Source organism: Gopherus flavomarginatus, chromosome 11 (assembly GCF_025201925.1).
Source record: "Gopherus flavomarginatus isolate rGopFla2 chromosome 11, rGopFla2.mat.asm, whole genome shotgun sequence".
Classification (NCBI taxonomy): Eukaryota; Metazoa; Chordata; order Testudines; family Testudinidae; genus Gopherus; species Gopherus flavomarginatus.
Window position 1 is genome coordinate 16,532,289 of NC_066627.1, and position 144,179 is coordinate 16,676,467.

Here is a 144,179-nt window from a genome sequence, read left to right on the forward strand (position 1 = left end):
ACTATCATCTCATCCTTGACTCTGACTCCCTTTGACTCTGACTCCCAGTCACACACTCTGACCCTCATCATTCCATACAAAAGGCAGCCCCTAAACTCTTTCTTGCCCATCACTTTGATCATGTAATTCCCCTTGGAATCCTTCTGTTGGCTTTCCAACCAATATTGTATCATATTGAATCTTTGTGTCACTGCCTTCATTGCTGTACATAGTTTTGTCCCTCCTTCATGATCTTCTCTTTGTCAAACCTCCCGCCCCTCCACTAATGTACTTACCAACACTCTTGTCAGATTCTCACCCATTCCGTCACCTCTGTGCCATCTTCCATGCAGCCACCTCTTCATAGTTCAGTCTCTCCGAGCTCTTCAGACCTTCGCCACACGTGACTCCCTCTTAAACACCCAGTCCTGCCACTCTTTGTATGCTGAATCTTGCTGGGATTTATCTACATACAGGACTTTAAATTGTATATATGTAGCCTCTGGTTATTCCCCTTTGCCTGACTTCTGTCAACTTATCTGTCCTCAAACTGTGAGTTCTTCATATCAAGGATTGTCCTTCTTAAGTGTTTGGAAAGTGTCTAACACATAGGGGGGAATACTCTTCTTAGAAGAAGAGGAAAGTGTATATATTATTATATATTAGTGTATCCCAACTGTTATAGTAATTATTATAACAACAATGGACTTCAAAGGACTTACTCCTGTGGCTTGATTCTCATCTAGTGTTGGTCTGCATAATTCCAGTGACTTCACAAGAACTACACTGATTTATATCAGCAAAGGATACACCCCTCCTATCTATCTATCTATCTAATCTATCTATCATACCACACTTTTCAATATCTGTGCGGCTACATTAGCTTGAGATCAAAATCTGGTCCAGAACACTTTCTCTTAAACTATATTTTCTAGAGAAAAAACAGTCCAATCCTGCTCATGTTGAAGTCAACAGGAGTTTTGTAACGAACATCAGTGGGAACAGGAGAGAATCCAAATATTGATTAATGATAGAGAATAAGAATGCCTATCTCCTGTACTTTTTGATTCAAGTTGCTGCAGGAGGATGGGCAGAAATTTGTCAATCTTGGGATAACATTAAATAAAACAGATTCATTCAGCCCTGTGAGCACCTCCTTGCAGTTTGACAGCAATTTCCATTTGATCTATTGACTAGCTATAAGGGCACTGATTCTCTTGTGCCTTGCACCTTGTCTCATAATTAATTCTTGCACAATGAGAGTGCAAAAAATAATTGATAATGGCTGTTATTTCCAAGGTGCCTATCTATATCTGTAGAGACCTAAAGACCTTTGAAAATCTGGCCATTAGTTGCTTTTTGAACATTTCACCCTTTCTCTAGACACCTGAGTTCAACACAGACATCAGCTGCAATCTTCTCTGGTCCACCTCTCTATTGTTTCTCCTGTTTAGAATCTACATCATCCCTCCACCAGAGTTGTACACTGCTCCACAGCAGAGGGAAGTGTTGATAGAGGTATGTTTGATGGGAGTGTTGGGAAAGGGGTTTAAAAGGAAATGAAGAGAGCTAGGCATCCAAATTCCATTGATTTGGGGTCCTCAATCCCTTCTGCTTCTGTTGAAACCCAAAGCTTCATTTCTCCAACTTCCCCACTAGCTTATTTCTGTATTTCATTTTAAAGAACCGTATCACAAACTAAGAGCACCTGCAGCAGTGAAAGGGACAGGAAGAGCTAAAATAATTTGCTCTTCTGATTATCATACTTTCGTCAATTTTAAGGCCAGCTGGGATGATGAGGATTGTCTAATCCGACCTCCTCCATTGCACAGATTTGGCTAGAGGTACCCAGGACTGTTCATTTTTGTACCAATCAAAATAAGTTACCAAGACATAAAATAATGGTGAAAAATCAGTATTAAACATAGGACAAGACCTGAGCTGGAGTGAATGTGTGTGGATCCAGTTACAGCATAATGGAGCTGTGGTGCAAAACTGGAAGATCATGGGGTCCCGGCACAAATCTGTGTGATGCAGCCCACCAACCTCAGCCATGGAATTTGGAGTAGCTCTTGGATGTAGAATCATCGAATCATAGGACAGGAAGGGGGCTTGAGAGGTCATCTAGTCCAGTCCCCTGCACTCATGGCAGGACTAAGTATTATCAGGACAATCCCTGACAGGTGTTTGTCCAACGTGCTCTTAAAAACCTCCAATGACGGTGATACCACAACCTCCCTAGGCAATTTATTCCAGTGCTTAACTACTCTGACAGTTAAGAAGTTTTTCCTAGTGTCCAGCCTTCTTGCTGCTTGGCCTATCCTCAGAGGTTAAAAAGAACAATTGGTCTCCCTCCTCCTTGTAACAACCTTTTATGTACTTGAAAATTGTTAATATGTCCCCTCTCAGCCTTTACCCCTCTTCCCAAAACTTTCATACAATCACAGACATGTAGGACTGGAAGGGACCTCGAGAGGTCTAGTCCAGTCCCCTGCACACAAGGCAGGAATAAGGCACATGGGAAACTAGGGATCAGATTAAAGGTTTTCGTTAAATGTTTTCTCAGCGTCCCCCCGTCCAGTTCTTAACACCTCAACAGGAAATCCCTTCGGATTCCCTCTGTGTCACCTCTTTCCCTTGGCCAATACGTTCATTCCTGACTTTAAAGTTCTGTCCCCAACGGGTGGTCTGGCACCCACAGGCTGTTTTACCTCCAGCTCTGAATGCTGAAAGGAATCACAATTTCAATTTAGTAAGACCTCATCAGCATGGAACAAACAGAGCCTCGTCTTCCTCGCTTCATTTCTGGTGTGAAAAGGAGTCATTTTAAAACAGTTCCTTTAGAACAGCATTTCTCAAATTGGAGTCCACACCAGGAACTGCGACCAATGGGAGCTGTGGGGGAAGTGCCTGCAGGAGTGAGGGCAGCAGACAGAGCCTCACTGGCCACTCCTATGCCTAGGAGTCGCAGGGTCCTAGTGGCCACTTCCAGGATCCGTGGTAAGCACCACTGGGGCCCTGCACTCCTCACCCCCCACACACACCTCAACCCCCTGCCCCAGCCAAGAGTTCTCTCCTGCCTAAAATCCCTCCCAGAATCTGCACCCCCAACCCCCCAGCCCAGAGCCCCCTCCTGCAACCCAAACACCTCATTCCTGGCCCCAGGCCAGAGCCCGCACACCCAGCTGGAGCCCTCACCCCCCCCCAACACACAACTCCCTGCCCAAGCCTGGAGCCCCCTCCTGCACCCCAGATCCCTCATCCGTGGCCCCAGCCCAGAGCCCACACTCCCAGCCAGAGCCCTCATCCCTCTATACCTCAAACTCCTGCCCCAGCCAGGTGAAAGAGAATGAGGGTGGGTGAAAGCGAGCAACAAAGGGAAGGGGGATGGAGTGAGTGAGGGTGAGGGCTCGGAGAAGGGGCAGGGCAGGGACAGGGTTTCTGTGAAGGAGAGGGCAGGAGGTCCCCAAAATTTTTTAAATCAAAATGTGTTTCCTTGGGTTGCTAAAGTTTGAGAACCACTGCTTTAGAACATAAGAACGGCCATATTGGGTCAGACATAATGGTCCATCTAGCCCAGTATCCTGTCTTCCAATAGTGGCCAATGTCAGGTGCCCAAGAGAGAATGAACAGAACAGGCAATCATCAAGTGATCATCGATTTTCAGAGCTGAGCTAATTTAGTTACTGGGGCATATTTTTTAATGTTATAGGCTCCTAACGATTCAGATAGGTGCTGATTGAGATTTTCTAAAGTGCCTAGGCACCTAATTCTCATTGATTCCAATGGGAGTTAGGCACTCAAACTGCTTATGTACTGTTGTCAATCCCTCTAGGCAACAATCTGCATCTTTAGGTGCCTTTAGAAATCTTGCCCACACTTTTTTTAATTTAAGACAAGAAGCAATGTTGACTGTTCAAATTCTATTCTTAGATAAATATTAAAAGAGTGGGTGGCAACTAATGAAAAGGTCTGGGGAACCAGCAGAACTGAGATGTAGATCTTAATACTCCATGAGTAACAGTGGGGATTTTTGTAGTGTAATTGGAGTTGCATGCCAAACCCCATATGCCAACCACAGGTAAACATATAGGAAGAATATTCAAAGCCCCTTGATAGACTTGGATGCTCAGTTCCCATTACATCTAATGGAAATTTTGTCATCCAGATCCCCACGGCAGATTTTGAATTTCATCCATTGTTTCTGTGAGAGTTCCATGAGCGGTTGATCCTATCAGCTCATTCAGTTTGGCCCATCTTTCCTTGAATAGCTATAGAAGTAATCTAATGCAGCCAGTAAGACCTTCCCATTCTTTCTCTTCTTTGGGAGTGGTCAACCATCTTTCAGCAAAGGGTGTTTTCAACCGTAGGGATAAAAGATATTTATTGAGCTTTAAAAGCTGAGTCTAGTCCCTGAATCGTTCTGGTTTATTGTCTGTCTGTGCTTTATTGGTACACTGTGCTTTCTCTAGACACTGCGCACATGGCAGATGTTGAGAGGGGAAACCAAAGCGACATTACAGAATTCATCCTCCGCGGGTTCAGGATCTTCTATCCATTCCAGATCGCTCCCTTTGTGCTGGTTCTGCTAATGTACCTCACCACCGTGGCTGGGAACACCCTGATCATTGTCACCATTCTGGCTGATCGGGGCCTTCACACCCCCATGTATTTCTTCCTGGGGAACTTGTCCTTCTTGGATATTTGGTACACATCCAACATCGTCCCCAAAATGCTGCAAGGTTTCCTGGCTGAGAAGGGCGTGGCGATCTCCTTCAGTGACTGTGTTACACAGCTTTATATCTTCGGCTCCCAGGCAGCCACCGAAAGCTTCCTGCTAACAGTGATGGCCTATGATCGCTACTTGGCGATATGCAACCCGCTGCGTTACATGGCCCTCATGAATGCGAAGGTGTGCGTCGAGCTGGCTTCCTGCTCTTGGCTGGGTGGCTTCCTCTTCAACCCAGTGATAATGGCCTGGATTTACAGACTACGTTTCTGTGGCCCTAATGAAATCGACCATTTCTTCTGTGACTTCATGCCCCTGGTCAAGCTGTCATGCAGTGACACCCACCTGATAACCTTAGCAGCATTCTTGCTCTCCGCTACAGCCACCCTGATCCCCTTCCTGCTAACCCTCATATCCTACGCATTCATCATAACAGCGATAGTAAAAAACCCTTCCAGCACTGGGAGGTGGAAGGCCTTCTCCACCTGTACCTCTCACCTTACTGTGGTCAGCACTTTCTATGGGGCACTGGCCATTGTCTACGTAGTGCCGACAGCCAATTCTGCTGTCAACCTGAACAAAACATTCTCCCTTCTCTACAGCCTGGTCACCCCATTGCTCAACCCCCTGATCTACTCCTTGAGGAACAAGGATGTGAATGATGCCCTGAGGACAATGGCTGCTAGACTGAGGAATTTTCTAAGAAAGTAGAGAAAAAAAGGGAGGTTTTAAAATGAAAAACATTGGGTCACATTCAGATGGTGCAAACTAGCATAACTCCAGTAGTGAGCTGGAGTCGGTTGTTAAATTTAGAAACCTTTTAGAACAGGTTGTAAAGGGTTTTTAAACTTAACAAAAGCTCCAGCAGCTCCCTGCCCTGCCCTGGCCTCGGCCCCAGCTCACCTGGCTCCAGCTCTGCCTCTGCCTCCTCCTCTGAAGGCTCCCCCTCCGGGCTTCCCGCCAATCAGCTGTTAGCGTGGGAAGCCTGGGAGGGCTGAGAAGGAAGAAGCAGCTTCCTGCAGGTGAGGTGGGGCAGGATGATTATCCAGCCTTCTGACTACTACCCCATGCTACTCATCCATGTGGGCACAAATGATACTGCGAGGTGTGACACTGAGCAGATCAAGAGTGACTACAGGGCTCTGGGAGTACGGGTTAAGGAGTTTGGAGCGCAGGTGGTATTCTCTTCGATTCTTCCTGTTGAAGGTAGAGGTCCAGGCAGAGACAGATGCATCGTGGAGGTGAATGCCTGGCTGCGAAGATGGTGTCGCCAGGAGGGCTTTGGCTTCCTCGACCACGGGAGGCTATTCGAGGAAGGACTGCTAGGCACAGATGGCGTTCACCTTTTGAAGAGGGGAAAAGCCTTATTTGCGCACAGACTGGCTAACCTAGTAAGGAGGGCTTTAAATTAGGTTCGACGGGGACAGGTGAGCAAACCCCACAGGTAAGTGGGGAACAAGACCTGGGAGATGGGTTGGAAACAGGAGGGAGCACGGGCTATAATGGCAATGAGGAAGGAGGGTCAGGGCAAAGCTGGGAGGCAAGATCAAACCAGTATCTTAGATGCCTATATACAAATGCAAGAAGTATGGGTAATAAGCAGGAAGAACTGGAAGTGCTAATAAATAAATACAACTATGACATTATTGGCATTACTGAAACTTGGTGGGATAATACACACGACTGGAATGTTGGTGCGGATGGGTATAGTTTGCTCAGGAAGGATAGACAGCGGAAAAAGGGAGGAGGTGTTGCCTTATATATTAAGAATGTACACACTTGGACTGAGGTAGAGATGGACATAGGAGATGGGAGTGTTGAGAGTCTCTGGGTTAGGCTAAAAGGGGTAAAAAACACGGGTGATGTCGTGCTGGGAGTCTACTACAGGCCACCTAATCAGGTGGATGAGGCTTTTTTCAAACAACTAACAAAATCATCCAAAGCCCAAGATTTGGTGGTGATGGGGGACTTCAACTATCCAGATATATGTTGGGACAATAACACCGCAGGGCACAGACTATCCAATAAGTTCCTGGACTGCATTGCAGACAACTTTTTATTTCAGAAAGTTGAAAAAGCTACTGGGGGGAAGCTGTTCTAGACTTGATTTTAATAAATAGGGAGGAACTTGTTGAGAATTTGAAAGTAGAAGGAAGCTTGGGTGAAAGTGATCATGAAATCATAGAGTTTGCAATTCTAAGGAAGGGTAGAAGGGAGTACAGCAAAATAGAGACAATGGATTTCAGGAAGGCGGATTTTGGTAAGCTCAGAGAGCTGATAGGTAAGGTCCCATGGGAATCAAGACTGAGGGGAAAAACAACTGAGGAGAGTTGGCAGGTTTTCAAAGGGACGCTATTAAGGGCCCAAAAGCAAGCTATTCCGATGGTTAGGAAAGATAGAAAATGTGGCAAAAGACCACCTTGGCTTAACCTTGAAATCTTGCGTGACCTACAAAATAAAAAGGCGTCATATAAAAAATGGAAACTAGGTCAGATTACAAAGGATGAATATAGGCAAATAACACAGGAATGCAGAGGCAAGATTAGAAAGGCAAAGGCACAAAATGAGCTCAAACTAGCTATGGGAATAAAGGGAAACAAGAAGACTTTTTATCAATACATTAGAAGCAAGAGGAAGACCAAGGACAGGGTAGGCCCACTGCTCAGTAAGGAGGGGGAAACAGTAACGGGAGACTTGGAAATGGCAGAGATGCTTAATGACTTCTTTGTTTCGGTCTTCACTGAGAAGTCTGAAGGAATGTCTAATACAGTGAATGCTTACGGGAAGAGGGTAGGTTTAGAAGATAAAATAAGAAAAGAGCAAGTAAAAAATCACTTAGAAAAGTTAGATGCCTGCAAGTCACCAGGGCCTGATGAAATGCATCCTAGAATACTCAAGGAGTTAATAGAAGAGGTATATGAGCCTCTAGCTATTATCTTTGGGAAATCATGGGAAACAGGGGAGATTCCAGAAGACTGGAAGGGGGCAAATATAGTGCCCATCTATAAAAAGGGAAATAAAAACAACCCAGGAAACTACAGACCAGTTAGTTTAACTTCTGTGCCAGGGAACATAATGGAGCAGGTAATTAAAGAAATCATCTGCAAACATTTGGAAGGTGGTAAGGTGATAGGGAATAGCCAGCATGGATTTGTAAAGAACATATTGTGTCAAACTAATCTGACAGCGTTCTTTGATAGGATAACGAGCCTTGTGGATAAGGGAGAAGTGGTGGATGTGATATACCTAGACTTTAGTAAGGCATTTGATACGGTCTCACATGATGTTCTTATAGATAAACTAGGAAAGTACAATTTAGATGGGGCTACTATAAGGTGGGTGCATAACTGGCTGGATAACCGTATTCAGACAGTAGTTGTTAATGGCTCCCAATCCTGCTGGAAAGGTAAAACAAGTGGGGTTCCGCAGGGGTCTGTTTTGGGACCGGTTCTGTTCAATATCTTCATTAACAATTTAGATGTTGGCATAGAAAGTACGCTTATTAAGTTTGTGGACGATACCAAACTGGGAGGGATTGCAACTGCTTTGGAGGACAGGGTCAAAATTCAAAATGATCTGGACAAATTGGAGAAATGGTCTGAGGTAAACAGGATGAAGTTCAATAAAGATAAATGCAAAGTGCTCCACTTAGGAAGGAACAATCAGTTTCACACATACAGAATGGGAAGAGACTGTCTAGGAAGGAGTATGGCAGAAAGAGATCTAGGGGTCATAGTAGACCACAAGCTTAATATGAGTCAACAATGTGATACTGTTGCAAAAAAAGCAAACATGATTCTGGGATGCATTAAGAGGTGTGTTGTAAACAAGACACGAGAAGTCATTCTTCCGCTTTACTCTGCGCTGGTCAGGCCTCAGTTGGAGTATTATGTCCAGTTCTGGGCACCGCATTTCAAGAAAGATGTGGAGACATTGGAGAGGGTCCAGAGAAGAGCAACAAGAATGATTAAAGGTCTTGAGAACATGACCTATGAAGGAAGGCTGAAGGAATTGGGTTTGTTTAGTTTGGAAAAGAGAAGACTGAGAGGGGACATGATAGCAGTTTTCAGGTATCTAAAAGGGTGTCATCAGGAGGAGGGAGAAAACTTGTTCACCTTAGTCTCCAACGATAGAACAAGAAGCAATGGGCTTAAACTGCAGCGAGGGAGATTTAGGTTGGACGTTAGGAAAAAGTTCCTAACTGTCAGGGTAGTTAAACACTGGAATAGATTGCCTAGGGAAGTTGTGGAATCTCCATCTCTGGAGATATTTAAGAGTAGGTTAGATAAATGTTTATTAGGGATGGTCTAGATAATATTTGGTCCTGCCATGAGGGCAGGGGACTGGTCTCGATGACCTCTCGAGGTCCCTTCCAGTCCTGGAGTCTATGAGTCTATGAGGCGCGAGGAGGGCTCTAGGCGCCGCGCGTCTCTGGCCCCGGCCCTGGCCCCAGCTCCAGCCCCAACTCCAGCTGGCACAGCTCCTGGTCGGACCCCAGCCCCGACTCCGGCCGGCTGGGCAGCGTGGCTCCAGGCAGCTTGGTAAGTGGGGTAGGGAGGGGGTGTTGGATAGAGGGCAGGGGGTGGATTAGGGTCGGGACTTGGGGTGGTCAGAGGGCAGGAACGGGATTGAATGGGGGCAAGGGTCCCGGGGGGGACCATCAGTAAGGACCAGGGGTTGAATGGGGCGGTGGGTGTCAGTCAGAGGCAGGGGTTCCAGGGGCAGTCGGGACAGAGAGAAGGGGTGGTTGGATGGGACAGGGGTCCTGGGGAGGCCATCAGGAATAAGAGGAGGGGTTGGATGGGGTGGCAGGGGGCAGTTACAGGACAGGGAAGGGGAGTTGATGGGGCAGGAGTCCAGGGGGTGGGGTGTCAAGGAACGTGGAAGGTTGGATGGGGCAGGAGTCCCGGGGGGTGGGCAGGAGTCCCGGGGGTGCATGACCCCCTCGTGGGGTGAGGAAGAGGGAACCAGTTGTTAATATTTTGGCAGCTCATCACTGCGTAACTCCGTCTAAATCAGTGGAGATGTGCATGTTTGTACAAGATGCAGATGCAGTCCAGGCCCCACCAGATTTAGCAGCCAAGGAAATCTCATGTTGTACTCCCAACTGCATCGATAGCATGGCCTCCTGGTGCATGAGTTATTGGTCTAGATCTGCCCCAAACCTATTTCTCCACGTGCTGCATTTGCCATCTGAAGCTGTATCCTAGCTGGTGCCCTCCATGGACCACAGTAACCTGGGGTTTGCTGTCCACCAGGACATGCTCCAAGAGATGATGATGGGACAGATTTTTAAAAGTATTTAGGTGCCTAAGGATGGAGATAAAACACCTAGTGGAGGGTTTCCAAACCACCACGGAGCCTAATGTCTATTAATTTCAAAGGCAGTTAGACATCTAGGCACTTCTGACAATCCCATAGTATGTCCCAGTATGGATAAGCCCTTACAGTTGAGTTCAGCACCTAAAGCAAGGATTCAGCTGCTTCTGTTTGCATGAACAGTACGATGTATACTCCCCAAAACATGCTCTTTGGATAGCAATGAGGTGCTACATTCCCAGCATAGCTCCATTTCAACTGACGACCCAAATCTCCTACTGGTATAAATCGGTGTCACTATGCTGAAATAAGCATAATGATACCGAGTTAGAACAACTGAGGATCTGGCACACACAAAATGTAACTGTAACTGATACCTGGATTCATCCATTTACTAATAGATCAGGATATAAATATCATAAACCATTTCCCAGAACCCTTTCCTCAAAAATTGAATTAAATTCACATCCTGAATAAAGATTCATTTGGAATGAATTGTTGTTTTTCTTTATTCTTGTGGTAGGTAACCAAAGTTGCAGCCAGAACTGGGGCCTCGTTCTGCTTAGTGTTTTACACTATCCCTGCCCCTGGAGAGGATACAAACTAAGAAGATTTGAATTTGCCCTTTAACAGCTGGGTGGAAGGATGGTACAGTGGTTAAAGCACCAGGTGTGGGAGACCCAGCTTCAATTTGTGTGTGCCTTTGGGCAAATCACTTTGTCACTGGGTGTTCAGTGGTATTTAGGTGCCTACCCTGCTTAAATGTTTTTCTGAATCCCAGCAGGGGCTAGATTCACAAAGGGATTTAGGAGCTAACTCCTAATTTAAAAGCTTAAATCCCATAATCAGACTGAGAGCGCCTTGCATTGGAATAGCCTATAGCCCAGCGGTGAGGGCACTCACCTGAGACATGACAGATCCTTTCTCTCCATTAACTGATGGCTGACTCTCAGCCAGGGGTCCCCCACATCCCAGGTGCACCCTGTACCCATTCGGCTAAAAGTGAGGTGGGGGCTCCACATCCTCATTTTGTGTGAGTTCACCTATAGGCCCCCATCTGCATGTTCTGAGCTTCTTTCTGAGACCAGGCCTGCAGGGGACTCAGGTGGAGGAACATCTTTCTCCCCCTACTTCATGCATCGCACTTGGGCTTAGGTGTCCGGGTGCCCAAAGTAGAGCAGCAGCATGTGAGCTCAGACACCGAAACATCCATACCTAGGGAACTTTTACTGCAAAAATGTAGGCACTGACTCCAAGCGAGTTTAGGCATCTACAGGCTTCGGAGGCAGCTGAGTGAGGAGGTTGTGAATCGCGGTGATATCTGATTCTGGGATTTAGGAGCCTAGAGCGGCAGTTAGGCACCTAAGCTATAGAACTGGTCCATGCTTCTTCTTCAGAGCAAACAAAGAACCTAAGAACAAAATTGTCCTTGGACAGTGCAACTACTCACAGCCCCTTCATAGGGCTCCTGCCAAAGTCCTTCATGTGAGTTCACTTCCATAGATGTTTCCTTTCCTTGAATGTCTCCTTGCAGGTTTTTCATCAAGGATGTTCCACAAACAGCAAACTCAGTACAAATCTGCACAGCTGTTCAGAACACTGAGCACACCCAGCAGGAAGTGTAGGCCAACACCTACACTCAGCCAATCAGGAAAGAGAATTATGCCATGTGGTTTGTGCACCCAATGAAAATAACTCAAACTCCTGATGTCACATAGCCTGAGAATGAATGTTAGCCCATGGACTGTACAAATAATATTCTTGGTGAATAAACCTGACAGTCCTCCTCAGCTGATCAACCGTTTCGGAACAAAAAGGATTTCATAGAAAAATGATTATTTTTCACCCAAACTGAACATTGGCAAAAAGTATAGCCACACTGCAGAAATTTTTAATTTGGGAGAAAAATTATATGGCACTTTGTGTTCAGTTCAATACAAACTTGGTAAGTGAAATTATTAATTCACCCAACAGCAGTAAATAGATTTTTAATAAATTAAAATCCACATATTTGCAAAATTCAGTAACTGCCTTCCACATGTTTTTCATAAAATATTTTTTAAAATACTCTGTGAAAAAACTCAGACCCCTGAAAAATGGCTCAGATACCAACCCCTCCAAATGAGAACAACTTTGAAATAACACTTCTTAAATTCAGATAGGTTTTTTTTTTCCTTCTTTTTTTCATTTCTGACCAACTTTTGCCCATGGACAATGCACAAACAGAGAAAGATTTTATTTATTAAAGAAATTGTTCTGTATCAATTAGTCACTCCTTCCCATCTGGGATGAGTTAAAAGGCTACGGATAGGAACAACCCAAGCTGTGGCTCTTGGATCCATTTTTCTTTGGCTTATCTAACCTAGCTTGGATCGCTGGAATGCTTTTTAAAGCCATAAATTTATTGAGAGCTTTTCTCAGGGACTCCATGATCTCTTATTTTGGTGCCATGGCATTAGGGCTTCTGGAGAACCTAGAGCAGGTCTTCGAACTGAATACAGTAATGAGATTCTCTTTCAGATAAAATCATAATCACAGAACAATGCCTGACAGCCTAAACCCAACAGCAATATTGAAATCCTAGGCATGGAATAAAACCATCTCCACCATCTTTTCATGCACAGTTTGGAAGAATGTGACTGTCCTCATCCCTAAATTGCCCTGCCATAGAATGAGTGCATTTAGGAGATGGCAAACAGAGAATCTGGACTGAATCCTTCTTCCTAAGAGTCTAACTCTGGCTTTGCCCTTCTCAAGCCAATGTTCTCGGGAATTCTTTCTGGGCATTTTCCTAGCATCATGGTCCACACACACCCACTGCAAATGACACAAGTTGAGTACAGGGCTCTGCCACAGACAAGCAAGGCTGCATTCATCCCTGCTGTGTACCAGTGTTGTGTAGTTGTTTTTGATGGAAAATTGGATTTTCAATTAAACACATTTTGGGGGGAGTGGGATGGGATTTCTGCTTTCTGTGAAAAACGTCCTTCTTTTGGTCAAATGATGTCAGCAATAAAATGATTAACGTCCTGAAACGATGCCTTCAGACATGTTCAGCAAGATACATTTCATATTCCTCAAGATATAGCTTAATTTTCATGTTGAACTCCATTATGTATAGTTTAAGGAGTGGAGGAAAAATATTCTCTTGAGGGAAATGTCATATACAAAGCAATTATTTCATGTAGGGTTCACATTTTTACACATCTGCTTTCTTGTAAATATAAAATGTGATGTAACTTTAATGAAGTAAACATATCAAATGGAAGAATATATCCTGATAATATACATTCTTTTTTCTTTCTTTTATTTTCTGGACAGCTGCATTCAAGTCTGAAATGTTCTCCATCCTCAAATGTAATCCAAGATGAAATATATTTTTAAATGCCAATTTTTGCCTTTTGTATTAAAAATGTATATATTTGGACTGAGAATGAGATGGAAATAGGAGACAGACTTGTTGAAAATCTCTGGATAAAGATAAAAGGGGTAAAAAATAAGGGTGATGTCATGGTCGGGATCTACTACAGACCACCAAACCAAGAGGAAGAGGTGGATGAGGCTTTTTTTAAACAACTAACAAAATCCACCAAAGCACAGGACTGGGTGGTGATGGAGAACATCAGCTACTCAGACATCTTTTGGGAAAACAGCACAGCAAGGCACAGATCATCCAACAAGTTCTTGGAATGTATTGGAGACAATTTTTTATTTGAGAAGGTGGAGAAAGCTACTATGAGACAGGCTGTTCTAGATTTGATTTTGACAAATAGGGAGGAACTGGTTGAGAATTTGAAAGTGGAAGGCAGCTGGGGTGAAAGTGATCATGAAATCCTAGAGTTCATGATTCTAAGGAATGGTAGGAGGGAGAATAGCAAAATAAAGACAATATATTTCAAGAGGGCAGACTTTAACAAACTCAGGGAGTTGGTAGGTAAGATCCCATGGGAAGCAAGTCTAAGGGGAAAAACAATTGAAGACTGTTGGCAGTTTTTCAAAGAGACATTATTAAGGGCATTAAAGGAAACTATCCCACACATAGGAAAGGTAGGAAATATGGCAAGAGACCACCTTGGCTTAACCAGGAGATCTTCAATGATCTAAAAAAACAAGAGTCCTACAAAAAGTGGAAACTCGATTAAATTACAAAGGATGAATATAAACAAATAACACAAGAATGTAGGGACAAAATTAGAAAGGCCAAGGCACAAATGAGAGCAAATTAGCTAGAGACATAACGAGTAACAAGAAAACATTCTACAAATACATAAGAAGCAAGAAGAAGACTGCGGACAGGGTACGACCTTTACTCAATGAAAGGGGGAAAACAATAACAGAAAATGTGGAAATGTCAGAGGTGCTTAATGACATCTTTATTTCAGTTTTCACCAAGAAGGTTGGTGTCAACTGGACGTCTAACATAGTGAATCCCAGTGAAAATGAGGTAGGATCAGAAGAGACTAAAATAGGAGAAGAACCAGTTAAAAATTACTTAGACAAGTTAGATGTCTTCAAGTCACCAGGGCCTGATGAAATGCATCCTAGATTACTCAAGGAGCTGACTCAGGAGATATCTGAGCCATTAGCAAGAATCTTTGAAAAGTCATGGAAGATGGGAGAGATGCCAGAAAAGGAAAAGGGTAAATATAGTTCCTATCTATAAAAAGGGAAATAAGAACAACCCAGGCAATTACAGACCAGTCAGCGTAACTTCTGTACCCAGAAAGATAATGGAGTAAATAATTAAGCACTCTATTTGCAAACACCTAGAAGAAAATGAGGTGATAAATAACTGTCAGCATGGATTTGTCAAGAACAAATCATGTCAAACCAAACTGATACCTTCTTTGACAGAGTAACAAGCCTTGTGAATGAGGGGGGAAGCAGTAGACGTGGTATATATTGACTTTAGCAAAGCTTTTGATACTGTCTTGCATGACCTTCTCACAAACAATCTGAGGAAATGCAACCTAGATGGAGCTACTATAAGGTGGGTGCAAAACTGGTTGGAAAACCATTCCCAGAAAGTAATCAGCGGTTCACAATCATGTTGGAAGGACATAATGAGTGCAGTCCTACAGGGATCAGTGCTGGGTCTGGTTTTATTCAACATCTTCATCAGTGATTTAGACAGTGGCATAGAGAGTACACTTACAAAGTTTGTGAATGATACCAGGTTGGGAGAGGTTGCAAGTGCTTTGGAGGACAGGATTATAATAAAAATGATCTGGACAAACTGGAGAAATGGTCTGAAGTAAATAAGATGACATTCAATAAGGACAAATGCAAAATATTCCACTTAGGAAGAAACAATCAGTTGCACACATACAAAATAGGAAATAATTGCCTAGGAAGGAGTACTGTGAAAAAGGGATCTGGGGGTTATAGTGGACCACAAGTTAAATATGAGTCAACAGTGTAATGCTGTAGCAAAAAAAGTGAATTTCATTTGCTAATCAAGTCTAGTCTATGTATATTCTTATACCATACTCATCACAGTAGTACTTGAGCACTTCCCAATACTACACTAAGCACTCAGAAGAGCTTACAGGGTCAGACATTGTATGTAAAGTAGATAGAATAGATAGCTCATAAGAGCATTAGGAGAGACACTATGCTGTTCCCATAAATTTGAATGTTGATGTTCCTTTGCTGGACCCTGCTTCAGGCACTAGAGTACATACAGAAACTTTTATGGGACTTAAAAATGAGCTTAAAGTTAAGCACAGGTTTAACCGATTTCCTTCAAAGGGAGGCCCTAAAGGACAGAGTCCAAATTTCTTTACAGAGTTTAACTTTTATTAATCAAAGTAGAACTTCAAGATCAATAAGAAATTACAAAAGATAAAATAAATACACAGCAGCATGTAAGGGACTGGGGCACAGACGAGCTTGCCTAGCAGTCACAGCTGGGTTGAGGTCTGCTCAGCAGGGACGGGAGTCACCGGGCAGGAGTTGGAGGAACCACAAGGCCCCCTAACCAAGAGTGAGGATCAGAGTCTGTCTGGGGTCAGACACCTGAGATCAGAGGCAGAATCAGGTTAGTATTGTGAGACAGGAATCAAAGCCAAAGTCAGGCCAGAGTTAGAGACTGGAGATGAGGAGACAAGGCAAAGTCTGGTATTGAAGCTGGCCAAGGCCTGTATGTTTGCCCAGATGACTTCACTGGGGCAAGCCCACGGGGCACTTGGCCAATCAGAGGGCCGCAGGGTACTATCACTCTGAGTCTCATGGGCAGTACTTTCTGTGGTGCCTGCTCTCTACAGTACTTCCTGGCGGTGCCTCTGCATGACCTTCGAGTGGCACTGAGAGAATATGGCCACCTCAGGTTCTGCAGACTCATATTCTAGTCCCCAGGTCTTTACACAGTGCTATCAAAGTTAAAATGGATTCATTTAAAATATGGTATGAGGCTAAAACATATCCAGAACTTTGGAATCACAGTACGATCAATGAAAGTCTTATCGTAAAAAGTTAAATTGATTCCAACGTTCTGCTCTTTTTGGGGGGGAAGGAGGCTGCGGGTGAAGAGATTTAGATACTAGAATGGAAATATGCATACTTGGTGTAAGTCCTTATCCACTTGCCAGTTAAACTGGATACTAGTTGAAATTTCAAGACTATCAGCAACTATTCAACCAAATGAAATTCTAATCACAGAAATTATCTTATTACTGAAATATCAATTTAACCCAAATTTATCTTCTTAGAGAATTACAAAAGGAAAGGAAAGGGAAGTTGAAATGAAACATTTTGACAATAAAACAAAACAAGAAAGCTGAAACAAATTACTTCCAAATTTCTCATCTAACGTTTTGTAAAAATTGGCCCATTCCCATAAAACATTTCATTTTCTCAAAGCAGCGTTTCCTGACAGAAGACAGTTCTGTTAAACAAAAAGTTTCAACTAGCTCTAAAAATAACTATAGGTGTGAATTCCAACAGATTTATTATTTCAGTAGCAGTTTGTATGTGGACTAGACTGCATATGTGTGTGTGTGCGTTCACATGCTCATACTTGCTTATTGGAGATGATAAATTGCAATTGTGGGCCAGAAAATAGGAATCAGATTTCTTTAGCTACAGCACTGAATATAGCCCTGAATCAGTTTAGGAACAAACCTGAGTGAACATCAATCTGGGGCCAGAAGTATTTCATACAATAAACGCCCAGGCACTTCACGTGAACCAGCGGCTGTCAGCGTGAAGATAGAGAGCAAACAAGAGAAGATTCTTCTCTGACATGCCAAGTATTCCAAGGAATCAAAGCAGGAGTGAAAAAAAAAGCCCTCTCTAGAAATATGAGGTTGTTCTTTTATTGCAAAAATAATCCTGGGACACCAATTGGTTTTAACATACTATATACTGTGCTTAAATATAATGATCTTTCTGGCCTTAGCAATTCTTGATGTTAATTACACCACCTGAGTCTTGGATCGTGGTGAGGTTAAAGCATATAAGAAAATGCTGCCAATATTTTTATTGGACACGAATTGGCTTTTTTTAACTAAGAGGAAACTGCCAGTCACAAAAATAAGTTTTTGTCCAAAACAGCGATATTTTTTTTTGTTGAAGCATAAAACTGGCACCAGTAAATGGATTTTTTTTCTGGATTTAAGTGGAACGTTTTGGTTTTCATTTGCCAAAACTGAATATACATTCATATTCATACATATTAATTTGGGGGTTTCAGTTTTTCAATGAAAATCTGTTTCTCTCCCCACCCCTGTTTTCTGGGCAGCTTAGATAGGATGTTCTGGCTCTACACTGACACTGCACCGACCTAAGTACATCAACCTTCACTCTACACCTCGGCGGAGGTGAAGTCATTAAGTTGGCATAATGGGCGACTTACATCAGTGGGAGCGAAGTTTTAATGTAGACAATGACGTAGAGAGGTCAGCGTGAGCTGCCTTGTCTCAGCCTAACTCTGCAGTGTAGACCGGGTTCCAAAAGGTTTCAGAAAGTGCTGGAAATGAGCATCGACTTACACCTGATGTCCTATAAATAAGAATCACCCAAGTTCAGGGTCCACATAATTACTTTAACTCCAAACCTTAAGAAGTTACTAAATAGAAAGGACATTCACATTATCCAAATCAGTACCAGTATGGCCCAGTCCAAGGAACAACTAGCTGGATGATCAAGTTCATGATGGTAGGCCTGAAGTATCAATGAGTCATGTGATTAGAGGTAGGATTTAGGTTTTTCTTGTACTAATGCCACTAGTTGTATTAATTCTGTTTGTCATTTACAGTTTTTAATTCCCAACTTTAATTCTCGTCTTGAAGTACTCTCTGTGGCTACATATGTGAGCGTTTGTAATGGAAGGTTAATCAGATAAAATGTGACCATAATTAGTTGTTAGTCAAAGCTTTACAATGTTCGTGTAAGAAAGACAATAAAGAATTGTTAGCCAGTAGATTTTACATGGCCTACCAAGAAGAAAATATATCAAAAGGTCCTGAGCCTTTGGTGCAGCTGTTTCAAATTGGTGTGAGCTTTATGATTGGCTATGCTGCCTAACAGGTTATGGTTGGTACAATCTCTGTGGAGGTGCATGTCAGGAATGGGACCTGGAGACTGGACTTCCCTCTGCACCATCCAGATGGGCTTCACAGATCAGAGCCAACTTATTGGTCCTTCAGAAGGACCAATGAGCCGGTTGGTGATCATTAGTGACAGTGGGTGGAAATCCTGAAATCAATGGGAGTTAGGCATATTTGAGGACCCTGCTAGGCACCTATCTGAATATTTACGTGTCTAAATGCCTTTAACACTTGGCCGTTAGGCACTTTTCAACATTTCACTCCTCATCTCCTCCGTTGCCCAGCAGAGGCTTATGTCAGGACATGTCATCATTCCCCAGGACACCTTGTCAAGCATTCCATGTGCCCATGTTTAAATCCTGCAGAGTGTGGCAAGGCTGTAACGTCAACCCAGAGATTCAGTTGTCAATAGGAAGTGGAGCACCCGGGCCACGTGGAGAATTCACACTGTCCACTGGGAATGCAGAGCTGTGATTATCCCCAGCTGGCATTGCAGGAATTCAGTAGAAAACCACTTGAGACTGGGTCATATTCATCTGGTGTGAGTCCACTGGATTCCAGGGAATTACACCAGGAATTGAAATGCTGTGGGAGTTGGGTGCCTAAACCCCTTATAGGCTTATTTGAAAACCCCACCTGAAGTTATCTGTTTTTCAAAAGAACACATAGAAGCAGAGTTTGTGGCTAGATAAAGTTCCTCCACTCCCTGCTCCTGGTCAATGTGCTTCAACCTCCTCTGCAGGAACTCCTTTTGTGGGTGACAGGAAAATCCATTCTCCAAGGTCCATGGCTCCAGTCTCATTATCAGCAAGAGAAGAAACTAGTGAGTTTTGTTTGCACAATCCCCAGTCTCTTCTATCTGCATGAATGAGGGAGGGGTCCAATGACTTCCCATGGTTATTCTTGCTGAGGGCAGATAATGGAGCACTAAACCTTCTGATTAATTTCTGTCTATGCTGCAATCACAAGTAAAACTGATTGAAAAATTCCTGTCCAATCTGTTTTTCCACAGAAAATTTGGTTTTCAACAAAGGAATCATTTAGCAAAAAAATGTCTGCTATCTGGGGAAAACAAACATCCTAACATTTTTTGTCTGAAAACTGAAAACTTTCAGGCCTCTGCTCTAAAATGCAGCCTCAGCATCTAATGGGAGCTGTACTTCAGTTGGATCATGATCATATTCTTCTTTATGGGCTGGGCTCCCTAGCCAGACTACATCCCCCATGAAGCACTGCAGCCATGGGATTCCCATGATGCACCACAGTAGCTCAGGAAGAAGGTATCCCATGGTGCAGATGTCGTCAAGTGAGGAAACCTGTCCCATAGAGATGAATGGAGGGTTGTTTTTTTGTCATAAAGTCCAAATTTTCCACTTCCACTTTTTTCGTTAAAAAAAGGATATTTTAAAACCAAACAAATTTTTGTTTCAACAAAACCATTTTTTTAATGAGGTGAAAAAAATCCCAAAACAAACACATTTTTGAATGAAGGAAATTACACCAATGAGGCAGCAGTCCCAGAACAGAAGTGAACTACACAAAAATAAACAAGACAATGGTGTCCTGGATCTTAGAACCAGGCAAGTCTCTCACCTAGCAGAAAAGGCCTCCTGACAACAGGTAACCGAGCCTGGTCTTGCAGCCAGCCCTGGACATGAGAACTGGTTCCCAATGAGCAGCCCAGACTGTAACCCCAGCAAAATGCAGGCAGAACAATGCATTGCACACCCGTGCAGCTCAGTGACCTAAGCCCGCTAATTGGGCCCTGCCAGGGATTCACTGATGACAAAGCCAAGATTTGCCACTACAAACTAGCTGCAACTTGTGTCATCACCAGTGAGTGGGTGCTGAGCAGTGCTCAGGTTTCTTTGTTAGGGTTTGGCTACACTTCCAGCTGTACAGTGCTGGGAGTTAAAGCTGTCTTCGTACAGCTGTGTAGGGAAATAGCTGCAGTGTGGCCACACTGACAGCTACCAGCGCTGCAGTGTGGCCACATTTCCAGCATTTGCAGTGGTGTTGGGAGTGGTGCATTATGGGCAGCTATCCCAGCATTCAAGTGGCTGCAACGTGCTTTTCAAAAGAGGTGGGTGGGGTGGAGTGTGACAGGGAGCGTGGGGGAGAGAGAGAGAGTGGATTTTTGGAGCCAACACTGTGTCAGTTCCCTGCCTTGCAAATTCTGACCACTTCCCTCACCCACTTCACTCTTAAATGCAAATAGCCTTCAGACCAGATAAGCAGCTGCTCCAACAGACTCCCTCCCCTGCCCCCTGCAGCGCTGTTTCTCTCCTCAAGCAAACACTAGCTGTGGACATTCCTTGTCTGCCTCTGCTCGAGCAAACAATTGCTGTGTTTGTTTTTAAGACAAGCAGCTCCGGGAGCCCCGAGTTTACAACAAAACAAAGAGAGTTCTTTAGTTAAAAGCATTATGGGAACATTTCGGAAGTCAGTTACAGCATAGTAAGATTAATCACTGTTTACACTGGCACTCCAGCGCTGTTCTCTTTATTCCTCTCGTCCATGTGGAGTACAACCAGCGCTGTAGCCAGGGAGATACAGCGCTGTATGTGCCTTGCCAGTGTGGACGGGGAGTAAGTTGCAGCGCTGTAAAACAACCACCAGCGCTGCAACTCTCCAGTATAGCCAAGGCCTTAGACTGCCCATCCCGCACTGCATGTCTTCATCTCTGTCGCTGCTGCATTCACTCACCGGATGCAAATTTCTGCAGCAACATCCCATTCCATTGCAACAGCCTCTTGCTACATGAGACATGCTGGTATCACTCATGGGTGCCCTTGGCTTGATCACATCTGCGTGTCAGGATTCTCATTCCCCAGCTGCTCCTGCCTCTGCCAAACGCACATAAAGGAAATCATTGGAAGGATCTCAGGATTTAGGCCAGTTGACCATTCACAGTGCCCCTTTTGAGGGTAGCCTACCACCTCAATTGGACTTGTTAACAATCTCTTTGATTGAACTTCTGAAAATCCTGAGAAGTTTTGGGCAGGAAGGGACTTCTATAACTGAGGACTTTCTTCTCCTGTCATGTTTGAAGTCCTTTGGCCTGTTTACAAAAAGAAATTAAACATGGGTCACTTAAAAACATCTAAGCTCTCAGGCCACGTCTACGCTATAAAATTACATTGACCTAATTTACATCGGCATACAGCCGCCACAGTAATTACATCCCTTGTGCATGTCTGCACTTTGTGCCTTGACTTGGCAGTGCATGTCCTCACCATGAGGGCTTGTATCGATTGTACTGTCAGTTCAAGGCATTGTGTGACATCTCCTGAAAGCCAGTAACAGTCGAGATGAGCAACGCAGTGTCTAAGCTGACACTGCGTCAACCTAATTACATCAACCTTGACTCTGTGCCACTCCTGGAGGTGGAGTTATTAAGTCGGCATAGTGGGGCAGTTACATTGGTGGGAGTGAAATTTAAGTGAAGACACTTCCATACTTAGATAGATATAAGCTGCCTTGCATTGACCTACTTCTATAGCATAAACCAAGCCTGAGATTTCTTCCTCAAACTTTTCTCCATAAAAACAAAACAGATCTCTCCCCTTCCTTCACTTGCACACAACCCCGCACAAAAACTAAGAATATTGAGACAAACACCTTGTGTGACCAAGAGTTCATGGTCAGAAGGAAGATCAAACACCTGTGAAGAAGTGTTTGAACTGATTCCCATGTCTCAACCCCTAAACATCATGGTGGCGCTGCATAGGTGAGGCTCAAACATTGGAACTGATTCTTGACCACATATTAATTTTGGATTAAACCTAAAGGAATCAGGCACCCATGTCTAGCTGGGGTTTGGTGTTTAATTCCCTTAGGTTCCTTTGGAAATCCTGGCTTTCCTGGTTGGCAGACACCAAGGCTATCCCAGATTTGGAAGTACTGGCTCTAACTTGAGCTCAAGAGAACATGCTCTCCAAGATGTAGAAAAGAGCAAACTTGAGAAGATCTAAGACCAAGAAGAAGAGGACAGTGGTTTCTGCAGATGGACACACATGCACATATGTGTGTACAGACACACCAATTAATGTAAACAGTCTTCCATAGTCTATGTAACCACTGCATTGTGCATCACCCTGTATTGTCCACATCTGATATTTTCATTAGTAAATTTCCTGTCCTACATTGATCTGAATTATACCATTATTTTGGGGGAAGAATAAAACTACCCACTTATTTCTGACAGCAAAAGTACATCGGAGATTTATATTCACTGTCCAATTCCCAAAATTTTTGAGTTCCAAAACTTTTTAACCACGTCTCACTTCAACCTGTCGCCATTATGGACAATTTGGTGTCTCCGAAGCTTTGTTCTTAACAATGCCTGGTGTGACTTGACTTCTGTTTCCCCAAAAGTAATTGCAATGATTGAAACAGATTCAATGTGTCTTTGGGGGGGAAACATTTCACATCATGATGAAACACTAGTTTATCTATCTGAGAGGTGCCTGTCTGATATGATGGATCATTACAAGGTACTGTCTCTTTGCTATTCATTCTCTGCTGCCTTTCAATCGTTAATTTCCCAAAATAACTGCCCAGTGCACATTCCTGACACAATTCTTCCAGCTAGTGGTTCTCTTTCAGAATAAATCTCCCCTTCCCAACAGGTATCCTCTACTGACAGTTAATGGCCAATATATAGTGGAGGTCACTTTTTTTGGAGGGGAGGAACAGACAAGATGGGTGAGGTAATATATTTTATTAGACCAACTCCCTTGGGGAGAAAGACAAGCTTTAGAGCTACACAGAGCTCTTCTTCAGGTCTTGAGAACGTAACCAGAGTGCTGCAGCTAAATACAAGGTGGGACAAACCATTCATCTTAAGGAGTTAACACATGTTGAAGGAGACCATTTAAAATGAACTCAGGAATGAGCATCTCTGTAGTCATAGGACACTGTTGGGTTAGTGGGCAGCAGGGTGAGCTACAGATTGTGGCAATGTGTCATAAAACCAATAAAGCTACATGTGAAGAAAACGAAATCTCCCAAACCTCCTCGCATCATTTTTGACCAGATCGATCAAAAATCAGCCCACATGTCCATGTTATTATCATTCTTTTATTCTCATTGCTAATCAAATTCGCAATCAAAATATTTGAAGACGACAGTGCTAGTCAGAATAGTTAAAATTCCGTTTTCATTGGCTGTTTAAGATACATTGATCCTGGAGTTGTTTCTGTCCATGGTTTTTCTGTCAACACTGTCTCTCTAGTCACTTAATCTTTGCATCCTGCATTGCAAAAGCTTTAATAGAAGCCCCCAGAATCTTAAAAACTGTGAAAATTTCTATGAACATTTTTGGAAAGAAAACAGCCAGCTCTCACTTTGTCTGACATTTTGACTGTTCCAAGGAATATTTGTAACTGGTTTTAATTTGGGGAAATTCCTCCCTCCCTCCCTTTTCTCTCACATTCAAATTTTCCCAATTTTTTCTAATTAACCCCCTCTCCCACTTCCACTCACACACTTTACCTCAGTTTTCACTTCTTCATTCTTGTTTTAAAGACAGGGAGGGTAGGTTTGTAGAAAGTGTTATTTCCTCTCTGTTTTACATTTTCACATTAAAGAAAATTACTTTTCTCCTCTGAAAAATAAAGAAAGAAAGAAAGAAAAAGAAAGAAAGAAACTCAGTGGGGGAGGGAATTAAAATACATAAGAAAGTCAGGGGAGGTTCCCCCGTTTTCTCTGTAAGATGAAACAATTATAGCTCGTATACAAAATGGGCTTTCCGCAGGAGGTTAATATGCAATAGCTAGGGTGTGCATTACCTATTCTACACTGACACCACCATTCCACATCAAGTTATTTGCACTAACTACGCTGGGCCTTTTCCCTATCTACAAAAGCCCTTAGTTTGGAATGTCTCAATTCCTGTACACATTAAAAAGGCATTGACAGCTCTTTTCAGGGCCTCCTTGACCTCTCTGTTCCTCAGGCTGTAGATGAGGGGGTTAACCATGGGAGTTAGAATCGTATAGAAGATGGAGAACACTTTGTTAAGGTATCTGGGAACATGTAGACAATCATCAGCGTCCCATAGAAAAGTGTCACCACGATGAGGTGGGAGGAGCAGGTGGAAAAGGCCTTTTGCCTCCTGGTGGTGGAAGGGATTCTCAGGATGGTGGCAATGATGCAAACATAGGATGCCAGGGTCAATAGAAATGGGGGCAGGGTGAATATTGAAGCCAGAATGAAAGCCAAAAGATCCATCAGCCTGGTGTCACCGCAGGACAGTTTTTTTACTGGAGCAAAATCAGAAAAAAAATGATCAACTTCATTGGGGCCACAAAAAGATAACTGTGACATCAAGGATGGCAGTATATTACTAGCCAGAAGCCCATTTATCCAAGACCCAGCTGCTAGCTGGAGGCAGAACCTGCCATTCATGAGGGCTGTATAATGCAGTGGTTTGCATATCGCTAAATACCAATCATAAGACATTGCAGACAAGAGGCAACACTCAACACCTGCCAAAAAACTAAAGAAATAATATTGCATGATACAGGTTCTTACTGAGATGGTTCTGTCCCCAGTCAGGAGACTGGCCAGCATCCTAGGCAGGATGCTGGAGCTGTAACAGGTTTCCAAGCAGGACAAGTTCCCCAGGAAGAAGTACATGGGGGTATGAAGGTGCTGATCAGTCACAACTAGTGCAACAATGAGGATGTTCCCAGCCACAGTCACCATGTAGATCGCTAGAAACAGCAGGAAGAGAAGAAGCTGAGTTCTGGAAGATTTCCAAATCCCAGGAGGATGAATTCTGAGATGGACGTTTGATTTCTGCCTGCTGTGTTAGCCATCAGGTGTGTCTATGGGAAACGAAATACATTATAGGTTGTCATTATGGTAAGAGTCTCATATGGACCAGCAAAGCAGGAATGGAAGGTGGATGAGGCATTTCTAGAACAAATAACACAACTGTTCAAAACACAAGACCTGGCACTAATAGGAGACTTTAACTATCCAGACATCAGTTGGAAAAGTAATATGGCAAAACACAACATTTTCAATAATGTCTTGGAATGTGTTAGGGACAAATTTTTGTTTCAAAAAGTAAATGATGTACCCAGGGGGAAAACCATTTTAGATTTGATTCTCACCAACAGGGAGGAATTGGTTGTGAATCGGAAGGAGAAAGACAATTTGGGTGAAAGTTATAGTGAAAAGCTAGATTTCCTAATTCTAAGGAAAGGAAGGAGAGGGAGCCGCAGGATAAAGATGATGGATATCCAAAAGCCAGACTTTAACGAACTCAGAGGACTGGTAGGTGAGTTCCCACGGGAAGAAAATCTAATGGCTAAAGGAGTTCAGGAGAGTTGGCAGTTTCAGAAGGAGACAATATTAAAGGCACAACTGCCAGCTATTGCGATCGAAGGAAAAACAGGAAGAAGAGCAACAGGCCAATATGTCTCCATTGGGAACTCTTTAATTACCTGAAAATCAGAAAGGAAGCTTACAAAAAGAGGACATGGACAAATTACTAAGGAGGAATACAAAAAACAGCACAAGCACGTAGGGACAAAATCAGAAAGGCTAAGGCAGAAAATTAGTTATACCTGGCGAAGGACATAAAGGCAATAAGAAGAGAGTTTTTTTAAAATACACTAAGAGCAAGACAAAGGAAAATGTAGGTCCTCTACTTGGTGGGGAAGGTGCAGGTGTTTAATGCCTATTTTGCTTCATTCTTCTCTAAAAAGGTTAATGGTGACCAGATACTCAACACAATTAGTATTAACAACGAAGTGGAAGGAACACTCACCAAAATTGACAAAGAAGAGTTAAAGCATAAGAAAATGAGATGGGATTTTCAAAAGTGCCTTGGGGGTTAGATGCCCCAAAACTTATGAAAGTCCTTCGAAAGTCCCGGCCACCTTTCAGTTTTCAGTACTTTTGTAAATCTCACTCTTAATTTTTCCCCTCTATTTAACGTATATCATATCAGGCACTTTTTGTATCTACCTGAATGTGAGATCCTCAGTTAATCTGTAGAACTCACTGGTGCAGAAAAGCAAGGGTTGAGGGAAAAGGCTTAGAGAATTATTTTGAATAATAAGAAGAATGGCCACAGCTCTAGTAGCATGGACCGAAATGTAAAAGGAGAATAAATGCTGATATTTGAGCTCATAACCAGACATCGGCAACCAGGAGTTATGAAGACACTTCCATTACTGGGTTATTAATCCCTAGTTGTCCATTTCAGGGATTTTATACTTTTTCTGTCCATCACAGGAGCCAGGATAGCAAAATTCATGCACTGAGGATGTAAAGGGTTGAACAGCCAAATGGCAACATTTGAAAGCTTCTCCAAGCTCAATTTCTCTAACACCCTTCTAGCGTTATAGATTGTGAACAAAGGGCATTGATGACCTTGTGTTTGCTAATCCATAGAATAATCAATGACATCCTCATATTCCCAGGCTAGCCAAGTGCTTAGTTACACTGACCATTTTCACAAAAATCTTTTTTATGCTCTTTAGATATATCCATCTTATTAGTCAACATGTGAGACAAACAAGTGATACATCAATGTCTCATTTCCAGAATCATGGAATATACATTATTGACATGTGCCCTAAAACTCCCAGAAGCACGGACAATGAGGCTTACCCAAAACTCTGGTACATTTCTAGCTTGGAATGATGGTCTCTGATTTCTCTGGGATTCGGGTTCGACCCTCTCAGTCACCTCTCAAATTTAATGACTCACTAAAGAGAAATGCTGGAGCCACAATTTATCGTGGAATGTGTTCTTTCCCTGCTAGTCTGAAAAGTAAACACTTCATTCACCAGGGAAGATGGGATGTCCCCTGTCACTGTTGAAGAAGATTTGGAATGACTGAGCCGGGAAAGTTCCTGGGTTTTCTGTGTAGATGGCACAAATAATGATCCCAAAGCAATCAGCCTTTCCCTCTCCAAGGACGTCTCTCCTCTGATACCTGATCAACGGGGTAATTGCTCTGTATGATGCATGTAAAGTCTGGTTCATCTTAGTACAACCCAGGGGAGGCTTCTCTGAGGTGACATGCATGAAATCAGAGATGTAGGCAGGGCAGTGAAAATAGAGTAGCCCTCAAGTGAGCTGAGTGCAGGAGTCAAAGGGAAAACAGAGACTCAGGGCTGGTCTATACTACAAAGTGAGGTCATCTAAACTACATAGGCTGTGCGATGTAAATAAGACAACTTAAGCCCTGCTGTAGACATTGCAGGATTCATGAAAGAACTTCTATCGCTGTAGTAAATGTCTATGTGAGGCTACTTCAGAGCCACGGCTGTACCGCTTTAGCGTTTCAACCGTAGACACCCAAAGACAGCCCCACCTGAGACCTAGTGAGAATTCAGGATTTGCTGCCATATCTTTCCCCCTTTCTTAAATGAACTCACATGGAAAATCAATAAAAGACGAGGACATCCTCTCCTGTAAGGAGCTGTGGGATGACAACTTGGTTTTGTAGAGCCAGGGTTAGCTGACAGCACCACATCACCACCAGAGGATTTATAGCAGTATAGATAAGGAGCAAGGCAGAGATTAAGCAGTGCAGGAAGTACAGTCCAAAGGGTCCAGAGTGACAGCACCCTGAGGCCTTTTGACTGCCCCATGTTCACTATTAAACCCTGGAGGGTGGCCCACAAAGATGTCTGCGTAACCACACAAACTTCCGGCCTGCTGTTACTCCAGACCTAACCTGGCTTTCTGACCTCCAGACACTGACTCTCGCTTATCAATCCCAGTTCTAGCAACTACTCCAATCCCTGCCTGCTCACCAGCACCATGTGGCCGCCCTTGACTTGTGGATACCAGCCCAGCTGTGACTGGTAGGCCAGACAGCCTGTGCCCTGGTCCCTTACAAGATAGCCTGTGGGCAAACACTTTTCACAAAGTTGTCATTCCATGTCAGACCTCTCAGGCCTCATCCTCAGAGCAAACTTCCCCAACAGCTTTAAAAGGAGAGCCTGGGAGCTTAAATTCACAACCTCCCTAGAGGCTAAAAACCGTGAATGTAAAAAAGAAACTAGGTTTATGGCTAATTGCAACAATCTTGTTATCCACAAAACCCTTTTTTTGTTTTAAGACTACAGAGGAGTTAACTGGCCACTTCTTGAATGCTTTCTTACGATATGTGCTAACTCCTTATGTTAAACCACCTGTTCCACTGTGTGTTTAACTATGAAACTCTGAGTGTGTTTCCTAAGAGAGCTCTAAGTAGCCCTAAAGCTTATCTGTCTCACCAACAGAAGCTGGCCCAATAAACAATATGACCTCACCTACTTTTGAATTTCTCAGCTAATACAATGTGTAGCCATCTACTGGACACGACACAGTATAACTATCTGACATTCATAACAACCCCTAATGACATCTAGTGCCCCTTCCACAGAATAGCAGCCACTTTCCATCCCCACCCTCTACTGCCCCCGGTGCCCATTATACAGTATAGCCGCCCCCCTCCCACCCCCACCCTCTGCTGCCCCCTAGTGCCCATTATACAGTATAGCCGCCCGTTCCCCACCCCCACTCCCTGCTGCCCATAGTGCCCATTATAGAGTAGACCTGCCCTTCCCCAGCCCCCACACTGCTACTCTAGTGTGCATTATACAGTATAGATACCCATTCCCAGCTCCCACCGTCTCCTACCCCTAATGACAATTATACAGTATAGCCACCCCTTCCCCGCCCCCACCCTCTGCTGCCCCAAGTCCCCATTATATAATATGGACACCCTGTGGCGTGTTCGGTCACAGAGACCCCCTTGAGGCTGTCACCTGATGTGCTTTAATTACCTCTGAGCCCATTTTCCACTGCCAGCTTGGGACTCCAGAACCCTGCCTTGTTGAGCCAGACACACTAGTCTGCTGCAACACAGACCCATGTCTGGTCCACTCCCCCAAAGCTGAAGACTAACCAAAAACTACTCAGCAAGTCACCTATCACCAGAACCCAGGCACTCAGTTCCCAATGGGATCCAAACCCCAAATAAATCCATTTTACTCTGTATAAAGTTTATACAGGGTAAACTCATAAATTGTCCACCCTCTATAACACTGATAGAGAGATATGCACAGCTGTTTGCTTCCCCCAGGTATTAATCACTTACTCTACATTTGTTAATAAACAAAAGTCATTTTCTTAAGTATAAAAAGTAGGTTTTAAGTGGTTTTAAGTAATAACAGACAGAACAAAGTAAGTTACCAAGCAAAATAAAACAAAAAATGCAAGTCTAAGCCTAATACATTTAAGAAACTGAATACAGGTAAATCTCACCCTCAGAGATGTTCCAATAAGCTTCTTTCACAGACTAGACTCCTTCTTAGTCTGGGCCCGATCCTTTCCCCAGTACAATTCTTGTTAGTTCCAGCTCAGGTGGTAACTAGGGGATTTGTCATGACTGGTAGCCCCCTTTGTTCTTTTCTACCCCCTTTTATATCTTTGTCACAAGGCAAGAATCTTTTGTCTCTCTGGGTCCCCAACCCTCCTTCTAAATGGAAAAGCACCAGATTTAAGATGTATTCCAGTACCAGAAGACATGATCACATGTCACTGTAAGACCTCAATCTCCATTCTTTCAGGGCTGGCCTGCACATAACCAGGAAGGTTTGTGAGTAAACAGAGCCATTCACAGCCAGTTTTCCTAGTTAATGGAAGCCATCAAGATTCCAAGCCACCATTAATGGCCCACACTTTCCATAATTACAGTAGGACTTCAGAGTAATACCTCATATTTCCAGCTTCAGATACAAGAATAATACATTCATACAAATAGGATGAGCACACATAGTAGATTATAAGGTTTGTAATGATACCCTACAAGAGGTCTTTTGCATAAAGGCCTCTTCAATCTAGCAGAAAATCATCTAAAATAATCCAATGGCTGGAAGATGAAGCTAGACAAATTCAGACTGGAAATAAGGTATAATTTTTTTAATAGGGAGACTAATTAGACATTGGAACAACTTACCAGGGTCATGGTGAATTCTTCAGCATTGACAATTTTAAAATCAATATGGGATATTTTTCTAACAGATCTGCTTCAGCAATTATTTGGGAGCAGTTCTCTGGCCTGTCCTGTGTCCTAGGAAGTCAGACTAGATGATCACAATGGACCCTTCTGGCCTTGGAATCTATGAATCTATGAAAATCAAGGTTGGAAAGAACTCTGTACGAAGAGCGGAGCCACATCTGGAGAAGGAAAATGACCATTAAATATTACCAGCAGGGAGTGTTTTGGAATCACTGAAATAATGTTTTCACTTTCCCAAGTGTTTGTGGATCTGTACATTCCTCCCAAGTAGGGTTGCCAAAAAATTTCTATCAGGACTTTTTTTGATGGAAAATTGGGCTTTTTTGACTAAATGTGAATTTTCATAGAAAGGGTCTGATTTCCTTGGAAGAGTTTCATTACTCATCACAAAACTTAAAATAGTTTTGGACAAAAGTTTTTGACTGTTCTTGGCAGAAAACTTTTGCATCATGCAGCTGACACTGTGCTGTAAAATTGGAACAACACGCAGATAGTGGTCAAATTTTCAGCTTTGCAGAGCTTCAGTTTTCCCACAAACTCAAAATTTTCCATACAACATTTGCACAAGAAAGAAAGAAAGAAAGAAAGAAAGAAAGAAAGAAAGAAAGAAAGACTTTTTTTCACAATTAAAATATAGGAGAATATACGAGGAATTAAAATATATGAGAAAGAGTGGGGAGGTTCCCCATTTTCTCTCTAAGATGAAACAATTGCAGCGTGTATACAAAATAGGTTTTCAGAGGGAAGTTATTAAAAAATAGCTAGGGTGTGAATTTACACTGCATTAGCTAGTCTGCACTGATGCCACCATTCCACACCAATAGCTATTTGCAATCACCACACTGGGCTTTTTCCCTTTGTATACAAGCCCTTGAATTTGACCCCGTCTCAACTCCCATGAACGTTAAAAAGGCATTGATGGCTCTTCTCAGGGCCTCCTTGACCTCTCTGTTCCTCAGGCTGTAGATGAGGGGGTTAACCATGGGAGTCAGAGCAGTGTAGAGGATGGAGAACACTTTGTTAAGGACCTTCAGTGTGTTGGTGTCTGGGAGCATGTAGACAATCATCAGTGTCCCATAGAAAGTTGTCACATCAATGAGGTGAGAAGAGCAGGTAGAAAAGGCTTTCTTCCTCCCGGTAGTGGAAGGAACTCTCAGGATAGTGGTGATGATGCAAATGTAGGATGTCAGTGTCAACAGAAATAGGGGCAGGGTGAATATTGCAGTCATAAGGAAAGCCACAATGTCCATCAGCCTGGTTTTGCTGCAGGACAGTTTTTTTACTGGGGTGAAATCACAAAAAAAATGATCAACTTCATTGGGGCCACAAAAAAATAACTGTGATATCAAGGATGTCATTGTGCTACTAACCAGAAGCCCATTTATCCAAGACCCAGCTGCTAGCTGGAGGCAGAGCATGCCATTCATGAGGGCTGCATAATGCAGAGGTTTGCATATCGCTAAATACCGATCATAGACGTCACAGACAAGAGGCAACACTCGACACCTAACAGAAAAGCAAAGAAATAATATTGGATGATGCAAATTCTTACTGAGATGGTTCTGTCACCAGTCAGGAGACTGGCCAGCATCCTAGGCAGGATGGTGGAGGTGTAGCAGGTCTCCAAGCAGGATAAGTTATCCAGGAAGAAGTACATGGGGGTGTGAAGGTGCTGATCAGTCACAACTATTGTAACAATGAGGATGTTCCCAGCCATGGTCACAATGTAGATCACTAGAAACAGCAAGAAGAGAAGAAACTGCAGTTCTAGAATATTTCCAAATCCCAGGAGGACGAATTCTGAGATTGACATTCAATTTCCCCATTCTGTGTTCGCCATCGGGTGCATCTATGGAAAAGGAAACAAATTATAGGATTGTCATCATGGTAAAGGAAGGGAAGGTGGATGAGGCATTTCTAGAACAAATAATGCAACTATCCAAAACAAAAGACCTGGTACTAATGGAGGACCTTAATGACTGGAAAATTAATACAGCAAAACACCATATTTCCAGTAACATCATGGAACATGTTGGGGACAACTCTTTCTATCAGAAAGTCAGTGAAGTAACCAGGGGGTCAGCTATTTTAGATTTGATTCTGACCAACAAGGAGGAATAGCTTGTGACTCGGAAGGAGGAAGGCAATTTGGGTAAAAGTGATCATGAAGTGCTAGATTTCATGATTCTAAGGAAAGGAAGAAAAGAGAGCAGCAGAATAAGGATGATGGATGTCCAAAAGCCAGACTTTAACAAACTCAGAGAACTGGTAGGTAAGGTCCCAGAGGAAGAAAATCTAAGGAATAAAGGAATTTCAGGAGAGGTGGCCCTTTCTCAAGCAGAAAATATTAAAGGCACAACTGCCAGCTATTCCGATATGAAGAAAAAATGGAAAGAAGAGCAAGAGCCAATATGGCTCCATCAGAAGCTCTTTTTAATGAACTGAAAATCAAAAAGGAAGCCTACAAAATATGAGAACATGGACAAATTGCTAAGGAGGAGTACAAAAGAACAGCACAAGCATGTAGGGACAAAATCAGACCGACCAATGTACAAAATGAGTTACACCTGGCGAAGGACGTAAAAGGCAATAAGAACAGGTTTTTTTAAAATACACTAGAAGCAAGACAAAGGAAAATGTAGGTCTTCTACTTTGTGGGAAAAGCGGAGGTGTTTAATGCCTATTTTCCTTCAGTCTTCACTAAAAAGTTTAATGGTGACCAGATATTCAAGACAACTATTATTAACAGCAAAGGAGTAGGAACACAAGCCAAAATCAGCAAAGAACAGTTAAAGCATCAGAAAATTAGGTGGGATTTTCAAAAGTGCCTTGTGGGTTAGACGCTCCAAACCTTATGAAAGTCCTTTGAAAATTCAAGCCATCTTTCAGTTTTCAGTACTTTTGTCAATCTTGTCTTAATTTTTTTCCTATTTAGTTTATATCATATCAGGCACATTTTGTACCTACCTGAATGTCAGTTAACGTGAGGAACTCGCTGGAACAGAAAGGTAAAGATAGGGGGGAAAGGCTAAGAGAATTATTTTGAATAATAAGAAGAATGGGCACAGACCTAATAGCTCAGATAGAAATGTATAAAGGGAATAAATCCATCTATGTCATGTTATAACCAGACACTGGCAACTAGGAGTTATGAAGAAACTTCCATTATAAGTTTATTACTCCCCAGTTGTCTATTACAGGAATTTTATACTTTCTTCTGTCCATCACAGGCTAACCAACTGCTTAATTACATTGACCAGTCTTTTTTATGCTCCCTAATATGCCTGTCTTATTAGCCCACATGTCAGACACACGGGTTATTCCTGAGTGTCTCATTTCTGAGGTCCATGATAAGGTGAAAGCCTACCACTGTGGAAGTGAATGGAAGTTCTCCTATATATTTCAAAAGAGCCAGGATTTTACCCGGTATTTTGGAAAGTGGAGATATACCTATCTCATAGAACTGGTGATTCTTACTTATTTCCGCGATTTATGGAATATACATTATTGACATCCACCCTAAAACTCCCAGAAGCATGGACAATGGGGCTTACCTGAATCTCTGGTATATTTCAAGCTTGAAATGGTCTCTCATTTCTCCGGGATTCGGGTTCCACTCTCTCAGTCACTGCTCAAATTTAAGGACCCACTGAAAAGAAATGCAGGTGCTAGAGGCACAATCTGTCCTGGAACATGTTCCTTCCCTTCTAGTCCCAAAATGCAGACACCTCTTTGTGTATATATCATTCACCATGGAAGATGGGGTGTCCCCAGACAATGCTGAAAGAGATCTGGAATGACTGAGCAAGGGGAATTCCCGTGTTTTCTGTGCAGACAGCACAAATAATGATCCCAAAGCAATCAGCATTTCCCCTCCAAGGACATCGCTCCTCTGACACCTGATCGACTAGGTAATTGCTCTGTGTGATGCATGTAAAGTCTGTCTCATCTTTGTGTGACCCATGGGCGGCTTCTCTGGGGTGACGTGCATGAGGTCAGAGATGCAGGCAAGGCAGAAAAAAAGGAGAGAGTAGCCATCAAGTACGTGGAGTGCAGGTGTCAAAGGGAAAACAGAGACTCCAGGCCAGTGTACACTACAAAGTGAGGTCGGCCTCACTACACAGCCTGTACGATGTAAATAAGCTGACCTAAGTCCTGCTGTAGACACTGCTAAGTTGATGGATGAACTCCTTCCATCGCTGTAGTAAGTGTTTATGCAACGCTGCCTCAGATCTGTAGATGTATACTAAAACAGCCCCACCTGAGGCCTAGTGAGAATTCAGGATTTGCTGATATTTCTCTGCCCCTTTCTCAAATGAACTCACACTGAACAGCTAATGGTTCCACATTGCCAACAAGATGCCATACAGAGGTGTAGCCAAGAAGCAATGCAAAGATCAGGCACTGCAGGAAGTACCAGCCAAAGCATCCGGACAGCACCCTCTGTTTGGCCCATGCTCACTATTGAACACTGGAGGGTGCCCCTGGAAGATGTCTGGGTAGCAACACAGACTTCCGGCCTGCTCTAACTCCAGCCCTAACCTGGCTTTCTGATCTCCAGTCTCTAACCCTGGCCTGACTCTGACCCTCACTCTTGCCTATCAGTCCTGGCCTCAGTAACTTCTCACTCACCACTGCCATGTGGCCATCTTTGACCTGTGCATGCCAGCCCAGCTGTGAGCAGTGGGACAGACTGCCTCCATCCTGGTCCCTTACAATATCACCCATGGGCAAACGTTTTTCACAAATTTGTCATTCCATGTCTGACCTCTCAGTCCTCATCCTCAGACCAAACCTGCCCAACAGCTTCAAAAGGTGAGCCGGCGAGCCAAAATTCACAACTTTCACAGATGCTAAAAATCATGGACTTAATAAAGAAACTGGATTTACGGCTATTTACAACAATATCTTATCCACTAACTCCTCCCCCTTTATTGTCCTATCACTCCCAAGGCATTAACTAGCCACTTCTCCTCGAATGGTCTTTTACAATATATGTTAACTACTTATGTGTAACCCTTCTGCTCATCCTGACTCTGCTTACATATGTTAAGCAACCTGTTCCACAATGTATTTATCTGAAACCTTCTGAGGCTATGTCTACACTTGCAGCTGTAGAGCGCTGGGAGTTAAACCTGTCTTTGTGCAGCTGAGTAGGGAAAGCGCTCCAGTCTGTCCACACTGACAGCTGACAGCGCACTGTCATGGCCACATTTGCAGCATCTGCAGTGGCATTGGGAGCGGTGCATTATGGGCAGCTATCTCAGCGTTCAAGTGGCTGCAATGTGCTTTTCAAAAGCGGGGAGGTGGAGTGTGACAGGGAGCCTGGAGGAGAGAGAGAGAGCGGATTTTTGGAGCCAACACTGTGTCAGCTCTCTGCCTTGCAAGTTCCAAACCCCTCCCACACACCTCTCTCACTCACTGAAAGCAAACAGCATTTTTTTTTCCTCACAGGCCAGATAAGCAGCCGCTTGCTGAAACAGATCCCCCCACTCCCTCCCGCGTGCCACGCTGCTTCTCTCCTCGAGGAAACACCAGCTGTGGGCATTCCAGAGGGAGTCCCCCTGCCTCTGCTCATTCACAGCAAACACCAACTGTGTTTGTTTTTTTGATAAGCAGCTCCCAGAGCCTGGAGTTCACAACAAAACAAAGAGCGGAACCTTCACTTAAAAGGATTATGGGAAGCTTCTGGACGTCAGTCACTGCGTACTAAGGTTATTCCCTGTTTACACTGGTGCACCAGTGCAGCAGCAGCAGTGCTATAGTCTTTATTCCTCTCCGGGAGGTGGAGTATAAGCAGGGCTGTAGCCACGGAGATACAGTGCTGTATGTGCCTTGCCAGTGTGGATGGGGAGTGAGTTACAGAGCTGTTGGTGGCTTTATTGCACTGTAACTCTCAAGTGTAGCCAAGGCCTGAGTATCTTTCCTAGAAGAGCTCTCTGTAGCCCAAAGGTTTAACTGTCTCACCAACAGAAGTTGGTCCAAAAAAAGATATGACCTCACCTACCTTTGTCTTTCTCAAATATTACACTGTGCAGCCATCTACTGGCAATGACATAGTATAACAATACGACGTTCAAAACTACCTCTAACGACATATAGTGCACATTATGCAGTATCGCTGCCCCTTCCCCACCCCCACTCTCTGCTGCCCCTAGTGACCATTATACAATATAGCTTTTCTCATTTGGTGGACCATCTAGTGGCCATTTATCCATGTGGTACTTTTAGTTTATTTTGTTTGGCCAATACAAGAAAAGAATCAATTTTTGCATCTGGACCTCATGCAAGTATCACATTTTATTACTTAGAAAACAAAATGTAAAAAAGAACTATATACTGAAAAACCATTTCCCCACAATATTTTCCACAGCACAATTTATATTTTTCTATTTGTTAAAATGTAATTGATTGTGATCAATACAAGAAACAGACCATATAGCTCAGATTTTCAAACATGTCTAAGGGAGCTAGGTACCCAACTCAGAGAGTTGGGTGCCTGACCTCCTTAACCCCCTTTGAAAACTGCAGTGGTGTAAAATACTATTAAATGGAGCTGAAGGATCCTGGAACATTCTCGGCTAATCTTTACAGTGTTTTGTGTTCTCTAGACTGAGTCTTGAGCAATCTGGAATCCATCACCACAATCTGTTTCATAGCTATTGAGAAATATCTAACAGTCTAGAATATAATCTGACAGGTCTAGAATGCCTCTTCAGGGATGTGGAACATTGCTTGATATGTCATTGTTGGTTTTTGCAGTGTCTTTTGCAATCTGTAAAGTATTTTCAGAAATCTGTAAGGAGGCAAAAAAATTATCAGAAGAAATCCAGATATTTCCTTGAGGAAACGGGAATCAGTCTGGAAGATTCAGTAAATTACCCAGAAGAATGAACAATGTGTGAGGGTATTTGGAACATGTCTAAAGGAGCTTCTCATGTAGTTTTGCCCAATAATCTTTGACCTAAAAGCTTCCAAATGGCACCTTTCACTTCCCTGTTCCTCAGCCTGTAGATGATGGGGGTAAGCATCAGAACAAGACCTGTATAGATAAGGAAGAGGAATTTGTCAATGTCCCTTGATCCAGTTGATTTCAATTGTAAATACACAACCATTCCTGAGCCATGGATCAGCGGCACCCCAAGGAGGTGTGAGGAGCAGGTGGAGAAGGCCTTGTGTCTGCCCTCAGCTGCCAGCATCTTCAGGACGGTGCAGATTCTTTTAATATAAGAGATAAGTATGAGAAGAAAGGGGTTGGGAGTCTGCAAAGAATAAGACACCTGTGAACACAGTTATCTTATTCCAATAGGTGTGTGCAAATGACCATTGTATCAGAGGGGGGACATATAAGAAGAAATGGTTGTTTTCAGGAGAGCTGCAGAAAGTCAAAGAAAGCACGAATCATGCTGGCAATGCGGGTGATGGAGAAATAGAGGAAGGCAGCTTGCAAGGATGAGGGTATCCCCTTCACATCTCTACACCTCTCATTCAAGCCTCCATTGACCTTTGTGCAGGGAGTCTGTTCCCAGAAACCTCTGGAAGGTCTCGGTAACTCAGGAAGACTGCAGTTGCACAGGAAAAGCCCTGGCCAGAGACAAGCTAACTCTATTCACCCCAATCCAGAGCCATTTTAGGTGCATAGCATTTTATCTTCTTCAGCTTGACCTTGACCTTGAGAGGGAAGAAAACAAAGTAAGAGGGGATACCGCCATGGACAGAAGAATTGACATAAGGAGGAAGGGTAGTGTAGATACCAGTCTAACAGGTGATGCTGGTGGTAGAATGTCTGTGCCTAACCGGGTAAAGAATGTCTGTGAAGCCAAACGGCAAAAATTAAGATGTCTGTACACCAATGCGAGGAGCCTAGGTAACAAAATGGAGGAATTAGAGCTACTGGTGCAGGAAGTGAAACCAGATATTATAAGGATAACATAAACATAGTGGAATAGTAGTCATGACTGGAGTACAGGTATTGAAGGCTATGTGCTGTTTAGGAAAGACAGAAATAAAGGCAAAGGTGGTGGAGTAGCATTGTATATCAATGATGAGGTTAACTGTAAAAAAATAAGAAGTGATGGAATGGATAAGACAGAGTCTGTCTGGGCAAAAATCACACTGGGAAAAAAAGCTGCTAGAGCCTCCACTGAGATAGTGCTTGGGGTGTGCTACAGACCGCCGGGATCTGATTTGGATATGGATAGAGACCTCTTTAATGTTTTTCATGAAGTAAACACTAATGGGAATTGTGTGATCATGGGAGACTTTAACTTCCCAGATACAGACTGGAGGACAAGTGCTAGTAAGAATAATAGGGCTCAGATTTTTCTGGATGTGATAGCAGATGGATTTCTTCATCAAGTAGTTGAAGAACCAACAAGAGGGGATGCCATTTTAGATTTGGTTTTGGTGAGTAGTGAGGACCTCATAGAAGAAATGGTTGTAGGAGACAACCTTGGTTCGAGTGATCATGAGCTAATTCAGTTCAAACTAGATGGAAGGATAAACAAAAATAGATCTGGGACTAGGGTTTTTTTACTTCAAAAGGGCTAACTTTAAAGAATTAAGGAAATTAGTTAGGGAAGTGGATTGGACTGAAGAACTTGTGAATCTAAATGCGGAGGAGGCCTGGAATTACTTTAAGTCGAAGCTACAGAAACTATCAGAAGCCTGCATCCCAAGAAAGGGGGAAAAAAACATAGGCAGGAGTTGTAGACCAAGTTGGATGAGCAAGCATCTCAGAGAGGTGATTAAGAAAAAGCAGAAAGCCTACAAGGAGTGGAAGATGGGTGGGATTAGCAAGGAAAGCTACCCTAGTGAGGTCAGAACATGTAGGGATAAAGTGAGAAAGGCTAAAAGCCATGTAGAGTTGGACCTTGCAAAGGGAATTAAAACCAATAGTAAAAGGTTCTATTGCCATATAAATAAGAAGAAAACAAAGAAAGAAGAAGTGGGACCGCTAAACACTGAGGATGGAATGGAGGTTAAGGATAACCTAGGCATGGCCCAATATCTAAATAAATACTTTGCCTCGGTCTTTAATAAGGCTAATGAGGAGCTTAGGGATAATGGAAGGATGACAAATGGGAATGAGGATATGGAGGTGGATATTACCACATCTGAGGTAGAAGCCAAACATGAACAGCTTAATGGGACAAAATTGGAGGGCCCAGATAATCTTCATCCACGAATATTAAAGGAACTGGCACATGAAATTGCAAGCCCATTAGCAAGAATTTTTAATGAATCTGTAAACTCAGGGGTTGTACTGTACGACTGGAGAATTGCTAACATAGTTCCTATCTTTAAGAAAGGGAAAAAAAGTGATCCGAGTAACTATAGGCCTGTTAGTTTGACATCTGTTGTATGTAAGATCTTGGAAAAAATTTTGAAGAAGAAAGTAGTTAAGGACATTGAGGTCAATGGTAATTGGGACAAATTACAACATCGTTTTACAAAAGGTAGATCGTGCCAAACTAACCTGATCTCCTTCTTTGAGAAGGTGACAGATTATTTAGACAAAGGAAATGCAGTAGATCTAATTTACCTCGATTTCAGTAGGGCATTTGACACGGTTCCACATGGGGAATTATTAGTTAAATTGGAAAAGATGGGGATCAATATGAAAATTGAAAGGTGGATAAGGAACTGATTAAAGGGGAGACTCCAACGGGTCATACTGAAGGGTGAACTGTCAGGCTGGAAGGAGGTTACTAGTGGAGTTCCTCAAGGATCAGTTTTGGGACCAATCTTATTTAACCTTTTTATTACTGACCTTGGCACAAAAAGTGGGAATGTGCTAACAAAGTTTGTGGATGACACAAAGCTGGGAGGTATTGCTAACACAGAGAAGGACCAGGATATCATACAGGAAGATCTGGATGACCTTGTAAACTGGAGTAATAGTAATAGGATGAAATTTAATAGTGAAAAGTGCAAGGTCATGCATTTAGGGATTAATAATAAGAAATTTAGTTATAAATTGGGGACACATCAGTTGGAAGCAACAGAGGAGGAGAAGAACCTTGGAGTATTGGTTGATCACAGGATGACTATGAGCCACGAATGTGAAATGGCCGTTAAAAAAGCTAATACGGTTTTAGGATGCATCAGGTGAGGTATTTCCAGCAAAGATAAGGAGGTGTTAGTACCATTATACAAGGCACTGGTGAGACCTCATCTGGAACACTGTGTGCAGTTCTGGTCTCCCATGTTTAAGAAGGATGAATTCAAACTGGAACAGGTTCAGAGACGGGCTACTAGGATGATCCGAGGAATGGAAAACCTGTCTTATGAAAGGAGACTCAAAGAGCTTGGCTTGTTTAGCCTAACCAAAAAAAGGTTGAGGGGGCATATGCTTGCTCTTTATAAATATATCAGAGGGATTAATATTAGGGAGGGAGAGGAATTATTTAAGATTAGTACCAAAGTGGACACAAGAACAAATGGGTATAAACTGGACACTAGGAAGTTTAGACTTGAAATTAGACGAAGGATTCTAACCATTAGAGGAGCAAAGTTCTGGAACAGCCTTCCAAGGGGAGTAGTGGGGGTAAAAGACATATCTGGCTTTAAGACTAAGCTTGATAAGTTTATGGAAGGGATGGTATGATGGGAGAGCCTAATTTTGACAATTGATCTTTGATTATCGCCAGATAAGTATGCCCAGTGGTTGGTGATGGGATGTTGGATGGGATGGGATCTGAGTTGCTGCAGAGAATTCTTTTCTGAGTGCTGGCTGGTGAGTCTTGCCCACATGCTCAGGGTTTAGCTGATCGCCATATTTGGGGTCGGGAAGGAATTTTCCTCCAGGGCAGATTGGCAGGGGCCCTGGAGGTTTTTCAATTTCCTCTGCAGCGTGGGGCCTGGGTCACTTGCTGGTGGATTCTCTGCAGCTTGAGGTTTTCAAACCACAATTTGAAGACTTTAATAACTCAGACATATGTTAGGGGTTTGTTATAGAAGTGGATGGGTAGGATTCTGTGGCCTGCTTTGTGCAGGAGGTCAGATTAGATGATCATATTGGTCCTTCTGACCCTAAAGTCTATGAGTCTATGAGACTTTCAAAGCAACCTAAGGGATTTGGATGCCCACTTTCCATTAACATTCATCAGCATTGAGTGTCCAATTCTCTTCAACATCTCTTAAAATTGAAGCCTTAAAACTTTCACTCTGGAAAATAGAAGAACGGGTGAGATACAAAAGTTGACTCAGAAGGGAAAATAAATGGGAGTGAGACAGAAAGGCTTGTGAGTATGTGAGGAGGATTACATCCATCAATAGGGGACACTCCTGTTGATTAAATTGTTGGCCATTCAGAGAAGTCCACTTCAAAGGAATTGAGGTAAAATTGAAGACGGGTCAAAGAAGAGCCACAGGAATGATTAATGGTTTAGAAAACGTGCCTGATGGTGATAGACTCAAGGAGCACAATCTATTCAGCTCAGCAAAGAGAAGGTTCAGTAGTGACTTGATCCCAGTCTGTAAGCACCAACCTGGGGAACAAATATTTAATAACGGGTAGTTCAATCTAGCAGACAAAGGTCTAACATCCAACGGCTGGAAGATGAAGCTAGACAAAATCAGACTGGAAATAAGGTATTCCCCAACACTTACAATTTTTAAATCAAGATGGCATAGTTTTCTAACCAATCTGCTCTAGGAATTATTTTGGGGGCATGTCTCTGGTCTGTGTTCTCCAGGAGGTCAGACTAGATTATCACAGTGGACCCTTCTGGCCTTAGAATCTATGAATCTATGAAAATCAAGGTAGGAAAGAACTTTGTACATATGCAGTGAAGGAAACAGACCATTAAATGTTATCAGCAGTGAGTGTTTCGGTCTCATTGAAATAATATGTTCCCCTTCCCTAGTGTTTGTGGACCTGTATATTCCTCTAAGTAGGGCTGGTCAAAAATTTTCTATCAGAATCTTTTTTGATGGAAACTTGGGTTTTTGACTAAATGTGAATTTTTGTGAAAAGGGTCTGATTGCCTTGAAAGCATTCCATTTTTCATCACAAAACTGAAAAGAGTTTGGCCAAAGGTTTTTGGTGGTTCTCAGCAGCTGACAGAGTGCTGTAAACTAGGAAGGAAATTTCAGGTTTCCCACAAAACTCAAAATTTTCCCTGGAACACTCGCATGAAAATGACAATACAAAAGAAAGAAGAAGAAAGAAAGAAAGTTAAATTAAAACCTTTTTTCCCCACAATTTACCAGTTGGGGAAGGAATTAAAATATATGAAAAATTGTGGGGAAGGTCCTCCATTTTCTCTGCAAGGTGAAACAATTATAGATCACATACAAGATGGGTTTTCAGCGGGAACTTAGTATGAAAGAGCTAGCGTATAGATTTACATTGCAATAGTTATTCTGCACCATTCCACAGCAATAGGTATTTGCACTCATTACTCCAAGCTTTTTCCCCTTGTACACAAGCTCTCAGCTTTGAGCCCTGTCTAAATTCCTGTGAACATTAAAAAGGCATTGACAGGATCTCGGGGACAATGGAAATGGGGGCAGGGTGAATATTGAAGCCATAATGAAAGTCACAAGGTACATCAGCCTGGTGCTGCTACTGGACAGTTTTTTTACTTGGGTGAGATCACAAAAAGAAAAAGGTCAATTTCATTGGGGCCACAAAAAGATAACTGTGATGTCAAGGATGTCATTGTTCCACTAACCAGAAACCCATAAATCCAAAATCCAGCTGCTAGCTGGAGGCATAATCTGCCAGTCACGAGGGCTGTATTATGCAGCGGTTTGCAGATAGCTAAATACCGATCGTACATCACAGACAAGAGGCAACACTCAACACCAGGCAGAAAAGCAAAGAAATAATATTGGATGATGCAGATTCTGACTGAGATAGTTCTGTTCCCACTAGGAGACTGGCCTATGGCCTGGGCAGGATGGTGGAGGTGTAGCAGGTCTCCAAGCAGGACAAGTTCCCCAGGAAGAGGTACATGGGGATGTGCAGGTGCTGATTAGCCACAGCTAGCACCAGGATGAGGATGTTCCCAGCCATGGTCACAATGCAGATTACTAGAAACAGCAAGAAGAGAAGAAGGTGCAGATCTGGAAGATTTCCAAATCCCAGGAGGATGAATTCTGAGGTAGATATTTGATTTCCCTATTCTAAGTTCGCCATCGGGTGCATCTGTGGGAAAGGAAACAAATTATAGGGTTGTCATTACGATAAGAGTCTTCTATGGACCATCAGATCAGGAAGGGAAGGGGAATCATGAATTTTTAGAACAAATAACACAACTCTCCAAAACACAAGACCCGGTACTGATGGGGGACTTCAACTGCCCAGACATCAGTTGGAAAAGTAATACAGTAAAAGACAACATTTCCAATAAGGTCAGAGAAAGTTTTGAGGACAAATTTTTATTTCAGAACGCAGTGAAGTGCCCAGAGAATAACCTGAGAATAAAATAAAAGCCTCCAGAAAGTGGAAACATGGACAAATTGCTAAGGAAAAGTACAAACAGCATGAGCATGTAAGAACCAAATCAGAACGGCTAAGGCAGAAAATGAATTGCACCTGGTGAAGGACATAAAAGGCAATAGGAAGAAGGGTTCAAAGTCCATCAGGAGCGAGACAAAAGAAAGTGTAGGTATTCCATGGGGTGTGCAAGGCAGAGGTGTTTAATGCCTATTTTCCTTCTGTCTTCACTAAGAAGCTTAATGGTGACCAGATACTCAACACAATTTAATATTAATGACAAAGGGGAAGGAACCCAAACCAAAACTGGGAAAGAACAATTAAAGCATAATAAAATGAGGTGGGATTTTCAAATGTGCCTTGGGGATTAGACACCCCAAATCTTATGAAAGTCCTTTGAACGTCCCAGCCACCTTTTGGTTCTCACTACTTTTGTAAATCCAAGTGCTAATTTTTCCCCTTTTAATTTAAATAATATCAGTCACTTTTTGTATCTACTAAAATGTTATTCTCATTTAAGGCATGGAACTCATCAGTGAGGAAATGCATTTAGCAGGATTGGGGAAAAAATGTTTACAGAATTATTTTGAATAATAAGAACAATGACCACAAATCTAGTAGCTTGGACAGAATGTATAAGGGGAATAAATCTTTCTGTTTCAGGTCATAACCAGACATTGGCAACCAGGAATTATGAAGACACTTCGCTTATCAGTTTATTAATCACTAATTGCCCATTACAGGAATTTTATACTTTCTTCTGCTCATCACAGGACCCAGGATAGCAAACTTCATGAACTGAGGATGTAAAGGTTTCAACAGGCAAATGGCAACATTTGAAAGCTTCTCCAAGCTCAAATTCTCTAATGACCTTCTAGCATTCTGGATTGCGAAGAGAGGGTGTTAATGACCTTGTGCTTGCTCATCCAGGGAGTTATCAAATGACATCTTCATATTTCCAGGGTAGCCAAGCCCTTAGTTACACTGCCCAGTTTCACACAAGTCTTGTTTGTGCTCCTTAGATATGACCGTCTTATTATCCAGCATGTGAGACATACAGATGATAACCGAGTGCCTCATTTCCAGGGTCCATGATAGGTGAAATTCTAGCACTGTTGAAGCAAATAGGAGTTCTCCCATGGACTTCAGAAGGGCCAGGATTTCACCTGGTATTTTCAAAAGTTACACTTCCTTATTTCCATGATTAATAGACTATACATTATTGACATACCCCCATAAACTCCCAGAAGCATGGATGATGTGGCTTACCCGAAGCTCTGGTATATTTTAAGCTTGGAATGAGGGTCTCTGATTTCTCTGGGATTCAGGTTCCATTCTCTCAGTCACATCTCAAATATAATAACTCACTAAAGAGAAATGCAGGTGCTGGAGCACAATCTGTCCTGGAACATGTGCCTTCCCTGCTAGCGTGAAATGCAGATGCCTCCTTATGTGTATATCATTCACTAGATAAGACCAGGTCTCCCCTGACACCATTGTAGGACATTTGGAATGACTGAGCCAGGGGAGCTCCTGGGTTTTCTGTGCCCAGCGACACAAATAATGATGCCGAAGCAATCAGTCTTTCTAAGGACATCTCTCCTCTGATACTTCACCCATGGGGTAACAGCTTTGTGTGATGCATGTACAATCTGGTTCGTCTTAGTGTGACACATGGGGGGTTTCTCTCGGGTGCCATGCATGAGGTCAGAGATGCAGGCAAGGAAGTTAAGAGGAGAGAGTAGCCATCAAGTAAACTGAGTGCAGGATTCAAGGGGAAACACAGAGTAATCAGAGTAATCAGTTAAGGTGGGCTATTATCAGCAGGAGAAAAAAACCTTTGTAGTGATAATGAGGCTGGCCCATTTCCAACAGTTGACAAGAAGGTGTGAGTAACAGTGTGCGTGTAGGGGGGGAATGAGCATGGGGAAATAGGTTTTACTTTGTGTAATGACTCTGCTGATAATAGCCCACCTTAATTGATTACTCTCGTTTCAGTTAGTATGGCACCACCCATTTTTTCATGTCCTCTTTGTATATATATCTTCCTACTGCATTTTCCACTGCATGCACCTGCCGAAGTGGCTGAAGCCCACAAAAGCTTATGCCCAAATACATTTGTTAGTCTCTAAGGTGCCACAAGTACTCCATGGTGTTTTTTTTTTCCAAATGTTAAGAAAGTTACTAAGGAGACCTTTTCTAAGGCTGTAACAGCCAGGCAGAATTAAAAGCACAGCAGGAGGGGTTTTGTTTGTTTGTTTTTTAATTAACAAAAGTCCTCAGGATCCATTGACCATTTCAAGAAAAAAGATTGAGAAGCAGATGTATGTACAACAATACTTCCTCTGATTTCCATCAGGAGCAACTGAAATGTCTCAGGGAAGCACTGCCTGTGACGCTGAAAATAAAACCAATCAGCTTTGTGGGAGAGACTTGAGATCAGCACTCACCTGGTCCCTTCTCTCGGCCAAGGATAGGCAGACACTGCTCTCGCCTGGGTCTCATCCTATCCACTGGGTGGGATCTGTTTACCCACATGAAGTGCTTTCAGTGCACCTCTGGCCCAGGCGCTGCTAGTGCTGCTGCTGGCTGCGGTGGGGGGTGGTGGATTTCTACCTCATCCAGGCTCTCAGCCGCTCAGCCTGAGTGAGGGGGCATTTGAGAAACTCATTACAGACGCGCTCTGTGTGCGAAGGGGTGCGGCGGGCAGAGCAATGCAGACAGGTCGCCTGCTCCCAGCCTCGGAGCAGCAGCAGCCTGCACATTTCCCAGAGCTGAGGGGGAAAGAGGAGCTGCTGCTCCAGCTCCTGTGGGACACCCACTTCCACTTCTTGCTCAGGGAGGAGTAAAGGCCTGCTCTGCCCTGGAAATGGACCACTTCTACCTGCCCTGGGAGCTGGGTTAGAAACTGCAGCCACAAGTCTCTCACCTGCTGGCTCCCTGCCAAAACAGCTGATAGGCGGTTGCGCACTACAGTAGATTGACTAGAAACAGCTAATCCAGCCGCCCGTCAAAGGTTCACGGGGCTCTGCATGGGAGAGCTGATTTGCAGCTGCCGCAACTGATAGTCCCGGTGAGTGCAGAGGCTCCACTATTTGTTTCCATGGGTGCTCCTGCTAGGGTGACCAGACAGCAAATGTGAAAAATCCAGCCAGAGGTGGGCGGTAATAGGAGCCTATATAAGAAAAAGACCCAAAAATCAGGACAGTCCCTATAAAATTGGGACATCTGGTCACTCTAGCTGCAGCCATATCTTCCGAATTTACCAGGCACCGGTGGGTGCTCACGGTCCTGGTCCCCAGCCCCACCCCATCTCCACCCCTTCCCCAAATCCCTGACCTCGCCTCCTCCTCCTGCACGTGATGGATTTCCCCTTCCTCCCCCTCCCTCCCAGGCTCGCTGCAAATCAGCTGTTTCCGCGGCCAGCCTGGGAGGGAGGGGGAGATGCGGAGTGGCAGCGTACTGGGGGGAGGAGGCGGAGCAGAGGTGAGCTGGGGCAGGAAGCAGTTCATCTGCACCCCTCCCCACCAAGGTTATTTCCTTTCCTGCGCCCTCCCCCTCCAGTTCACCTTTGCTCCACCTCCTCCCCCAACCGCACTGCCACTCCGCCTCTCCCCCTCCCTCCCATGCTCACCACGGAAACAGCTGATTCAGGGCAAGCCTGGGAGGAAGAGGGAGACAGGGCTGGCTCCAGGCACCAGTGGAGGAAGCATGTACCTGGGGCGGCATTCCCTCCATTCTTGGGGCAGCAGAGTCTAGGCAGCTTTTTTTTTTCCCCCTCCTTTGGGGCAGCAAAAATGGTAGAGCCGGCCCTGGGGGGAGAACTGGAGCATGGGCAGCACACTCAGGGGAGGAGGTGGAGTAGAGGTGAGCTGGAGTAGGGGGGGCCTGCGGCAGGGAGCTGCCAGTGGGTGCTGAGCACCCACCACTTTTTCCCTGTGGGTGCTCCAGCCCTGGAGCACCCACGGAGTTGACGCCTATGGCTCCTGCCCTGGAGCACCCACAAAGCCGGTGCCTATGTCACTCGGGGCAGGACAGGGGAGCTGCCATTACCTCTCTTGCTGGAGCCGTCTCTAAATGCTTCTCCAGGCTTCCTGTCCCCCAGTGACAGGCAACTGGGCTCTTAGTCAGGTCCCCATCCAGTCGAAAACTGGACACCTGGCAACCCTAAGCTGGGGCCAGGGGGCTGGGAGGAGAACAGCAGCTGGGGCTGGGGACCAAGTGGAGCTAGGCACAGAGCGGGGCTCTGTGGCACTCACACCCCACCCCCAGCAGGCTGCCCTAGGCGTGCCACACACCCCCCAATATTCCACCCCCCACTAGAGGGGCATGCCCCACAGTTCAGAGTCCAATGGATTAGAGGGACAATGTAAATCCCCTCACCTGCATGTCCAGTGGGGAAAATATTTAAAAAGAAGAAAACAAAGGGCAGGGGGGGATTATTTCCCTAAAAAGTTAGGGAGGGTTTTGTTTTTTGTTAGATATTTGACAACAGACTCAAGACACAAATTGAGATTGGAAAAACAGTGAAAATGTTCATTGTGATGTGCTTTTTCCTACCCAGAAAACTCCTTGAGAGCCCCTGCCTTCCGTGAAATATGTTGATTTATACGAAATTATAACCCTCTTCTCCTGCTGGCAGTCCTCCTCCTCATGGGTGCAGTTGAATTGACAAGATGCTGGGCCCTTCCCTGAGCCAGGCCTGCAGGACTGAAACCACCAGGAGATTGCAACAGGAAATTATACAGCCTCCCAGAAACAAGCCAGACGTTCCTCAGCGGTTGGCAAATGGAGAATGCCCCAAGGGTCGGTCCTAGGGACGGTTTTGTTCAATATCTTCATTAATGATCTGGAGGATGGCGTGGACTGCACTCTCAGCAAGTTTGCAGATGACACTAAACTGGGAGGAGTGATAGATATGCTGGAGGGTAGGGACAGGATACAGAAGGACCTAGACAAATTAGAGGACTTGGCCAAAAGAAACCTGATGAGGTTCAACAAAGACAAGTGCAGAGTCCTGCACTCAGGACAGACTAGGGACCGAATGGCTAGGAAGCAGTTCTGCAGAAAAGGACCTAGGGGTTACAGAGGATGAGAAGCTGGATATGAGTTGACAGAGTGCCCTTGTTGTCAAGAAGGCTAAGGGCATTTTGGGCTGTATAAGTAGGGGCATTGCCAGCAGATCGAGGGACGTGATCATTCCCCTCTATTCGACATTGGTGAGGCCTCATCTGGAGTACTGTGTCCAGTTTTGGGCCCCACACTACAAGAAGGATGTGGAAAAATTGGAAAGAGTCCAGCGGAGGGTAACGAAAATTATTAGGGGGCTGGAGCACTTATGAGGAGAGGCTGAGGGAACTGGGATTGTTTAGTCTGCAGCAGAGAAGAATGAGGGGGAATTTGATAGCTGCTTTCAACTACCTGAAAGGGGGTTCCAAAGAGGATGGATCTAGACTGTTCTCAATGGTACCTGATGACAGAACAAGGAGTAATGGTCTCCAGTTGCAGTGGGGGAGGATGAGGTTGGATTTTAGGAAAAGCTTATTAGGGGGTTGGAGCACTTATGACTTATGAGGAGAGGCTGAGGGAACTGGGATTGTTTAGTCTGCAGTAGAGAAGAATGAAGGGGAATTTGATAGCTGCTTTCAACTACCTGAAAGGGGGTTCCAAAGAGGATGGATCTAGACTGTTCTCAATGGTACCTGATGACAGAACAAGGAATAATGGTCTCAAGTTGCAGTGGGGGAGGTTTAGGTTGGATTTTAGGAAAAACTTTTTCACTAGGAGGATGGTGAAGGACTGGAATGGGTTCCCTAGGGAAGTGGTGGAATCTCCTTCTTTAGAGGTTTTTAAGGTGAGGCTTGACAAAGCCCTGGCTGGGAAGATTTAGTTGGGAATTGATCCTGCTTTGAGCAGGGGGTTGGACTTGATGACTGTTAGGATACAGATATTCAGGCCTGTCTGCAAAGGCCTATACTTTAAGAATTTAGGTGTATTCTTATCACTTAGCTAGTTATAAAGGTATAAAAGAAAGAATCAAAGATCACTGTCTGTGTAATGGCCTTCACTTACTGTGACAGGCTAAGGTCTTCAGCCAAGATATAGTTAGACAGCCATAAGCTGGGAAGTGTGTGGTCACATCCTCACATTCCAAACTAGTCACATTGAAATAAGGTGCTATTGGGCTATTAGAAATACAATCCTGCCCTGATATTCCTATCACCTTCAGAGAAAGGGAAGAGCCTAGAAGATGTAAAAGGAAACTTAGTTTGATCACATCCTGTCTGGCAAGAACTCACTTATCAATAGACACAGCTGGAAAACCCTTACGTATGTATGTAGTCGTGAAATCCTCACTTCTGTATTGTTTTGTATGTTTATTTGCATGGTCTCTGTCTGGTTCTGTAATTGTTTGTCTGCTGTTGGGTGTAAACTAATGAAGGTGGTGAAATATAATTGGTTAAATAACCATGTTACAATATGTTAGGATTGGTTAGTTAAATTTCAGTAAAATGATTGGTTAAGGTATAGCTAAGCAAAACTCAGGTTTTACTATATAGTCTGCAGTCAATCAGGAAGTGGGGGGAATGGGAACAGGGACTGGAGATGGGGGAATTGGGATCATGTTTTGCTAAAGGGGAATGGGAACAGGGGATGGGAACAGGAACAGGGACACAGGCAAGGCTCTGTGGTGTCAGAGCTGGGAAGGGGGACACTGAGAAAGGAAACTGGAATCATGCTTGCTGGAAGTTCACTCCAATAAACATCAAATTGTTTGCGCCTTTGGACTTCGGGTATTGTTGCTCTCTGTTCATGCAAGAAGGACCAGGGAAGTGAGAGGGTGAAGGAATAAGCCCCCTAACAATGACCTCCTGAGGTCCCTTCCAACCCTAATTTTCTACGATTCTATGTATTAACTATAAAGATAGATTTTAAGTGACTATAAGTCAAAGCACAACAAGTCAGATTTGATCAAATTAAATAAAAGCAAAACACATTCTAAGCTGATCTTAACACTTTCAATGTCCTTAAAAACTTAGATGCTTCTCATCAGAGACTAGCTGGTTACTTTTAGGCCAGGCTCTCCCCTTTGATCAGCGTTTCAGTCACTTGGTGGTGGTGGTGATGGTGTCTGTAGATGTAGATGGAAGAGAGAAAGCATGGCAAATGTCTCTCCCTTTTATCATGTCCTTTCTTTCCCCTTGGCTTTGCCCCCTTCAGAGTCATCTTAGCATTACATCATCACAGTCCCAAACTGCCCGAAGGTAGGGGGTTGACTCCCTCGAGAGCTAAACGGATTCTTTTGTTGCTGCCTAAGCCAGTGTCCATTGTTCCTGTTAGGCTGGGCTGGGTTTGTCCCATCTATGCCCTGACAAGGTGTGAACTGCCTCTCTGTTCTTGGAGAGTTTTTGCCTGATCTTGCTTTAAGCCACGAGGATACATTTTCAGCCTCATAACTATATACATGAAATTATAACCTATAACCTTATAGTAATTGTTACAATAATTGTTACAGTAACACCACTATAACAACCATGCTCAGTGCATCATGAACCTTCCGAAGACATCCAGCATGACAAACTTTGCACTGGATACCACACAATCATTTTATAAAGATGAACATGGAGGTGTTGGGTGTTCCCCCAAGGTACAGAGCATCACACCTTTCCTCTTAGTTTACTGCAAGAGGGTTAGTCACTGACTATCTCAAAGGCAGTTTGTTGTTATAGTTCTCTTGGCATCCAGCCATTAAGGCCATGAGGCAGCGTGCCTCAGTTTCCCCATTCACACACAGCAAACCAGTTTTTTTTTTATGGTTTCTCTCCTGTGGTAAGCTTTTAACCTGTTTACAGGTATTTAATTTAAAAGTAGCATTACCATAAGGGTTAACATCAGTAACAAAATTCTTATTCCAAAACTTAACATTAATATCAAAAATTTTATCTCAGCTGTGCTTTTACAAGTATCTTTGTGATATCACTCCCTCTGTTCAGATATTTTAGTTTGAGGTTACTTTGTTAATTACCCATTTGACTCTCTCCCATGTAACCCATCACTGGCTTTTCCTTCCCTTTAGTGTTTCCCTGTGTGGGGGCTCTTAATTTAATCATGATACTGGAATTTTGATGCCACTGGGTCTGGAAAGATGGGTGTTCAGGGGGATCCTGCACATTGGCTGGCCCTTTGGGGAGCACTCTCCCAACCCTGGGACTGTACATATGCAGAAAATCCAGCTTCCCTTTTGGGGTTACCCTGTGTTTCCCCCTCCCAGCACTGAGTCCTTCCCTGCCCTCTAGAGGGCTGTGATATGTGCTTTCTGGGCTAGGTCCGTTTACCCTTTGATCAGATTTACCCTTTCCCAGCAGCTCACACACACACACACACACACACACACACACACACACACACACACACACACACACACAAAATGAGCTTGGTAGTTTGTGTTCTCACCTGGCAATTTCCTGGTCTCAACTCTTCTGCTGTTACCAAGTTGGAGCTGCATCTTGATGTAAAGAGACAGCGTTGCCTTCCAAAAACTTGTCAGAAATAGCCTCCTGAAAACTGGGACCTGGATTGGGATACCCTCCACCACCCCTTTCTCTGTCCCTGAGAAGTCAGCTGTGTGACTGCTCCCCTCCAGGAGGTCAGTTACCCAGTTCCTTCTCAAAACCCCTGGGTCACAGGCTGAGTGCCTGGGTGAACAGATGCTGACCCAGCCATCCTCCTAGTGTTCTGGGCATCCTGCCCCAAGTGACTAGTGAGGAGACATTCCTGTACCCCCACTATTTCTTCCCCAGTTTCCTCCTCTGGGTCTCCTCCTAAGACACATTTCTCTGTGCACCCTAGGGCCCAGGGCTGCCCAGAGGATTCAGGGGGCCTGAGGTCTTCAGTGGTGGGGGGCCCCCGCCGCCGAATTGCTGCCGAAGACCCAGCACTTTGGTGGCGGGTCCCAGAGCGGAAGGACCCCCCTGCTGCCGAACACCTGGAGCGGAAGAAGCTCCAGGGGCCCAGGCCCCGTGAGAGTTTTCTGGGCCCCCAGAATGAGTGAAGGACCTCGCTCCAGGGGCCCCGAAAAACTCTCATGGGAGCCTCTGTGGGGCCCGGGGCAAATTGCCCCACTTGTCCCCCCTGGCTGGCCCTGCTAGGGCCTTGGCTACACTTGAGAGTTACAGTGCAATAAAGCCACCCACAGAGCTGTACCTCACTCTCCGTCCACACTGGCAAGGCACGTACAGCACTGTATCTCCGTGGCTACAGCGCTGCTGGTACGCCACCTCCAGGTGAGGAACAACAGCTGTTGCGTAGCGGCTGAGACACTGCTACTGCAGTGTAAATGGGGAGTAACGTTATTACGCAGTGATTGATCTCCGGAAAGTCCCCATAATCCTTTTAACTGAAGCTTCCTCTCTTTGTTTTGTTGTGATTCCGTTCTTTGTTTTGTTGTGAACTTCGGATGCCCTTTCAAAGCTCCGTTTTGGGGGCTGCGTATCAAAAAACCAAACACACAGGGCTGGTGCAACCATTTAGGCGACCTAGGCGGTCGCCTAGGGTGCCAGGATTTGGGAGGCACCATTTTCTTCGGCAGCGACTGTGGTGGCCAGTTCTTCAGCTGCCCCGGTCGCCGCTGGCATTTAGGTGGAGGGAGCTGGGGCAGAGGAGCATGGGGAGGGCTGCATGCAGCAAGTAAGGGTGGGGGCAGCACGCAGGGGAACTCACTGCCCCAGCTCACCCCTGCCCTGCCTCCTCCCCGAGAACGCTGTGGCTGCTTCACTTCTCCCACCTCCCAGGCTTGCAGCACCAATCAGCTTAGACACCGGAAGCCCGGGAGGCAGGAGAAGTGAAGCAACCACAGTGTGCTCGGCGTGCTTGTGCTCATGCATGGAGCAAGGGTAAGCTGGGATGGGGAGGTGCCTCAGGGCGGGGGGGGGAGCTTCCCCAGGGGGCACAAGGTGGAATTTTCGCCTAGGGGGTGAAACATCTTTGCACTGGCCCTGCAAACACAGCTACTGTTTGATTTGAATGAGTAGAGGCAGGCAGGGGCGCCCTGTTCGGAATGCAGACAGCTAATGTTTGCTTGAAGAGAGAGGCGTCGCGGGGAGGGTTGGTGTCCGTTTCAGGCTCAGCGGCTGCTTATCTGGTGTATGAGAAAAAACAAACAGCTGCTGTTTGCTTTCAGTGAGTGAGAGGGGGTAGGGTCGGAACTTACAAGGCAGCGAGCTGGCACACTCTCAGCACTCTAAAAACCCACTCTCTCTCCCCTCACACTCCCTGTCACACCCTACCCCCACCCACCCTTTTGAAAAGCACGTTGCAGCCACTTGAACGCTGGGATAGCTGCCCATAATACACAGCTCCCAATGCAGCTGCAAATGCTGCAAATGCGGCCAGGACAGTGCGCTGGCAGTGTGGACAGACTACAGTGCTTTCCCTACTCAGCTGTACGAAGACTGGTTTAACTCCCAGCGCTGTACAGCTGCAAGTGTAGCCATACCACAGGAAGGGTTCTGTCTTCTGTTCATCTGCGAACTCTGCCAGCTAACAACTGGGACAGTTTCCTTAATCACTGACAACACCTCTCCTGCCCCTGGGCCTGAGGGCACATTGCCTTCTGCTGGAAAGGAGCCAGCCTCAGCCCATCCCATACTTGGAAGCACCCTGCTTCCCTGTGCTATGGAGTCACAGGAATCCTCATCCACCTCAGTGGTTTCTGAGATCCCCTGCCCCTTCTCTGGGCTCTCCTCTGGGATGCATTGCTCTCAGCTCCCTGGAGCCAGGTTTGTCTCTGGTTCAGCTGTGACCTGCTGGCAGCTAATAACCTCGACAGGTCACTCTCTGGCAGGCATTACACCCTGATCCCTTCCTCCAGCTGCAGTGCAGAAGTTGATCTCAACCACCTTCGCACCTGGAAGCATGTGATTTCTCCCTGCTGCAGAAGAAGCAAGAAGACTCTCTCCCATTCTCTCAGCAGTTCCTGAGACCTTACCCTTTCCCTCAGGGGTCCCAGCACAACACTCCCTCCTGCTGCAGGCAAATATTTTAACCTGAGCTACACAGAAAAAATCATTACCCAGGAGCAGGTCGAATAGGAGGTGCTCCATTACCTCCACAATCAAAATTCTTTCCAAACCTTCCCAAACCACATGGATTAGGTTGGACATTAGGAAAAAGTTCCTAACTGTCAGGGTAGTTAAACACTGGAAAAGATTGCCTAGGGAAGTTGTGGAATCTCCATCTCTGGAGATATTTAAGAGTAGGTTAGATAAATGTCTATTAGGGATGGTCTAGACAGTATTTGGTCCTGCCATGAGGGCAGGGGACTGGACTCGATGACCTCTCGAGGTCCCTTCCAGTCCTAGAGTCTATGAGTCTATGATTTTAGCTAGGGGTACAAGGAATCTGCTTTTACCCACCCCCACAATCTCTGCCATTTGGCCAGGCAGCATACTGGCCTTTGGGACCACACTCTGTTTAACCAGTGAGATCAGGGCCCCTGTAGCCCTCTGCCCCAAGTATTCCCTGCCATCAATTTGGACAGCCTTCACATGCTCCATATCTGATGGTGTTAGATGCCACCAGTGTGGTGCTCTGCTCTGTTCAATGTTGAAAACAGTCAGCTGCATGCGTGTTCCCTCTGTGTGCTGCCCAGGCTCTGTGCAGATCTCTGACACAGCAGACGCTGAGAGAACCCCCATTGACCACAGACTCCGATAAGGTACAAAACACCCAGCCAGGTTTACTGTCAAACAAAACACAGTCTCCAGCTGATGTCTACACAGTCCTCGGATTAGATGTCTACAGTTCTGCTAGTACATATGTGCTCCTTGACAATGGACACGGCTCAGTCAGTGGCGGGACACTCCACTGCTCCCTAGGCTGGACAAAGACGTCCACTCAGGCTTTTTTATACCCAGGTACAAACAGGTTACACATCATTGAACGCACTGAGGTACAGCCCCTCTCTGCACCAGGCTGTTGCCTTTCTCCTGGTACAGGTTGGTTTGACCAAATAAGTCCAGAGGTGAAAGTAAGCCTGTACAGTCTGGTATGACGTACCAGCAAGAGCCAGTACACCGTGCCTGACGGCACTGGCTTCTGCGGAGGGGATTTAAAGGGCTCTGGGCTCCCCACCACAGCAGGTAGCCCAAAGGCCCTTAAATCCCATCCGCGGCTCCAGCAGCCAGGCTGGGGGCAGATTTAAAGGGCTCAGAGCTCCCCCGGCTGCGGGAAGCCCAGAGCCCTTTGAATCCCGCCCGCGGCTCCGGCAGCCGGAGCTGCGGTGGGGATTTAAAGGGTCCGGAGCTCCGCAGTGGTAGGAGCCCCGGGGGGCTCCTAGCCACCACTGCAGTTGGGAGCCCCAGGTTGATTTAAAGGCCCTGGGGCTCCCAGCCACAGCTGGTGCCTCAGGGCCTTTAAATCTTGAGAGGCACCGCCTCTTCCGGTTGAGGCCATGCCTCTTCTGGTTGAGGCCACGCCCCCTCAAGACTCCAGCAGTACCGGTAAGTTACTTTCACCCCTGAATAAGTCTATCCCTCATGCTGTTTATCCATCATATTGTCATAGAATCATTGTCCTTTCATATTGCCTATCCATCATATTGTCCTTTTATACTGTCTTTAGGCTGGAGCTGCCTGTTCCTTGTTATCCGTGTGGGATGTGTTCGTACCCGGCCATTCTGGTGCCATCCTGGCACACATTCTTTTAGCAGCCTTCCTCTTGCCAACTTCTGTGAGCAGGGCCTGCCTCTGGCTCACAGCCTAACTTTGCTTTATGTTAGCAAAGTCTTGACCAGGGGTCTCAAACACGTGGCCCGCAGGCCGCATGCGGCCCAGGGGGTTCTTTTGTGCTGCCTGCCAAGCTCCCCGCACCCCCCTGCCCGCACCCTCTCACCCCTCTGCCTATCCCGTGCAGCTGCGAGCCCCATGCCACTCCCTGAAGAGGCTGGAACTACTGTATGTCCCAGCAGCCCCGGGCAGGGGGTGGGAGGGCGAGTAGAGGGCTTCGTGCTCTTGCAGCTCCCATTGGCCGGGTATGAGGAACGGCAACCAATGGGAGCGTTGCGGGAGATACCTGGAGGAGCAGTGTTGTGTATTTGTTTGTAATAGAATCTTGTGTTGCCATGGCAATGAGTCGGATTATTAGGGGATAGCCCAGCCTGTGTGGTTGGCTGTTGGTTAGTTCTGTGTATAACAATAAAGAGCTGCTCCAAGGTTTACAGCTCTCTCCAAGGTTTACAGCTCACTGTTTACAGTGATTTCTTCCTAAAGCTGCTGCCCCCAAGGATATAACAAGCAGCACATGGTGCCGTTTCCCTCCCACCCCCAGGGATTCCAGCTGCTTCCTGGAGCAGAGAGGAGAGGAGCAGGGCCCGGGGTCAGGGAAGGCAGGCAGGAAGCCTGACCTGGCCATGATGTGCGGCCCTGTCACCCCAAATCCACTCTAGGTAAGTGGCACCGGGCACACCCTACACCCCTCCTGCACCCCAACCCCCTGCCCAGAGCCCCCTGCCACACCCTGCACCCCAACCCCCTGCTGCACCCTGCACCCTTCCTGCACCTCAACCCCCTGCCCAGAGCCCCCTGCCACACCCTGCACCCCAACCCCCTGCTGCACCCTGCACCCTTCCTGCACCTCAACCCCCTGCCCAGAGCCCCCTGTCACACCCTGCACCCCAACCCCCTTCTGTACCCCTCACCCTTCCTCAGGGCCGGTGCAAAGAAGTTTCGTGCCCTAGGCAAAACTTCCACCTTGCACCCCCCACCCAGCTAACCCTGCCCCCCCGATGGCAGCTAACTCAGCCCCCCACCCGGGGAGCCCTCCCGCAGCAGATACCCCCCCCCCGCGACAGCTAACTCCTCTCCCCCCTGTTCCCCCACGGCAACTAACCTCGCCCAGGGAGACTCCCCCTGTCCCCCCATGGCAGCTAACCCCGCCTGGGGAAACTTCCCCCCTTTCCCCCCCTCCCTGCCATGGCAGCTAACCCTGCCTGGGGAGACTTCCCCCCTCTCCCCGCCACCCACCACGGCAGCTAACCCTGCCTGGGGAGACCTGCTCCAGCAGAAGTTAACTCTGCCTGGGTACCCAGCCCCAGCTCACCTCGGCTCCGCCTCCTCCACTGAGCACGCGGCGCTGCTCTAATTCTCCTCCCCGCCCAGGCTTGCTGCACTTATATTGGAGGAGACTTAGACCTGGGCTGTGTGCTCAGCGGAGGAGGCAGAGTGGAGGTAAGCTGGGGCAGGGAGCTGTTCCTTTGTGTGCCCCCCACCCATTACTGCGGGTAGCCCTCCCTGCGCGCCCCCCCACCCACCTCACCTCCACTCCACCTCCTCGCCTGAGGGGACTTTTAGGCGCCCCCAACCACTAGGTGCCCTAGGCGGCCGCCTAGTTTGCCTAAATGGTTGCACCGGCCCTGCCCTTCCTGCACCCCATACTGCAACTTCCTTCCCTGAGCCACCTGCCGCATCCTGCACCCCAACCCCCTGCTGCACCCCTCACCCTTCCTGCACCCCATACTGCAACTTCCTGCCCTGAGCCCCCTGCCGCACCCTGCACACCTTCTGCGTTCCCTGCCCTGAGCCCCATGCCGCACCCTGCACCCCAACCCCCTGCAGCAACCCTCACCCCCTTGCTCTCCACAACCCAATTCCCTGCCCTGGGCCCCTACCGTACCCTGCATACCTCCTGCACCTCAAGTCCCTGCCCTGAGCCCCTGCCACACCCCGTACGCCTCCTGCACCCCCTGAGGGCAGGCAGGAGGCAGAGTTGGGTTGAGGACTTTGGGGAAGGGGTTGGAATGGGGGCAGGGAAGGGACAGGAAGAGGCAGGGCCTCATGGAAGGGGTGGAGTGGGAGCGGGGCCAGGGGCAGCAAGAGGGGGGTGTCAGTGATGCGGCCCTCGGGCCAATGCACTAGTCCTCATGCGATCCTTGTGATCATTTGAGTTTGAGACCCCTGGTCTTGAACATTACTTCAGTTCAGGCCTCAGGCCTCATACTGGGCCTCTAATACCAAAGGTTTATGTCTCAGGGTCTCATCTTACTAAATTCCCCCACTTTTTGTCTTTTTATGGGATGATGTTTACCCATCGTCCCAGAAAAGCATAATGCATGGACTGAAGATAACCCAGTGGGCTAAATACTGTTATGTGGTCACCTCATTTCACCAGCCATACACTCATGCCCCATCTGTTCTTAGTCTGTACAGTCCCTCGTACGACTAGTAGACAGATTTTATTATCCAATTCTTTCAAGTCCCTTATGGTGGGCCTGGGAATGTTAGGCCTGGGACCATGACCGAGGAATGTAGTACTGTGATTGAGCCTTAGAGGCACTCCCAAATAATATATATGTGAATAATATGGATATGGCATATATATTTGTAGCATATATGGGTATATATGTATGGTATGTATGTGTACCTATGACACCACCCTATGTCTAAGCATAACCATGTCTCTCCAGTCTGGTGTTGTACTCTGACACGTAGACGAGTGCAGCCGGGGCTCGACCCTTTCGGGGGGGAGGAGGGGAGCCACGCCGGCTCACTACATGCTGGTGGGTCCGGGTGGATAGCCCAGCAGTCCTCGCTGCAGTCGCCTGCCCTGTGGGGGCAGAGGGCTCAGGTCCTTCGGCAGTGCTGAGCAACAATAACAGTTGTTATTGCTGCCCCGCCCAGCTCTAGGCCAGGGCGGGGCAGCAAACACTGAGTCAGGGAGCTCAAGCCCTTGGGCAGGGCTGAGCAACAGTAACAGTTTAAGGCCCGACCCTTGGGCAGGGTGAGGCAACAAACACTAAGTCAGAAAGCTCAGGCCCTGGGGCAGGGCTGAGCAACAACAGCCATTCTAATAGGCTTTGGCCTCCTCAGGCCAGGGAGAGAGGGAGTCTGCCACCCAGAGGTTGGGTGGCAGGGGGGACGCAGGCCCTCCCACTTCACTGCGTCCCAGCCCGGGCCCTAGCAGCAGCTGAAGATCCGCTGCTTAGTCAGTGGGGATTCTGGCCGCAACACACTGACATAGGCTCTGATAAGGCTGCAGCCAGACTGGGGTCGGCTGCCCCCGGGCTCCTTCCTCTGCAGGGTCCAGGAGCATGGGCTCGTTGCTGCCGGGGCTGGGCGGTAGGGCCGGCAACTCCTCCGGATAGTCGGCCCAGGGCAGCTCCGGCGGCTCCTCCGGGTAGCAGGCGCGGGGAAGCTCCGGCGGCTCTTCCAGGTAGCGGGGGTGGGAAGGCTCCAGCAACTCCTCGAGGTAGCAGGCCTGGGGGAGCTCAGGCCAGCCTGGGCAGCTGCCCTGGGTCACAGGGGATTCCCAGTCTCGAGCTCCCTGAGGGAGATCTGCTCGCTCCGGCAGCTGGGGCCTGACTGAGCTCTGAGGGCCGGCCTTTATAGTTCCGGGTCACCGCCTGACCCTTTGGGGGGCGGGCTGAGAGCTCACTAGCTCCGCCCACTCTGGTCTCCGGCTGGGATCTCCCTCCTCTGGCGCAGAGGGGAGCCACGCCGCCTCACTACAGACTCTTTTACTTTGGTGACACAGATAGAAACACACTCCTATTATGGCAATAGCAGTTATCACCTATATCATCATTAGTAGTAGGCTGAGTGTTTTGAAACACTGGAACCAGCATTGTTATAGTTTGTTCCACAGTATTATGTATATGAGAAGTAAAACAGAAATTTGGAGTAGTGACACTACAAATGAGGCTTTTATATATATAAATGTCTTGTAATTAGTTACCACCCAGTTCTGTCTATTCATGTTATGGGTCACCCTTACTGCTGGTTGTCACCCTCTGGTAAGTTTTGCTGGACAGGAAACAGGAATGTCTAGCTTTTGTGTTCCGTGGATTGCATTGTCCCATGATATACCAGTAGTTGACATAGATCCAACTGTTTTTATGGATGTTGTTTTCCAGATAACTTACTGAATGGACAATAACCAATTTATCAAATATTGCTGGGTCAGGATGTAGTAGTGGTATCCAGACACATAGCAAGATTGTTTTGAATAACATATGTCTTAGTTAGGATGCAGTGTCAGTAACCCAAATTACGATGGGTGCTAACACGGAATTTGTTCACCAATTTCTTTACCAATTTATAACTTAATTTCTTTACCAATTTGTTTTTTTCTTTGCCTTCATGTTGTTTGCTGCCATTCATTTGTTGATTTTTACCTGTGTGTTGGTTAAACAGTTTAGCAAATTTGTGCACATTGTAAATGTTAAAGCAGCAAAGAGTCTTGTGGCACCTTATAGACTAACAGATGTATTGGAGCATGAGCTTTCGTGGGTGAATTCCCACTTCGTCGGATGCATGTAGTGGAAATTTCCAGAGGCAGGTATAAGTATGCAAGCAAGAATCAGGCTAGAGATAACGAGGTTAGTTCAATCAGGGAGGATGAGGCCTCTTCTAGCAGTTGAGGTGTGAACACCAGGGGAGGAGAAACTGCTTTTGTAGTTAGCTAGCCATTCACAGTCTTTGTTTAATCCTGAGCTGATGGTGTCAGATTTGCAGATGATCTGAAGCTCAGCAGTTTCTCTTTGAAGTCTGGTCCTGAAGTTTTTTTGCTGCAGGATGTCTACCTTTAAATCTGCTATTGTGTGTCCAGGGAGATTGAAGTGTTCTCCTATAGATTTTTGTATATTGCTATTCCTAATACCTGATTTGTGTCCATTAATCCTTTTCTGTAGGGACTGTCCAGTTTGGCCAATGTACATAGCAGAGGGGCATTGCTGGCATATGATGGCGTATATTACATTGGTGGACACCTGTAATGTATATTACATTATAGGTGAATGAACCGGTGATGGTGTGGCTGATCTGGTTAGGTCCTGTGATAGTGTTGCTGGTGTAGATATGTGGGCAGAGCTGGCATCGAGGTCTGTTGCATGGATTTGGTTCCTGAGTGAGAGTTACTATGGTGCTGTGTGTAGTTACTGGTGAGAATATGCTTCAGGTTGGCAGGTTGTTTGCGGGCGAGGACTGGCCTGTCACCCCAGGCCTGTGAAAGTGAGGGATCGTTGTCCAGGATGGGTTGTAGATCCCTGATGATGCGTTGGAGAGGTTTTAGCTGGAGACTGTATGTGATGGCCAGTGGAGTCCTGTGGGTTTCTTTCTTGGGCTTGTCTTGCAGTAGGAGGCTTCTTGGTACACATCTGGCTCTGGTGATCCGTTTTCTTATTTCCTCATGCGGGTATCATAGTTTTGAGAATGCTTGGTGAAGATTTTGTAGGTGTTGATCTCTGTCTGAGGGGTTGGAGCAGATGCGGTTGTACCTCAGTGCTTGGGTATAGACAATGGATCATGTGGCGTGTTCGGGATGGAAGCTGGAGTCATGAAAGTAGGCATAGCGGTCGGTGGGGTTTCGGTTTAGGGTGGTGTTAACGTGAACGTCACTTATTTGCACCATGGTGTCTAGAAAGTGGACCTCCCATGTAGATTGGTCCAGGCTGAGGTTGATGGTGGGGTGGAAGCTGTTGAAATCGTGGTGGAATTTTTCCAGAGTCTCCTTCCCATGGGTCCAGATGATGAAAATGTCATCAATGTAGCATAGGTAGAAAAGGGGCATGAGTGGACAAGAGCTGAGGAAGCGTTGTTCCAGATCAGCCATAAACATGTTGGCATATTGTGGGGCCATGCGGGTGCTCGTAGCGGTGCCACTGGTCTGGAGGTATATATCGTCACCAAATTTGAAATAGTTGTGTGTGAGGGTAAAGTCACAGAGCTCAGCAACCACTTGTGCTGTGGCTTCATCAGGGATACGTTCCTGACAGCTTGTATTCCATCTGTGTGTGGGATGTTTGTGTAGAGAGCCTCTACATCCATGGTGGCTAGGATGGTGTTTTCTGGAAGTTCACCAATGCATTGTAGTTTTTTCAGGAAATTAGTGGTGTCATGAAGATAGCTGGGAGTGCTGGTACAGCAATAATACAATACAGCAATAGTACAATGATAATATAGTAGTACTGCAATAATACAGTTGTTTTTACACAGTAACCAAGTTGAAATTAAATGACAGTTTATCCTGGTCCAGGTAGTGGTTTTTAGCTGATTGTTAAATTAATTGTCCATATATGGTAGATAGAGGTGTATTTGACCAGTCTCTTGTTTATGCAGCACTTCAATTTTCTTTTCTTGATTCTTGGAGGTTTCTTCACTGTACACAAATATCTTCTGCTGTCTTTGTGGTGTGATATCTTCTAGTGTCTTTGTTCTCAAGTTAGTTAATATAATAACGTTTTTGTTTGTTTGTTTTTACATTTCTCTTGTTTTTAGTAACCCAAATTTAATACACAGACGAATTTAGTGTTTACAATGTAACAGGGACCAAGTCTTTTAAACACAAGCTGTAGTTTTGCAATTGTTGTATAGACATTCATTTTCACTTACGGTGCATTACTAATATTTTATACTAAATGTAATGCTTAACAGCTAAAATAGATGCTTACAGTCTTCCATGGGCAGGTGTATTGCTTTCCTTTGTTGAACACTTTGTTTCAACAAAAGAATTAGGAACATAATTTTAACAAGCTTTTTAGAGTTACTTTGCTTGTGATACCAACTTCACTCTTGTTAACTGTTTAGAAGCACAAACTTTAACAACCACTGCTTCCTATTAACATAACAAAAGAAAACCATGTAAAATTAAATTAACTATAAAATTAAACCAAAATAAATTTTAAGTATAGGTCCATGCAAATACTTTGAGAGTATTAAGTTTTCATGATGCTTTTGTTATGTTTGGGAGCCAAAGGTGGAAACCCGTTGAAATTGTTTGGTTAGCACTATGCATAAGTTGTTATTTTTAAACATTTTTGGTATCACATTCTTATAAGTGCAAACAAGTTTAGAAGTGCAAACAATTTAAAAAAAAAAACAACAAACAAGTTCACAAAAACCCAAACAAGAAATTGACATTTTGTTAATATTATCTGTACCTTAATGTTGAGGTTTTCCCTTACATTTTTTCTTTGAATAAAAAATAAAAAAAAACTTAAAAAACAAAACAAAACTGTGATTATTAAAAGAAAATTATTTTTGTTTGCAATTTCATTGTTTGTTGAGGCAGAAATATATGTACATATATTTATAACTGAGACATTGTTGAACTTTGAAAAAAAAGATATTAATAATATTATGATGGTTATACCACAACCATAATATTAAAATAGTATGGTACCACATATACATATATTTTAAAAGAGTATAAAATTGACTTTTGTTGCAACAAAATAAATATAATAAAAAATAGTCACGTAACACACACAACATACAACACAGGACAATGCACATGACGTAAAGGACAAACTTACAAATCAAAACAAATGACACCAGAATTCTATTCATAACTATAGAAAATAAAGCAAACGAAAACAAAACATTGAAAGGGTTAAACATTTGAATAAACAAGTTATTACCTTATTTAAAATTTTTAACAAACATACTTTTAAAATATATTAATATTTGCCAAATGTATTGTATTAATTTGGTAACAAGGAATTTTGCATTCCATTATATTTAACATTACTTTAAAACTCTGCTATATGGAAAAAAGAAAAGCCCATCTTTCAAATATTAGTTAGTGGTTAGAATTAGAAGCAGAGTGTGAATTTCTGTTGCTTGGCAGCCATATCTTCAAGAAAGTTAGGAATAATTCCAGCTGTTGCGTTCCTGAAGGTTAAAATAATTAATTTACTGGATTTATTTAAAGTAACGTTTTTACCTTATCTCCTTTTTGTTTCTTGTTTTGTTCTGTTTTCAATTGCTTTATCTTTTGGAGATTTCTGTAAAAACTATAACTTTTAACTTTTAAACAAAGAGAGAGCAGAAGTGAAGAGAGGTCGGGGAAAAGGGGCGGGGGGGGGGGGGCAAAGAGCAACCTAGGAAGGTAGCAAGATCTGAGCCATGAGAGATTAACTGCATCAAGATATTTGAAAGTACGGGCAACAGCGGCGAGTTTAGCAAACTGAGAAAGCATATAAAAGAAAAAACTTAACTGTTATACAAAAATATTTGAGAAAGAAGGTTATATTTTTAGATATGAGCACCAAGTATGGTTCCATGGGTCAAAGCAGTTGGAAACCTGCACAGTTGAGACTGTGCCCCTGGTTTTTATCCTGGCTTTGAGAGGAGAGTGGGAGTTATTACCTGCTCTTGTAAAACCTGAATTTGTTCCCCCAGCATCTGTTGCTTTTGTTTGCATGCCAAATAGATGGTGGGAGTGCCCTTTTTTGCTGCAGTTAACTGTTTTGGGGCAACTCCCTGCGTTAATGCATCAATTCTAGTTGTTAACCTGCTTAATTTCAGTTTTTACTTTGAAATTCCTTTTTATTCACTACCCTGCAATCGAGTCGCAGCTCCTGTCTCCGAATGTGCTCTGTGAACTGTTCCATATTTTCCTTCAATTCCATGACAGTATTGTGTGCTACCTTTTCCATCTGTGCACTTACTTGTCCCGTTCTGACAGGCACCAGTCTAGGTCACGGTTTAGGTTGTACCAGAACCTGGCTTTTATCATAAGGTGGTGGTTGCACTGCAGAGGACCCTGTTACAGCTTTTAATTTTACTAGGGCCACCTTCTTCCATTCTGTCCCCATTCTTCAGGCAAAGGGGAGCTACCTGAAACCTGCTGTTGATCGCAAATATTTATAACTGGGGACGGCACATGTATTTTTTGTAGCCTTGCAGCTGTTTCCAATGTTTTAATCTGTTTCTGTGCTGGTTGTCTCTGGGCTGCTCGCCACCCTGCAGGGGGGGGTGGGAGCATTCCAGGGCTTTGTATCTCCTTTTGATTATTTTAACTCCTTCTTTGTTACTGCTATTGCCCCACCAATTTTGTGCATGCTGTAATAGCCATCATTATAATTTGCAATAGTTTACATTTTACGACTACAGTCTCTGCGCTAGCCTTACAGATTGCATTACATGTTTTTCCCCATTATATTTTTAAAACTCTGTGGGGATTTGCAGGGAAGGGTTAAGGGGGTTCCCTAGCTCGTGGTTTTCTGTCATGTTAGATCACGATTCCTACAGCGGACAGCTCGCTTACTCACCAGATCAGCGGTCGGGGTCACCAGTGTTATCAGACGCCATTGGTGTGGTGCTCTGCTCTGTTTAATGTTGATAAGAGTCGGCTGCGTGCGTGTTCCCTCTGTGTGCTGCCCCGGCTCTGCGCAGATTGCCGACACAGCAGACCACAGGAGAACCCCCAATGACCAAAGACTCTGATAAGGCACGAAGCACCTGGCCAGGTTTATTGTCAAATGAAACACAGCCTCTAGCTCCCCGGATCAGATGTCTACAGTTCTGCTAGTACATATGTGCTCCCTGACAATGGACCAGGTCAGTCAGTGGTGGGACACTCCACTGCCCCCTAGGCTAGACAAAGACGTCCACTCAGGCGTTCTTATACCCAGGTATAAACAGGTTACACATCATTGAACACACTGAGGTACAGCCCCCGTATGCATTAGGGTGTTGCCTTTCTCCTGGTACAGGTTGGTTTGACCAAATAAGTCTATCCATCATGCTGTCTATCAATCGTATTGTCCTTTTTTATTGCCTATCCATCATATTGTCCTTTTATACTGTCTTTAGGCTGGGTTTGCCTGTTCCTTGTTATCCGTGTGGGATGTGTTCGTACCCAGCCATTCTGGTGCCATCCTGGCACACGTTCTTTTAGCAGCCTTCCTCTTGCCAACTTCTGTGAGCAGGGCCTGCCTCTGGCTCACGGCCTAACTTTGCTTTATGTTTGCAATGTCTTGACCATTACTTCAGGCCTCAGACCGGGCCTCTGATACCAAAGGTTTATGTCTCAGGGCCTCATCTTACTACATCTGGTTCTGCAGAGGCTAACCTCACAGAACCAAGATGATAGGTTGCAATTGTTTGCGAGGAGGGCGGAGGCGTTCTGTGTTGAGGAAAGCAAAACTAATGTGAGCTATTGTTGCCCGCTTCCTCCTAGCACGGGACATTTATTCTTCAGGTGATCAGTGGAATTACACTAATAGCACCTTCAGGGCTCTTCTACTTTTACAGGAGATTTGGGATGGGGGTTAGAGGAATGTTTTGGGGTAGGGGAATGTTTAGGCCTCCAACACCCTTCTCTCATCCCAGGGGCAAAATGGGATTCTCCCTTCCCAACAGTTTTAAACCCCTCTTTCTGTGGCCTGCCCTCAATTGACGCCTGATTGCTAAAAAAGCCATTTCGTCAGAGATGAAACTATCCAGTACGGTCCAGTGTGGCATACCAGCAAGAGCCTGTACGCCGTGCCAGACTGGACCGGCTTCTCCGGTGGTGATTCAAAGGGCCCCAGGGCTCCAGCCACTGTGGGGAGCCCTGGGCCCTTTAAAGCACTGCCAGAGCTCCGGCAGCCGGGGTCGGGCGGGGATTTTAAGGGCACGGTGCTCCAGCCGCTGCAGGCGACCATATCACCACACGGAGATTTCCCGGGTTGGGAATTGGAGGAGATGGTCTGGCTGGGCTCTGCTCGCTAATTCACCTCCTGCTCCTGGTGAGTTGTCACATGGGACATTTAATTTGCTTCCCAAAAGCCCTTTGAGCCCCATCTGAACTGCCCGCTGGGCAAAGCTTACATCTCCCTGGAATAAATCTTTGCAAAGAGCCACGGGCAGATCTCCACGCAGGGGCAGGTTTCAACTTGCAACCTCCATACCATGGCCCCCACCGTACCAGGAGCAATGCCCAGGTTTCCTCCTCAACGCCCAGCCCAGCAATGCTGAGAAAAGCTTGGGGACATAAGAGAAGCTGGTTTGAGGGGGCGGGGGAGGGGGGAGGTGCTGCAGCTCAGGCACTGCCAGACCCAGTGTCTCCAGGAGATGTGCCAAGATTCCAGGCAATGGGGATTCAAAAGCTGCTCTCAAGCAGAGCTAGCACCTACCCCAGCCCCATAGGCAGCGATCTGGCTGGGTAGTCAGCTACCCCTTCCTCCAGGGACCCCAGCAGCTGAACTCACAGGGAGGCAGATTGTGTCTCAGTCCAGCTGCCCCGGCCCCTGGGCTCAGCACCCCACAAGCCCAGCACTGCCTTGGGTCCTGGATTCGGCCGGGGGCACAGCTCTGGTCTCGGCAAAGCTGGTTTAGCAGGAAGTGCCTGTCTCCTGCACCCATGGCTCTCCCAGTGCCAATCCCTCTGGGAGGAGGGAATTAGGTGTCTCAGTGACCTGGGGATGCCCCAAGCAGCTGGTACTCTCCTTGCCCCCAAGGATGGGCGCACACACACACACACTCAGCCCTACTGCTACGTAACCCGTATCCCAGACTCCTCTGCATCTCGCCCTCAAAATCCACTCTAGGTTTCGGGATCCAGTGGAACCTGAGGCTGGGCACCAAGACTCCTGAGTTCTATCCCAGCTATGGGATGGGAGTGGGGTCTAGTGGTTAGAACTGGGGGGGGCTGGGAGCCAGGACTCCTGGGTTCTATCCTAGCTCAGAGATGGAAGTGGAGTGTATTGGTTAGAGCAAGGGGGCTGGAAGCCAGGAGTCTTGGGTTCTATCCCCAGATCTGGGAGGAAAGTGGGGTCTACTGGTTAGAGCAGGGTGGCCTGGGAGCCAGGACTCCTGGGTTCTATACTGCCCCAGGAAGGGTTGGGGGTATAGTGGTTAGAGTGGAGGGCATCTCCCTTCCAGCCCCTGTGCCATGACTGAATCCCACCCCCAATCTGCAATGTGAAGAGGGGTGTCCTGGAAAGACACACCCTAACCCTAGTAGGGAAGTGGCCAAGAACTATCACTCCCAGCATTCCTCACAGCATGCCCTGGGTGGGCTAGGCTGGCCATTAACCCTTTGTTCACCGCAGTCCAGAGGGGAAGGGTTTGGACATGGAGAAGAACTGTGAATAGCGACTTTCCTGAACCGCTATCATCTCTCTGCACACACACCCAGCTCTCCGTAATCTGCATTTACATGGAGTTCAGGCCGCTTAGCAGCAGGTTATCTCTTTGCAGGATGCCGAAGTGTGCTGAACAAAACCTGGCCACAGCAGAAAATGCACTGTTAAGGATGCCCGTATCATCATAACTCTGCCCTCATTCCGTGACTTTTCATGAACACAGGTAATACAGTGCTCCGCCACCAGCCCCGCTGTGGCTGAAATGCACAAAGCTCTTCTCCTCCTTTCCCAGCCCCCTCACACCCCCAGGAGTCCTGGGACATGGTGAAGGAACCAAAAGCTTGCCCACCCACCCCCCTTCCAGCCCCCTGGAGGGGGCCATCACACTGGGAGTTATGTGGCTGCAGTCCAGATGGTGAGCAGCCCCACACTAGCAGGTGGCAGCAGTTGTTGGAGAGATGAAGATGGTAAATTACCTGAAAACCTGGCCTTGCATGGGGACTTCAGGACCCTTCGGCAGACAGGCTGAGAGGAAAGAGCACTAGGGGGAGGGGCAGAGAGGAGTGAAAGGGCTCCCTTGATCACGGCATACACATGTGGGGGGCAGGGAAAGGGCTTTGTCCCATCTAGGGGCTGGGCCCCTCAGATCTGGGCACACACACAGGAGAAGGGAGCATGTGGGGCTGACAGTTGCCCCTGCACCTGTTCTCCACAGTGTTCCACCCCCCAACACTTCTGACCCCAACCCCTCTTCCCTCCTCTGCCACCCATCCCTGTTTATCCTCCTCCCTATAGCCCCCCTCTCCTCGCTGCAGCCCCAAATCCCTCTCCTCCTGTTCCCCGCCAATGCCCCTCCCCAGGAACCATTCACAGAGTGATTTTTCCCCAAATACTTTGGGGAGTGTGGGAGGGGAGGGAGTGTTGGGTTGCAGCAGCATAGCTGGGAGTATAGGGGTGGGGGATGCAGGGGCAGGGCTGAGGTACAGGGCAGAGCTGGGGGTACAGGGCTGGGGGGTGCAGGGGCAGAGCTGGGAGTTTAGGGATGGGGGATGCAGGAGATTTGGGTGCTTGGGGAGAGCTGGAGTACACTGGCGGGGCTGGGGGTAAAGCTACGGTGCAGGGTTGGGGTGCATAGAGAGAGCTGGTGGTATAGGGTCTGAGGGTGCATGGGGAGAGCTGGGTTACACTGGCAGGGCTGGAATACAGAGGGGCTGGTGTGCAGGCACAGATCAGGGGTACAGGGATGGGGGATGCAGGGGCAGGCAGATCTGGGGGTGCAGGGCTGGGGGTACAGGGATGGGGTGCAGGAGATTGGGGTGCATGGGGAGAGCTGGGGGCACAGTGGCAGGGCTGAGGGTACAGGGATGGGGGTACAGGAGATTGGGGTACACAGGGAGAGCTGGGGGCACATTGGCAGGGCTGGGAGTAAAGGGATAGGGTGCAGGAGATTGGGGTGCATGGGGAGAGCTGGGGATGCAATGGTAGGGCTGGAGTACAGGGCTGGGGGTACAGGGATGGGGTGCAGGAGATTGGGGTGCATGGGGAAAGCTGGGGGTGCAGAACCATACACTCTCTCCCCTCTCTATCCCCCTCCCAGCGCAGAGGCGGGGAAGCCCCGCAGGGCATGTCGAGAATTGCAGTCCCGCGCAGGGCATGCCAGGAGTGGTGGTCCAGCCCAGGGACACTGGATCCAAGCGGGCTCCCGGCGCAGCATGGCGCCCCCTGCAGTAAGAGCTGGGCAGGGCCAGCGCTGGAGGTAGGGGGGGGCTTTGGCTGCTGGGCTTGGAACCCAGGAGTCCGGCCCCCTCCCCCAGCCACTAGACCCCCCACCCAGGTGGGGCTTGGAACCCAGGAGGCTCCCAGCCCCCCAACGCCCGCCTCCAAGATACTAGTCCTCACTCCCCTCCCAGCTCTATGCTCGGAACACAGGAGTCTGGGTTCCCTCCCCCGCTTCGCTTTCCTCCTAGAACTGGACTAGAACCCAGGAGTCCGGGCTGCCTTGTTGGCAGAGATTGAGGAGGGGGAAGGGTTTCATCCTTTGAGGTGGTCAGTGCATTTGAGGGCAAGGTTCCTGAAGACTCAGAGTTTGTGGAAGAGGTGAGGACTAAGGGCAGAGCTCTCTCCATGTCTCAGTCCTGCAGCGGGTAAGGCCTGCATCTACCTCACAGGACTCTAGGATGTCTCAGATGGCCCTTCCTTCCCTTGTAATCCCCGTCCCGTTTCCTTCTCCCTCTTCTTGTCTCACTTTGAGTAATCGGTTTGCTCCTCTCATTTGGGCAGAGGAAACTGTGGGCCAGGAAGCAACTAAAGCGGTTATGGATGCTGTGGGCTGGTTTGACCCTGGTTTTAGTGACTTAATGTGTATATTGCCTGATATGATGATGATGTCCAGCATGTGAAGAATTTCAATTAAAAAAAAAATCAGCATGGAGGCAGCTGATTAGTCACAGGCAGTACTGGACCCATCTCTCCTAAGGGGCCAATTACCCAATGACAAGCCAATGTAGTTAGGTTTGGAAGCAGCAGTTTTTTATTGGCAAATGTCAGTAAACATCAATTTCATCACACGCACACCAATTGATAAAACAATATTTTCATCGATGATAATCAAAATGTGCAGCTAGGCAAAGTAAAGAAAATGCTCCTTGAGAACTAGAGTTTGATTAACAAATAGTTACTTTGTGTATCTTGTCATGCGGTGTTCACAGTTTGTGTTTTAATGGATATACAGCTTTAATTTTTTGAATTGCACCATCAACTGTCATTAAATAATTATTGTCTGTCCCCTATTATCTCTCAAACATACTGTGATGGATTGGATCACAGAGACTCCCTTGGGAACTGCCAACTGATGTGCCAAGACTACTTCTGCCCCTGCTATCTGTGCCAGCTTGGGACTCCAGCACCCTGTCTTGCTGAGCCAGACATGCCCGTCTGCTCCAACACAGACCCACAGTCTGAACCACGTGCCCCAAAGCTGCGGACTTAACTGAAAGCAGCTAACAGAAGTGTTCCTGTCTTTAACACTCAAATGCCCAACTCCCAGTGGAGTCTAAACCCCAAATAAATCCATTTTACCTTATATAAAGCTTATACAAGGCAAACTCATAAAAAAGGAGAGCAGCAGAATATGGACCCTGGATGGGCAGGATCCCCTGGGGAAAATAACATGAGGGGGAAAGGAGTCCAGGAGAGCTGGCTCTATTTTAAAGAATCCTTATTTAGGTTGCAGGAAAAAAAATCTCGATGTGTAGGAAGAATAGTAAATATGGCAGGCGACCAGCTTGGCTTAACAGTGAAATCCTTGCTGATCTTAAACGCAAAAAAGAAGCTTACAAAAAGTGGAAGATTGGACAAATGACCAGGGAGGAATATAAAACTATTGCTCAGGCATGCAGGAGTGAAATCAGGAAGGCCAAATCACACTTGGAGTTGCAGCTAGCAAGACATGTTAAGAGTAACGAGAAGGATTTCTTCAGGTATGTTAGCAACAAGAAGAAAGTCAAGGAAAGTGTTGGCCCCTTACTGAATGAGGGAGGCAACCTAGTGACAGAGGATATGGAAAAAGCTGATGGACTCAATGCTTTTTTTGCCTCTGTCTTCACAAACAAGGTCAGCTCCCAGACTGCTGCACTGGGCAGCACAGCATGGGGAGAAGGTGACCTGCCCTCTTTGGATAAAGAAGTGGTTCCGAACTATTTAGAAAAACTGGACGAGCACAAGTCTATGGGACCAGATGCGCTGCATCCAAGGGTGCTAAAGACGTTGGCGGATGTGATTGCAGAGCCATTGACCATTATCTTTGAAAACTCATGGCAAACGGGGGAGGTCCCAGATGACTGGAAAAAGGCTAATATAGTGCTCATCTTTAAAAAAGGAAGAAGGAGGATCCAGGGAACTACAAGCCAGTCAGCCTCACCTCAGTCCCTGGAAAAATCAGGGAGCAGGTCCTCAAGGAATCAATTCTGAAGCACTTAGAGGAGAAGAAAGTGATCAGGAACAGTCAGCATGGATTCACCAAGGGCAAGTCATACCTGACTAACGTAATTGCTTTCTATGAGGAGATAACTGGCTCTGTGGATGAAGGGAAAGCAGTGGATGTATTATTCCTTGACTTTAGCAAAGCTTTTGATACGGTCTCCCACAGTATTCTTGCCAGCAAGTTAAAGAAGTATGAGCTGGATGATTGGACTATAAGGTGGATAGAAAGCTGGCTAGATCATCAGGCTCAACAAGTAGTGATTAACGGCTCCATGTCTAGTTGGCAGCCGGTTTCAAGCGGAGTGCCCCAAGGGTCGGTCCTGGGGCCGGTTTTGTTCAATATCTTCATTAATCATCTGGAGGATGGTGTGGACTGCACTCTCATGAGGTTTGCAGATGACATTAAACTGGGAGGAGTGGTAGATACGCTGGAGAGTAGGGAGAGGATACGGAGGGACCTAGACAAATTAGAGGACTGGGCCAATAGAAACCTGATGACATTCAAGAAGGACAAGTGCAGAGTCCTGCCTAGGATGGAAGAATCCTATTCACTGTTATAGACTTGGGACAGAATAGCTAGGAAGCCGTTCTGCAGAAAAGGACCTAGGGGATACAGTGGACGAGAAGCTGGATATGAGTCAACAGTGTGCTCTTGTTGCCAAGAAGGCTAAGGGCATTATGGGCTGTATAAGTAGGGGCATTGCCAGCAGATCGAGGAATGTGATCATTCTCCTCTATTCAACATTGATGAGGCCTCATCTGGAGTATTATGTCAAGTTTTGGGCCCCACACTACAAGAAGGATGTGGGAAAATTGGGAAGAGTTCAGCAGAGGTCAACAAAAATGATTAGGGGGCTGGAGCACATGACTTATGAGAGGCTGAGGGAACTGGGATTGTTTAGTCTGCAGGAGAAAAGAATGGTGGGGGGGATTTGATAGCTGCTTTCAACTACCTGAAAGGGGGTTCCAAAGAGGATGGATCTAGACTGTTCTCAGTGGTACCTGATGACAGAACAAGGAGTAATGGTCTCAAGTTGCAGTGCGGGAGGTTTAGGTTAGATAGTAGGAAAAACTTTTTCACTCAGAGAGTGGTGAAATACTGGAATGGGTTACCTAGGGAGGTGGTGGAATCTCCTTCCTTAGAGGTTTTTAAGGTCAGGCTTGACAAAGCCCTGGCTGGGATGATATAGTTGGCAACTGGTCCTGCTTTGAGAAGGGGGGTTGTACTAGATGACTTCCTGAAGTCCCTTCCAATCTTGATATTCTATAATTCTATAACAGATAGAGAGGGATGCACAGCTGTTCCCCCGCCCCAGGTATTAATACTTACTCTGGGTTAAATAATAAGTAAAAAGTGATTTTATTAAATACAGAAAGTAGGATTTAAGTGGTTCCAAGTAATAGCAGACAGAACAAAGTGAATTACCAAGCGAAATAAAATTAAACACACAAATCTAAGCCTCAGAGGGGTAGCCGTGGTAGTCTGGATCTGTAAAAGCAGCAAAGAGTCCTGTGGCACCTTGTAGACTAACAGAAGTTTTGGAGCATGTAGGCTTTCATGGGTGAATACCCACTTCGTTGGATACCATGCATCTGATGACGTGGGTATTTACTCACGAAAGCTCATGCTCCAAAACTTCTGTTAGTCTATAAGGTGCCACAGGGCTCTTTGCCGCTTTTACAAATCTAAGCCTAATACAGTAATACAACTGAGTACAGATAAAATCTCACCCTGAGAGATGTTTCAATAAGTCTTTCTCAGACTGGATGCCTTCCTTGTCAGCACAGTCCTTTCCCCTGGTACAGCCCTTGTTCCAGCTCAGGTGGTAGCTGGGGTATTCCTTATGATGACTTTCCCTTTGTTCTGTTCCACCCATTTATGTATATTTTGCATAAAACGGGAATCCTTTGTCCCTCTCTAGGTTTCTGCCTACTCCTTCTCAATGGAAAAGCACCAGGTTAAAGATGGATTCCAGTTCAGGTGACATGATCACATGTCACTGTAAGACTTCATTACCCACTTGCCAGCACACATGTATACAGGGAGATTTACAGGTAAAACAGAGCCATCTACAGTCAATTGTCCTGGTTAATGGGAGTCATCAAGATTCCAGACCACCATTAATGGCCCACACTTTGCATAATTACAATAGGCCCTCAGAGTTATATTTCATATTTCTAGTTTCAGATACAAAAGAGATACATTTATACAAATAGGATGGCCACAACTCAGTAGATTATAAGTGTTGTGATGATACCTTACAAGAGACCTTTTGCATGAAGCATATTCCAGTTACATTATATTTAAACTCATTAGCATATTTTCATAAAATCGTATAGAGTGCAATGTCACACATACACCTCATAATTTCCTTGAAATTGTGAAATCTGTATTCATAAAAATAGAAACAAATACCTAAAAGTAAACCTGATTGCTTGCTATTAAAACATGCATTAAATAGCTTCAGGTCATCAACTGGCACAGTGCTGAGAGAAACAAAATAGTGTGCTAAAGGCAATAAGTAATACAAATAACAGTCAAACAAAACACAGATAAATAATTGAAAGGAAGGAAACTGCAGTTACAGTAGCTTACAGAAAAGGAAGTCCAATTCAGAACAGAAGACAGATTTGTGAAAATGCTGTAACATGATATACAGACGTCTTACATCCATGAAAAAGGACAAGGAATTCTTTGAAACATAAATGAGAATTATGAAGTTGTTGGGGAACAGGGGGTTGTTTCCTGCTGGAAGGAAAGAGAAGTGCTCAGTGTGTATATGTGTGTATGTGTTATGCCCTGCTGGAGGAAGTGTGTGTGTGTGTGTGTGTGTGTGTGTGTGTGTGTGTGTGTGTGTGTGTGTGTGTGTTTGTAATAAATATTCCACTGACCCAAATCTCCTAGAGACCAGCCCTTCCAAGCTATTTAGGCCCTGTCCTGACATAGCTGTCTCAGGAAGTCTGTACGATGCTCAGTGCATGTTGCCAGCTGTCTAGTTTTGTGGCCTTTGGGCTGTCCTAGAAGTCCTGTTTTTTCATTGTACTTCAGAGGTAGTAACCCTAGAGGGGCAGGGTTCCGGGGTTGCTGATCTGAAGGGGAAAGGATGGGCACAAGCTGGGAACTGCTGCATGGCAGTGCTGGCCTAGGGCACATTTTAACTGACCCCCTGTCAGATTTTTTTATTTCCCCGGTGATTGAAGGATTCTTTCTCTAACTGTTTTGCAGTTAGAGCTCAATCTGCTGTGTGTCTGCTCTCAAAAGGTCGTTTTTGCCCATGAGTTATGCAGAGGGAAAAGGTGAAAGTAGCAAAGTTACTACAGAGATTTTCCCAGGTGTCTGACTGGAGGGTCCCACCCACATGCTCAGGGTCTAGCTGATCACCATATCTGGAGTCGGGAAGGAATTTCCCCCCAGGTAAGATTAGCAGAAACCATGGGGGGTTTTCGCCTTCCCTCTGTACCAGTGGTCCCCAACCTTTTTGGCTGGCGGGCGCCAACTGAAGGACCACTGCGGTGATGGAGCACCTGCTGAAATGCCGCTGAATTTTGGTGGCATTTCAGTGGCGATGCCTCTCGATGACGCCGCTTGCCGTTGACAAGCGACGTCATCGAGAGGCATCCCTGCCAACATTCAGGAGCGACGCCTCCCGATGACTTCACTTGCTGACGGCAAGCGGTGTCAGCGAGAGGCATCCCCGCCGAAATTCGGGGGCGACGCCTCTCTATGACATCACTTGTCGGCTACAAGCATCATCATCGAGAGGTGTCCTCGCTGAAATGCCGCTGAAATTCAGCAACATTTTGGTGGATGCTCTCCTGGGAGCCAGAATGCGGGTGCATTAAGTTGCGCCCGCGCAGACTCCGTGTTGGGGACCACTGCTCTGTACCATGGGGCATGGGTCACTTGCAGGTTTAAACTAGTGTAAGTGGTGGATTCTCTCTACCCTGAAGTCTTTAAACCATGATTTGAGGACTTCAGTAACTCAGCCAGAGGTTAGGGCTCTTTTACAGGAGTGGATGGGTGAAGTTCTGTGGCCTGCGATGTGCAGGAGGTCAGACTAGATTATCATGATGGTCCCTTCTGGCCTTAAAGTCTATGAAAGAGGAAAGCAATTCACAACATGAGAGACTATGTTGCAGTTTCACCACCTAAAACAACCCTGGGAAAGGAAGAAACAGCATCTGTTGCTGGCTTACACGTTTTAAATGCTGAAGCCTGAGTAAGGCTGTCAAGAACATTATTAATAAATCTGTTCTTTTTTTGTGCTCTTATTACATTACTCCCTTCTATACTTCACCTTTCTCATTTCAGCACCATCATCAGGGTCATGAAAAAAGTACTCATTCTGGGTGGAATACTGATGGCTGGGATCCTTGGATACTTTCAGTAAGTGTTTCAGTAAATACTTGGGCCTGATCTTCTGGTGGCATAAATCCATTTACACTAGTCAATAAGCTAGACCAAGGGTAGACAACCTATGGCACGGGTGCCGAAGGCTGCCCGGGTCCTGGCCACCAATCTGGGGGGCTCTGCATTTTAATTTACTTTTAAATGAAGCTTAGACATTTTAAAAGCCATATTTACTTTACATACAACAATAATTTAGTTATATATTATAGACTTATAGAAATAAACCTTCAAAACTGTTAAAATGTATTACCGGCACGCGAAACCTTAAATCAGAGTGAATAAATGAAGACTCGGCACAGCACTTCTGAAAGGTTGCTGACCCCTGAGCTAGACTTTCATTTCCCTTGAGGCTTGAATAGTCCCAGGGAGAAAATAGATTCAGTAGAGCAGGTTGGAACCCGTCATGATATAATTCCCCACTCTGAACCTTAGCGTCCAAAAGATGGGGTACCAGCATGAATTCCTCTAAGCTCAATTACCAGCTTAGTACTTGTAGTGCTGCCACCAACCAGGAATTCCAGTGCCTGGTACACTCTGGTCCCCCCAAAACCTGGCCTGGGGACCCCCAAGACCCAGTCCCTCTGGATCTTAACACAAGGAAAGTAAACCCTTTCCCTCACCGTTGCCTCTCCCAGGCTTCCCCTCCCTGGGTTACCCTGGAAGATCACTGTGATTCAAACTCCTTGAATCTTAAAACAGAGAGGAAAATCCACCTTCCTCCCTCCTTCTCTTTCCCCCTCCCAGACTCTCCCTGAGAGAGAAAGTAATCCTAACACAGAGAGAAATCAACCTTTCTCTCCCCCTTCCCTCCTTTCTCCCCACCAATTCCCTGGTGGATCCAGACCCAGTCCCCTGGGGTCTCACCAGAATAAAAAAACAATCAAGTTCTTAAACAAGAAAAGCTTTTAAATAAAGAAAGAAAAAAATCCAGTAAAAATTATCTTTGTAAATTTAAAAAATGGAATAGGTACAGGGTCTTTCAGCTATAGACACTGGGAATAACCTCCCAGCCAAAGTATACAAGTACAAATTAAAATCCTTTCAGCAAAATACCAATTTGAACTCCTTCCAACCAAATACACATTTGCAAATAAAGAAAACATCCATAAGCCTAACTCGCTTTATCTACCTAGTACTCACTATTCTAAACTTATAAGAACCTGTATCGGAGAGATTGGAGAGAAACCTGGTTGCATGTCTGGTCCCTCTGAGCCCCCAGAGTGAACAACCACCAAAAACTAACAGCACACACACAAACTTCCCTCCCTCAAGATTTGAAAGTATCCTGTCCCCTGATTGGTCCTCTGGTCAGGTGACAGCCAGGCTCACTGTTCTTGTTAACCCTTTCCAGGCAAAAGAGATATGAAGTACTTCTATTCTATTAATTCTTAACTATCCGTTTATGACAGAACCTTTTTCAAATGTTTTTTTTATCCAAAACCAGTAATTCAAAATTTTCACGGAAATTATTCATTAAAGTAAACATTCCCTTTTCCAGTCCAGTTACGAAATAGAAATGTGTAGACTCTTTTGGGTGAAGTGGGTTGTTCTTGTTCAGGGAGTGCATGGGTTGGTGTTTTTTTGGCATTTTTAGGGTTGTTTATGTCATTTTGTCCTTACTGGCCCACTTGTTCAGACACAAAAGGGCGGGGAGAGAAAAGGTACACGAAAGGGGAGGGGAAAGAAAGAAAAGTGAAAAACAAACAAAACTGGAAAATTTTGAAATTCAAAAGACTTTGGAAAACCAACCAATAACAACTTCCAATAAACAATAGAAAATCATGTCATTTTAATTTTGCAGGTTTTTTAAAAGATTTAAATTTCATTTTTCCCCTCCCCTGCAGAATTTTGTTTTTATTCATTTTTATGGTCGGTTCTACTCAGGAAAATGGTGCATGTACAGATTACTCTCAGTTAAATCTGAGTATACAGAGTAACTCCAGTGAAGACAATAGGAGTCAAAATAAGGCCTACAAAAAGTGGTAACTAGGTCAGATTACAAAGGATGAATATGAACAAACAACACATGCATGTAGGGATAAAATTAGAAAGGCCAAGGCAAAAATGAGATTAAACTAGCTATAATCAGAAAGGATAACAAGAAAACATTTCTACAAATACATTAGAAGCAAGAGGAAGACCAAGGACGGGGTAGGTCAATTGCTCAATGAGGTGGGAAAAACAGTAATAGAAAATATGGAAACGGCAGAAGTGCTAAATGACTATTTTGTTTCATTTTTCACCAACGATTTAGTAGCAATTAGATGTCTAACATAGTGAACACCAGTGAAAATGAGGTTGTATCTGAGGCTAAAATAGGGACCGAACAAGTGAAAAATTACTTAGACAAGTTAAATGTCTTCAAGTTGCCAGAGCCTGACAAAATACATTCTACAATATTCAGGTAACTGACTGAGAAGATATCTGAGCCATTAGCCAACTGGAGAAAAGATCTGAAGTAAATAGGATGAAATTCAATAAGGACAAATGCAAAGTATTCCACTTAGGAAGGAACAATCAATTGCACACATACAAAAAGGGAAATGACTGCCTAGGAAGGAGCACTGCAGAATGGAATCTGGGGGTCATAGTGGATCACAAGCTAAACATGAGTCAACAGTGTAACAATGTTATGAAAAAGTTAAAGTCATTCTAGGATGTAATAGCAGGAGTGTTGTAAACAAAACACAAGAAGTAATTCTTCTGCTTTACTCCACTCTGATATGGCCTCAGCTGGAGTATTGTGTCCAGTTCTGGGTGCTACATTTCAGGAAGGATGTGGGCAAACTGGAGAAAGTCCGGAGAAGAGCAACAAAAGTGATGAAAAGTCTAGAAAACATGACCTATGGGGAAACATTTTAAAAACAGGGTTTGTTTAGTCTGGAGAAGAGAAGACTAAGAGGGGACATGAGAGCAATTGTCTTAAATTGCAGCAGGGGAGGTTTAGGTGGGAGATTAGGAAAAACTTCCTAACTATCAGGGTGGTTAAGCACTGGAATAAATTACCTAGGGTGGTTGTGGAATCTCTGTCATTGGAGGTTTTTAAGAGCAGTTTAGACAAACACTTCTCAGGGATGGTCTAGCGATAATATAATTCTATGATTATTGGCTTATAGCAATAAACCTGAGTGATATTGGTCATTTGTCCTCTTGAATATATTTCATAATGAACCAAAGTGTGGTCGAGCAATTGGCTATATAGTTTATCAACACTGGAGCAACGGATCCATAGCTCTGATGGGGCCAGATCTACAGTTAGTGTTGATAAAAGTAGCTCTCTTAGAGTCTGCTTATCTATGCCAATTCTCAGCATCTGAGGATATGGCCCTACGATATTGAGACAGGTCCTTGTTGATACACTCCCAGTACTTCACAGTGGGTTTTTTTTGTTGTTGCTGATTTGTTCCCTCCCTGTGCTCTCCCAAGAGTCACCTCCCATGTTTTTCATCCAGTGATGAAGCATTCATCACCCACCCAGAAGATGTGTCTGAGTAACTGAATGTGCTGCATTCCTGATGTTGAATAGTTGGGGGGTTCAATTCCAGTTTCCACTGATGCATGTTACCATTTTAGGTATGCAATGTTGTTGTAGCCATGTGGGTCCCAGGATATTAGAGAAACAACATGGGGGAGGTAAAATCTTTTATTGGACCAACTTCTGTTGGTGAGAGAGACAAGCTTTTGAGCTATACAGAGCTCTTCTTCATGTCTGGGGAAAGTACTCAGAATGTCACATCTGAATACAAGATCAAACAGATAGTTTAGCACCACCAGTAGTTAGCACATATTCTAAGGGACCAGGTGGTATTCACCCGAGTCCTGAAGGAACTCAAATGTGAAATTGCAGGACTACTAACTGCAGTTAAATGTAACCTATCATTTAAATCAGCTTCTGTACTAAATGTTTGGAGGATAGCTAATGTGATGCCAATTTTGAAAAAAGGACTCCATAAATGATCCCGGCAATTACAGGCCTGTAAGCCTGACTTCAGTACCAGGCAAATTGATTGAAACTATAGTAAAGAACAAAATTGTCAGTTACATAGATGAACATAATTTGTTGGAGAAGAGTCAACATAGTTTTTGTAAAGGGAAATTATGCCTCACCAATCTACTAGAATTCTTTGAGGGGGTCAACAGGCAAGTGGACAAGGAGGATCCAGTGGACATAGTGTATTTAGATTTTCAGAAAGCCTTTGACAAGGTCCCTCACCAAAGGCTCTTAAGCAAAGTAAGCTGTCAAGGGATAAGAGGATAAGTCCTCTCATGGATTGTTAACTGGTTACAAGATAGGAAACAACGGGTAGGAATAGATGGTCAGTTTTCAGAATGGAGAGAGGTAAATAGTGGTGTCCCCCAGGGATCTGTACTGGCAACAGTCCTATTCAACTTATTTATAAATGATTTGGAAAAAGGGGTAAACAGTGAGGTGGCAAAATTAGCAGATGATACAAAACTACTCAAGATAGTAACCTCCCAGGCAGACTGCGAAGAGCTGCAAAGGGATCTCTAAAAACTAGGTAACTGGGCAACAAAATGGCAGATGAAATTCAGTGTCGATAAATGCAAAGTAATGCCTAAGCTGTTACCATTCAAGAAAGATCTTGGAGTCATTATGGATAGTTCTCTGAAAACATCCACTCAATGTGCAGCGGCTGTCAGAAAAGCTAACAGAATGTTGGGAATCATTAAGAAAGGGATGGATAATAAGACAGAAAATATCATCTTTGCACCGCTATTTTTCCTGTGGAGACACCACTTTTAATTGTGGCCCAGCCATGAGCCTCCTCTTATATCCAATGAGGGTTAGCCCATAAGCGGCTGGCTGCTTCCACGCAAGTTTTTTCTTAGGATTGACACTTCGAGAGGCGTAATTATGATAAAAACAATTTTTTATTATTTATTCTTCCGATAATATTTAACTGATAACTAGTATTATAATACTTAACAATCTTCTAGCAGTATTAGTTCAATTGATTGTATCTATCTTTAGAATATCTATTGTTACAGCTGATCAGGCCGTGCGTTTTAATAATAACCTTACCTTTTTAGAATAAGCGCTTATATATGTCCCGTTATCGCAACAGGCTTTTGCTCTTTGAATTGCTTAAACACAGCAAAGCTGAGTCCACTGTTGCCCCTGTTTTGCCTGTATTCCCAATTGTCTGACGCCTCTGGTGGAACCGGATACTCTCTAGGGTGGTCCGGGATCAATGCGAGATCTCCCTTGGTGGGGATGTGTCTCGAGACCCTTTCCAATCTCGCTCACTTGGGCTCTTGGCCGCCACTCAAGGCAGATCTCCCATGGTGGGGATGTGTCTGTCTGAGCTTAGGCCTTGTCTCCAAGGATTTCGAGATTCTCACGGCTACCAGTTGACTGCGATTTCCTTATGGTCCGTGGACTGGGCAGAGACCACGATTGGCACGTCCTTCACAGAGGATCAGGTTCCCCAATGTGGCTCGCCCCGACAGTGTGTCCCCGAGCGTCTTTTATGCGATTCAGAAATACAGGCAAACACGTCAACAGCGCTTCTTATGCAAATTACATTTTGTTCTGCAGTTTGCGGTTAAGCGCATACTGTTCAGCCATAGCATATTTCATCCGCTGTTCTAAGAATCAGCGGAGGTCTCTTGCACAGCTGTTCTGCATAGCAACATATAAGTTCACAGGTCAGAGCAGGCCCAGCATTCACAATCTTGCCTCTAGATACATCCATGGTACGCCCACATCTTGAATACTGCGTGCAGATGTGGTTGCCCCATCTAAAAAAATATATTGGAACTGAAAAAGATTCAGAAAAGGGCAACAAAAATTATTAGGGGTGTGGAATGGTTTCTGTATGAGGAGAGATTAGTAAGACTTTGACTTTTCAGCTTGGAAAAGAGATGAGTAAGGGGGATATGAGAGAGATCTATAAAATCATGACTGATATGGAAAAAGGAAATAAGGAAGTGTTATTTACTCCTTCTCATAACACAAGAACTAGGGATCACCCAATGAAATTAATAGGCAGCAGATTTAAAACCCAAAAAAATGAAGTATTTTTTCACACAATGCACAGTCAACCTGTCATCTGTCCTTGATAGAGGATGTTGTGCAGGCCAAGACTTCAGAATAGGGTTCAAAATAGAACTAGATAAATTCATGAAGGATAGGTCCATCAATGGCTGTTAGCCCGGATGTGCAGGGATGGTGTTCTTAGCCTCTGTTTGCCAGAAGGCGGGAATGGTTATCTGTTCTGTTCATTCCCCTTGGGGCACCTGGCTCTGGTTACTGTGGGAAAACCAGATACTGGGCTAGATGGATTGATGGTCTGACCCAGTATGGCCATTCTTGTGTTCCTTTCTCCTTGGCTATCTGCCCAAACTGATGTGAGTTGCTCCCCTTTTATAGTGCTGCTACTCTTGGAGCATGCCCAGTAGGGCTCAGGGTGTGTGGCTTCCTCAGCCCACAGTGTGGAGTTAACCCTTTGTCGCCCAGTGCTGGATGAGTGCACTCCATCACAGGCCTATTAACACCCATGTAGTCATGGGACAAAAATAAAGTGGATTTATGGCTTATTACAACTATCCGTAACCCACTAACCCCCGCATTTTGTCCTATGATTACACAGATTTTACTCTGTGAATCTCAAAAGCTTGTCTCTCTCACTAACCAAAGTTTGTCCAATAAAAGATATTAGCTCACCCACCTTGTGTCTCCATTATTTTAGGTGTCAAAACATTTAATACACCATCTAGGGCAAGGATGAAAAAACTTTTAGGCCCAAGGGCACATCTGGGTATGGCAATTGTATGGCGGGCCATGAATGCTCACAAAATTGGGGGTTGAAGTGCGGAAGGGGGTGAGGGCTCTGGGTTGGGGCCAGAAATGAGGAGTTCAAGGTGAGGGAGAGGTCTCCAGGGTGGGACGGGGGTTGGGGTGCGTGAGGGTAAGGGCTCCGGCTAGGGGTGAGGCTGGGGATGAGGGGTTTGGATGCAAGAGGGTGGTCTGGGCTGAGACAAAGGGATTCAGAGTCCAGAAAGGGGATCAGGGCTGGTGCACGGGGTTGGGCCGCAGGAGGGCGTCAGGGGTGCAGGATCCGGGCAGTGCTTACCTCAAGCAGGTCCCAAAAGTAGGGGCATGTTCCCTCTCCGGCTCCTACACGGAGGTGTGGGCAGGTAGCTCTGCGCACTGCCGCAACCACAGGCACTGCCCCCGGTAGCTCCTGGAAGCAGTGGCATGTCCCCCCTCCGGTTCCTACACGTATGCATGATGCCGTCCAGGTGGCTCTGCACACTGCCCTGTCTGCAGGTGCTGCCCCTGCAGCTCCCATTGGCACGGTTTCCAGTCAATGCCCCTCAGTCAGGTGCTCAGTTTCAATCAGGATCCAATAGCAAACCAAAAGCTGCTTCTTGAACAGAGCATACCGGCTGTATAGGGAGTTTATGAGACCAAAACTCGAGGGGCCGCTTATTGTGGGCACCCAACAATTTTTGTCACAGACTCCAAGAGGCGTAATCCTCCAACATTGACACCTCTAGTGAAAGGGGCTATGAGGATCACAGGGGCCCAAGGGCATTGCGCTCTGGATGGCAGCTTTAGCCTCCTCAAATACCCGCTGCTAGGATTCATGCCAATCAAATGCCATCTTTTTTCCTGGTGACATTTTAAAGGGGCTTTAAAACCGAAGCGAGGTGCGGAATCTGGTTATGCCAATAACCAAATAACCCAATCACTCGCTGCACCACGACCTTGGTGGTCGGGGCTGCAAGCTGGGCAATTTGGTCTACAACAGAAAGGGGGATGTGGCACTGTGCCCCTTGTCACACCATCCCAAGGAATTTCATGGGTCAGCTGGTGGGCTGTACTTTGTTGGGATTAACAGCTCACCCCCTTGCCTGCGTGTGAGTGGTGAGCACCTGCAAGGTTCACTCCACTACATCATGATCCATCCCCTGAATCATGAAATCATCAATATAGTGAAGAATAGTCACGGATTCTTCGAGGGTGAAAAGCAGAGGTTGCGCGCCACCAACCCATGGCACGACATGGGACTGTGGGCATATCTCTGTGGCAGTTGTGTGAAAGTGTACTGGCACCCATGCCAAGTGAAGGCAAATTGGGCTTGTGCCTCTTCAGCAATGGGAATTGAGAAAAAGGCGTTGGCCGGGTCAATAACGGCATACCATTCCCCCTCGGTCTGCCCGATGGCCTCAATTAAAATCACAACATCAGGAATGGTGGCCATGATGGCGGGCACCACCATGTTCAGGGCCCGGTAGTCTACCATCATCTACCAAGACCCATCGGGTTTTTTCACAGGCCACACCGGGCTGTTAAAAGGAAATACCACTGGCTTAATGACCACTATCCGCTGCAACTCAGCAATATTCTCCCCTATTCCCTTCTGTTCCCCGGGGAGTCGGTACTGCCTCAGTGAAACAACTGACCAGGGCTGGGGCCAGACCAGGGGTTCCCATAAAGTGTGGCCCACCCTAACCACTAGCACCCCAAACCAGTACCTCCCATCAGAAAGGAAAAGGAAAAGGGAAAGGCCCCGCAGATTGTCAGTGCCAATAAAATACTTTCGGAAGGAGTAACAACCAGTGAGTACAAACGGAGAGGGGTATGCCCAATTTGCAAAACTAAGGCCACCCACCTACCAGGTATGGCCTGCCCCCCAAATCCATTAATCTGTATCGGTGTACCCTGGAATTTGGAAGGATTACTGTAAACAAGGGATAGCTTCACCCCAGTGTCCACAAGAGCACTGACCTGCTGTTTATTGTATGGTGACCAATGAATCCAGACATTTACATGGTGGCACGAGTCTGACGCAGCAGTTTTGTTTATTAACCCAACGGCGTCAGCCCTGCTGGCCTCCTATCGGGGGTCCGGCGTTTGCCACTCATCCAAGGAGGGGTAGAGGCAGGGAGCAGGCAGGGCAGGCATCTCCGCCTCCCCCTTCCCACCCTTCTCCTGATCCATAACCATTTCCCATTGGAGGGCAACTAGTTCTTTGGAGAGGAGCCCATCAGTCTTGTTTTTTGGGGTTCCTCCCTTCAATAGGGCTACAAAAAAATCCGTCTTTGAAAGGCATGGGGTCTCCTTCTTAGTATTCCCCTTTTGGTTGGCTCAACTCACCCGGACCTTCGCCTTGGTGTCCTCAATGTTCCCCAACTGCCTCAGCAACAAGGCAACCTCACCCACTGGGCAGTCCTGTATGGGACTCAGAACTGCCAAGAGGGCCCTGTTCAAATGGAGTGGGGCGGTGCACAACAAACGGTTTCGCATCCAGGCTGTGAAGGTCTCATGGTTGGGACCCTGGAAGTTATTTATATAGAGCCATACTTGTATCTCCATTTCCCGAAGGCTAATGGAAGCCTTGGGAATTGTACTCCAGGGTTTATCCACATCATCCCAATCTATGGGATCTGGCCACCCGTGCTCTACAATGGCAAAAATCCACTCCAGCAACGTCCTACTCCCCGCTGTCCCCTGAGCACCTCAGGAGCTGATGGGTCGCAATGTCCGTGGCAAGGTTCCCTGACATCAAGTTCTCCCCGGAGAGCAGGTGCAATGCCTGAGCGCCCTGATCCCAGCAACAGAGCAGCCAAGACTTCACGCTCTCCCCATCCAGCTGCCTGAATTGTATCTGAAGGCCCTGGAGTTCTGTTTCCATATAGTCCCGGATTATCTGTGTCTGTTGGGGGGCTGCTCCGGGAGGCCTCATAGTTTGGTTAGTAACCAGAGACCGGATCTCCTTTGCACTGCCTCTGTCTGCCTCAGTCTCAATTTCACCTTCCCACCCATTGTTGTCATCACTGGAATCCCATATGTCCCCATCCCACGTCTCGGGGTCCCAGTCCAATGCCATAAGGGCCCTAACCTTGGACAAGGACACAGTGGGATGGGGGTTCTGCAGGAGGCGGCAATGGCGATCCCGGGCGTAGCGGATCACCATAATCTCAGCTATCTCCTGCTGCTTGTGGGCCTCTTCTGAGCCGCTTCCAACACCTCTATTAGCATGTTATTCTTATCCATGAGAGCGCACTGATTGTCCGCCAGGATGCTGACATTCTTCTCTAGCTGCTCATTATGTGCAGACAGCTTTTGCACCATCGTCAGGAACAACCATCTCCATCCCCAATCCTTATAGAATTTATTATGCCCATATAACTCTATTGCCTTCTCTATCTAGTTGGCCAATTTGGCCCGGGGTGAGGGGACTTTGGTCCCTGTCCCATCCAACCAGGGGAGGCACCCAGCATAACAATTTAGCCACCGGTGCCCAGCGGGAGGTACTACTCCAGCCGGGTATCTTGTTGGTGGCCACAATCCCACATCCTCGCTTACCCCACATCCGGCTACACCTCCCGGAAATATCACTGAGTATATCCTGCCAACTACATCCAGGTGTTGTGCCAAAGGGGGGCTCAGATACACTCAGTGAAGCCACACCAGGTGTATAAGTATAACCGGTTTTATTGCCAGAGTATAATAAGCTTCCCAGCCTTCACACATTACTAAATACATGCTTTCCAGCAACCAAGCAGGCAAGCAAGAATCAATGCTTATACCCCTTCTGCTACGGACAGTCCCGGGCCCTCAAGCCTTGTCCTTGAGGGCTCAAGCAGCTGCTGCTCCAGCGTGGAGAGTTCCTGGGCACCCACAAGGCCAAAATCCACAGGTGAGACTGTTCATCTAAAGCAATTCTCATAGCCATTTTTTATCATCATCTCTTTCTCAGGGGGTGTATACATCCATAAGCAGGCTCCCGCAGGAAACACTGTTGCTTTCTATTCCCACACTTAGCACGCTTGGGCCCTTCTTCTCTCTTCACTTGTTTATCCAGTCGGAGTGGCTGCAAGCCAGCCTGGCCGGTCAAAGCCAGTTCACTACTAGCTCCACCTGAACCATCCTGTAATAGCAGCAAAGGTATCTTGTGATCAGTTCCACTTGCAGATGGACCATACTGCACTGAAGTGGGTTCACAAAGTCAAAGATACTAACAAAATACTGATTCAGTGGAGTTTAGCTCTTCAAAACTTTAATTTTGAAATACAACACATTTGAAAATCACACAAGTTAAACACAAGGGACCAAATCCCTAGCTTGTGTAAATGTACTTCCCTTTAGATCAGTGATGCCAAGTCCCACAGGGGTGTAAATCAGCAGAGCTCCCCTGAAATTGAGGTATGCCAATTTGATTGAAGATTTGGTGCTATTCTTGTAACCTAATGACTAGTAACTGGAAACTCGTGCTGTTTTCTGGATGTCATTCATAAAGTCACGTGTGTTAAAAGCCAAAATGGCTGAGGACCTAAAAACTGGACAGCAGCAGACTGTGAATGCCAGTGACGGTTGTACTTGGTGATATTCTGAACAAAGACTCCTCTACCATTCTTGTAGCTGTTTCCATCACTTCATGATGACTCAACAGACATTCTAGACTTCAGAGCGATGTTTGGGGTTGTTGCGTTTGCTGCTTGTGTTGCTGCATGCAGGTTTTGTTGTGCTGGGAGCGTACTGTAGATATGCGCAGATGCCGAGTGAGGGGTGTTGACTGCCATGAGGGGGCTTTATAGAGTCAGTCTGAATATACAAGGCTATAAGTGGGACTCTACATGTCTTATCCTGAAAGGATCATTCCATTTATATTAACCTGTGATGCTCTTCTGTTTCCCTAGCCTACCACATATCAACAAGCCCTCATGGCAGCCCACAAGGTAAGGACATCTTTTACCTACATCCAGCTCTCCTGTAGCTGTGTTCTGTATTTATCTTCATCACTGTTGTGTTATGGCTTGACTAGGTGCCTTCTACTACCCTCATGCATGTTAAGTAGTAACTAGAGTGGAGCGAAATTCAGAGTTCCTGTCCTGTGGGGAATTCCCACATTCCAACATCTATTTTTGTTCCAAAACAGGACAAAATATTTGAAATTTTCTGCAGAACACAAATAAAAAATGTCAATTTGCAAATGTCAAAACATTTTATTTTGACTTTTTCTGTTGAAACAAAGCATTTTGACCTTCCTGAAATGGAAGCAATTCATTTTGGTTTGTTGAAGCACATTTCAACATTAAACTATCTTTCCCTGTTGTCCAACAGGAGTTGGTGGTCAGGCCCATGTTCTTTCCTAGGAGCCTGGCTCCCTGGGGAGACTAATTCTACTAGTTTGTTATAGTCCCTTTAGGAAGAAAAATCTTATAGCCACAGATGAGAATGTGTTGTCATTACAGCGACTAGCATGGCACAGGTGTGGCTGTGCTGTTGTAGCACTGTAGTGTAGACATTTCTTAATTTGATGGAATTTCTCTTGCTGTTGTTAATCCACCTATCCAAGAGGCAATAGCTCGGTTAATAGAAGATTCTTCTGTCACCCAAGCCGTGTCTGCACCAAGCATTAGACCAACTTACCTATATCACACAGGATGTGGAATTTTTCACAGCCCTGAGGGACGTAGAATGGTCGATCTAATTTTTAAGTGCACACTAGGCCTGCCTGACACTTTGATTCAGGGTTCAGCTTTCTAAACTCGACCCTAATTTCAGCTGCCTGTGATTTTTGGACTCAGCTTTAGATAACATGGACATGGCCATAAAACGGGCTGAGTACCCCGACATGGAAGATGAATTCAGTGAGAACTGAGTATGCTCTTCATCCCTTAACAATATAGCAAGACTTAGGTTCTCAAAGCTGCCTCAGAGATCTGGGTGCCTGACGGGGTCACAAATAGGAGCTCTGTTTGTCTCTCCCACTGTGGAATGTGGGCCTTTGTTCCCACTCAAATTTACAAGCTGCAATTTTCAAAGCCAACCAAGGGAGTTGGACCCACTCAATTCCTGTTGAAAAGAATGGATGAATTGCTTAGCACTTTAGGGCCCAACTCTTGGCTGGTTCTTAGGCATTTCTGCAATAAACATGTTAACTACAAATACAGGTGGCTTTGCAAATCCTCGCCTAGGTGACTACAACTGGTCATCCTAAAATTAAGGCCTCCCACAAAATAAATAAATTAAACGATCAGAATGTATTTTTGAAAAGTTTGTGCTTATTGGGCTAGATCAGGGGTAATCAATTATTCTTTGTCAAGGTCCAAGTTTCTTGGCAAAAGTATAGTCAAGATCCAGAGTCCAGAGAAAATAATACAAAAATAATAATAATAAGAAGAAGAATTATAAGAAGTAACTAAAAAAATGTCATGATCCTTTTAAAGGTGTCTGGAGTGTTTGCCTGCTGTCTGCCTATTGTCTTCAGCTGGGCTAGAACCTCAGTTAGTGCAAATCACATGGATGTCAATGGGGTATTTGCGAGACATCTGGGCCTGAAGGCTCTTGGTGGGAGCCCAGGGAGATAAGTTGTAGTCGTCTGCTACTCTTGTTGCAGTTGGCCTTCACATGTCCTAGTTCATTACATTTAAAGCCTCACTCAGCTGACTGTGGGCTGGGGCAAGGTTGGTGGCTGGAGAGTGGGGTGGTGGAACGAAAGGGCATCTGGGGTCTCCCTGGCTGTGTGGAGGGCTTCTTCTTGCAAGGTGGGACCTTGGGCTGAGTCAGATGGTGGGGTGCTGTCTTGGGTTGCCCCTTCTGGTATCTGCTCCAGCTGCTACTAACTTTCGTCTTCTCCGCCACCTCCACCCATTTGGTTCTGATCTCCCCCGCCTCAATTACAGTTCTGGGCTTCCTATCTAGGATGTAGCTTTCTATTTCCTCAGGTACATCCTCTGAGAAGTGCTCCATTTGGATTAGAACATAAGAACAGCTGTACTGGGTCAGACAAAAGGTCCATCAATCCCAGTACCTTGTCCTCTGACAGTGGCCAATGGCAGGTGCCCCAAAGGGAATGAACAGGCAGGTTATCATCAAGTGATCCATGCCCTGTCACCCAATCCCAGTTTCTGGCAAACAGAGACTAGGGACACCATTCCTGCCCATCCTGGCTAACAGCCATTGATGGACCTATCTTCCATGAATCTATCAAGTTCCCTTTTGAACCCCCTTATAGTATTGGCCTTCACAACACCCTCTGACAAGGAGTTCCAAATGCTGACAGTGCATTGTGTGAAAAAATACTTTGTGTTTGTTTTAAACCTGCTACCTATTAATTTCATTTGGTGTCCTCTTGTTCTTGTATTATGAGAACTAGTAAATAAGACTTCCTTATTTACATTCTCTATACCACTCATGATTTTATAGACCTCTATCATATCCCCGCTTAGTCTCCTCTTTTCCAAGCTGAAAAGTCCCAGTCTTATTCATCTCTCCTCATACAGAAGCCGTTCTATACCCCTCATTATTTTTGTTGCCCTTTTCTGAACCTTTTCCAATTCCAATATATCTTTTTTGAGATGGAGTAGTCACATCTGCACGCTGTATTCAAGGTGTGGGCGTACCATGGTATAAACGTGCAGGACTCACCCCTGCTGCGCCTCCTGCTGGTCATCTCATGGAATTAGCTCTTTTCCAGCCTGGACGCCCTCTGTCCCGCTTGTAGGTGGCCCCATGTCCTTCCCGGACCCCAGTGCCCCTTTACCCTGGGGCTGCCCCCTGGCAATATCCCTACCAGTCACTATGGGTCTCCCCTCTCTGGGAACACCCCCAACCCTCTAATCCCCACCTTGCCTCAGTCTGGGCTACAGCCAGTCATCACCAAGCCCCTGCTCCCTGGGGCAGACTGCAGTGTAAAAGCCACTCATCACAGGCAAGGGGATTCGGACCTGCTGCCTTCCTCTGCCTCCCAGTACCTCTGTGGGCCTTGGACCAGGCCCTGCAGCCTGGGGAGTTGCCAACCTGGAGCTCCCCTGCTCCTCTGGCCTTTCCCCAGCCCTGCTTCACTCCCAGTCCCCTTTCTGCAGGCAGCCAGGCCCTGCTCTCTCCCAGCCTGGAGAGAGACTCCTCAGCCTCTGGCTCACAGCCTTTTTATACAGACCAGCTGTGGCCTGATTGGGGCATGACCTAGCTGTGGCCACTTCCCCAGTCAGCCCAGCTCCGCAGCTGTCAACCGCAACCTTCTCCCAGGACAGGCTTTAACCCTTTTCCACAGGAGTGGGGGAGCCACCCAACTACACATGGACTTATATAGAAGCAATATGATATTTTCTGTCTCATTATCTATGCCTTCTTGATTATTCCCAACATTCTGTTAGCTTTTTTGACTGCTGCTGCACATTGAGTGGATGATTTTAGAAAACTATGCACAATGACTCCAAGATCTCTTTCTTGAGTGGTAACAGCTAATTTAGAACCCATCATTGTATATGTATAGTTAGGATTATGTTTTCCAATGTGCATTACTTTGCATTTATCAACATTAAATTTTATCTGCCATTTTGTTGCCCAGTCACCAAGTTTTGTGAGATCCTTTTGTAGCTCTTTGAAGTCTGCCTGAGGGCTTGTCTACATCAGAAAGTTGCAGCGCTGGTGAGGGAGTTACAGCGCTGCAACTTAGGAGGTGTACACATCTGCAGGGCACCACCAGCGCTGCAACTCCCTGTTTGCAGCGCTGGCCGTACTCCCGTTTTGTCTCGGGTGTAGAGGATCCAGCGCTGGTGATCCAGCGCTGGTAATCAAGTATAGACACTTACCAGCGCTTTTCTTGACCTCCGTGGAATAAGCAGGTATCCCAGCATACCTGAGGAAGCCTCTGGTAATCAAGCTGGTCTCCTTCCCCGGCTTGCTCTCGCGTTCCCCGAACCCTGAGCAAGCAGGTCTCCTTCCCTGCGGTTTGCTGGGTGGTTCCGGGAACGCGAGAGCAAACCACGGCGAAGCTGGTCTCCTTCCCCGGTTTGCTCTCGCGTTCCCCGAACCCCCCTTGAAGCCGCCCAACAGCGCTGCAGTGTGGCCACATCTAACACCACTTGCAGCGCTGGTTGCTGTAAGTGTGGCCACTCTGCAGCGCTGGCCCTATACAGCTGTACTAATACAGCTGTAACAACCAGCGCTGCAAAATTTTAGATGTAGACATGGCCTCAGACTTAGCTATCTTGAGTAGTTTTGTATCACCTGTAAATTTTGCCACCTCACTGTTGACCCCTTTTTCCAGATCGTTTATGAATATGTTAAATAGGACTGGGCCCTGTACAAATCCCTGGGGGACACCACTATTTACCTCTCTCCATTCTGAAAGCTGACCATTTATTCCTACCCTTTGTTTCCTATCTTTTAACCAGTTACCAATCAATGAGAAAACCTTCCATCTTATCCCATGTGAAGGAAAATAAATCCACACTGTTTAGAAATCAAGAATAAGAGTTTATTACACACAGCACTGGCGGAGTGTCACCTTGCTTATTAGGCTCAGAGACACTGTCAATCAATTGATTACAATAGAATCTATGGATTTTCCATGGGTAGGGGAAAGTGACGGAGTAGGCAGTTCCACACCCCGGGATAGGTTTTGCAGCAAGACAAGATAGCACACTTGCCAATAGTTAAAAGGTTACATAATGTTTCCGCCCATGGTCTCAAGTTAGCAATTAATACTTTGATAAAATGTTACTAGTATAAAACATATATGTTGAATTCTGATTTGGAGTCCATAGGAATGGAGTAGCTCCTCTGATTGTCCAGCAGATACATTCCTAGGGGTTAAAACAAAGAAACAGTGAAAGTATATGGCAATACAGATTGTCTCCTTTGTGTTTTAAAGCAGATATTGGTCCCTGGGAAAGGGAGGTGGGAGGAGGCCATATCTTATACTGACATTTGCCACCTTTCATAAACTCAAGGTTGAATATGTGGGAACAACATCTCCCTACAAAAGAAACCAAAACAGGGCTTCTTTGTTCAATCTGCAACTCTGAATAAGACACAATTATTTAGTTCTCAGCTCCAACACCTGGCAATTTGCTGACTAGGCTTATTTTAGCAAAACAAGATTATCTGTTTACCCCAGCTTTCTCTTAGCTGATCACTATTTGCTAGGCCTTGACCATACTCTGGACTTTGGGCCTGTACACAATCCATATGCCACTTGCATATTAACCCTTCACCATGACTGCTTATTTTGCTTTGGTGAGACACCTTGTCAAAGGCTTTCTGAAAATCTGAATACACTACATCCACTGGAATTACTTTGTCCACACGCTTGTTGACCCCCTCAAAGAATTCTAGTAGATTGGTGAGGCATGATTTCCCTTTACAAAAACCAAGTTGACTATTTGCCAACAAATTATGTTCATCTATCTGTCTGACAATTTTGTTCTTTACAATAGTTTAAACCTATTTGCCCGTTACTGAGGTGAGGCTTTCTAGCCTGTAGTTGCCAGGGTCACCTGTGGAGCCCTTTTTTAAAATTGGCATCATGTTAGCTATCCTCCAGTCATTTGGTACAGAAGTTGATTTACATGATAGGTCACAGATGACAGTTAGTAGTTCTACAATTTCACATTTGAGTTCCTTCAGAACTCTTGGGTGAATACCATCAGGTCCTGGAGACTTACTACTGTTTAGTTTATCAGTTTGTTCCAAAACCTCCTCTAATGACACCTCAATTTGGGACAGTTCCTCAGATCTGTCACCCAAAAAGAATGGCTCAGGTTTGGGAATCTCCCTCACATCCTCAACAGTGAAGACCAAAGCAAAGAATTAATTTAGTTTCTCCCCAATGACCTTATCATCTTTGAGTACTCCTTTAGCATCTCAATCGTCCAGTGGCCCTACTGGTTGTTTAGCAGGCTTTCTGCTTCTGATATATTTTAAAAAAAATTAGGAGAGACAGATCTTCCAGAGATTTAACATTTGCTCCTGATGTAAAGGCATCCGAATTTTTTAAAATGTGGTAGGCATGTCGGGAAAATGCCAAGTCTGGTTTCCACCTTAGGGCTCTGAACCACCGACGGGCATGCTCAGGTGTTAGCCCCATTCTAATTCTAGCCTTTTGTTTAAAAAGTTCATATTCATTCCTGTGTTCTTTAGGCATTTCAGCTGCCACCTCTGCAAAGGGTCCACTGAGTTCCAGCCTTGGTCTAGAGGAGGGTTGTACCCAAGGCAGGCTCCCGGTATCATCGCCTACCTTGTAGGTGGGGAATTTCTTGGGATGGGGAATGGTGCCTGGAGAAGGACTGTTAGGGTTACCTGGTGAACTCAGCTTAGCTCTTTCTAGCTCTAAGAACTTCCGCTCTAACTCCACCTCCAAGCACTTCGCCTCTCTTTTCCCTTCTTCTTCCAACTTCTTCCTCCGAGCGCTTCACCTCTCTTTCCATTTCCAACTCCAAGTGCTTTGCCTCTTTTTTGTCTTCCACTTCCAAGTGCATCATCTGTAGGAAGAAATCCCTGCCTTCTGCAGTTAGACCTCAGTCTGGGTTAAGAGCATCCCTCCAGCTTGGCACCGGGATCTCAGATTGGGGAGGGCTGACCCTTCCCCATGTCGCGTCAAAGCGGGCCTCAGATTCACTCAGTGAAGCCACACCAGGTGTATAAGTATATCCGGTTTTATTGACGGAGTATAAGAAGCTTCCCAGCCTTCACGCTTTACTAAATACATGCTTTCCAGCAACCAAGCTGGCAAGCAAGAATCAATGCTTCTGCTACGGACAGTCCCAGACCCTCCAGCCTTGTCCTTGAGGGTTCATGACAGGTGCTGCTCCAGCATGGGGAGTTCCTGGGCACTCACAAGGCCAAGGTCCACAGGTGAGACTGTTTGTCTAAAGCAATTCTCATAGCCATTTTTATCATCATATCTTTCTCAGGGGGCGTATACATCAACAAGTAGGCTCTAGCAGGAAACACTGTTGCTTTCTATTCTCACACTTAGCACACTTGGGCCCACTTCTCTCTTCACTTGTTTATCCAGTCGGAGTGGTTGCAAGCCAGCCTGGCCGATCAAAGCCAGTTCACTACTAGCTCCACCTGAACCATCCTGTAATAACAGCCAAGGTAACTTGCAGTCAGCCCCAACACTCCACCTCTTGTTTCTTGGCAGAGCTATGCTGATGGGGGGGCATACACAGCTTCATCATATGCCATGAGCACTCGCCCCCACTGTGTCATCCATCGAATATAAGAACCCAGAATACACAGCAGCTCCCCATCACTACAAAAACAACAACAACGGGATGCAACATTAAATTTAGGGCAGCTGTGATCTTAGGGGACCACCCCTTAAATACATCCCAACAGTGATGAACAGTTAGCTCCGACTCGGCCTTTGCCATCCGGAGAAGGGAGCCATGATCATACAACATTCTTACCCGGGTTCGTGTGAGTGCGACACCATGCTTCGCTGGCACCTGAGAAACTATAGGGTATTGCTGCTAAAAATATTCCAATTCAGCAGAGGTAACCCCAAGCTCCAGAGAAACATTCCAGGGCCTGAACTCAAGCCACTGCTCGTAAGCATCTCTCGTGGTAGCCCAGTATATCACACCTATGGTGTGGTCAGCTACATGGGGGCTCACTGCACTCCCCATCCTCCCAAACTACTGTGTGAAACGACAACACACACACCAACCCCAGCCATTGTCATAAACCCACGTGTCGTTGGCAGCAAACGGTTGCCACACACAAGTGGCCATGACATGCTGGAGGCTGCAGAGTTCTGGAGTGGGGCGGATCTCAGGGCACACCCAAGCAGTCTCTCAGATCTCTGTAGAACTCAGGAGCCCACGTACTGGTGCCAGTGATACGTGGTAGGGCCACACAATCACACCACAGGGAGGGAACTTGCCATGGATGGAGTACTGTGTCCAGTTTTGGGCCCCAAACTACAAGAAGGATGTGGAAAAATTGGAAAGACTCCAGCAGAGGGCAACAAAAATGATTAGGGGGCTGGAGCACATGACTTTTGAGGAGAGGCTGAGGGAACTGGGATTGTTTAGTCTGCAGAAGAGAAGAATGAGGGAGGATTTGACAGCTTCTTTCAACTACGTGAATGGAGGTTCCAAAGAGGATGGATCAAGAATGTTCTCAGTGGTACCAGATGACAGAAGAAGGAGTAATGGTCTCAAGTTGCAGTGGGGGAGGTTTAGGTTGGATATTAGGAAAAACTTTTTCACTAGGAGGGTGGTGAAGCACTGGAATGGGTTACCTAAGGAGGTGGTGGAATCTCCTTCCTTAGAGGTTTTTAAGGTCAGGCTTGACAAAGCCCTGGCTGGGATGATTTACTTGGGAATTGGTCCTGCTTTGAGCAGGGGGTTGGACTACATGACCTCCTGAGGTCCCTTCCAACCCTAATATTCTGTGATTCTATGATGTGCGCGCACAGTTTGAAATTGGACACGCAGGTGCTCATCGATAAAAATTGGGCCAGCACTAACATGAACCCAGTCTTTCAATGCCCCTCAAAAATAGGGACAAGCACTCATTGTAACCCAACTGGTTCTCTCTGTTGGTTAACCACAACATCTCTATTTGCATCAAAGCTACAACTTGCTCCACTACATATGACACCATTAAACTACTATTCTGTGCAATATTAGCAACAACACGAACTGTTTCCCAACCACTATGGTTTAATACCTTCCACATTTGCCATTGTCCTTTCCAATTTTGAATTGATGCCCCCAGCAACAAGGGGAGCCGATCTGCCTGCAGCTGGATCACCCCCAAGTTGAGGGTGCCCAATGTGGCAAGCTTATTTCGCAGTGCTTCTATATCAAAGTAATTTAATATACCTGTACCAGTTCCAACCTCTCCTAGCACTGTCTCCATAAGACACCCCTTTTTGCACCCCTTCCCCACCAGGGGGCCAACTGGGGATCGTCACTGCTCCCACAAACCATCTGTCCAGGGTTGACCGCTCGCATTGTGCAACCCAACATGGACTGCACTCTCATTAATATTTACATTAATTACATCAATCTGTGGACCCACAATTACAGGGCTACACGTATCAGGCAAAACCATTAAATGAAGTTTTCTTCGATTCAGTGTGGCAAAAACACGAAGTACATATAGCAATATCATCCCTCTATGTAAATCTTCTTGGTGAAGTTCCACATAGTCCCACAGGCTATGAGAAAACGGGTATCATTCCCGGTGCAGTTAAGCAACTTTCATAGGGCAGTCGTATTGGAGAACGGGATTTGTGGCATCACCTGTCCGCACCAGTGGGAGGAATCATTTAGCAAATGAAGGGTCACGTTGACTGTCAAATCAGTGTACACCAAGAGGGTATCTGGCCGGTGGCCTGGGAGTTGGAGCATACACACAATTGATCGAGACCTTCATGACAGGGCAGCTCTGATGTGCAGAGCAGGTAAAATTACCAATGGTCCGGTTTGTGGTGGCAGCACTCCATCGCAAATGTCCGCGATGCACAATGGTCCCATTTGCCCACCAAGCACAGAGGCCCAAAGTCCCCAAAAGACGCACACAAGCATCATCTTCGGAGTAGTTTGCCCCCATCAAGACAAACAAGATCATTATCCCCGTCAGTGGTGGCCCAGTAAGTGTCCCCGGGCCCCTGAGCAATGATCTCCCCTGACTGGAGGCTTCACGCAGGGTATCGTACCCATACCCAGCCACCCTCTTCCTCAGCTCTATCCATGGACCCAAACCTTCCCACTCCACAGGCGGTGTCCAGCACCTCCATTTCCTGCAGGTGCTGCACTTCAGGGAGGACAGTCTGCTCACAGATGAGCTGGGCCACCCGATTGCCCGGTTGTATACTCATGGGCTCCTCTCCAAGATTGAAGAGCAAAACTCGTACTTCTCCCCGGTAGTCATGGTCCACAGCCCCTGCCTGTACGTGCACTCCCGCTCACAAAGCCAGCCCAGAGTGGGGAGCCACCCTCCCATAACACGCTCTGGGTAATTGTACCCATATCTCAATGGGAATCAATTTCTGAGTGCCAGGATCAATGGTGTCGGGGGCAACTGCATACAAATCCACCTCTGCTGACTCTGGTGTCCCTCTAGTCAGGAGACAGACAGTGGGGTGTAGCAGTACAACTCCTAACGCATCAGGGTCCGACTGCCTCGAGCCCTAGGCCTCCTCATTCACTGGCCACACAGTCACTCCACCATATTGGCATCAGGCCATAGTATGGATGCATATTCAGCTAATAGGTGGCCGTGGTCAGTACCCCATACCACCCCCTAAGTGTGCAGTTCAGTGACAGGAGCCACAGCTGCTGTTTCAGCAATCCATTACACCATTCCACGACACCTGCCCCTTGTGAAACACCCATCGGATTCCCAGTCCTGCACTGTGTTACCGGTGAAATGGGACCCATTATCAGAAAGCAGTTGAGAGGGAACTCCATGGTGAACTACAATTCACTCGGTAACACCAGTGATTGTATTCCACTGGTTGGCATGGGATGCCGGCCAGACCTCTCCACAGCAGGTGACCATGTCGACCATGGTGAGGCTATACGCCTTGCATTGGTCACAAGGAAGTGGGCCAACATAATCAACTTGCCAAATTTGAGCAGGCTAGTCTCCTGTCCCGGGGAGCCAGCTTCCACCTGTAAGGGCTTAACAATCTGGCAAATTTTACAAATGGCTTTATCTGTTTTTAGGGCTACAAGTGAAGTGGGGATACCTTGGGCCTGTGCCCAACGGTACGCCCCCTCAGGGCCCAAGCGCCCTGAGTGTGTGTGTATCCAGGAAGCCAAGAGGGAAAAAGCCTCCCCCTCATCGGCAGGGGCCGTTGTACACTCGGCTATGTGGGCCAGTTGGTCCATGGCGGTATTCCAATAATGTTCCTGGGCACGATTCTGGTGGGCATTTGTATGAAACACATCAATTCAAAGGTCCTGCACAGCGGAATACAATTCCTGCCAAATAGGGGCACCCCACACAGGATTGCCATGGATGGCCCAATCCTGGGCTTTCCAGCAGCGCCTCTAGGTGGCCAGTCCTTGAGTCACTGCCCAAGAGTCAGTATACAGGCGTACCTTGGGATCCCCAAGGGCAAGCACCCACCTCACCAGCAGCAGCACAGCATAAAGCTAATCATATTGGCTGGAGGTTCCCTGTCCCTCGGTAGTCTCATGAACTGGTGAACAGAATTTAAGGCAACAGCTCTCCAGCGCCGTGTATTACAAACCTGGCTGAGCCATCAGTAAACCAGGCGTAGGGTCGCTAGGTGCCACTCAAACTATCAAATAAGGCTCCCCATTGCACAGTGGGGGCTTCAGTCGGGGTCTGCAGTGTGGCGGGGGGTCACCCCACCCCTCTTCTAGGTTGCGCCAACTGTTTATGAAGCTTACTAGTGCCATAGGGTCCTGCACAGGTGCGGTCACTAATGTACCACTTCCACTTCACAACTGAACTCTGTTATGGCATGCCCACTCTATTTCCAGTGTTGGGATCTGTTGTGAGGCGGTGTGGCTCCTCACCACCCCGGAGCAGGACGAGCCCATCTGCAGGCCAGAGCAGGTGGAGCTAGGGAGCTCTAAGCCTGCCCCTCAGAGGCCCTTTTCTCAGATATTTCGATCAATCAGCTCCTGAGGAGTGCTCAGGGGACAGCGGGGAGTAGGACGTTGCTGGAGTGGATTTTTGCTGCTGTAGAGTATGGTGGCCAGATCCCATGGATTGGCATGATGTGGATAAACTCTGGAGTACAATTCCTGAGGCTTCCATTCGCCTTCAGGAAATGGGGATACAAGTAGTGCTCTATACAAATAACTTCCAGGATCCCGACAATGAGACCGCCACAGCCTGGATGAGGAACCGTTTGTTGCGCACTGCCCCACTCCATTTGAAAGGGGCCCTCTTCGCTGCTCTGAGTCCCGCACAGGGCTGCCAGGTGGGTGAGGCTGCCTTGCTGCTGGGGCAGTTGGGGGACATTGAGGACATCAAGGCGAAGGTCCAGGCGAGTCTGGCCAACCGAAAGGGGGACACAAAGAAGTAGCCCACATGCTTTTCGAGGAGGGATTATTTTGCAGCCTTGATGAAGGGGAGAACCCCAAAAAACAAGACTGATGGGCTCCTCACCAAAGAACTAGTTGCCCTCCAATGGGAAATGGTTAAGGATCAGGGTAAGGGTGGGAAGGGGGAGGCTGAGATGCCTGCCCTGCCTGCTCCCTGCCTCTACCCCTCCTTGGATGAGTGGCAAACGCCGGACCCCCGACAGGAGGCCAGCAGGGCCTACACCGTTGGGTTAATAAAGGGAACTGCCCCATCAGACCCGTGCCCCCATGTACATGTCTGGATTCATTAGTCACCGTACAAAAAGCAGCAGGTCAGTGCTTTTGTGGACACTGGGGTGGAGCTATCCCTTGTTTACAGTAATCCTTCCAAATTCCAGGGTACATCGATACAGATTAATGGATTTGGGGGGCAGGTCATACTTGGTAGGTGGGTGGCCTTAGTTTTGCAAATTGGGCATACCCCTCCCCGTTTGTGCTCACTCCTGTGCGAGAGTGTATTATTGGTATTGACATTCTGCAGGGCCTTTCTCTTTCCCTTTCTGATGGGCGTACTGGTTTGGGGTGCAGGTGGTTGTGGTGGGCCATGCCTTATGGTCCGGCCCCAGCCCTGGTCAGTTGTTTCACTGAGGCAGTACCGGCTTCCCAGGGAACAGAAGAGTATAAGGGAGACTATAGCTGAGTTGCAGCGGGTAGTTGTCATTAAGCCAGTGGTATTTCCTTTTAACAGCTCGGTGTGGCCTGTGAAAAAACCCGATGGGTCTTGGTGGATGATGGTAGACTCCTGGGCCCTTAATGGGAAGGTGCCCCTCATCACGGCCGCCGTTCCTGATGTTGTGATTTTAATTGAGGCCATTGGGCAGACCGAGGGGGAATGGTATGCCGTTATTGACCCAGCCAACGCCTTTTTCTCAATTCCCATTGCTGAAGAGGCACGAGCCGAATTTACCTTCACCTGGCATTGGCGCCAGTACACTTTCACACAATTCCCACAGGGATATGTCCACAATCCCACGTTGTGCCATGGATTGGTGGTGCGCAACCTCCAGATGTTTACCCCCGAAGAATCAGTGACTATTCATAACTATATTGATGATTTGATGTTTCAGGGGACGGATCATGATGTAGTGCAGTGAACCTTGCAGGCGTTCACCACTCATGCAGGCCAGGGGGTGAGCTGTTAATCCCAACAAAGTACAGCCCACCAGCTGACCCATGAAATTCCTTGGGATGGTGTGACAAGGGGCTCAGCGCCAGTTCCCTCTTTCTGTTGTAGACCAAACCTCACAGCTTGCAGCCCCGACCACCAAGGTCGAGGTGCAGCGAGTGATTGGGTTATTTGGGTATTGGCATAACCACATTCTGCACCTTGCTTTGGTTTTAAAGCTCCTTTATAATGTCATCAGGAAAAAGACGGCATTTGATTGGGGTGAAGCCAAGCAGCAGGCATTTGAGGAGGCTAAAGCTGCCATCCAGATCGCAATGCCCTTGGGCCCATGTGACCCTCATAGCCCCTTTCGCCAGAAGTGTCAGTGCTGGAGGATTACGTCTCTTGGAGTCTGTGGCAAAAATTGTTGGGTGCCCGTGATAAGAGGCTCCTCTGGTTTTGGTCTCGTAAACTCCCTGAGGTGGCCAGCCGGTATACTCCATTCAAGAAGCAGCTTTTGGCTTGCTATTGGGTCCTGATTGAAACTGAGCACCTGACTGAGGGACAGACTGTGGTTTTACAGCCTGAAATCCCCATTATGAATTGGGTTTTGGACCCTATACAAGGGTTAGCCAGGGCTCGACCCTCTTCAGGGTGGCGGGGAGCCACACCGGCTCACTACACACAGTTGATGTTCAGGGGAATTAATCCATCCACAGGGGTCTCTCTCAGCAGCCCTTGCAGTAACTGGAATAAGCACTGTAAGCCCAGGTCCAGGGTCAGGGCGGGGCAATACTAAGTCAGGTGCTCAGGTCCTCGGGCAGGGTACAGCAACCGCAGTTTAATAGGAATAAACCTGGCCCAGAGTCAAGGTGGGGCAGCAATGAATCAAACACTCAGGCCCCTCCAGCAGGAGCTGATTAGTGGCCGCATAAACAGTAGCAATAAGCCGAGGCCTTAGGTCAGGGCGGGGCAACAATGATGAGTCAGGAGCCTAGGCCCTCAGGCAGGGCTGAGCAGTGACAGTAAAAGCAGTAATGAGTCAGGAGCTCAGGCAGAGCTGAGCAATGACAGCAGGCCCAAGCCTCCTCAGGCCCGGGAAGGGGGAGACTGCCACCCGTGAGTTGGGTGGCAGGGGGGACGCAGGCCCTCCCACTCCACTGCACCCCAGCCCGGGGCCCTAGCAGCAGCAGATGACCCACTGCTGGGTCTGTGGGGATCCTGGCCACAACACACTGACATCGGCTCTGGCAGTGCTGCAGCCAAACAAGGGTCAGTTGCCCCTGGCTACTTCCACACTCCCCTCCAGTAGTACCCGGGTCAGGGTGGTGTTCTCTGGGGGGTCCAGCAACATGGGTTTTTTGGGGCAGTGAGCAAGCGGCAGGCCCAGCAACTCCTCCGGGTAACGAGCGCAGGGCAGGCCTGGCAACTCCTCTGGATAACGAGCTCAGGGCAGGCCCGGCAACTCCTCCGGGCAGCAAGCGCAGGGCAGGCCCGGCAACTCCTCCGGGTAGCGAGCGCAGGGCAGGCCCGGCAACTCCTCTGGGTAGTGAGCGCAGGGAAGGCCTGGCAACTCCTCTGGGTAGCGAGCGCAGGGCAGGCCCGGCAACTCCTCTGGGCAGCGAATACAGGGCAAGTCAGGCTAGTCCTGGCATGTACCTTGGGCCGCAGGGGTTTCCCAGTCACGGGCTAGACTGGAGACTTGTGGCCTCCCTGGCTGCCAGGACTCCAGCGATCACAATGATGGGTGGGAAGACGAAATTGAGACTGAAGCAGACGGAGGCAGTGCAAAGGAGATCCGGCCCTTGGTTACTAACCAAACTAAGAGGCCTCCAGAGCAGCCCCCCAACAGACACAGATAATCTGGGACTATACGGAAAGAGAGCTCCAGGGCCTTCAGGTACAATTCAGGCAGCGGGATGGGAAGAGCGTGAAGTCTTGGCTGCTCCGTTGCTGAGACCAGGGCGCTCAGGCATTGCACCTGTTTCTGGGGGAGATCTTGATCTTAGGGGCCCTCAACAAACATTCTAGACTTCAGAGTGATGTTTGGGGTTATTGCATGTATTGCTTCTGTTGCTGTGTGTGGGTTGTGTTCTGCTGGAAGACTAGTGTAAATTTGTGAGGATGCCGAGTGAGGGGTGTGTGCTGCTGTGAGGGGCTATATAGAGTCAGTCTGGATTTACACGGCCGTAAATGAGACCCTACATGCCTCATCCTGAAAGGATCATTCCATTTTTATTAACCAGTGGTGCTCTTCTGTTTCCCTAGCATACCATATATCAGCCAGCCCTCATGCCAGCCCATAAGGTAAGGACATATTCTACCTACATCCAGCTCTCCCGTAGCTGTGTTCTGTATTTATCTTTACCACTGTTGTGTTATGGCTTCACTAGGTGCCTTCTACTACCCTCGTGCATGTTAAGTAGTAACTAGAGTGGAGCAAAATTCAGATTTCCCACATTCCAACATCTATTTTTGTTCCAAAACAGGACAAAATATTTGAAATTTTCTGCAGAACACAAATAAAAAATGTCAATTTGCAAATGTCAAAACATTTTATTTTGACTTTTTCTGTTGAAACAAAGCATTTTGACCTTCCTGAAATGGAAGTAATTCATTTTCATTTGTTGAAGCACATTTCAACATAATATTACCTTTCCCTGTTGTCCTTTCCGTGTTGTTGGTCAAGCCCATGTTCTCTCCTAGGAGCCTGGTTCCCTGGGCAGACTAATTCTACTAGTTTGTGATAATCCCTTTAGGAAGAAAAATCTCATAGCCACAAATGAGGATGTGTTGTCACTACAGCAACTAGCGTGGCACAGGTATGGCTGTGCTGTTGTAGCACTGTAGTGTAGACATTTCTTAATTTGATGGAATTTCTCTTGCTGTTGTTAATGCACTTATCCAAGAGGTGGTAGCTCAGTTAATAGAATGTATTTTTGAAAAGTTTGTGCTTATTGGGCTAGATCAGGGATAATCCATTATTCTTTGTCAAAGTCCAAGTTTCTTGGCAAAAGTATATTCAAGATCCAGAGTCCGGAGAAAATAATACAAAAAGAATAATAATAAGAAGAATTATAATACGTAACTAAAAACAGTTCATGGTCCTTTTAAAAGTGTCTGGAGGTCCAGTGCTTGCCTGCAGTCTGCCTATTGACTATGGCTGGGCTAGAACCTCAGTCAGTGCAAATCACATGGATGTCGATGGATTGGCACTGATTCACACCAACCAAGGATCTGTTCCATTATTTCTGTGATGCTAAGAGAGCAATGAAACATCTCTGGTTTCCTTCTCTTTCCTAGACAAACTGACTTGAATGAGACCTTCTCAGTGCTTCCACGGTAAGGATGGGCTGCCCTCTGTTCATAATATATAACAAAATAAAGAGCTGAGATTGTGGTCATAGCAAACAAAGCAATGAATATCGAAGCATGCGTAGCGTGGTGTTGTTATGTAGAAAATTTCCCCCTGACACACTCTGTTCCCAGTTCCACAAAATTTAGGGGTGACCGTTGGGCCATTTATCTCTGTCAACGTTTACAGCCCTGAAGCCTTATGCTAAATCCTGAAGGCAATGTCTCACAGGATACAGGTAAGGTAAAGTATCAGTGTCTTACAGGATACAGTCCTGTGGGTTCCTTACATTACCTCTAAATAAAATAAATGCTAAAGGTAGCTCTATGGGCTGCACAGGCGATAAATATATAGAAAGACAGAGTCTAGGTAAGATCTTGATAATGTGGAAGGTGATTCTTCCCTGAGATCTTCTACTGTCTCCATACCCATTGATCATGTTTATGGTGATTTTGCAGGTTGGGCCATAGAGATGAAGAACGTCTCTTTAACCAGTACCTTAAAAGGAAATTACTCCCAGAATTGGTCTATATAGAATACAACTCTATCATACTCATGTTTTCTAGTGCCCGTTATATGGTATAGATGCCCATTTCTCATTTATTCTTCTGGCCATTATAGAAGGTTAAAGATACTACATACATACAGTTATATCCCAGTAATTCATATCTTCTTTCAACAGAATGTCATATCCACAGCCATTTGTGGACAAGCCTCAGTAAGTCTCCCCTTCTCACATTTTGTTTTAAATTGGATAAATATTAAAAAAAAAAATGAAACAGGAAAAAAACATGATAGTTATATGTAGACCACATTATTGCTCAGCAATTACAGGGATGAGAACCACTCTAAGAACCTACAGAATTAGCCCTGCAAACATAATGAATTGCATAAAGAAGTCTCAAAATTATTTCAGTTCGATTTTTGACAACTGCCAGTTTGTTTAACTGACTTTTTTTTCAGTAGAACACACCATTAAGTGCAAAAGATTTATTTTCACTTAAAGGAGGATATTTTTAGGGAGAAAAATACAACTTTTTTTGTCATTTTACATTTTAGAATTTTATCTGGCTTCCCATGCAAATCATTTAACATTTCCACTTGTCACAATGAATAAAAAAAAAATTCATTTCATTTGGATTTTCAAGGGGTGCTATGCAGTCAAACCCCTGTGTTTTAACATGACTCAAATGTCTCACTCCCCTCTGGTCCTTTGTAAATTCCAGCCACTGTGAACATTAACCAAGATTTCTGAGTGACAGAATATCCTGAAATGGAATTGTGAATATGTTTGTGTGAAAAGTCATGAAATTTGTCATTATTTGCTCCCTGCTACATCATGTGCTCAGATCGATAGGAGAAGAATATGTACAACTTGGGTTGGTTGGTAGATAGATACAATTGTCACTTATGGATAAGTTGATCCATAATTGCCCGAAAGAGGGACACTTGCACCTTATCCTGAAGAGTCTAATGCTGGCCAATGATAGAGAGGGGATATCTGGCCCTTTAGACCCCAGTCTGATTCAGTCTGGCCGTTACTGAGTTTTCTCTCTCATTTCATGCAGGAGAACTGACGTCTTGCTCGTGTCCCCGTGGCTGGCTCCCATTGTATGGGAAGGCACCTTCAACAGAGACATCCTGAATGCCCAGTACAGACAAAAAAATTTCGTTGTTGGGGTGGCCACATTTGCGGTTAAAAAGTACGACTTCCCTTGCACAGTCCAAGACCTGTGACACTACGCTTAGTTGTGCTGCACCATGGAGTGTGATAGATGTCCTTGAAAGGCTCCCTGTAATGCTCCTAGCCCCATTCCACCACACACTGAGGCCTTGTCTACACTACACGGCTAAATCGGCACCACTGTGATCGATGCAGCGGTATTGACATCTGTAATCCACGTCAATGAGAGGTGGAAGCTATGTCGACTTAAGTTACAGTACTTACTTAACTAAGATCCATTTATAGTGTTAGTGTAGACCAGGCCTATGGCTGGGGTGTGCGGAGAGCCGTTAAAGCACAGCGACAACTGAGATTCTGGAACTTAGCTCCACCCACCCCTTGTCACACAGCACCAGTCTCACTAACCCATCTCAACAGGCTGTAGGGCCACAAAAGAAAATATCTGGAATGTTTAAGCCCTAAGATAAGATTGTTAAACGGGGGATCCTGTGTGCAGTAACTCAGCTCCTACTATGAAAGGAACTAGAGGCCTATATTTAAAACTGAATATTTTTTAAAGCTGGGGATTTCAACAAGGCCTTAACAGCCAGATTTTTAAAGGTATTTAGGCACCTAACTCCAATTGATTTCAGTGGGAGTTGGGGCCTAAATAACTTTGAAGGCCAAACCCTAAGGGAATTAAGAAGCGGCCAAATCAAATTGCAAGTAAACTATTATTATCATGGCCACCTAGGTGCCCCACTCAAGAACCAGAAATCCAGTTGCATCAGGATACTCCATCTGGGCTGTGAGAGACCCCTTAGTTCATGTCCCCTCTCTGCTTCAGGAGACGAAGAAGAAGAAGGTATTTGAACAGAGATCTGCCATCTCTCTGGTGCATGCCTGAACCACTGGGCTGTGGGACATTCTGATGTAGAGTGCCCTCAATCTGTCATGTTGAAGCTGTTCCATTGCGGATTAAATAATTAGTCACTGAGCCAGAGAGACCAAGCATGAAAATGTGGACTCATTCCCAGGGGATGTTGTGAAGGCCAGAACTATAACAGGGTTCAAAAAAGAAAATGATAAATTCATGGAGGATAGGTCCATCAATGGCTATTAGCCAGGATGTGCAGGGATTCAGCCCCATTCTCTGAGTGTCCTTAGCCTCTGATTGCAAGAAACTGAGCATGGTTGATGGGATGGATCACTCAATGATTTCCTGTTCCATTCATTCCACACTGATAACTCATTTCATTCACTGTTGCACTCATTTTCCTTTCAGATACGTCCGGTTCATAGAAGGGTTTCTTGGCTCCGCCAACAAATTCTTCCTCTCTGGGCACAGGGTTAACTTCTATCTCTTCACTGACCACCCAGAGAAAGTCCCATCCATTAATCTGGCCCCTGAGAAGCGTCTCTTCATCATCCCTGTCCAGAACTACTCACGGTGGCAAGACATCTCCATGAACCGCATGGACATCATCAGCAACCACGTCCACAGCCACTGGCGATACGAAGTAGACTACCTTTACTCCATGGACATCGACGTCCAGATGTTTGAGCACATTGGGGTGGAGATCATCGATACGCTTGTGGGGACCATCAGCTCCTGGCAATACACCAAGCCCCGGGATAGCAACTCCTATGAGAGGCATCCAGAGTCGCGAGCCGCCATCCCCCATGGGGAAGGAGATTTCTACTATGCAGCCAGCTTCTACGGAGGGAGCGTGTCTGAAGTCTACAAGTTGACCACAGCCTGCTTCAAAGGGGTCACAGAGGACAGAGCCAATGGCATCGAAGCCAAGTGGCACGAGGAAAGCCACCTGAATAAATACTTACTGTATCACAAGCCCACACGCCTGCTGTCCCCGGAGTACTACTGGGATGAGGAACTGATCAGACCTCGCATCATCAGGGTTAAGAGATTGTCATCAGTGCGCAAAGATCTGCAAGAAGTCAGGTTCTGAAGGAAGGAAGAGAAAGAGAAAGGGATGGATGGATGCTGTGACAGATATGGCAATCACTCCTGCAATACCCTTGAAAAAACCTCATTGAATTAAGTTTAAGTATCTTTAATGTATGGCTCAAATTTGTTGAATAACAGGCTCAATTGTAATTACTTAAGCAAAGAATACCAATCAGAGATTAGTGCAGCACTATACAGAATACAGAAAGAAATAGATACTAGGGCTATCAATTAATCACCGTTAACTCTCACGATTAACTCAAAAAAATTAAACGCAATTTAAAAAATTAATCATGATTAATCACAATTTTAATTACACTGTTAAACAATAGAATATCAACTGAATTTTATTAAATATTTTTGGGTGTTTTTCTTCATTTTCAAATATATTGATTTCAATTACAACACAGACTACAAAGTGTATAGTGCTCACTTCATCATTTTTACCATGAAAATATTTGTAATAAAAATAATAATATAAACAAAATAATATTTTTCAATTCACCTCAACAAGTACCATAGTGCAATCTCTCTATCGTGAAAATGGAACTTACAAATGTAGATTTTTTTTGTTACATAACTGCACTCAAAAACAAAACAGTGTAAAACTTTAGAGCCTACAAGTCCTCTTAGTCCTACTTCTTGTTCAGCCAATTGCTAAGATATACAAGTTTGTTTACATTTACGGGAGATAATATTGCCTTCTACTTATTTACAGTGTCATCAGAAAGTGAGAATAGGAGTTCGCATGGCACTTTTGTAGCCAGTATTGCAAGGTATTTCCTGCCAGAAATGGTAAGGATTCATATGTCCCTTCATGCTTGGGCCATCATTCCAGAGGACATGCTTCCATGCTGATGACACTCATTAAAATAAATGAGTTAATTAAATTTTTGACTGAACTCCTTGGGGGAGAATAGTACGTTTCCTGCTCTGTTTTACCCACATTCTGCCATATATTTCATGTTGTAACAGTTTTGGTGTTGACCCAGCACATACTCGTTTTGAGAACACTTTCACTGCAAATTTGACAAAACACAAAGAAGGTACCAATGTGAGATTTCTAAAGATAGCTACAGCACTTGACCCAAGGTTTTGAGAGTTTGAAGTGCTTTCCAAAATCTGAGGGGGATGAGGTGTGGAGCATGCTTTCAGAAGTCTTAAAAGAACAACACTCCGATACAGAAACTACAGAACCCAAACCACCAAAAAAGAAAATCAACCTTCTGCCAGTGGCATGTGACTCACATGATGAAAGTGAACATGTGTCAATCCGCACTGATTTGGATCATTATCGAGCAGAACCCATCATCAGCATCAGCTTTCAGTGGTCTAACCTCAATCATTTCACTGCAGGAACTCCTGATTTATTCCAAGAGCACTTGTAGCACCTTAGAGACTAACAAATTTATTTCAGCATAAACTTTCATGAGCTACAGCTCACTTCTTCGGATGCATAGAATGGAACACACAGACAGGAGATATTTATACATACAGAGAACATGAAAAGGTGGAAGTATGCATACCAACAGGAAGAGTCTAATCAATTGAGATGAGCTATCATCAGCAGGAGAAAAAAAACTTTTGAAGTGATAATTAAGATGACCCATAAAAGGTGTGAGGAGAACTTAACATAGGGAAATAGATTCAATTAGTGTAATGACCCAACCATTCCCAGTCTCTGTTTAGGCCTGAGTTAATTGTATCTAATTTGCATATTAATTCAAGTTCAGCAGTTTCTCTTTGGAGTCTGTTCTTGAAGTTTTTTTGTTGCAAAATTGCCACCTTCAAATCTGTCACTGAGTGGTTAGAGAGGTTGAAGTGTTTTCCCACTGGTTTTTGAATGTTATGATTCCTGATGTCAGGTTTGTTTCCATTTATTCTTTTGCACAGAGACTGTCCGGTTTGCCCAATGTACATGGCAGAGGGGCATTGCTGGCACATGATGGCATATATCACGTTGGTAGATGTGCAGGTGAATGAGCCCCTGATGGCGTGGCTAATGTGATTAGGTCCTGTGATGGTGTCACTTGAATAGATATGTGGACAGAGCTGGCTTCGGGCTTTATTGCAAGGATAGGTTCCTGGGTTAGTGTTTATGTTGTATGGTGTCTAGTTGCTGGTGAGTATTTGCTTCAGGTTGGGAGGCTGTCTATAAGCAAGGACTGGCCTATCTCCCAAGATCTGTGAGAGTGAGGGATCATCTTTAAGGATAGGTTGTAGATCTTTGATGATGCGCTGGAGAGGTTTTAGTTGGGGGCTGTAGGTGATGGCTAGTGGTGTTCTGTTATTTTCTTTGTTGGGTCTGTCCTGTAGTAGGTGGCTTCTGGGTACTCTCCTGGCTCTGTCAATCTGTTTTTTCACTTCAGCAGGTGGGTATTATAGTTTTAAGAATTCTTGATAGAGATCTTGTAGGTGTTTCTCTCTGTCTGAGGGATTGGAGCAAATACGGTTGTATCTTAGAGTCTGGCTGTAGACAATGGATCGTGTGGTGTGTCCTGGATGGAAGATGGAAGCATGTAAGTAAGTATAGCAGTCAGTGGGTTTCCGGTATAGGGTGGTGTTTATGTGACCATTGCTTATTAGCACAGTAGTGTCTAGAAAATGGAACGCTTGTGTGGATTGGTCTAGGCTGAGGTTGATGATGGGATGGAAATCGTTAAAATCATGGTGGAATTCCTCGAGGGCTTCTTTTCCATGAGTCCAGATGATGATGTCATCAATGTAGCACAAGTAGAGTAAGGGCATTAGAGAACGAGAGCTAAGGAAGCGTTGTTCTAAGTCAGCCATAAAGATGTTGGCACACTGTGGGGCCATGCGGGTACCCATAGCAGTGCCACTGACTTGAAGGTATATATTGTCTCCAAATGTGAAATAGTTGTGGATGAGGACAAAGTCACGAAGTTCAGCCGCCAGGTTAGCCATGATATTATCGAGGATACTATTCCTGATGGCTTGCAACATAAAAACATAAGAACAGCCATACTGGGTCAGACCAAAGGTCCATCTAGCCCAGTATCTGTCTACTGATAGTGGCCAATGCCAGGTGCCCCAGAGGGAGTGAAGCTAACAGGCAATGATCAAGTGATCTCTCTCCTGCCATCCATTTCCATCCTCTGGTGAACAGAGGCTAGGGACACCATTCTGTAGTCCATCTTTGTGCGGAATGTTGGTGTAGAGGGCTTCCACATCCATAGTGGCCAGGATGGTGTTTTCTGGAAGATCACCGATGGGTTGTAGTTTCCTCAGGAAGTCAGTGGTGTCTCGAAGATAGCTGGGAGTGCTGGTGGCATAGGTCCTGAGGAGAGAGTCCACATAGCCAGACAATCCTGCTGTTAAGTTGCCAATGCTTGAGATGATGGGGCATCCAGGATTTCCAGGTTTATGGATCTTGGATAGCAAATAGAATACACCTGGTCGGGGTTCTAGGCATGTGTCTGTACAGATCTGTTCCTGTGCTTTGTCAGGGAGTTTTTTGAGCAGATGGTGTAGTTTCTTTTGGTAATCATCACTGGGATCAGAGGGTAATGGCCTGTAGAATGTGGAGTTAGAGAGCTGCCTAGCAGCCTCTTGTTCATATTCCGACCTATTCATGATGACAACAGCACCTCCTTTGTCAGCCTTTTTGATTATGATGTCAGAGTTGTTCTTGAGGCTGTTGATGGCATTGTGTTCAGCACAGCTTAGGTTATGGGGTAAGTGATACTGCTTTTCCACAATTTCATCCCGTGCACGTTGATGGAAGCAATCTATGTAGAAGTCCAGTCTGTTGTTTCGACCCTCAGGAGGAGTCCATGCAGAATCCTTTTTATTATAGCGTTGGTAGGAAGGATTCTGTGGGTTAGTATGTTGTTCAGAGATGTGTTGGAAGTATTCTTTGAGTCGGAGACGGCGAAAGTAGGATTCTAGGTCACCGCAGAACTGTATCATGTTCGTGGGTCTGGAAGGACAAAAGGAGAGGCCCTGAGATAGGACAGATTCTTCTGCTAGACTAAAAGAATAGCTGGAAAGATTAACACTATTGTTGGGTGGGTTAAGGGAGCTCCTTGTGCCATGTAGCAGTTTAGACAGTTTAGTGTCCTTTTTCTTTTGTAGAGAAGCAAAGTGTGTGTTGTAAACGGCTTGTCTAGTTTTTGTAAAGTCCATCCATGAGGAAGTTTGTGTAGAAGGTTGGTTTTTCATGAGAGTATCTAGTTTTGAGAGTTCAGTCTTAATCTTCCCGTTTGTTGTATAGGATGTTGATCAGGTAGTTTCACAGTTTCTTTGAGAGTGTGTGGCACAATCTGTTAGCATAGTCTGTGTGATGTGTAGATTGTAATGGATTTTTTACTTTTAGTCCTTTTGGTATGATGTCCATCTGTTTGCATTTGGAAAGGAAGATGATGTCTGTCTGTATCTGCACGAGTTTTTTCATGAAGTTGATGGATTTCCACTCCATACGGCTAAATGCAGTGCCTTGCATAATGACAGGTTTTAGAGTAGCAGCCGTGTTAGTCTGTATCCGCAAAAAGAACAGGAGTACTTGTGGCCCCTTAGAGACTAACAAATTTATTTCAGCATGAGCTTTCGTGGGCTACAGCTCACTTCTTCGGATGCATAGAATGGAACACACAGACAGGAAATATTTATAAATGTCCGGGGATTGGTCCTGCTTTGAGCAGGGGGTTGGACTAGATGACCTCCTGAGGGCCCTTCTGTAACGATGCTGGTTCTGACTGGACCCAACTGAGAGTGCCAATTCAGGATAAATTGCTTAGAACAGGGCAGTTACAGCCCAAGGCTGGGGTTTTTCCACCTCTAAAGTAAACCACACCAGCCAAATAAAGAGGACTTTGGTCTCACCCCACTGGCTAACCACAAGTCACACAAGCAATTCCCATCGACACTCCAGTTTCCCAGTATCACTCCAGTGCCACTCATCATGAGGATGAATGGTTATGAAAACCAACACCCCAGTAAAAGAAAAAAGGTTCTCTCAATCCCAAAGAACCAAGCCCCAGATCCAGGTCAATATACAGATCAGATCTTACCCACAAATCACACTGTTGCCAATCCCTTTGAATCTAAAATCTAAAGATTTATTCATAAAAGGAAAAAGATATAGATGAGAGCTAGAACTGGTTAAATAGAATTAATTACATGCAGTAATGGCAAAGTTCTTGGTTCAGGCTTGTAGCAGTGATGAAATAAACTGCAGATTTAAATCAAGTCTCTGGAGTACATCCCCCACTGGGATGGGTCATTCAGTCCTTTGTTCAGAGCTTCAGTTTGTAGCAAAGTCCCTCCAGAGGTAAGAAGCAGGATTGAAGACAATATGGAGATGAGGCATCAGCCTTTTATAGTCTTTTCCAGGTATAAGAACACTTCTTTGTTCTTACTGTGGAAAATTACAGCAAAATGAAGTCTGGAGTCACATGGGCAAGTTCCTGCATACTTTGCTGAGTTACAAGGCGTATTTGCCTTCTCTCCATGGGTCAGTTGTGTAACTGATGGTCCTTAATGGGCCATCAAGCAGGCTAGGCAGAACTGACCCCAGCTTGTCTGGGATGTTACCCAGAAGCATAGCATAAGTTTGAAGTGCAGAGCCAATAGTCATAACTTCAACTACAAAAATGATACACACATATAGACACCATAATTATAACCAGCAAACCATAACCTTGTCTTAGACACCTCATTTGACCCCCTTTATACAAGATTCAGTGCCACTACAGGACTTTGGTTGCAACTATGTTCTATATGGTCCCAGATTATGTCAATAACATCACACCTCCTAACACTCATAGTCTAGGTTTCTATGTAGGGTTAGACTTGCATGTCTTATTTTCTTTTGCTTGATAATTCACTTTGTTCTGTCTGTAAGCACCTGGAACCACTTAAATCCCACTTTCTGTATTTAATAAAATCACTTTTTACTTATTAATTAAACCCAAGAGATGCACCCTGTATAAGCTGTATACAGGGTAAAACAGGTTTATTTGGGTTTGGACCCTATTGGGAGCTGGGGAGCTGGTTGTTAGACAGGAACACTTCTGTGAGCTCTTTTCAGTTAAGGCTGCAGCTTTTGGGGGGACGTGGTTCAGACCTGGGTCTGGGATTGTAGCAGGCTAGCAGGTCTGGCTCAAACCAGGTAGGGCACTGAACCCCCCCGCTGGCAGGGAAAGTGGGATTTGGGGTAATCTCAGCACACCAGGTGGCAGTTCAAGGGGTTTTCTGTGATCCAACCCATAACACTGTTCTCTTCTTACTTTACCTGTGAAGGGTTAACAAGCCCACAGGTAAAAGGAAGGGAGTGGCATCTGACCAAACGAGCCAATGGGAAGGCTATAACTTTTTAAAATTGGGGGAAAAAACTTCCCTTTGTCTCTCTGTTGTTCGTTAGAAGAAGAAGCAGGTTGACCCAGAGGCAGGTATGAGTAAGGGCTTCTTTATTGTGATACTTGTTCCCCTGAATCCAATTGTCCAGTAAGCCCTGATTTAGTTACAGCACATTCTTGTACACGCCTACATCCGTTCCAACACCCTCAAAACCCAGGCATTTTACCTTGAAAATATATTTATTTGCCACAAATCTCCCTGGTCAGCAGTTTTTAGGGGAGGTAGGAAGGGGCCATAAGCCAGGACTTGTTTATGTAGCTGGGAAAGGAAGGGAGGAGGAGATAACACTGATTTACCCAAAAGGTATGCTATAGATCAGAGGTGAGCAAACTGTGGCCCATGGGCCACATCCGGCCCGTGGGACCCTCCTGCCCGGACCCTGAGCTCCTGGCCCGGGAGGCTAGCCCCCGGCTCCCCACCTGCTGTTCCCCTACCCCTGCTGCCTCATCTCACTGTGCCGCCGGCACAATGCTCTGGGCGGCGGGGCTGCTAGCTCTTGCCAGGCAGCACAGCTGCAGAGCCATGGCCTGACCTGGTGTTCTGTGCTGCGTGGCAGCATGGCTGGCTCCAGATGAGCAGCGCAGCTGCCTGTCCTGGTGCTCTGGGTGGCGCGGCTGTAGTGCCGCCAGCGACCAGTGCTTCAGGCAGCGCGGTAAGCATGGAGCAGTGGGGGTTGGATAGAAGGCAGGGGAGTTTGGGGTGGGAGTGTGGATAGAGGTCAGGAAGGTCAGAGGGTGCAGAACGGGGGTTGAATGGGGGCAGGGGTTCCAGGGGAGCGGTCAGGAAGGGGGGAGCAGCAGGGGGCAGTGATGGACGGGGGCATCCGGAGGCGGTCAGGGGACAGGGAGAGGTAGATGGGGCAGAAGTCCCACCAGGACCCTCAGGGGGCAAGAAGCGCAAAGGGGAACTTATTTATTAAACAAAGAACTACAGCCTTCTTATGCCTTTGTCCCCTAATGTCATGTCAGCACATTAGCAGCTTCCCGGGTTTCTACTTAACCCACACATATCCCAACACTCCCCCACTGTCTTCAAAGAAGGCTCCAGACCCCTCTCCTTCTTGCACACTGAATGGCAGGGCATTCGGGCTGGAGGCCCTGGCTCCAGCTAGCCTGATACCATGGTCCTCTGATCATGCTACAAGGAGAGAGAGAAGGTAGGTCATAAAAAGGGATAAGCCAGTGAATTTACAAATATGGCTTCCCAGGAGAGGCTAAGGCAACACATAATTTTAAATCATAGAATCATAGAATATCAGGGTTGGAAGGGACCTCAGGAGGTCATCTAGTCCAACCCCCTACTCAGAGCAGGACCAACACCAACTAAATCATCCCAGCCAGGGCTTTGTCAAGTCTGACCTTAAAAAGCTCTAAGGTAGGAGATTCCACCACCTCCTTCGGTAACCCATTCCAGTGCTTCACCTTTCTATGAAAAAGTTTTTCCTAATGTCCAACCTAAACCTCCCCCCACTGCAACTTGATACCATTACTCCATGTTCTGACATCAGGTACCACTGAGAACAGTCTAGATCCATCCTCTTTGGAAACCCCTTTCAGGTAGTTGAAAGCAGCTATCAAATCCCACCCCCCCATTCTTTTCTTCTGTAGACTAAACAATCCCAGTTCCCTCAGCCGCTCCTCATAAGTCATGTGCTCCAGCCCCCTAATCATTTTTGTTGACCTCTGCTGGCCTCCTTCCAGTTTTCTCACATCCTTCTTGTAGTGTGGGGCCCAAAACTAGACACAATACTCCAGATGAGGCCTCACCAACGTCAACTAGAGGGGAATGATCACGTCCCTCGATCTGCTGGCAATGCCCCTACTTATACAGCCCAAAATGCCCTTAGCCGCCTTGGCAACAAGGGCACACTGTTGACTTATATCCAGCTTCTCGTCCACTGTAACCCCTAGGTCTTTTTCTGCAGAACGGCTTCCTAGCCATTCGGTCCCTAGTCTGTAAGAGTGAATGGGATTCTTCCATCCTAAGTGCAGGACTCTGCACTTGTCCCTGTTGAACCTCATCAGGTTTCTATTGGCCCAGTCCTCTAATTTGTCTAGGTCCCTCCGTATCCTATCCCTACCCTCAAGCGCATCTACCACTCCTCCCAGTTTAGTGTCATCTGCAAACCTGATGAGAGTGCAGTCCACGCCATCCTCCAGATGATTAATGAAGATATTGAACAAAACAGACCCCAGGACCGACCCTTGGGGCACTCCGCTTGAAACCGGCTGCCAACTAGACATGGAGCCATTGATCACTACCTGTTGAGCCCGACGATCTAGCCAGCTTTCTATCCACCTTATAGTCCAATCATCCAGCCCATACTTCTTTAACTTGCTGGCAAGAATACTGTGGGAGACCGTATCAAAAGCTTTGCTAAAGTCAAGGAATAGCACATCCACTGCTTTCCCCTCATCCACAGAGCTACTTATCTCCTCATAGAAGGCAATTAGGTTAGTCAGGCATGACTTGCCCTTGGTGAATCCGTGCTGACTGTTCCTGATCATTTTCCTCTCCTCGAAGTGCTTCAGAATTGATTCCTTGAGGACCTGCTCCATGATTTTTCCAGGGACTGAGGTGAGGCTGACTGGCCTGTAGTTCCCCGGATCCTCCTTCTTCCCTTTTTTAAAGATGGGCACTACATTAGCCTTTTTCCAGTCATCCAGGACCTCTCCCGATCGCCATGAATTTTCAAAGATAATGGCCAATGGTTCTGCAATCACATTTGCCAACTTCTTTTGCACCCTCTGATGCAGCGCATCCTGCCCCATGGACTTGTGTTTGTCCAGTTTTTCTAAATAGTCCGGAACCACTTCTTTCTCCATGAAGGGCTGATCACCTTCTCCCCATAGTGTGCTGCCCAGTGCAGCAGTCTGGGAGCTGACCTTGTTTGTAAAGACAGAGGCAAAAAAATCATTGAGTACATTAGGTTTTTCCACATCCTCTGTCACTAGGTTGCCTCCCTCATTCAGTAATGGGTCCACACTTTCCTTGACTTTCTTCTTGTTGCTAACATAACTGAAGAAATCCTTCTTGTTACTCTTAACATCTCTTGCTAGCTGCAACTCCAAGTGTGATTTGGCCTTCCTGAGTTCACTCCTGCATGCCTGAGCAATATTTTTATACTGCTTCATGGTCATTTGTCCAGTCTTCCACTTCTTGTAAACTTCTTTTTTGTGTTTAAGATCAGCAAGAATTTCACTGTTAAGCCAAGCTGGTCGCCTGCCATATTTACTATTTCTTTCTACACACTGAGATGGTTTCTTCCTGCAACCTCAATAAGGATTCCTTAAAATACATCCAGCTCTCCTGGACTCCTTTCCCCCTCATGTTATTTTCCCAGGGGATCCTGCCCATCTGTTTCCTGAAGGAGTCAAAATCTGCTTTTCTGAAGTCCAGGGTCCGTATTCTGCTGCTCTCATTTCTTCCTTGCGTCAGGATCCTGAACTCGACCATCTCATGGTCACTGCCTCCCAGGTTCCCATCCACTTTTGCTTCCCCTACTAACTCTTCTCTGTTTGTGAGCAGCAGGTCAAGAAGAGCTCTGCCCCTAGTTGTTTCCTCCAGCACTTGCACCAGGACATTGTCCCCTACACTTTGCAAAAGCTTCCTGGATTGTCTGTGCACCACTGTATTGCTCTCCCAGCAGATATCAGGGTGATTAGAACCAGGGCTTGCGATCTAGTAACTTCTGCTAGATGCTGGAAGAAAGCCTCATGCACCTCGTCCCCCTGGTCTGGTAGTCTATAGCAGACTCCCACCACGACATCACCCTTGTTGCTCACATTTCTAAACTTAATACAGAGACTCTCAGGTTTTTCTGCCATTTCATACCGGAGCTCTGAGCAGTCATACTGCTCTCTTACATACAATGCAATTCCCCCACCTTTTCTGCCCTGCCTGTTCTTCCTGAACAGTTTATATCCATCCATGACCGTACTCCAGTCATGTGAGTTATCCCACCAAGTCTCTGTTATTCCAATCACATCATAATTCCGTGACTGTGCCAGGACTTCCAGTTCTCCCTGCTTGTTTCCCAGGCTTCTTGCATTTGTGTATAGGCACTTAAGATAACTCACTGATTGTCCCCCTTTCTCAGTCTGAGACTGGAGTCCTCCCCTCTTGCATTCTCCTGCTCGTGCTTCCTCACGGTATCCCATTTCCCCACTTACTTCAGGGCTTTGGTCTCCTTTCCCCGATGAACCTAGTTTAAAGCCCTCCTCACTAGGTTAGCCAGCCTGCTTGCAAAGATGCTTTTCCCTCTCTTCGTGCAGTGGAGCCCACATCTGCCTAGCAGTCCTTCTTCTTGGAACACCATCCCATGGTCGAAGAATCCAAAGCCTTCTCTCCGACACCACCTGTATAGCCATTCGTTGACTTCCACAATTTGACAATTTCTACCCAGGCCTTTTCCCTGCACAGGGAGGATGGACGAGAACACCACTTGCGCCTCAAGCTCCTTTATCCTTCTTCCCAAAGCCACGTAGTCTGCAGTGATCCGCTCAAGGTCATTCTTGGCAGTATCATTGGTGCCCATGTGGAGAAGCAGGAATGGGTAGCGATCCAAGGGCTTGATGAGTCTCGGCAGTCTCTCCGTCACATCATGAATCCTAGCGCCTGGCAAGCAGCAGACCTCTCCGTTTTCTCGGTCGAGGTGGCAGATAGATGACTCAGTCCCCCTGAGGAGGGAGTCCCCAACCACCACCACCCTCATCCTCCTCTTGGGAGCGGTGGTTGTGGAACCCCCATCCCTAGGACAGTGCATCTCATGCCTTCCAATCAGTGGAGTCTCCTTCTGCTCCCTTCTCTCAGATGTATCATCTGCTCCACTCTCCGCATTAGTATCTGTGGAGAGAACATGAAAATGGTTGCTCATCTGTATCTCCATTGCTGGTACATGGACACTCCTCTTTCTTCTTCTGGAGGTCACATGCTGCCAAGTTTCTTCACCATCTCTCTCTCCCCTCTGCACAGCCTGCTCCGATTCTTCAGAATGTTGTGCCCGTAGAAGCATATCCTGACGTCTGTCCAGGAAATCTTCATTTTCTCTTATGCAATGCAGGTTTGATACTTGTTGCTATAGACCTCAAAACTTCTCTTCCAATATGGAGACCAGCTTGCACTTTGTACAGATAAAGTTGCTTCTGTCCTGTGGAAGAAAGACAAAGATGGCATGCTTGGCATGAATGCTGACCTTCCATTATTTCTTCCTTCTTAGAGCTTCCTCAGCTGTTGCAGCAACTCACAGAAGCCCACGGGATGAAAGCCTCAGTGGGCTCTCCCCAGGCGAACTCCCAGGCAAACTCCCTCTGTTAGCCTCCGCTGTTCGCCACTCAGCTGGTTCACTACTGACTGCCTTTTTATAACAGTCAGGCCCTGTCATGGTATAAACCCCCGCTCTGAACCTTAACATCCAAAAGATGGGGTACCAGCATGAATTCCTCTAAGCTCAACTACCAGCTTAGAACTTGTAGCGCTGCCACCAACCAGGAATTCCAGTGCCTGGTACACTCTGGTCCTCCCAAAACCTTGCCCAGGGACCCCCAAGACCCAGTCCCTCTGGATCTTAACACAAGGAAAGTAAACCCTTTCCCTCACCGTTGCCTCTCCCAGGCTTCCCCTCCCTGGGTTACCCTGGAAGATCACTGTGATTCAAACTCCTTGAATTTTAAAACAGAGAGGAAACTTCACCTTCCCCCCTCCTTCTCTCTCCCCCTCCCAGACTCTCCCTGAGAGAGAAAGTAATCCTAACACAGAGAGAAATTAACCTTTCTCTCTCCCTTCTCTCCTTTCTCCCCACCAATTCCCTGGTGAATCCAGACCCCATCCCCTGGGCTCTCACACCAGAATAAAAAAACAATCAGGTTCTTAAACAAGAAAAGCTTTTAATTAAAGAAAGAAAAAACAGTAAAAATTATCTTTGTAAATTTAAGATGGAATATAGTACAGGGTCTTTCAGCTATAGACACTGGGAATAGCCTCCCAGCCTAAGTATACAAGTACAAATTAAAACCCTTTCAGCAAAATACAAATTTGAACTCCTTCCAGCCAAATACACATTTGCAAATAAAGAAAACAACATAAGCCTAACTCGCCTTATCTACCTAGTACTTACTATTCTGAGCACATAAGAGCCTGTATCAGAGAGATTGGAGAGAAACCCGGTTGCATGTCTGGTCACTCTCAGAACCCAGAGAGAACAACCAAACACTAACAGCACACACAAAAAACTTCCCTCCCTCAAGATTTGAAAGTATCCTGTCCCCTGATTGGTCCTCTGGTCAGGTGACAGCCAGGCTCACTGATCTTGTTAACCCTTTACAGGCAAAAGAGACATGAAGTACTTCTGTTCTATTAACCCTTAACTATCTGTTTATGACAGGCCCATTCAAGGCCCACCTGGAACAAAGCTCTCCCAATTCACACTTTTCAAACAAACAATCAAACAATCAAACCCACTGACAAACTGACAAACTGTCCCCTGCAACAGTCACTCAGATACTCACCAACACAGCCTCCCTAATGCAGCACTTAGTGTACCTCCTCTCAGACAGATCCCAGGCAAACTCCCTCTGTTAGCCTCTGCTGTTCACTGCTCAAGTATGATACCCCATGAGTATGATTAATATTACCATTAATAAGAATAACATTTCTACAACATGAGGAATACAACCAAGAAGTGAATGAGTGCCCATTAGGCCTGTTTGAAGGGCACAGCAACATCAGTCCAAGCACAATTACCAGGCAGTTTAGTAGCCTGTTGGGAGGCATTCATTCCTCCAAGGGCTTTGGCTTCCAAAATCAGCATTCAGCGATGCTCAACCTAGAGCTTCTGGAGTAGCTGTATCAGATGATCCCAGTTCATTCACGTGGATTCTGCTACCACCATAGTCCACTTAGTAGGTATTGTTCGGTGTCCAGTTACATTAAGCTGATGCATAACTTGTATATGGATCTGGTAAGTGGAGTTTCCCAGCTGTAAGGAAAAGTTTCCTGGTTCCAATCCCATCCACTCCACCCTCCAGAACCGGATCATTAAGCATGGTCGATCCCTTCCAGCAAATTTTATTTCCCTCTTTCATCCAGTGCTGAGGGGGTACCAGTGCTGAACATTGCAGGGGTGGTGGTTCCTGTGGCCAATGCTTTCAAGTATTTCCCTGTTCCACCCACACAAGACCCATTTGTGGATAGTATACCTCAGATCCCATTAGAAACTGTGTGTCATTATTTGTTATTACTACTTGGCACCCATCCCCGAACCCCAGCTGTAAAAGGGTGGCTGAGGTCCATTCTTCTTCAACCACTCCCCTGACAGTACGGGTACACTGGCTTAGTGTACAGTCCCCCAAAATTGTTTGCTAGGTGGCTCTAAAGGACCCATATACCTTTAATTGATTTACCACATCAGTCCCCTCCAACACAGATGGCCATAACCCCCGGCAGGCATCCTTCAAGAGGTATTCAAGATGATTGGTGAGCGTTTGTTGAAGCTGGTTACATGCCTCTCCCCACAAAACAATTTTTACATTGTTTACTAATTTATTTATAAGAGATTTTGTAATATTCTTGAGGGTTAGAATAACATTTCCTAATAAATGGCCTGTTGAGATAAGCTCAAAACCCTGTAATAATTTCCCCCATTCAGTAGCTGCAGGGCACGTCCCAAGCATTGGATTCGAGCCACTGAGTCAGCTTCCTGCAATGAGTTCCAGCCTTCCCAGAGGTAGCTTGTGAGGGCTCGCCATTTTCCGATGTTTTTGCTTAATTCCCATCCATTCAATTCAAATGAGTTTGAAATTACCCATAGCAGTTTTTCTTTACCTACTTTGGTTAACTAAAAACAGTTAGCAAATGTAGTATTGAGATATCAGTCAGTGGAGGACAGAGTAATAGTCATTTGTAAACCAGATGGATTAAGAACCACAGGTCTCCGGATGGGGGTAGACCACTATGGGGATGGGTGTGTCACAGACAATTTGGAGGGAGGTGGAGGAGTAGGTAGTGGAAGAGGTTTAATTAAGGTACATTTTCTCTTGCTCCCGAAAGGGGCAGCACAATATGTCTAAAAGGGGGTGTCGTGCCTGAAGAATTTACAATATACACCAAAATACCATAATGACAAGACAAACACAAAACACACAACACAATCTTCGTTGCGGTAGTAGACCCATGGTGTTCTGGGTTGTTCTTCCACTGGCACTAGCTTGCCCACAGTATCTGAAAAACAAAATAAACATTTCCCAGCCCTTTGGTGGGGACAGATTATTGCTTAAAAATACTCCTTTCTTTTTTACAAATTCTTTTGCTGACTGCAGGAAAACTAAAGAATGACTTTTATACTTTCCTTGTTTTGTTTTCTAGGCAGGCTAGGTTTTTATCCTTAAAGGGAAAGGGTGAATTATTCCACTGTTCATTTATGAAATTCATGAGGTTGTGTACAAAGAAAAAACTGAGGTACAACAGACCCGGTTTATTTATTATTTGTAGGTTTGGGGTTTTTTTGTGTTGCCATTTATGGGCAGTTCTTTCCTTCCCTATCAGTTAGGTCATCTGCATTCCCACAGATGCTTTTGGGCTTGTTTTTAGACCCAAAGCTATTAGCAGCTCAGAGACTTTGTTTTAAAAGGGACACAATTCACTTTTCCCAAAGTTCTGATTACTTTTGACTTTTAACTCTTGCTTTTAAAACATGCAGCCATTTGAGAAAGAAAATACCACCTATTGTGGCTCCTTTTGGAGCCCTAATAGGATTTTAATTACATTGCATGTTTTGTTTGCATTTTTTTTTTACTCCTTCTACAATATACACTGCACATATTTTGGGAAAATGCATGCCCCCTCCACAGTTCAACTATAGAACATTATATTAGCCACATCAACTTTTACACAAGGTGTAACTTCCTCTCCTGGGCTAGTTCTCATGTACCCCCACCAAAGCGACAGTTTGCTCACCCAGAGCCACCCGTGTTTTTAACATTACTTCCTTACACATTTTATCCTTGCCTTTTCTTCAGAAGCACACTGTTCTTTAACTTTTTGTTTTTCTTCGGCAGTTTTTAGCTACTATTTATTACTCCCCAAAAAAAAATCCAGAATGTTTTCCTATTCTTCCAGTTCTGGCTGCCCCAGCCAGGAACACATTCTTTGGTTCTTATTTTAAAAGATACTTTATAAAAAAACATGGAAGTACCCAAAGGGTTAAATGCTAAATACCAAAGCCGCATTACACTATTTGCCCGTGTGCAGCACAAGGATCTGTCAGTGTTGCAACTTTAAATGAGAGATTGAAATGGAACTTTAGCATTATTGGGGGGAGTTATTAAAAAAATTATTTTAAACCTACAAACAGGATTTTATAAACCATGAGTGTTGGTTTTGGTCCTTACAACCTTACATAATTACACAACACATACACACACACACACACACAGAGTTTTTTTGCTTAACACCCCTTGCACTGCTTTTATTATTTTTTATATAACTGTACCCTGATTACACTTCCATTTTGTACAACTAGAAACAGTCAAGTTAAGTTCCAATACAAACCCCTGATATTTTTTTAGTGATTTTGATTAACTTGTTTAATAGTCAAATAACATAGATCAGAGTATCTGGCTGCTTGCTGCCTGCAGCAGTCCTTTACAGACCATTTCTGGGGGAAAAGGGCCCATTTCCCCCTCAGAATAGCTATAAAGGCTCCTGGGGTCAAAAACACAGTGGTGGTAGTAGCCACCTGACCCCCTTCTCTAATTTTTAACTACCAGAATTCCACCCAATGTGACTGTACAGAGTTACACATAGATTTACATAACTGGGTTCTATTTGTAAAGTACAAATTTCCTTTTTATAACACGACAACTGTTAGCAGCATTTTTTACAACTCCCAACCATTTATTTTTCTTTAAACTTCCCCCAAACTTTGTAGTAGTCATTTTTTTTTACAAAGCTACTTGTAGCTATTTACTTACTTTAAATTATTTACTGGTTCATTTAATTCTTTATGGTGGTATATTTTGCTTGTAACAAACTTAGCCACCCAGTACAATTCCTGCAAAGCAGCAGCCTTCCCTGTGCCTCCCTTACCTTGACATTGTTTAAAAAGGCAGTAAAACGTATCCCTATGGTCACCCGTGGACCTTTTCCTTTATTATAATAATAATAATAATAATAATAATAATAATAAATGCAGCAGACTTCTGTCATGCTTTGTCCAAACAAACTTTTCGCTAAGTTTCCAAAGTACGGTTCACTAAAACTTCAGAAAACCAAAGGGTGGGGGCGGGGGAGAGGGTGGAGGAGGAAGAAGAGGTGGAAAGAAAGCAGTTAACCCTGTTAGGCTTGTTTAAAGTACAGGCTACCAGCAGCCAATTAAATATACTGAGAAAAAGAAGGAAAGAATATAGTTAGCTCTGAGCTAAGAGCTGGGCTTTCTAGGTTGAAACAGTTGGAAGCCTCACCCCTAGGTTCTCATTCTGCCTCTGGGAGGGGAATGGGCTTATCATAACCTTAGTCCCAGATTTGGACCTTAGCGTCCAAAATATGGGGGTTAGCATGAAAACCTCCAAGCTTAGCTACCAGCTTGGACCTGGTACTTGCTGCCACCACCCAAAAAATTAGAGTGTTTTGGGGCACTCTGGTCCCCCTGAAAAACCTTCCCTGGGGACCCCAAGACCCAAATCCCTTGAGTCTCACAACAAAGGGAAATAATCCTTTTTCCCTTCCCCCCCTCCAGGTGCTCCTGGAGAGATACACAGACACAAGCTCTGTCAATCCAAACAGAGTGACTCCCCCTCTCCGTTCCCAGTCCTGGAAACCAAAAGCACTTTCCTATTCCCCCAGAGGGAATGCAAAATCAGGCTAGCAAATCCAACACACAGATCTCCCCTGATTTCTTCCTCCCACCAATTCCCTGGTGAGTACAGACTCAATTTCCCTGAAATTTCCCAGTAAAGAAAACTTCAACAGGTCTTAAAAGAAAGCTTTATATAAAAAAGAAAGGAAAAATACATACAAATGGTCTCTCTGTATTAAGGTGATAAAATACAGGGTCGATTGCTTAAAAGAATATTGAATAAACAGCCTTATTCAAAAAGAATACAAATCAAAGCACTCCAGCACTTATATTCATGCAAATACCAAAGAAAAGAAACCATGTAACTTACTATCTGATCTCTTTGTCCTTACACTTAGAAACAGAAGATTAGAAAGCAGAACTACTTCTCCAAAGCTCAGAGAAAGCAGGCAGACAGAAAACAAAGACTCAGACACAAACTTCCCTCCACCCAGAGTTGAAAAAATCCGGTTTTCTGATTGGTCCTCTGGTCAGGTGCTTCAGGTGAAAGAGACATTAACCCTTAGCTATCTATTTATGACAGGGCTCTTTTACAAGCTCCTGCAAACCCTGCCAGTATTTCACTCCCCCAGGACCAAGTCTCAGCTCATTTTTTTAAGGTAGTTTGTTAACTCTGCTTTTGACTTTAAACCCTGTTGTACTAAATTATTTTTAACTCCCCCTAACTCTGATTTAGACCCCTTCAGCAGCCCTTGCTGAAGCAGCACTGCACTTGAAAGGTTCCAGGCAGCCTATGAGAAGGCATGGGGCGGGGTAAATAGGGGCTGGGGAACAAGAATTTTGCTTTAAGGCATCGACTTGACCCTTCTGGGCCAGGTTCTTTAACTTTAGATGATTAAAATAGTTCATAGATTTTTAGCTAAAACCTGACAGACCCTCACAGGGAGTCTGCAACAAAACAGCCTTTTTCTTATGCTGGGAGCACCTGGATGCCAGGGCAGCTTCCACCCACCCCTGGATGGATGGATGGCCAACCCTGACAATCCCCAGGGGGTGGGCTGCATAAGGACCCCACCCCCCATTTCCCTACTGGTTTATTAATAAAATTCCAGAAGCACTTGGCTGCCAGGGAAGCTTCCACCTACCCTTGGATGGCCAATCCTGACAATCTCTGGAGGGAGCCACATAAGGACTCCCACACACACCAGTTTATTAATAAACTTCTTAACTGGGGTTGCAGTAAAGGGCCCATTCAAGTTCAATTTACTCATTAAATCCATAGCGAGACGTGGTGATCGGGCACGACTCTCTCCTGGGATCCTGTTCATGACGCCAGATGTTAGAAGAAAGAGAAGGTTGACCCAGAGGCGGATATGAGTACAGGCTTCTTTATTGCGATACTTGTTCCCCTGGACCCAATTGTCCAGTAAGCCCCGATTTAGTTACAGCACATTATTTTTGTTTGTTAGTATGTACACGCCTACATCCATTCCAACACCCCCAAAACCTTTATTAAGTCATTTAAAACACCCATTTTTGTTAAGTATCAGAGGGGTAGCCATGTTAGTCTGGATCTGTAAAAGCAGCAAAGAATCCTGTGGCACCTTATAGACTAACAGACGTTTTGGAGGATGAGCTTTCGTGGGTGAATACCCACTTCCTCTGATGCATGTAGTGGAAATTTCCAGGGGCAGGTATATATATGCTAGCAAGCAAGCTAGAGATAACAAGGTCAGTTCAATCAGGGAGGATGAGGCCCTGTTCTAGCAGTTGAGGTGTGAAAACCAAGAGAGGAGAAACTGGTTCTGTAGTTGGCAAGCCATTCACAGTCTTTGTTCAATCCTGAGCTGATGGTGTCAAATTTGCAGATGAACTGAAGCTCGGCAGTTTCTCTTTGAAGTCTGGTCCTGAAGTTTTTTTGCTGCAGGATGGCCACCTTAAGGTCTGCTATAGTGTGGCCAGGGAGGTTGAAGTGCTCTCCTACAGGTTTTTGTATATTGCCATTCCTAATGTCTGATTTGTGTCCATTTATCCTTTTCCGTAGAGACTGTCCAGTTTGGCCGATGTACATAGCAGAGGGGCATTGCTGGCATATGAAATCAACATACCCCTAGAGCCCCGACCAGGGTTATTCTATCTACTACCCAAGATCCACAAACCCGGAAATCCTGGACACCCCATCATCTCGGGCATTGGCACTCTCACTGAAGGACTGTCTGGATATATAGACTCTCTACTCAGACCCTATGCCACCAGCACTCCCAGCTATCTCCGTGACACCACTGATTTCCTGAGGAAACTACAATGCATTGGTCACCTCCCAGAAAACACCATCCTAGCCACCATGGATGTAGAGGCTCTCTACACAAACATCCCACACACAGATGGAATACAAGCTGTCAGGAACACTATCCCTGATGATGCCACAGCACAACTGGCTGCTGAGCTCTGTGCCTTTATACTTACACACAACTATTTCAAATTTGATGACAATATATATCTCCAGATCAGTGGCACTGCTATGGGCACCCGCATGGCCCCACAATATGCCAATATCTTTATGGCCGACCTGGAACAACGCTTCCTCAGCTCTCGTCCACTCATGCCCCTTCACTACCTACGCTACATTGATGACATCTTCATCATCTGGACCCATGGGAAGGAGACTCTGGAAAAATTCCACCACAATTTCAACAGCTTCCACCCCACCATCAACCTCAGCCTGGACCAATCTACACGGGAGGTCCACTTTCTAGACACCACGGTGCAAATAAGTGATGGTCACATTAACACCACCCTATATCGAAAACCTACCGACCGCTATGCCTACCTTCATGCCTCCAGCTTCCATCCCGGACACATCACACGATCCATTGTCTACAGCCAAGCACTGAGGTACAACCGCATCTGCTCTAACCCCTCAGATAGAGACCAACACCTACAAAATCTCCACCAAGCATTCTCAAAACTACAATACCCGCACGAGGAAATAAGGAAACAGATCAACAGAGCCAGACGTGTACCCAGAAGCCTCCTACTGCAAGACATACCCAAGAAAGAAACCAACAGGACTCCACTGGCCATTACATACAGCCCCCAGCTAAAACCCCTCCAACGCATCATCAAGGATCTACAACCCATCCTGGACAATGATCCCACACTTTCACAGGCCTTGGGTGGCAGGCCAGTCCTTGCCCACAGACAACCTGCCAACCTGAAACATATTCTCACCAGTAACTGCACACCGCACCATAATAACTCTAGCTCAGGAACCAATCCATGCAACAAACCTCGATGCCAACTCTGCCCACATATCTACACCAGCGACACCATCACAGGACCTAACCAGATCAGCCACACCATCACCGGTTCATTCACCTGCACATCCACCAATGTAATATACGTCATCATATGCCAGCAATGCCCCTCTGCTATGTACATCGGCCAAACTGGACAGTCTCTACGGAAAAGGATAAATGGACACAAATCAGACATTAGGAATGGCAATATACAAAAACCTGTAGGAGAGCACTTCAACCTCCCTGGCCACACTATAGCAGACCTTAACGTGACCATCCTGCAGTAAAAAAAACTTCAGGACCAGACTGCAAAGAGAAACTGCTGAGCTTCAGTTCATCTGCAAATTTGACACCATCAGCTCAGGATTGAACAAAGACTGTGAATGGCTTGCCAACTACAGAACCAGTTTCTCCTCTCTTGGTTTTCACACCTCAACTGCTAGAACAGGGCCTCATCCTCCCTGATTGAACTGACCTCGTTATCTCTAGCTTGCTTGCTAGCATATATATACCTGCCCCTGGAAATTTCCACTACATGCATCTGAGGAAGTGGGTATTCACCCACGAAAGCTCATCCTCCAAAACGTCTGTTAGTCTATAAGGTGCCACAGGATTCTTTGCTCCATTTTTGTTAGTAAACCCTCCCTATCTATTGTGCACAGCATTACTGTCATAACTATAAAGGGAAGGGAACAGCCTTCCTGTGTACAATACTATCAGATCCCTCCTGGCCAGAGACACCAAAATCCTTTTACCTGTGTAACCCCCAAGGAGATTACACAGATTCCTGGAGCTCTATCTGCTGGCAGCTCAGGGAGGAGGAGCCAAGGCAAACTCAGAGTCTGCCCAGCAGCCACTAGGGAGTGGAGATGCCTCTCCCAGGGAGTTGAGGAGAAGAGGGAAAGCCATTTTGAAGTCTATCGGGAGCCACTCAGGGGAAGGGCCAAACTGGCTGTGTGATAAGCTGGTGAGTCCCAGGCCTGCATACAGGGTTCCCCCTGCGAACTGGCCTCTAGGGACCCGACCGCAGATCCCTCAGCTGGGTTTTCCTTCCCCACGGATGATTCCCAATTGTTACGTTTACTGAGAAATTTCCCCAGCCAGGCTGGGTTCACCTCCAGCTCCCCTGGTGAGACCAGTCCCCAACACGTGGTCAGCGCTGCTAATCCAGGGCTGCTGCCTGCTGGGTGTGTGACTGGAGGCTGGGCTGGGAGGCTACAGTTTGGATGTTAGGGTAGTTGTATAACCTGCACTTTGAGCCCTGCACCCCTTTGTGATGAGAGGAAATCCTGGGACCAGCGCAGCCTGAATCCTGCCTGAGGAGGATCCCTGTCAGCAGACAGCAGCCAGTCTGCAGTGACTGAGGAGTCCAGCGTCATCTTCCAACCTGAAGGTCATTCATGGAGGTTGTGAGTGCACCAGTTTTTAGTTAGTTAGGGAATTTGTTTTGGGGACCCCCTACTCCCTGAACTGTGTCCTCAAGCCAGGGAGTAAGGGTTTGAGGATTTTATAACCTGCTGTTTATTACACCTGGGGAGGGATTCACCACCTCCTCCCATTTGTCAGTCCTTTGGGCTGTGCTGAACCCAGTCAGCCACACTGCTAAACCACTGCAGAGAATTTTATAGGTCATCAAGGGCCCCAGCAAAGTACGCGTACCAACAAGACACTAATTTTACACTTGTTACATCAAGTCAGGGGTATTTTCAGTGTGGGCACTGATGACCCTAAAAATAGTGTTTCACCCTGTTATGTTGTATTTGTTGCCTGTTTAATATAATTGTTGTGTTGAATATATTTTTATGTGTTGTGTTATTTCTTGGAAGTCTCCAACTATCTGACAAGTAAGTGTGAATTCCCCTGTAGTTAGAATTTTCCGCCCAAACTTCCCTGGTGATCCTGCCAAGAAGGAGCGAGGGGGGTGGAGGCTCCGCCAAATAATTTCATAACAAAAAAAAGGAAAATTTACCTGCTGAGTAGGTGGCGGGATCCAAAAGAACCCAGACCTGTCCATCAGAACCTGTAAGTGGATTGCCATTAAAGGAGGTAATCAGGTGGAGAGGGGCACTACACCTGTAAAGGGCTAAGAAGTTCAGTTAATCTGGCTGAAACCTGACCCAAAGGACCGGTAAGGGGACAAGATACTTTCAAATCTTGGGGAGGGGAAGGTTTCTGTTTGTGCTCTTTGTTTTGGGGGTTGTTCGCTCTTGGGACTAAGAGGGACCAGACATCAATCTCCATGTTCTCCAAATCTTTCTGAACCAGTCTCTCATATTTCAAACTTGTAAGTAACAGCCAGGCAAGGCGTGTTAGGTTTATCTTTGTTTTCTCAACTTGTAAATGTTCCTTTTCACTAACGGGTTTACCTCTGTTTGCTGTAAGTTTGAACCTAAGGCTAGAGGGGGTTCCTCTGGGCTCTAGGAATCTGATTACCCTGTAAAGTTATTTTCCATCCTGATTTTACAGAGATGATTTTTACCTTTCTTTCTTTAATTAAAAGCCTTCTTTTTAAGAACCCGATTGATTTTTCCTTGTTTTAAGATCCAAGGGGGTTGGATTTGCACTCACCAAGAATTGGTGGGGGGAAAGGAGGGGGAATTTCTCCTTGTTTTAAGATCCAAGGGTTTGGATCGGTGTTCACCAGGAAATTGGTGAAGGAGTCTCTTAAGGCTACCCAGGGAAAAGTTATAGCACTTGGGAGGGAGATATTTTAGGAGGGAGGTAGAGTTTCCCAAATAACTAAATAACTCTTACATGATTTGGGTGGTGGCAGAAAAACCAGATCTAAGGGTATGGCTACACTTGCAGCTGTACAGCGCTGGGAGTTAAATCTGTCTTCATACAGCTGTGTAGGGAAAGCACTGCAGTCTGGCCACACTGACAGCTACCGGTGCACTGTCATAGCCACATTTGCAGCATTTGCAGCAGTGTTGGGAGTGGTGCATTATGGGCAGCTATCCCACAGAGCACCTCTTCCCATTCTGGCGCCGTGGGTTATGGGAAGGGGGCGGAGGGTGTGGGGCATTCTGGTTCCTGTCCCAATGCCCCGTGATGCATCTCTTCACATCCCAGTAATCCCTGTATTTCCGTCCACATTTGGCGCCATCTTTCAACGGTTTCTGTACAGCACGATTCTGTGTTCCGTTTCAGTCTGCGGGAAATGGAGCCCGAACTGCTGAGGAGTATGCTGACAAGTCTTGCCAGCACATCACGTTTGGCAGTTGAGCTATTCCTTAAGATCCAAAGTGACAGTGAGGAGTCCGACGATGATAGTGAGTCACGTAACGCGTACAACGTGAAATTGCTTGTGGCATTCATAGACATGCTCAATACCGTGGAATGCTGCTTTTGGGCTCAGGAAACAAGCACTGAGTGGTGGGATCACATTGTCATGCAAGTCTGGGATGACGAGCAGTGGCTGCAGAACTTTCGGATGAGAAAAGCCACTTTCATGGGACTGTGTGAGGAGCTCGCCCCCACCCTGAAGCGCAAGGACATGAGATTAAGAGCTGCCCTGCCGCTGGAGAAGTGGGTGGCTGTTGTAATCTGGAAGCTGGCAACTCCAGACAGCTACTGATCAGTCGGGAACCAGTTTGGAGTGGGAAAGTCGACCATTGGAATCGTGTTGATGCAAGTTTGCAGGGCCATTAATCGCATCTTGCTAAGAAGAACCGTGACTTTGCGGAACGTGCAGGACATTGTGGATGGCTTTGCCCAAATGGGTTTCCCTAACTGTGGAGGGGCGATAGATGGGACGCATATTCCTATTCTGGCACCACCCCACCTAGCATCCAAGTACGTTAATCGGAAGGGGTATTTCTCTATGGTTCTCCAGGCACTTGTGGATCACCGTGGGCGTTTCATTGACATTAACGCAGGCTGGCCCGGAAAGGTGCATGATGCACACATCTTTCAGAACACTGGCCTGTTCAGGAAGCTGCAGGCCGGAACTTTTTTCCCAGAGCAGAAGATCACAGTAGGGGACGTCGAAATGCCCATTGTGATCCTTGGAGACCCCACTTACCTGTTAATGCCGTGGCTCATGAAACCGTACACAGGGAGCCTTGACAGCAGCAAGGAACGGTTCAACTACAGGCTGAGCCGGTGCCGAAGGACTATGGAGTGTACTTGTGGCCGTTTAAAGAGCTGCTGGCGATCTCTGTATGGGAAGCTGGACTTGGGTGAAAACAGCATCCCCGCGGTTATATCCACATGCGGTATCCTCCATAATATTTGTGAAGGGAAGGGTGAAAGATTCAGTCAGGCATGGACCTCCGAGGTTCAATGCCTGGAGGCTGAATTTGCCAAGCCAGAGAGCAGGGCTACTAGAGAGGCCCAGCACACAGCTGCAAGGATTAGGGATGCCTTGAGGGAGGAATTTGAGGCTGAAAACCAACAGTAATGTTTGGTGCCTTGCACGGGAGTGAAATGCAGTGGTTACAATGTTAGTAGGAATATGTGTTTGCTAAGCTGATTTGCAGTGCCTGTTTCTTTATGCAATAATAAAGACTGTTTTCAAAGCCAAAAATTCATTTATTGAAAAGAAAATTAATTTATTGAAAGAAACACAACTTTTTGGGAATCTGAAAGGGCAAGGGAGTGGGGTGGGGAACTATACAATCACAGATTTACATATGTCCTTTCTGGAGCGCTGTACAATGAGTGCTGCACTTCAGGATGGCTATACTGCATGGTAAGGGGGGTTGAGTGCAGAGGATAAGGGTCGTAGTTCTCAGGGCTACTTGGTGAACGTACAGGTGTTGGAGGCAGCTGGTGGTGGTGGTAAGAACCTAGATGTTGGAGAAGGGAGGTTGGAGCTGACATGCGGGCACAAGGGAAAGAGCTTTGCGACAAGGGTGGCGGGGGTGGGGGCGGGGGTGGTAGTGCTCCTCCTGCATGGCTACGAGCACCTGGATAGAGTCCACTTGGCGCTCCAGGATGCTTATCAGCCGCTCCGTGCTTTGCTTCTGGTGCGCTGCATTTTCCTTGCACAGCCTGCTTTCCCTCTCCCTCCACTCCTGCGCTTTTTGATTCTCTGTGACAGATTGATACATCACTTCGTGCAGCATGTCGTCTTTGCTTTTTCGCAGTCTCTTCCGGAGTTTTTGCAGTCTCTCAGCCGGTGATAACACAGACAGCCAAGATCTCAAGGTTGCATCTGTAAAGGCAAAATGCAACACTTAACAGGGGCAGCATTGTTTATACCAGACAGAGTAATGATTTCCCCTGCACTTAAGGAGGGCACACATAGTCTACACAATAGCATAATTTTCCCATCCCAAAGAGAGCGCACACAACCCATGGGAACCCCGAAATGGTGAGTAAGGGGGACTGATTGTTTCAGGGCTGTACTGTTCTCTGGGTTTCTGTGCCCTGGGGAGAGTCAACAGCTGCAGGGGGCACTTACACTGAACACTATCCCAACATTTTCCACAGGAGTTTATCCTGGAAGATATCTCGCTGCTGAGGGTGACCTGGGAAGCAAGGGAGGGTCTTCTACTGCAATGCGGCTTCTGCCCTGGCCCGTATGCAGCTTGTCTGTGTGCAGCAATGGTCCCCCTACCCCTCGTGGCACAGTGGTGCGGACATGTTAGCCTGACTGGGACAAGGACCACAGTGGCTCTCCCAATAAACGTGTGCAAGTGCATTGCCCATGTTCTGGATGAGACTTTCGAAGAGATTACCGAGGCCAATTACCGCAACGGGATACACCACATCAATGCGCTATTCCGCATCCAGGCATGCCTGCATGCAGCCCTAACCCTCCCTCCTCTCCCGAAAAGTTTCCATCCTGAAAATAAGAGCCGCTTATCGGCAACCTGCTCCTCTGTTTGTCCTCCACCAAGTACCAGCTGTTGCGACTGGATACCTTCCTCCTGGCTTGAGAAGAGCTCCTGGCTGCATGCCTCCAGGGACTCCAGGGTGTCTCCCTCCACCCCAGTACCCTCAGTCTCGCTTTCTTCCTCCTTCTCCTCCTATTCCCCCCGCTTCGAAGTGTCCATGGTGGTCCTCGAAGTGGAGGTGGGGTCATCCCCAAGTATCACGTCTAGTTCTTTGTAGAAACGACAGGTCATGGATGTTATGGTATAAACCCCCACTCTGAACCTTAGCATCCAAAAGATGGGGTACCAGCATGAATTCCTCTAAGCTCAATTACCAGCTTAGAACTTGTAGCGCTGCCACCAACCAGGAATTCCAGTGCCTGGTACACTCTGGTCCCCCCAAAACCTTGCCCGGGGACCGCCAAGACCCAGACCCCCTGGATCTTAACACAAGGAAAGTAAACCCTTTCCCCTCATTTCCTCTCCCAGGCTTCCCCTCCCTGTGTTACCCTGGAAGATCACTGTGATTTAAACTCCTTGAATCTTAAAACAGAGAGGAAACTTCACCTTCCCCCCTCCTTCTCTCTCCCCTTCCCAGATTCTCCCTGAGAGAGAAAGTAATCCTAACACAGAGAGAAAATTAACCTTTCTCTCCCCCTTCCCTCCTTTCTCCCCACCAATTCCCTGGTGGATCCAGACCCCATCCCCTGGGGTCTCACCCCAGAATAAAAAAAACAATCAGGATCTTAAACAAGAAAAGCTTTTAATTAAAGAAGGAAAAAACAGTAAAAATTATCTTTGTAAATTTAAGATGGAATGTGTTACAAGGTCTTTCAGCTATAGACACTGGGAATACCCTCCCAGCCTAAGTATACAAGTACAAATTAAAATCCTTTCAGCAAAATACAAATTTGAACTCCTTCCAGCCAAATACACATTTGCAAATAAAGAAAACAAACATAAGCCTAACTCGCCTTATCTACCTAGTACTTACTATTCTGGACATATAAGAGACCGTATCATAGAGATTGGAGAGACACCTGGTTGCACGTCTGGTCACTCTCAGAACCCAGAGAGAACAACAACCAAACACTAACAGCACACACAAAAAACTTCCCTCCCTCAAGATTTGAAATTATCCTGTCCCCTCATTGGCCCTCTGGTCAGGTGACAGCCAGGCTCACTGTTCTTGTTAACCCTTTACAGGCAAAAGAGACATGAAGTACTTCTGTTCTATTAACCCTTAACTATCTGCTTATGACAATGGAGCAGCACCAGAGCGGCGGTTTCCCTCACGGGTTTTGCAGCATGCACTCCACAGCTCTTTCACTTTAACCCTGCACTGCAGTGTGTCCCGGTCATGGCCCCTTTCCATCATGACCCTTGATATTTGCTCAAAGGTATTGTAATTCCTACAGCTGGAGCGCAGCTGTGACTGCACAGCTTCCTCCCCCCAAACACTGATGAGGTCCAGCAACTCACCATTGCTCCATGTTGGGGCTCTTTTGGCACGTGGAGGCATGGTCACCTGGAAAGATTCACTGATTACACTTCACACCTGGCTGAGCAAACAGGAAGGGGATTTTTAAAATTCCCGGGGTATTTAAAGGGCCAGTCTGATGGTTAGTCACCTGAGGCCAGGGCAGTAGAGTTCGAACTGATGAGCAGAGTGGCTAGAACAGGCATTCTGGGATACTGCCGAATACTTCTGGAGGCCAATCACAGCACTTTGGGTGGCCACACTGGCGGCGCAGCACTGCAGCAGCAGTGCTATATTCTTTATTTCTCTCATGGAAGTAGAGTACAACCAGCGCTGCAACCGTGGAGATACAGCGCTGAATATGCCTTGCCAGTGTGGACAGGGAGTGAGTTACAGCACTGTAAAACCACCACCAGCTCTGCAACTCTCAAGTGTAGCCAAGGCCTAAGCTGGTAATTAAGCTTAGAGGTTCTCATGCAGGTCCCCACATTTGTATCCTAGAGTTCAGAGTGAGTAAGGAACCTTGACAATTTCACAGGCATTTTACCTTGAAAATATATTTATTTTCAACAATTTTTTTGCCACAAATCTCCCTGGTCAGCAATTCTTAGGGGAGGTAAGAAGGGGCCATGAGCCAGGACTTGTTTATGTAGCTGGGAAAGGAAGGGAGAAGGAGATAACACTGCTTTCCTCTAGATCCCCACATTTCTTATGCAGTTGCAACACTTATTAATTCTTACAAGCAACAGGGAAGAGCAAAATATGGCAACTTATTTATTAAGCAAAGAACTACAGCCTTCTTATGCCTTTGTCCCTAAAGCCGTCAGCACATTAGCAGCTTCCCAGGTCTCTGTTTAACCCACACATATCCCAACAATGTTGTTCTCTGGGAAAGAGGGGAACAGGGAGCAGTTATGCTATGAGAAACTTTAAGCCAGGTATGATCATAGTTCATACCTAGTGTGATGGTACCTCCCATAAGGCTTTATGGGAATATACTTAGAATGTGTTTTATGCTACATATGCCATATAACATATCTCTGTAAAGGTTATGATCTTCTGAATGTATTAATCCTATTTGTATGCATGGATCATTTTTGTATTCAAAGTTATGAATGTTATAAATGTTAGCTGTGTACTGGCTTGATTTCTAAATAACCTTAGTAGAGCATTTAGTCAGTTCCTGGAGAATTAGGTACCTAATCAAGAAACACTTAAAGGACAATGGATCTTGGAATGCTCCCATACACATAAGAAGTCTACTTGAGGACATTCAAGGTAGCATGTAAACAATGGATGCTACCCTTAAAAACTGTGAGTCATGCATGGACATGTGACTTGCCCAGGTGACTCCAAAACTCCATCTTGGAGCTGGACTTTCCATAGAAGTAAGGAGGGGTCCCCACCCACAAGAGAAAGTCTATTTAAACCCCTGGAAGACCCTTCCATTTTGTTGTCTTCAGCTGGTTAAAGATAAAGAACCCCCCTAGCTACCACCTGAGCTGGAACAAGAGCTGTACCAGGGGAAAGAATTGTGCCCAGGCCTGGAAGGTGTCCAGTCTGAGAAAAAACTTACTGAAGCATCTCTGAGGGTGAGATTATCTGTATTCAGTTTGATTAGACAAAGATTGCCTGTTTTATTTTATTTTGCTTGGTGACTTACTTTGTTCTGTCTGTTACTACTTGGAACCACTTAAATCCTACTTTCTGTATTTCATAAAATCACTTTTTACTTATTAGTTTACTCAGAGTATGTATTAATACCTGGGGGAGCAAACAACTGTGCATCTTTCCCTATCAGTCTTATAGAGGGCGAACAATTTATGAGTTTACCCAGAGGTGAAAGTAAGCCGGTCCGGTCCGGTATGGCATATTGGCAAGAGTCAGTACACCGTGCCTGACAGCACCGGCTTCCGCGGCAGGTATTTAAAGGGCTCTGGGCTCCCCGCCACAGCAGACAGCCCAGAGCCCCTTAAATCCCACCCACGGCTCCGGTGGCCGGGCTGGGGCCAGATTTAAAGGGCTCTGGGCTGTGTGGCTGGACTCTGGGCTGCCTTGGCTTCGGTCAACCCAGAGCCCTTTAAATCCCGCTCATGGCTCCGGCAGCAGGGCTGGGTCCAGATTTAAAGGGCTCAGAGCTCCTCCAGCTGCAGGAAGCCCAGAGCCCTTTGAATCCTGCCTGCAGCTCCAGCAGCCGGAGCTGCGGTGGGGATTTAAAGGGCCCGGAGCTCCGCGGTGGCAGGAGCCCCAGGCTCTTTAATTTGCCTCTGAGCCCCAGGGGGCTCCCAGCCACCTCTGCAGCTGGGAGCCTGGATTGATTTAAAGGCCCTGGGGCTCCCAGCCACAGCCGGTGCCTCAGGGCCTTTAAAACTTGAGAGGCACCACTTCTTCCGGTTGAGGCCACGCCTCTTCCGGTTGAGGCCATGCCCCCCTCAGGACTCCGGCAGTACCGGTAAATCCTGTAAATTACTTTCACCCCTGGTTAATCTATAAGGTGCCACAGGACTTTTTGCTGCTTTTACAGATCCAGACTAACACAGCTACCCCTCTGATAATAAATATTTAGTGGTCCTGAGATTTGAGCCTGGGTCTCCAACATCTTGGGTGAGTGTCCTAACTACTGGGCTAAAAGTTGAAAGGGGGAGATCTGCTTCGCTCGCCTCCTCCAGCCGTTTCCTGAACAGCCCCTTAGTGAATTCACTCTGCCTCCCCTCCAATGTTTTGGGCTGAAAGTCATAGGCTAATTGATGTCCAAGAGTTTTGGGTCAACCAAAACTGCATTTTTCAGCAAAAAAACTGTTTAAACAAAAATTTTCACCCAATTCTAAGCCCAAATGCAAGAATAATGCCTTAAGTACTTTCTCCCTCCTTCATGGCTTCCATCTGTTTCACTTCTCTCTGTCCCTCATCTCTTGCAGTGTTGCCTCCAAACACACACACACACACACCTTTGTCTTTCCTTTGAGGAGAATCCTTCCTAACTAAATACAAAACCAATGCAATAATCACACTTAAAATAAAAAATGCTTGCCCCTTATGTCATATTTAGAGGCTGAGAATCTCCTTCCTCTGTGTTTGCTATATCTTGGGTTGGCAGAACTCATTTTAATTTTCTTTATTATTTCCACTGGGAATCTCAGTGTTTATTTTTAAGCAATTTTATTCTTTGTATTCATTTAAATGTTCACTGTGTTTGTGGGAATTATGGAAAGGGGGTCAGACTATTCTTTAATGCCAGGAGCTCTTGAGATTCAAAAAGTTAAAGCCCTATAACTGTTAAAATACAAATTTTCAACATCACGTCAAACTATATCCTTATATCAAACTTTAATAAATTCTCAAGCAGCGTGTTTCTTACTTTGCCTAGCTGCATATTTTTATGATGATGGAGGGAAATTTTTTTGTCCCTTTTCTATCTGCTTTGAAATCCAAGTTTACCAGCATTTACCAATAAAAATCTAATCCTTCCATGCCTAGTTATAGCCCTGTCCACACCCCAGGTTTCTCATGTCTATTTAGATTGGATGCTCTCTGAGATTGTCTCTCACTCTGGATTTAGACATGGCCAGGTCTGGCTCTAGGGATTTTGCTGCCCCAAGCAGCCAAAAAAAAAAAAAAAAGCTGCGATCGCGATCTGCGGCAATTCAGCGGGAGGTCCTTCGCTCTGAGCGGGAGTGAGGGACACGCCGCAATAAATACATGAAAGTGCCAACCCACTCCGCAGTGGCCGCCCCAAGCACCTGCTTGATAAGCTGGTGCCTGGAGCCGGCCCTGGACATGGCAGAGCACAATGAGGACCGGTTTCCGGATGGTCCTATTACGGCACGGCCATAATAAGAAAAAATAATTAAAACAATATTCATAAAACTGCATTGAAGAGGGCTCCCTACTGCCCATTATACAGTACAGCTGCCTCTTCTGCAGCCCCACCCTCTGCTGCCCCTAGTGCCCATTATACAGTATAGCCACCCCTTCCCCACCCCAACCCTCTGCTGCCCCCTAGTGCCCATTATACAGTATAGCCAATCTTTTCCATCCCTCACTCTCTACAAGGCTAGCCATTATACAACACAGCATCCATCATCAGTTGCCTCGTTCACCATCCAGTGGCTCTTACAGTGAATAAATGACTGTTTCTCAACCTCGCCGTCTGCTTGTGGGGTCAGTATTTTGTGGCCAGTAGACAGCGTAGGAGGTTAAACAATGAGAATGGACAGGCTGTGCCCTCTCCAGATCAGAAAGATGATGCTGTGATAGGACACTGGACCATGATGTAGGACTCCTAGATTCCATTCCCTGCTCAGCCACAGACCTTCTGTGTGGGTCTGGGTGTGTGACATAATCTGCCTTGTGCAATATGGGGATATTCCTCCCCTACCCTCTGATAGTAATTGTGAGGTGTCCTGTTATTTTATTTTTGTGATTCAATTTTATGAATCTTCATAGGGAAACCACCAATAAACATTATGATAGCCTGTCCATGGTAACCAGTGCCACACATTTCTTAGGATAGAGAATAGAATTATGCCATTATGCAACTTGACCTCTTCTCAAAGACAAGAGAGAATACAAAATCAGACAAACATTACACATGTGAGGGTGGGGGTAACAATACTGAAAAAAGGCACACAAATTGGCAATAAGAGGAGGAGAGGAAAACGAGGGATAACTGCAAAGGAAAAAGAAGAGGTCGGGTGAAATGGAAGCCTGGCATTATTTCCGCATTATTTCTACCAATATTTCAAAAAACAGGGTCCACATTTCTTCAAATTCACATAGCTGCTCTCTGTGTCGACAAGCGATTCTTTCTTGAGGTATCTCATTGTTAATCACTATGGGTTGTTCAGCTAGTATTTTCGTGAGCACCTGGTTAATGTAGCTAGATAGGGTGACATGAACTGACCCTTTCCCACCATTGAAAATAAAACAAGTTATGAAAATTCTGTGCACTCTGAAAAATCTTGCTGTCTCAAGTAGGGCTACCCAATCACTGAACATCCAAAAATAAATGTTTGCTTTCAAATATTTTGTAATTCAGCTGGATTTTCAATGGGGTAACTAAGTCCCATTGAAAGCTGGACACCTAATCCTCTTAGAATACTTGGAAAATTTGAGCGTAAATAGTTTTTTCTACTATATTCTTATATGGGCTTAGTGTATGGAGGGGGCAAGCAAAAAAGTGCTTAAAAACACTCTCAAAGTTAGCATGGAGAAGTGCAATGTTGACATAAACCCAAAGGAAACCCAAGGCCTTGATCAATCAAAATAGAAAAGGATTTTGTGGTAATGGTGCCAGTATTTTGATATCCAATGGAGACAACAGGAAACAGAGATCCAGGAAACAAGGAAAGAATGTGCTGCAGCCCGATTTAACAATACAGATCCACCTCTTCCAATGGAAAATGTCTACCCCAACTCTGACAAGCTCTGTTAATCCTGGATAGGCCTCATTAGTCACCGATGGGTCCACCATCGATAACTGGCTATTATTTTATAGGAAAATCATCCTCAAAGTCCCAGGAATTGATGATGACGGTGTACGGAATTTCCTAACTCAAAACATGTATTATAAAATAAAGATCCTGGCATTCACTGATCTTACCATTTCAGATCATTGCAGGCCCTGAAATATGACAGCAGCACATTCCAAAAGACCTAGCCAGCACTAGGGACCACACAGGATCTATCTCAATAAAACAATGAATCAGCTGTGCATCTCACCATTTTTGCTTTGTACAGAAAGAAAAAAACCACATGATTGCTGATTTCTTGTAAAATCTAGACATTTGCTGACCATTTTTCCTATAGTATCCTTCACCTCTATGTTTCTCAGGCTGTATATGAAGGGATTGGCCATAGGAGTCAGAACTGTGTAGAAGACAGAGAACACTTTGTTCAGGGCTCTCAGCGAGTTTGTTTTTGGTAGCATGTAGAGAATCATTATGGCCCCATAGAAAATTGTCACCACAGTGAGGTGAGAGGAGCAGGTGGAAAAGGCCTTCTGCCTTCCAGTGGTGGAAGGAATTCTCACGATGGTGATGATGATACATACGTAGGATGCCATAGTTAATACAAATGGGGGCAGAGTGAATATAGCAGCCAGGAAGGTAATGACAAGATCTATCTGGTTGGTGTCACTACAGTAAAGATTAAGTATTTCTGTGGATTCACAGTAGAAATGATCAATTTCATTGGGGCCACAGAAAATTAATTGTAACATAAGAACTATTACTATGGTCATGGCCAGAAATCCATTTATCCAAGACCCTGCTGCTAGCTGCAGGCAGAATCTGCCGTTCATGAGGACTGCATAATGCAGAGGTTTGCATATCGCCAAGAACCGATCATAAGACATCACCGCTAGCAGATAGCATTCTGCACCTGCAAAGAAACCAATAAAATAATATTGTGTTAAACAACCACTGATGGAAATGGTCTTGTCCCCGGTCAGAAGACTGGCCAGAACTCTGGGCAGGATGGTGGAGGTGTAGCAGGTCTCCAAGCAGGACAAGTTCCCCAGGAAGAAGTACATGGGGGTGTGAAGGGTTCGCTCAGTAATAGCTAGCACAATGATGAGGACGTTCCCAGACACAGTCACAATGTAGATCAGTAGAAACAGTAGGAAGAGGAAGATTTCCAGCTCAGGGATATCCCTGAATCCTAGGAGGATGAATTCTGTGATGGACGTTTGATTTCCCCAATCTGTGTTTGCCATGGGGTGTTTCTAGGAAGAATAAAAATCATAGAAGAGAAAAAATACCATTATTTGGTTTTGTAATCTCATCTCTTATCATGACAAAATTGTCCAAATGTGAGCTAATATTACTGAGAATAACCTGATATTTTTGTAAAATCCATAATAATCAGCCTACACATCCAGTCTTGGAGGCCAGGCTAGAGGATCTAATGGTTCTTTGTGCCCTTCCAATCTATAAATCTATAAATGTTCCTCTACAGAACTCTCACACAATTGCACAATTCCAGAATATCAAAAATTCCCAACAGATATAATCATATATACCACCTGTAGGAAATATTAATAAGTGTTAAAAACCCTTTTCATTATGTAAGTTATGTAACCTAATGAGGAGGGCTTTAAACTGGGTTCATCGGGGGAAGGAGACCAAAGCCCAGAGGTAAGTGGAGAAGTGGGATACCAGGAGGAAGCAT

The 144,179-nt window shown here is 45.8% G+C and overlaps 4 protein-coding genes across 16 annotated transcripts; 2 read left to right on the forward strand and 2 right to left on the reverse strand.

Annotated features, from left to right (window-relative positions):
• Positions 1–4,462: 4,462 nt before the first annotated feature.
• Positions 4,463–5,419, forward strand: LOC127031166 (olfactory receptor 11A1-like). The gene has a single exon (XM_050917930.1). It carries the CDS (start codon positions 4,463–4,465, stop codon positions 5,417–5,419), a length of 957 nt encoding a protein of 318 aa, XP_050773887.1.
• A 14,593-nt stretch (positions 5,420–20,012) lies between these two features.
• On the reverse strand, positions 20,013–66,867 carry LOC127031287 (olfactory receptor 10A7-like). 5 transcript variants are annotated; one of them, XR_007768507.1, is made up of 6 exons: positions 64,779–66,867; positions 34,171–34,265; positions 30,554–30,774; positions 25,114–25,409; positions 24,073–24,184; positions 20,013–21,637 (listed from the first exon to the last, which is right to left on the reverse strand). XR_007768507.1 is itself a non-coding variant. In XM_050918036.1 (3 exons), the coding sequence occupies exons 2-3, from the start codon at positions 34,209–34,211 to the stop codon at positions 31,441–31,443; spliced, it is 723 nt and encodes a 240-aa protein (XP_050773993.1). In that variant the 5' UTR covers positions 34,212–34,265; positions 63,994–64,027; the 3' UTR covers positions 31,289–31,440. The 5 variants fall into 5 exon arrangements, 1 of the variants encoding a protein (XP_050773993.1); XR_007768508.1 differs by lacking the exon at positions 25,114–25,409; XR_007768510.1 differs by lacking the exons at positions 34,171–34,265; positions 64,779–66,867 and adding an exon at positions 31,987–32,191.
• Positions 56,542–115,166, forward strand: LOC127031130 (histo-blood group ABO system transferase 2-like). 9 transcript variants are annotated; one of them, XM_050917897.1, is made up of 8 exons: positions 57,970–58,288; positions 74,811–74,943; positions 77,201–77,275; positions 104,520–104,558; positions 105,555–105,593; positions 106,289–106,324; positions 107,175–107,309; positions 108,555–115,166. In XM_050917897.1, the coding sequence occupies exons 3-8, from the start codon at positions 77,217–77,219 to the stop codon at positions 109,237–109,239; spliced, it is 993 nt and encodes a 330-aa protein (XP_050773854.1). In that variant the 5' UTR covers positions 57,970–58,288; positions 74,811–74,943; positions 77,201–77,216; the 3' UTR covers positions 109,240–115,166. The 9 variants fall into 9 exon arrangements, with proteins under 9 accessions (XP_050773861.1, XP_050773855.1, XP_050773854.1 ...); XM_050917898.1 differs by lacking the exons at positions 57,970–58,288; positions 74,811–74,943 and adding an exon at positions 57,251–57,507; XM_050917896.1 differs by lacking the exon at positions 74,811–74,943.
• A 27,547-nt stretch (positions 115,167–142,713) lies between these two features.
• LOC127030897 (olfactory receptor 10A7-like) lies at positions 142,714–143,724 on the reverse strand. The gene has a single exon (XM_050917594.1). The coding sequence runs from the start codon at positions 143,722–143,724 to the stop codon at positions 142,714–142,716; it is 1,011 nt and encodes a 336-aa protein (XP_050773551.1).
• Positions 143,725–144,179: the final 455 nt, after the last annotated feature.

Bases quoted from the DNA above. Each gene is read 5' to 3' on its own strand.
- LOC127031166 (XM_050917930.1), top strand. From the start codon at position 4,463: ATGGCAGATGTTGAGAGGGGAAACCAAAGCGACATTACAGAATTCATC.
- LOC127031287 (XM_050918036.1), bottom strand. From the start codon at position 34,211: ATGAGAGACCATTTCAAGCTTGAAATATACCAGAGATTCAG. The intron at 32,123-34,170 runs GTAAGCCCCATT...CTTTTCTGTTAG, and splicing joins GAAATATACCAGAGATTCAG to GTGTCGAGTGTTGCCTCTTG.
- LOC127031130 (XM_050917898.1), top strand. From the start codon at position 77,217: ATGAAAAAAGTACTCATTCTGGGTGGAATACTGATGGCTGGGATCCTT. The intron at 77,276-104,519 runs GTAAGTGTTTCA...CTGTTTCCCTAG, and splicing joins GGGATCCTTGGATACTTTCA to CATACCATATATCAGCCAGC. The intron at 106,325-107,174 runs GTAAGTCTCCCC...CATTTCATGCAG, and splicing joins CCATTTGTGGACAAGCCTCA to GAGAACTGACGTCTTGCTCG.
- LOC127030897 (XM_050917594.1), bottom strand. From the start codon at position 143,724: ATGGCAAACACAGATTGGGGAAATCAAACGTCCATCACAGAATTCATC.